Source organism: Sceloporus occidentalis, unplaced genomic scaffold (genome assembly GCF_023333645.1).
Source record: "Sceloporus occidentalis isolate IW3139 unplaced genomic scaffold, rSceOcc1.0.p SCAF_63, whole genome shotgun sequence".
NCBI lineage: Eukaryota > Metazoa > Chordata > Lepidosauria > Squamata > Phrynosomatidae > Sceloporus > Sceloporus occidentalis.
The window spans coordinates 2,164,770-2,308,948 of NW_028317043.1; the positions used below are offsets into that span (position 1 = coordinate 2,164,770).

The following is a 144,179-nucleotide window of genomic DNA, read 5'->3' on the forward strand; positions in this document are numbered from 1 at the left end:
TTCTGCAGACAAAGAAAGTTTATTGGAGAAAAATTAAATAAAACCAAGTTCTCTTCAATACTAAATTACTTTACTGTATACAGCTCTGTATCTTAAGTCACAAGAATATCTTTTATGGGACTTCCCCATTAGGTTGGGCATATTAGTAGGATACATGTATCAGATTTTGTATGGTTTAAGAAAATTAAAGAATGCAAGTAGAAGAAATCAGGGTGTCGGGTTAGCAAAACAGAAGATGCCCCCAAAATGTCCACGTTAACAGTACACCCATTTCTGACCATAGACTGGCCATCTAGAAAACTAGGCATATCTCCAGTGAGCCTGTAAGCGATGACTCCGCACACTTACCTTTGCTGGCGCTTATCCAGCGGGCAGCCACATGTACATTATTTAGCAACCACTGGCCTTAAAGTGCCAGTGATTCTTTTCTTCCCTAGTCCAGCCCTGTTTGTGAACATGTTTCATCCAGTAATACTCCATGCCCCATTAACGAATCTGTACAGTCAAGTGTGAGCGGCACCAATAGTCTTTGGGATTTGGTATGTAAATCTGATCCTGTAAACCCACCGGGCAGAATAATTCTTATTTGACATCATATTTCACTTGAATTATCTGACCCTTCCCCCCTCTTTCTGTCCAAAGTCACCAAATAAGCTCTATGAAAGCATGCCCCTAGGCTTTCACAAGGAAAAAAAATCTCTTTGGAAGCATAGATTAATTTCTATCATAATGAAAGCATTTTCCGTCGGTCTATTCATTTATTGAATTATTTTCAAGTTGATGTTTGCTGAAACCGAGACATTGTAAGAGTCTGTTTTTTCTTACTGTACAGGATCCTAAGTCATACACATTTTGACAAATCATTTTTCAATTAACCAAAATATAACAATACACATTTGGTGTCCGCCAATGAAGTAGCTTACATGGGAGGTTTGCAATCTCAAGGTGACATTTTGGTATTTTTAATGACTTTTGCTTCATAGACCGGGCCAAACTAAGGAAGAAAAATGGTCCTGGCACCTTAAGGCCAACGGCCACTAAATAATCATATGGGTCACTTGCTATGATCTTCCAGAGCGTATGGCTGTGCGTATCCTAACAGCAACCACAAAATAAAGCATCAGATCTGCTGGACTAATGGCAGCAAAGGTAGGAGACTGGTGCCGTCTAGCACTGGACCACCAGGTATTTGCCCAGTTTGCCATGTGGCCAGTCCAGGCCTGCTCTAGGAAGCTGAGGTCTATGACCCAGGATGGCAGAAACTCTATATCAATGACCTGTCTATGGCCCTCCCTTTCCTAAACATCCAGAACATACCAGCTGACACAGACAATTAAGACAAATTTACGGGGAGGAATAATTATCCAAATTGAGTGAACGTGATGTTAAGTTGGTATACAGGTGTTAGATTCATAATTAAGATATTGCTTTTTAAATCAGTAAACACTATTACATAGGTTTATTTCTCACTGCTACATGTAACATTTGGGAAATGTGACAGATCTGCTTTAAGGAGCAGAGGAGAGTTTGAAAAGGATATGACTCAGGAAACCCAAGCTTAATATAACAGCCAGCATGTCACATGGAAACGATCCTTTTAATAATTTCATTGGACCCTAGGTTTTTGTAAAGTTCTGCAAATAACATGGAATGTGGATTGAGTTACCTGTTTGCAGACATTTCCAATAGGCTGTGCTGATCACACATTATTTTTAGAACACATTACTACTATTGTTTTAACCCATGGAATAAAGAACATGGCAGAATTGGGGTTTTTTTTCTCTAGAGCTTTAGTTAAATGCTCCTCTTTATGAATGTACAGAAATAAAGGCTGTTAAAGGAACTCATCTACTAAATAGCACTGACATCTGTTATGAAATCTGTCTATATGCTCATTATATTAGATTCATTTATAGAGCTCCAGCAGACACTATTACAATAGTGGGGGGTAGTTAGATTAACAAGAGAAGTTAAGATTGAGTATACAAACAGGGATAAGAACAGAAATAGCTTAGTTTAAAAGTTAAAGGGCTTTTTTAAATGTAAAATTATTCCCTTACAAAGCCAGAAATAGCAATGGATAGACTGTAAAGATACACACTTGCTCATACATACAGCTGCCCATACACACACACATACTCATGCTTGCCCTTACCCACAAACATCCCAGCATACACTTGCCTTTATAGACAAACGCTTACTTGTCCTTAAACAGACAAATTTGCCCTAACATACAAACTTTCCTTCAAACACGTTCAAAAAACACACTCCTTCTACCCTTTCTACTCTATTCTGTTTCTCTCTATGTTCTTTTGCTCTCATGCTCTTCTCTTTTTCCCTCATTCTCTTCTTTGTCTCTCTCACTGTCTTCCTTTTCTCTCAACTTCGTCCCTTCTTCCTCTTTCTTTTTCTCCCAGCTTTTCTCTCTCTCTCTCTCTCTCTCTCTCTGTTCCTTTTCTCATACTTTCTTTGTCTTTTCTATTACTCTGTTCCTTCCCTCTCTCTGTCTTATCATTCTCTCTCATTCTCATCCTTTTCTTTCTCGCTCTCTTCCTTTTTGCTCTCATTCTGTTTCTTTCATCTCTCATTCTTTTTTCTTTTTCTTTGTTCTTATTCTCTGAATCTTCTATTTTCTCTGAATTTCCCTGTGGTGGGTTCATACAGTACATGACATCATATCCTTGCGCTCAGCACTGAAGCAGCACACTGCGAGGGAGCGCTGGAGTGAAGGTCTGTATGAACAGAACTCGTACTCACTTCATTTTGGACTGTTCAGAAGGAGATCAATGATCTTCCCAGCTAGCTCTGCTTCACCAGCGGCAGACTGTTTAAGGGTGAGGGTAAAAGACACCACAAATTGTGGTGACAGACATCGGTCTACAAATTAACAAAAACATTAAAATGTGTTGAGAAGTACTGATAGAGAAGGAGAAGATGGCCCTGCTCTTGCGAGCTTACAATCTGCTGGTAAAGCTTAAAAAATGACTCTGTGATCTAGAAGAAATCATTTTTTCTGTAGAAATATGGGTGCAGTTTAGCAAACTTGCATTAAGCGTGGGGTCAGACGTTACCCTTTTGGGACACTTCTATCAGGAGGACTCTGCCAGCAAATTCAGCAAGTATGCAAGTAATGCCATCACAAAGGAAGTAGAGTCAGCAAATTTAAAGCATTCACTCTTGATCTTTGCACTTTTTGTACCTAGGAATAGATTAACACAGTAAATAATACAAAGTCTCCTTTCTGTATATGTGTATGTTGCTTTTTTTCATGCTTTAACCCCTATCGGTAGCTGAGGTGCTTATCTGTCAGCAAAATAACTAATACAGCCATGAAACTACGCTCATCGCAGGATGTACAACACTGATTATTGGCGAGGCTTGTTTGGACCTCTGGACGAACTAACAATGGAATTCTGGCTTCATTCCAAAACAGAGACTATTTTACAAAAAAACGTTTAACGTTACAGGAAAAAAACATAATAATGTCACTTCCCCAAAATAGTAAACTTCTGGAAAATATCACGAGCATGCATGTGACAGTGACAGAGGGTGATTTAAACGTGATAAGGAGAAACTACTGCTTCAAAGTATAATGCCATGTACCCAGGCCACGTTCATTTTATTGTTTTTTTTCGGGTAAACCGTCTTTGGGTGCACTTGATGTGGTGCTCTGTGGACAATCAAACGTAACATACACAGATACCACATGAGGATTTTATTTCCCTGTGATTTTTATATTACATTCGGGGGTTAACTGACCAGAGTCAGAACTTTTACCATAACTAAATTCATGCATAAAAAATAACACTGGTTTCTGTATATTGTTTTTTGTGGTTTAATTTTTTTAGGAGACATTTGGTCTACAAATAAGGGGCTGTTTTATCTCAGGGAAGCAGAGTGGTGGCATAATATGTCACTGAAGTTCTCTCACTTCTTCTCCTGCCATCCTTACAAAGGCACCAATCAACAACAATCAGTAACTTAAAGGGTTAATTTAATGAAGGGAGATAATCCTACAGATCCTGGAAAATTAAGATGGTTGTTCAAAGGGTAAAAGCATAAATTGGGATTCTAATACATAACATTGGCACGGCCTGTCCCCAAGATAAGTAATTGCGGCAGGGAGAGGACCTGATCTCTAATCTGACCGACAGTCAGCCCTGGGCAAAACCCAGGTATATATATATTTGATTGATTTTCATCTGTAAATAGCATTGCATGGATTTAGTGTATAGAATTGTAAAATGTAGCATTTAGGAAAAGTGAAATATTTCTACAGCATACGTCCCGTGTGTCATGTAGAGGGACAGAGTTTCTTTAGAAATTAACAAATTAATCGAGCCAATGTGTATCGCAAGGCTCATACTAGGATGTATGGAGAAAGGTACAGGGGGCTTTATTTGATCCCCAAACAACACAAAATATTACAAATTTCTCCTGCGTTGCTGGCTCAATCTTTATGCACACAAACCCATACACACATACACTACTGCACACACATACACTACTGCACACACATACACACATAGAAACACATACACACATACACTACTGCACACACATACATACATAGAAACACATACACACATACACTACTGCACACACATACACACATAGAAACACATACACACATACACTACTGCACACACATACATACATAGAAACACATACACACATACACTACTGCACACACATACATACATAGAAACACATACACACATACACTACTGCACACACATACACACATAGAAACCCATACACACATACACTACTGCACACACATACATACATAGAAACACATACACACATACACTACTGCACACACATACATACATAGAAACACATACACACATACACTACTGCACACACATACACACATAGAAACCCATACACACATACACTACTGCACACACATACACACATAGAAACATAGAATATGTTGGCAGATAAGAACCATTTGGCCGATCTAGTCTGCCAACCTCTGAATACTTTCCTCAGTCCCTGGACTTATATTATATCTAGGATAGCCCTATGCCTATCCCATGCATGTTTAAACTCCTTCACTCTGTATTAACCTCTACCACTTCTGTTGGAAGGCTGTAATCCCTTTGTACAATTTGCCAAAAAATTAATATAATAAAGTATTTCTGATGGTATTATAACTTTTTCTACATTTTTTTTATTGGTTTTCTTATTCTGTAGAGTGGGGGCTGGGTAAGCCGGCTGGGATTCCTGTGTAAGATGTTGTGTTACTCGTTCCTGTTTCATTACATGGGCCGTGGATCTTCTTCGGGATTTATATGCTGGTTGGCTATTAAAACAATGATGTAATATAAACATCTCACGCAAATTGCAGAGGCGAGAATTTTTGGAACCACTTTACTTTAGCACTGAAGGGGTTACAAACCTTTCAAAGGCCACGTCCAGACACTATCAAGATAAGGGAAAAACTAAAAAGTACTGTTATTCCAAAAAACTAGTATCATTAACCATTTCACTAATGTATAATCAATAGAGCATTGCAAAACAGTGACGATTAGAGCAACCAATCAGCAAGAACTGGTGATTCACCGCGTCCGACCACTGGAAGCCCCCGTAAGGCAGTTGACTTGGATAGCCTTGAATAACTATATCTGGGTAAGCCTTCTATATTATATCAATATGAAGAAAGGGATTAACCCTTGCAGTAACCCTTGGCTTTCCTCTCTAACATAGAAGGTGTTAACTTCTGCCAAGACGAAATTCAACAGTAAGCCGCACAATATTAATCACAAGCAAATGAGAAATTATCACCAGATGTTGGAGCGATTTGTTTATCATATTTCATATCTATTTACTTTCAGGATTTGCCATAAAGGGGCCACAACAGACGTTTCTTTTGTGATGAAACGGTGAAAAAAAGAGCCACGTAATCCCATTCTGCACTCTGAGAGCCACTGAACCATAATTAAATACTCCACTTTACAGGGGCATTAGTTTGAGTTTAGCTAAAAAGTAGTTATATGCTCGATAATCATAATTATACATAAATAAAGGAACATAATAGGATATATTTTTTCCGATAATATGATATATGATCACAAGTTTGTTAAGGAACAACATACATTATAATAGATGTAAAAATATGTGCTTCTCCCCCCATATCCTATGGAGGGGCCCCTTAGACTAATGGGGACCCTAAAAATCTGCTTATATGTTACGTCACCCATTATAACACCATATCTCACCTTATTTCATTCTTCATTCAGTAATCTTTTCTATACGGCTTCATCACTTTGGCTTTGGAATTACTCCAAATATGTTTCTACCTTAAAAAGTGGATATACTTTTTATCCCCAAGACAAAAGCACCAGAGATCAAGCACAGCATATTATTGCTAAATCCAATATCTGATTGCCTGGGTCAGGATCTCTGTCAATATTTGAATTACGGCAATGCTGTCAAGGGTAACAGATAATACTTGGAGAGAGTTATGTATCACTGCTGTTTCAGTGCATTCGTATAGAAAGCCGGAGTACATTGTAACGTCTGGCTCCAGAAATGTTTGGTCCATTTCCTCAGTCCATTACAACCTCATTTCTGCTTGAGATGGTTCTTAAGTCAGGGCATCTATTTCACTTGACTTCCATTATAAATGGTAGGGCAGTAATTTTGGTTAATGGATTAAAGTGGTAGCGTATTTATCACAGAGTTGGCTAATGTAATATTATCAAATGCCGGACGACCGCAATACTCTCTTGTATTGATCCCGTTTTTATGTATAACATTGTTTAAAAACACTGAACTTAAAGACTGGTCTCTGGTGTAAACATATAATGAAAAATATGGAGAAAAAGCAGTGCAAAAGATCATCTGATGCCTTTTGTCCCAGAGATATGTTCCGCGAGACGAATTCTTGCGTTCTATTTTGGACGGCGAAATAGGTGGCATTACTTTTGAGAGTTAAGTGGGGACGACTGCTTAGGCCCAGATGCTCCAAAACGATCAATCCAACACCTTCACTCACCCAGCCCAAACAAAGGCATTAATCACTCGTGTGGGTAACGTCCTTGGCCACAGCTTTATTAACAAACTCCCATAATAACATAACAGTCACATAACCAATAACAACCCGCCAGCTGCTAGGCCTAAGCCTAAAACCACAAGATACCAAGAGTTCTGACTCAACAGGTGCCATTATCTGCCTGTTGAACCCAACTCCCCAAGCCCATTTGGGCGCAGCTTCCATGCTGGCCAAAGGAATTGTCCGCGCCGTGACTATAAAATAAGTACTACGGAACAAAAAACAACCAAACACATCCATAATGAAACATCACAATAAATCTAAAGGGGAGGGAGGGAAGTTCCTGTCCTTAGGCTCCAGGCGGGAAAAGAGGTAGGGGTGCATTTGTCATAACCTTTTAAACCTTAGCAACAACGTTGCACCCCACTGCCCAATGAGGGCCACAGTCATCTTGGCCTCCACATAACCTGGGCTGGCAGTCACATTCCCCCTTTCTTTATATTCCAGGGTGGCCTAGTCTGTCAGCTTCTTGGGAGTACTAGTTACATATACATTGATAAGGTCCTTGCTTCTTGGAAGTTGAGGATACACGGAATTAGCAATGTTGCTTTAGTAGCTGGGGGAAGTACATTTCCTCAGCCATCTTTACTTCCTGATGTGTCTTACAGCAACACCCTGCTCAGGAAATCTTCATCAGGAGACAGCAAACGCATTATCCCCTTGTGGCTTACAAATAACCTTTTGCTGTCCCATTTGCCTGCAACAAATCAAACAAATAAAAATGTTTTGTATAATGTGACCACAACTGACATATGTTATGTATACTAAAAAAACTACAATCGCTGCATCAGCAGCTGTATATCAGTAATTTAATATATCATTGTGGATGATGACAGACTAGAATACTTCGACGCAACTGGATATTTATCTCTTCATTCATATTTTTGTCCAATGAAGCATTAAGTGTATTTTATACATTTTTATTTTATAAGATTACAGCACGCATGCATAAGTTCTAAAATGATAAAAAGGTTTTGTACCGTGTTAGCCGTTGAGAAAACAGGAGAAAAGTATAGTTAAAATGATACCATTTATTGGCTAACTGAGAGTTTAATTGCGAGCTTTCGAGACCAAGTTGTTAGGTCCCTTCCTCAGGCATTAAGTCTGTGTTAGCTTCATTAATGCATGAGGAAGGGACCTAACAACTTGGTCTCGAAAGCTCGCAATTTTAACTATACTTTTCTCCTAAGTTCTAAAATAGAAGCGTCAGTCTCCAGGCATTGAGGGTCAGAACCCGGCCAGATTTTCTGGATATCCTAGCATGAGCACTGGCAGTTCAATCAAAATGGTTTGAACTGATCACTTGTGTTCAAAGCAATGATTTACCAAAATTCTGCTCTGTTTGTAGCCCTCAATGCCTGGAGTTTGGCACCCTTGTTCTAAGCTGTAACTAACTATAATGCCGTAGTGTCTCCTCAATATCTCCTGAGACCCCACCAGCCTGGTGCTACCAGAAGCAGTGGACGTTGATTGCTAACGGAGATGACCCTCCATGGATGCTGTTGGGCTCATTTGATTTAGTAGTTCACCAGTCCGTTTTCTTTACACTGCCTCAGAGTGTTAAAAGCCAGGGTTTAGTAATTAGGTAGCTTTGCTTTCACGTAACCATCATCAGATATTTCCTTGTTTCCTTCCTGTGGTTCTGAACCATAGTCCCATTTGTATACATCAGTTGGGTTTTTCTTTTATTACCAAAAAAAATAACATTTCTAAAATGCAGAGGAATAAGATACCTTATTATGCATGTCAGCATATTATTGTTTATTGATTGATGTAGCACCATCATATTCTGCAGCGCTGTACAATGGGTAAACAAGACATAAGTAGTGCATCATATAAAAATTTGGACAAAAGGAGGGCCCTAGAAATGTATAATAAAATATTTTAGTTAATATATTATCATGAAGCTTTGTCATATGCTGTGCATTCTGCGATGGGAGTGTACGAATTAAATTTTTTTTTTTCAAAAGAGTCAAAGTTTGCTGGTTCAGCACCAAAGATCAACATATGGAATGTATGGGGATAGTTCTGCTTTCAATACACAGGGACCCTTCTTTGTCATCTCTATGTAAATAGAAACACTTTTGCCTCCATTGGTAAAATAAAATTCTGCCTCTCCTCTTCCCTACAAAACCTAATGAAGAGATTCCCATTGTTTCCCGACATTAAATGTATCCTCAATGTATTCCTTATTGGGAGTGTGAAGATCTTTAATACATAAAGGAATTTAACAAAAATTAAAGAAGTTTATTTCAATAATCAGACAAGAAGTCATAGTCTAAAATAAAAGGATCAGAGGCTTAGACGCAATGTGAGGAAGTATTCACCAAGAGCGTGGTGGATAAGTGAAACAGTTTTCCAGTAGGGGTGGTAAAACTTAATACACTCAAGCAATTTAAGCATGCATGGGATACACTTGAAGAGCATGCAGAAATAAGTCAATTTTGTGGGGAAAAAAACAACTGGAAGACTAAGCTAAATAGGTGGCTGCTGCTGTTAATTCCTTTATTTGTTAAAGAGCCATCAGAGATACCGTATGGTATTTGCGCACCTATGTGATACTATGAACATGTATTGCGCAGTCATCTAGCGCATACTCAGTAAATGATCATTGAATGAAACAATGCAAACTCACATCTTTGTATGTTGGAATTTTCAGGGTTTGACCCAGAGCCTCAAGGGTTTATACCAGCCGTAGGGTCACATAGTCTGCAGCTATTTCCTTCATATTATATGCTGATTTCATGGTATTTAAACCACACAAGTGGTGGTTTTCCATCCGGTATGTCTCACGGCCTGCCTCAGTTGTTGTTGTTTTTTTTTTTAAATATTATTATTATCTTTTATTTAAAAAAAATATAAAAACTGGACATCAGTTACAACATATAGCAAACTGATTCGCAATATAATCTAAAAGTGTTAGATATTGTGAAGTTACTTGAGATCAGTTTATTCTTAAAGGTCCCTAAAGAATGATCTGGGAAGAAACCTGATCAAAGGGTGCTGAGTAGTCCACACCTCTGGAAGATCACGTTGTAGTTCAGCAACAGCAGCCGTAGACGTGTTGATTGATTCCTAGCATACCTGGCTGTTGGTTAGATAAATCCCAGTGCTGTTCTAGAACCGCATGTAAATGGGGCTCGGGGAACCTTCCACAGATTTGTTATTGTGCAAATAGAGTGGTATCTGGAAGAGCCAGTGATAAATATCAACAAGTGTTGGATTGTTCTAAAATCAGTTCATGGCCAAGGATTGGACTATCCATAAAGTGGACTAGCCTTGTCTATAAAGGCATTTAATGGAAGCCGCTTTGATTGCCGTATATATATATATGCTTGTCCCATGTCCATATATGTTAGCCCAGTTTATGCTCACGTTCCACTCACTTTCTATCTATACCTGGCCTACAAATCCTTTTAAACAATGTCCTCAATTTATTTTCAGTTGGTACTTCGTAGAGGACAGGACTACAATAACCTACTCCTTTGTGGCTGTAGACCGTTAGCCATCGCTATATGTGTTGCCTGGGCATGTTAGAGCATATATGCTTTTGAGCAACATTCTCAGCAACCACAGCTGATTTAAGTGCTTCCCCTATTGTAGATGCCGATGTTTATAGATATGCTACGTACCAAAATAGTCTAAACATCACATTTTCAAAGTGCCTGTATTGTAAACATCTTAGATGTTTTAGAGCAAATCCTTAACAGTGTTGCTTCCATGCTCTGTTATCTTAAAATACAGCATCTCCCAAAAGAGCAGCGTAAGGTTTAAATCAGGGATCACCACAAGCCTAAGACTCTGTTTATTATTTTTCTTCAAAGTTATATCAACAATTTTAAGTAGGACAAATGGTGGCACTTGTGGTTAGGAACAGTCTTCAGACAGTGGGAGAACTTGACTCAGTTCCCAATTACCAGAAAAAATGTGGACTTTGAAAGAAAAAAAAAAGGATAGTTAACCCTTTCAGAGTCAAAGGGTTGACCACTGCATTCCTTTCTTGCCTTGTGTTTCCAAGATGTGCTCTTGCTCATATCTGTGGCACTCAGGGGGTTACCAAAAACATATGCCTTCTTTTAACACTCCTGGGTTTTATTATCACAGTTCTGAGCAACAATAATATTGTGAATATTACTACTCTTTGTTTGTAAAATGAAAGCCTAGCGTAATGTCTATGTGATTTGATAGTTACAGAGTGGGTTAAAATAACACAACTGACATGAATATAAAATCTGATCTCATGAAAAGTCATGTGGCGAAATGTACAGAAACGCTAAACAATGATGTATTTCATTAACAGATATATAAAAGTATATTAATATTTCTGAACTGCTGAGTTAGCCACAAAACTCAGATCAAATCAAGGAAATCCTGTCATATGCCCCCTCCCTGTGATTAACAAGTAGCCAGATTGTTCTGAGTGTAACTTCATAATGGGGGTGAAAGAATGGCAGGAATGATGGAGGAGCATTTGAAAGGATGTCATGGGGAGGGGTGCCAGGGGGTCATAAATTAGAGAGCTTTCACTCTAGTGACAAACCCCTCCAGATCTTCAGGCAAAGAGTCTATTTACTAAAAAGAGGAGACTCAGACCTTCCAAACTCTGAATAATGCACATGTAATAACTATGACCTCAGTATACAACTTACTCCTATAGTTAAAGTACAAACTGTGACCTTTATCATTATGGGTTGTAAAAGGCTATATAACATGTTACATGGAAATAAAGGTAGATACATTGATAGATAATAGACAGATAGTGGACAAACAGCTGTGCATAAATAATATATGACCACAGAAACTTCCTGGCTTGTTGACAAACACAAAGTGAACTGAGTATCCTGTGTTTTGCTAATATTCTGTCATTTATGCAGATAAATTGTACCTACGAGACTTTGGGGTCTGTCCTAAATGTGAGCCTATGATTTGCAACAATATTTTTCCAGAGCACACGTCTGCCCCCTCTCGGTCGGTCTGGGTAGTGCACACGGTCAGTGTATAGTATTCAGCGCTTCAGTCTGTCACTTAGAGCTATGTCTATGTCCTGCTGTCTGCCCGTGTCCCCCGGAGTGAGGACTCTCAGCTCTTGCCAAATCCCTCTTTTGTTTTCTCAGATCAATCAGTGAGCTACTAGTATACAAAATAAACAACTCACCCCCTAGGCGGTGACATGCCAAGCCAAGGAGGGAAGGAGAGGACAAGAGATGCCCCTGCAGAGTTTGACCCACATCTGTCTCTGTCCTGATCTACCAAGCTTTATACCTCTGGCCCCAAGGTGAAACATCAACTCCCTTCTTAAGAATTGGGGGGATATACAGGGGGATAATTGAAAAGCAGCTGGTTCTTATAACAGCCCCTACACACAGTCATTCCTCACTGAGAAAGAAAACTGAAATAGTGAGTGATCTGCACAGTCATCAAGAAAGGAGCTCTACCTCCCCTCCCTCCCCTGTGATCACCCTCCTCCTCAACTCCTCCTTCTCCTCTCTGGCTTACTGCTTCGTAGACTATACCCTCTCTGCTGATATCACTAGCCTGTTCTTCCCATAGAGGCATTGACTTGTGTGAGCCTCACATCTCTCTCTCTCTCTCTGCTGCTGTGCTTAAGAAAACCTTGATCTTTTTTTTCTTGTGATTTCAATCCCCTTCAAGGATTTGCTACCAGTACAAGCAGAACACACACTGCAAGCAGCAGGTCATAGCTCTACAACTACAGCAACAGGCACACTTTGTGTTAATCACTGACTCACAACCCTATCTTCCATGGCATCTTCATCATAAAAAGGGGGATACAACAACTGCTGCAGGTAAAACAGACTTGTCTCTTTAATAATGCATTAACCCTTTATGTGCCAGGGAGGTGTGACATGTCATCTCCCCACCCCACCTGCACCTTTCATGACATTCCAAGGTGTATATATATATATATATATATATATATATATATATATATATACTCTGTGCAGTCCTCAGCACAGTCTTGTTCACAGTTCTTACGTGCAGAATATTTAAGTGATGATTGTAAATTCTGCATCCTCTTGGCTTCTGTCACCTTGGCACCAAGCTGATATAGTTGTGATAATTTGGTATGTGGTCAAACTAGGCACTTGCCCCTTATGTGTTTCCAGGATATTTTGGTTTGGTTTGTTTTTGTGGTGACACACTAATACACACACAGTTTCCTTATCTTAATCCTGGGGTGTGTGTAATCTTGCTGACAGATCTTTGCTTAGTGAAGTGTTAGGATTTAACAGGATTTCTAAGGTACATACATTAAGAGTGTCATTTGGTAAAACAATGCTGATGTCCTTCTTTTGGTTTTACTTGTATTTTTATAGATTTGTGTAATTTCAGATTCTTGGATTAGGGGGATTTTACAATTGGGGGCTAAACTCAGTATTTCATATAATGGAGCAAGGTGCTAGGAGGGAACTCTGAGTATCTTATTTCTATTAATGAGCTTGTTACCTGATGCGGATGGACTCCCCATGCCTGTCAATTTAATGTGCTTACCTCCTATAAGGGCAGCTCTCAATACTGGGTTGCTGGCCTTTTGGGGTGAGGGCTTGCTTGTTCCCTGTTCAGATGCTGTACCTTAATATTTCTATGATTTAGTAATATCACAAACCCTGGTCAGTGATTTTACACAGAGATACTTGGTGCTTGGATACAGCTGTAGCTGGGTAGATGGGTGGGTGTGAAATCTTTATAGGGGCTGGGTTACCTGTTCCTCCTTCACCATGTATGGGTAACAATTATGTCTGGCACCAAATGAGTTAATGGAAAGGCAGCAATTCTATTTGATTCGTTTTAGATCATAAATCCAGAGGCATTCATCTGCTGTGGAACACTCATGGTGGAACTACTGAGAGGTGCACTTCCACTATATATACATGTTTACATCAACATCTAGCACAGCCCAGCCAGACCCCCTATATAACAAAGAACCTTGAATAGGAAGTGTCCATGTAAAGCTTGTACACAAGTCCTTAGCAGCGGAGAACTGCTATTTCGAAGCCGATCATTAATCATACATAAATATATATATATATATATATATATATATATATATATATACATACATTGTTTTGTCTTTCCTTCCTTATTTCTGTAGGCAAAGAAGAAGGACTCATCTGGCTTCCTTATCAGTTCCTAAACTTGGACTAGGAGAAATATATGTATATGTTATTTATCTAGCTGTTTTTTGCGATGCTAACACAGAACACAGAGGAGATCTGCAAGTGTGGGAAAACATTAAAGGAAACGCAGAACTAAATGACAGGATACAAGACGGAGAAGCAGAACAGTTCCTTCGGTTGTAGGACACAGATTTGGTCGCTTTCCTGGAGCTAAGCTCGGAATACAGGATTTCTGCTGATTGTTTTTTTGGGGGGCTTTTTTGCGATTTTTCAAGATTTTGCTAAAGCTTCAGCCTAAGGATGCATCCCTGGCTGGTCTTCTGCTGGTGCTGGGTCCTGGTTGTCCATATGGCCAGAGCTACAAGGAATGGTGAGTCTTCTAGATCACTCAACAGTAACCCAACCTGTCTAGAGAGAGGGACATCTTGAGTAGCACCTTAGAAGCCCATCTACAAGCCCCGTACTACTCCATTGTACCATTATTACACATTTTTTATATTTAGATATCTAAGTCTTAAAATATGCAAAAAGCCATGAGTTAGAAAATTTGGTTAAGTTCTGGTGTACTCTTATTTAGTTTGGGCTGCGATAAGTGTACATTTTATTGATAGCTCAAGTGTAAATGTTCTTGGGAACTTCAGATTATCCCATATAGATGATAACATAAAATTCTGAGATCATTCAAAACAGTGATACAATGTTTGTATTTAGGAAAGCCCATGTTACATTTTACTAATGTTTACGATTACGATTCTTATCTTACATTTGTTATGAAAACATTCTGCGGAAATGGCCAAATAATTGTATTTTTTTTTAAGAAAAGCTTACATTCACATTAGTTAATGTGATGCTCCTAATATTTTGCGAATCCTAGCCTTAGGGTTTGGATGAACTTATATAGCTAAGATCCTACCCTAAACGCTAGTAGTAGCGCTGAATTAGAACACTATAAGTGCATGTGTACTTTGCGACCGTAGTTTTGTTTGAAAACCGATCAATTCACAAAAACTAAGCCAATTAAACTATATACCCATTACATTTTGAGCAGCTCACTTAAATACTAATATTTAATAACATATCAGCCATTCTGTCATTTTAGATAAAAATATTATTGTGCATTTTTTGGGTAAAAATAGTGAATTTCAGGGTACCTTTTTAAAAGTATTATGTGTAGGATAAGAGTTATTATAAGAGTTATTATAGACAATCAAATACTGCCAAAAGTTAGGACTATTTGTGTATTATAATTAGTATGTTAATGTCACTTTGTTGTTTAGCATGTGTTAAACAGAACTTTATGTTTAACCCTTTAATTCGGCAATATGGACCTTGTTAGGGATCCAAGGGATGAAACCAGCCTTTCCAAATACACTTCTTTATTAAAATGATTAGCCTTATTTAGACCTAATGGTCAGGAGTCGTTGAGAACTGTAGTTATTAGTCTGCTGTGTCTGGCCAAATGTAGCAGAGCCAGTGAGTCTGACATAAGACATTATCTTGTTATAATGACACTTTCTCCAAATGTGCAGATTAAAGAGCACTGGTTCTACAAGGATCCATGTAAACGTTTTCTAAAGTGGCTGGGAATCACCCTGCTTTATGTCAATCTGGTGTAACAGATGCCAGATCCTCTGCTATACTGTTTGGGGGAATAACACTAGCCTATAATGAGACAGTATCATTAACAGATACTGTTCTGTAGTCAGTATTTAGCTACAGACTCTGTTGCATCACTCACGATAAGTTATCGCTAGTATTTCAGCTGATGAGGACTACAATTCTCATTATGCTTTAAGTGATCTTTTAAATTAAGAAAATGTCCACAAGGTGGACAGGCATCCACCATGAGTAGTTTAGTCCACATCATATATGTGGTTACCCTTCTCAGAAGAGAAAGGTATCATTGGAAATCCCTTTTTATTTATCCAAATAAATGTAATTTTCATTATCCAGCCTACCTGTGTTTTTACGACTCTATCCAAAACCTAGTGTTTTTGGAAGCATTGGCTTAAATTAAGTCTTTTTTTTTTTAATTTATGGTAAAATGAATCTGGAGTGATGGAAACGCTATGCATTTTTGATGTGCAATTCTTTCATTTCCAATTGACCTGTTTTCCTGTAATAAAAAATCAGTACATTTAGAAATCCATGCTGAGATCCAGGAATGTTATTTCCCTTCCACGGGGAATCTATTAAGGAACAGGGTAACATTCTAGCCACTTCATTAATGAAACAAGCCATGTGCGGTTGTGGCTGCCTCATATGTTTACCTTATCCACCCCAGTGTATAAAGAGGCTCACAACACAAATAGGGGAGGCAAAGCAGGCAGATCTAGTGTGTACTGGACAGCATTAGTGATTACACTGTTTCTCAGTACATCCACTTCCCAACATGGCTGTTATCCTTTGTGGCATTCATTTTCAGCTACCTAGATATCTTCTTTATGTAGTTAAGTCACCAAAGGCAGATTTGCAACCCAAGTGAGCTTCTGCTTCAGGAACAGCTTGGCTGTCCCTGTATAATGTATAGTTACAATGAGATTTCTCTAAAGTCTCTTCAACCATTAAATTTATGGCCAGCTCAACCCTGCCTGCTAGAGAAACCTACCAGTGTTGGCACTTCATAATGAATAGCGAAGTGGAGGAGTAGAAAACACAACTCACCTGGAAACTCTCCCTTTAGTGAATAAACCCTATGCCTCCCTATCACCTTTCCCCCACTTAGTTTGCACACAAATAGCCCATTTTCTAAAACCTCACTACATTTTGCCAACCTCCCATTGTACCATTCTACCCCTCACCAACACTCACTGTATTACTGTCACATTGTACTACACCTTGACTCCCTCCCAGTTTGCTCCCACTTTCTCCCATTTGCTCTGCCTGGGTTACCCACCACTGTTTTCTACTTAATGCAAGGGCAGCAAACTCTCCCTTTTCACTTTGATCTGTTAAACTCAACTCTTTATCTTTTTCTGCACCACTAAATGTACTTAAATCTTGTCTAGTCTGTGCTCAAAGGGAACATATAGCTTCACATTTCTTAGATTTATGGGGCAATGAAACAAAAGCTCCCTTGGCTTTGAGCAAAAACAGGCACTGATAGCAAATGACCCAGGAATGGCTTATCATTTAAAGACATTGCAGGGGGGTAGACAACATCTTTTAGTCTCTAGCCACTTAAATGTGTTACTTAATAAGATTATACTACTCAACAATAATCAGGAGTCTCTGAAGAGCCCATGGGACACGTTCAATGCCCATTCTGCAGATTTAATGTTACTAAAGCTGCCATCTCTTTTTAGGAAATGAATCCTTATTAACATGTAGAGTATGTTAATTCAGATCACACATTCCAATTAAAGCCAAGAACCAGTTTCATCAAATGTGAGATTCAGTGCTACAGTCTTACAACTGACACTTGGATATATTAAAAGTTAGCTATTTCTTTGTGAAAAGGGCTTAGAAACAAGAGTGGAACATTCTTTAAATAGAAAAATAATGACCAAGTGATTGTACTTATAAATGTTTCTTTGTTTCAATACAGATAAATGTGGAGATACTATTAGGATCACAAATCCTAGCTACCTTACTTCTCCTGGATATCCAAATTCCTATCACCCATCTGAAAAATGTGAATGGCTAATACAGGCCCCAGAACAATACCAGAGAATATTGATCAACTTCAACCCCCACTTTGATTTGGAAGACAGAGAGTGCAAGTAAGTGTTATTTTATGTAAAGTCGGGAGCGCCACCTACTGGCCACAAAATACAAGGTGTGCTGGTATAGATCTTAAGCATCAGCCTTGCTGAATAGTATTGTGTGTGTGTCATTGTCAGACTTATGATCAATTGGGGATTGAAACCCATGTCAGATCATTTGTCCAAGGCTGTGATATTAAATCTAAATGTTCTGTTAGCTCAAACTGAAGTGTGTTAATGTTATCCATCTTAACAACGTCTTGCCTGGTTTCCATCTAATATATTGACTTGTTCCCATTCATTCCTCAAAAACATTTTTTAGCAGAGAGCTGTAGAGGAAGCTTAATGACATTGCTTTGACATATGCAGTCCCGCTGGCTCCTTAAATATGCTGCTCTGAATAGTGATTTAGACTTTCAAAATATTTCATTTGAGTTCAATCTGTTGCTATTTACTTTTAGGGAAACGGCTTAGCCATTTGGAGTGCTGAGGGGCTAAGCAAAACTATGAACATGTCATTGATTCCTTTTGTAGATTTTATTTGTAGAATCCATAACAAGCCTTTTTTTTCCATTTTAATGATTTTATTCATAAATAATAAAGATAACTTTGTCTTGCCCCCATGAACTTACCTTGTGCCAACTATAATTGGCAGTTGCCCCCTTTGGTTATTTAAAAAGGCAACCTTGCTGAATCATCAGCCTCCCCAAAGGCTAATTATTCCCCCCCCCCAATAGGTAGGTGGTATTTTTTGTTCTTCTGACAGATAAAAGGGGAAACTGCGAGACAATGTAACAAAAAATGATAATGTAATATATTTAAATGGGGGGCATGTGCTGCCTGTCTTATGAAACTCATCTAGTTTGGTATTCATAGTGGGAAAGGGATCAGGCAATTCATTGTGTATATTGATCTAGTCAGGTATCTTGTAGTGTCTGATTTCATTAGGAAGAACGCTATCCCCAGCTTGCAGGTATAATAAATCTAGTTCCATCACAGCAAAGGCATGGATTGAGTCTCTGGTGGCTGCATGTGCTAGATTGCTTTATGTTCTTTTACTTGTTAGTGATTTGCATAATTTAATGTTGGAAGAGGATCTGATAGTTCTATACATATTTAGATATTATGTTTTTTTGTATTATTCTACAAAGAGAGTAGGACCAAAACAAGAAATTAGATGGCTTTTTATATATTTTTTTATGCCTTGCCATATCACTTTGTTAGCCCCTCAGTAGGACTTGATGAAGCGTTATCTAGCTGTGTTTTTTGTGGGCAAATAAAGTTTGTGGTATTTGGGAATAAATGGTGGAAAGATCTACTTTGGTACTTGAACCTGGAACTGCTATATCTGAGTAAGAATCTAGCCCTGCTAATAGGATCTCACTTGTCCATACAAGAGAGAAGAACTGTTACAGATGTGGACAGATTGTCATTGTATTTCTTTTTGGTGGAGATTGTTTGGTGCCCCCTATCTCCTGTAGTTTTAATAAATGGCTATGCACAAAACCATGTTTCACATGAACATATGTAACTGATGTAGCATCAGTTCTGATTCTTATAAGTCACAATATAAAAGAAAATGTGACTTAAAATAGGAAAACACATGTATTTTAACCATTTGATTTCTACAACCAGTTGCAGGCTTCACTTATGTTGGTGTAAATGGTTTGAGAAGACTGATTTAGTGTAACTTATACTTCTTTAATGGATTGTTATAGCACAATCATTGATGACAATGAATCCTAATGAGTGCAACCATTGAGAAATAAAGCAACCCTCTTGTGTAGTCTTGATATGCGTCAGTGATCATAAACAGTTGGAAAATAGTCATGGACGTATTTACTCTAGTGTATAAGAGCCACAGTGACTCACTGTAAAGTAGCACGTTATAGTCCTGGCACACATGGAAATTCCACCGAATTCTGTACTAGGGCTGTAATTAGTTCCAGCAGATCATTATTCACCATATGAGTTAATTCAGCCATAAACCAAATCTGTGCCTAGTTAAATAAAAGAAAAACTAAAATGAATGAGTTGCATTTTTGTTGTTAGTAACAGTATGACTGTATGGTTAACTTCTTACTTTTTCCACCTCCTGGGTACTCGTGAAATTTTAAGGACACATATACGAGGTCTCGAACTCTTTAAAAATGTTGCAACTAGATTTATTTCAACACCAGTGTGTAGAATAATCTGGACCTGTTGCATCACTTACACAATGAGCAGTTCTTGGTGACCATTATGTCTAGTAAGAGGTATTGAAGATGCTGGTCCTTAAAATACTACAATAAGATGTCGGGTCACAAAGGTGTTTGAGTCGTATTCCACTTCCAGACTAAAACTTGTAAAAAAAATTTGAGCAGCTCTTGCATTTTATTGGATTGTCTCTAGTTGAATTCTCCTTGAGATACCTTTCTCACCTCCCTGATCTTGTTAGTGAGTGTATCCTGATCTGAAGTACTTGAGAAAGGCAAAACAGCACTGATCTGTTAGTTATTAATCCCCAAAAGTTTATGATTAACCTCGCTGGCTGCTTGCCCCATAGCAAAACATGACTACATTTATGAAGGCAGTAAAATTGGGGGGTCTGTGTGGACAGGCCATTCTTCGACTCAATTGCTTGGCACAACAATTCCTGTTGTGCTGAACTTGTATCCCACAGCATGTGGTTTGCCAAAGGACACCCATGGCTGCCTATGAACGATGGGTTACCAGCGGTGTTATGTTTTGCAGCTAATGGTTTGTCGGGCAGCCACATCTGGTGCTGAAAGAGTTAATCAGCCGGAATTCTTGAAATTCAGGTCCCTGTTCAAATTGCTACTTTTCCGTCATGCTCCTTTGTAGAATGTGAACAAGCAGCTGGTAGTAATGAACTGAAGGCCTAATCTAAAGCAAAGCAAAAGGTATCACTGACATTAAGTAAACATTGGACAAAGTGATGTCATGGTAAAGATAACAGCGGATTTCATTATCTAACACATTGGAAAGTGGCCTGAAGTTTCTTGCTCCTGTGGACAAACATTGCTTTTTTTTTTTTAATTCCTCCCGTGGAAGATAATGTCATCCTTTCCGCTCCTAGTCTCTAACCGTGGGATGTTAGTATATTACTTTAGGATGGCTTTGGGGCAGAACAATTCCTGGGTTAATCATTACAATTGCCCTCAGGGGGCTTGATCTAAATTCAAAGCTGGGGAAATGATTTTATAGTTTTCCCCCCTCCAGTAACAACAAATTGCTGTGTTTGAAACGTGATACATTTTGTTACATGGGGATCTGTGAGACAGCAGAGTAAATTGTAGTAAAAAGTAGGCTGTCACCATATGTGGTTTATTTATTAAAGGCTTAATGTTAGAGTCGCCAGTATGCGATGTTATTTAAGAACACGTGTCGCAGCCTGTAATTTATTTAACATTTGTATAGAACCAGCAATTATTAATTAAAAGCTTCAATCTTTGAATGATTTTAATGTCACTTTTAATCTTATTGTTTGGCAGCAAACAGTAACATTAGTCCTCTGGCTAAATTCTTTCTCTGCTGCCTATGTATGCCTACTGGTCATTAGCATTGGTCGTTGTAGGACAGAATTCCATAAAATCCATTAAATGAACATATATATATCTATATATATATATACTTGGCAGGCCATTGTTTCATGACCTATCGGACATCTGGCTTGACCACGACGTGGCTCATGCCCTGTTAGAGCCAACTTGTACTCCTCTAAAACACTTACAATATTCTCCACCTTCTACTATATAAAGATAATCGAAAGTTTATGATAGAACTTCTTCCAAGAATTTTCATGGAGGTAAAATGTCTGTTTATGGTCCTAGGTATGCAAGTCACTAATAACAGGGTTAAATTGTAGCAACGTCATGGAAAATTATTTGGCAGCTATTCCATATAAAACTATAGAAAGTAATATTATTTATAATAATAATAATAATAATAATATGTCCGGTCTGCCTTGGGATTGACATGTGCCATCTAAAAAAAAAAAAAAAATTTCTCTAAGTGTAAGAATGATCTGTTATTAAGTAATGAATTCCAGAAGGTGTCACATGGTATGCGTTTCATTTACTTGTGGCTGAGTAATGCTTCTTTTTTAAGACATCTCTGTGCCCGAATCATAAACCTACTAATTACATGCTCATAGTCTAGGATACACAAGGCGTCGTTCTAGGCAGCGCTCGTAGGGTTAAGGCCGATTGCTAAATTTAGCATGGTGAGATTCACACATTCTGCAGCAGCGAACACAGAATCTAATGGGGTTGAACATATAGCACGTTTCTGTTTGATCACGAAAGGGCGCTGTCTAGCACGTAGCCACGCCGTGGATATTCTGAAGAGAGCCATCGAAGAGACTCTGCTTTAAAACACCCCCGTTTATTATCACATATTTCTCATACTCTGTTGCTGACACAATGGGAGAACATTAGTTCTAGACAATTACCTCCCAGGCTCGCGAATTAACACATTTTAATATGCACAGTAAGAATAAGTGAGAAATTCTATATTTAGGTTACTTTGTTGAACCGTGTTTCCCAAATAATGATAAGGAAATGGTTAAATGATTTTGGAACAGCGGGAGGGGGGGAGGGTTATGTATAAAAAGTGATTCTGATGCGGTTTCAAAAGTGGTCTTATCACCATAGCAACCAATGGAATGGTCTAATCAGGGAGATTTCATTGGTTACTATAAGGATACAACTGCTTTTTTAATTGGCCATTTTCTATATAACCCCTTAATATATTTAATATATAACTTTTCTCTAGCACACTGGACACTTACTTTGATGTGTACAGATATCGATCAATGGGAATGTCATAACTAAAGCCATGTTATCATTTCACCAAAACGTTACCATCCAATTGACAGATTCAGCAGGTTACTAAACATTTGGGGTCCCCTCAGTAGCCCTGGAGGCTAGAAACATAGAATTTAAAAGCAGAGAGAATGACTCCGCTCATCTCGTCTGCACATTTTACTCAAATCTTAATCAGTCGTTGGTCTCGTCTTAGATTCAGGAGCCATACGACTATCCCATACATGTCTAATACCCTCACTGTGTTAACCTCTGCCAGTTCTGCTGGGAGGCTACTCCACTCATCTGCCACCTTCTAGTGAGTTGCTTCTTGGGCACAAACAATTATAACAATTACCTTCTCTATACAATATATTATTATTTCAGTAAAGTGTCAAAATGGTCCTCGGGTTCCATTGAAACCCAGCCCTAGTAGCCCTAATGGATCTACTAGCTGTAACTAAATCACCCCTTCCTCCACTCAAAATGCCATCATAAATAAAGTAGGAATAACGTAAATACAGCATCGAGTATTATTTACAACAAACATATATATCACTTCTCTTGTACATAATATGTGTAGAATAATGACAAATGACCCAATACATTCCAATCAATTTTAATTACGCCAACATGATTGGCTTTACATTAATAATCTCTAACTATATACTCTTCCAAACATCTGGTTAGTTCAAAGAACAATCCTTTTCACTGGCGTATGTTACATGGAACTGTAGATCCTTTTCAATAAGCACTGTCTAATTTATGAGATTATAGTCAGGAAGCCTAAATGCCATTTTGTAACTGATAGAACTGTCTGAGAGTTGGATTTAATGTTGAAGGTAATGACGATGTTACAATGCTCTGCGAATTGTTAAAAAGAATCAACATAAAATATACCGTCGTTAAGTATTAACCATAATTCACTTAATAGGAGGGTTGAGAACACTGAGAATGCACCAAAGGCTATAATTTCCTACAGCTATCTTAGAACAACAGGAAAATGTCTCGTAGTTGATGCTGGGATTGTGCAATAACGGAGAAATGTGTCTGGGTAACCCTGTTTCACAATCTTACTGTTTTCTAGAGAGAAATTACTCTTTTATTGTATAGCGTGGCGGTTTGCTATGTAGATTATTATTATTATTATTAGGATTTGAATTTGGGTTGACATAATGTAGCCTTATGGTTTATTTGCCATCACTATGTGGTTAAGAGTAATGATTTACAATCATATCCATTTAATTCAGGTTTAAAAAAAAATAAATATATATATATATATATATATATATATAAATATATGTGGAGTGAGAGTTTTGCATGGTACATTATATCTGTTCAGTGTTATTGATATATATGTTGTATCCTTGATCTAACCGTCGTAGAATAAATCAAAGAATAAGGAGAAGTAAAGCTGAAGTTTAAATCTTGCTTTTGGCTCCTAATACCCTTTCCGCCGACCCCGCAAGTTGCTTTGTATTTTGCAGGCTTAATATTTCCCGTAAACACATAGCGGAAATCCCATCCCTTAACTTTTGTTTATTTTTCCCATGTTTCACATTCTGGCCGGCCGACAAAAATAACAAAGATTGCGTCGTCGCTGGGTAGATATACTTTATAGAAAGATTGCTTCCATTTGTTATGCAAATTTTTTTCTTTTGAGAATACTGTTTAAAAAGTAAAAAAAAAAAAAAAAAAGAAAACTCTTTTAGGTTTGACAGTGATTAAACGTACAGTGTTGTGTTACAGAGGCAGAGACCTGTGGAACGTGCAAACGGCTGGAGCTAATGCACCGTTACGAGCGCGTTGGGTCACGCGATACAATGAGCCAGACACAGGTCTATATAAAGGTAGATCATTCCCGAGAGCTGCTGTAATGTCCAATCCGAATGACATTAAAAGGCAGTCAGACAAAGGACACAAACCGGGTTTATGGCCTGTACCGGCTCTAATGTTGGATTATTACCCATTTCTCAAGGCTCTTTTTCAATAAACACGTATATAGTAATTAGATGAAAAGCACAATAAACACACATTAGCATGCTTTTCCATAGCGTAGTACCTGGGGTTATTATAGTCGGTGAAGTGAAAAAAAAAGGACTTTACATCGATACGACTTCCACTATTGAGTTATTAGCTCTTAATGACCCCTCGTTTCTCCACCCTCTGCAAACACATTGTTTTGTGTGCGTGGAACCTATATGCGTTTGTTTGTTTCATCCTGAAAAGTCTTGTTAGTGTGGGAAGCGACATCGCTTGAGGCCAAGGCCAGAGTCCTCCGTAGGAGGGTATGACCTCAAATTGATGCGAGAAAATGGGTATTTAAGGTGAAAATGGATTTTAGGGAGCTGAGATTTTATGTATCTGCGCTCTAAGTGTTTATATGTCCCTTTCAGGGGCAAAAACGACATAAGATCTAATCACTAATAAAGGAGCTTGAAGGAGAGATGACCGTCTCAACTCACGGATATCACAATGCATTATCAAGGGCAAACCTAACCAAGAAAGGCTCAGTTGGCCCTGCATAATGCAAAGATAATGTGGGAGACCTCAAATTTCCTTCACTGATTTAACCATGCATTATACAGGGCCAGCTCAGCCCTTCATACAGGAGTGTCTCACTACGGTTTGTGAGACAAAAATATTTGGAAGTTGCATGACTTAATCTCACGGGGAGTTCTACTAAGAAAACATTGCACAGAGTAGTCCGATTCCTTCCATTCTGCTCTCGTGAAGGGTCCAAGAGACAAAAAAAATATAAAATTGCACAAATTACTTTGTTTAATAGGTCACAGAAATACATAGCGGACTGCCTTTACAAAAACAGCTGTTGGCTGCTTATAGAAGGCAGAATTCACAATATATACAGTACATTACCATTCAATTGGCCTTTTAAACTTAAACTTGGATTAGTGAAGACTGTGCCATTGGAACACAGGAGTGATGGGAGTGATAAAGGGCCATTGGAACACAGGAGTGATGGGAGTGATAAAGGGCAGTTGGAACACAGGAGTGATGGGAGTGATAAAGGGCCATTGGAACACAGGGGCGATGGGAGTGATAAAAGTTGCGTCCTTTTTAAAGGGTTTTTAGTGTAGATCAGGATAGATGTAACATAATGTTCTAGATACAGTAGCTCAATATAAGTTAGTTTATAAGTAACCAGATATCCAGTCTCAGGGAACTTTAGCCAAATGTAGCAGCAGGACAAGCTCTGTGTTTCTACTCAGTTCTGGGGATTACATTAAGGCACTCTATTTTTGGAAGTTTACAGCCAGTACGTGGAATCTTAAACTCCCCGCGTGGATGTTAAAGCCACACTTCAAAGAGGGGATCAGGAGGAAGACTTGTTAGAGTACACTGTCAGATAGCTGCCCTCGCTGGGGAGAGCATGTTGGCTCACCACTTTTAAACTACTTTGGTTGTGAATGTGATCGCTCAAGAGCTGTTTAGCAAGATTTAAGGCTGTGGTACAGTTTAAATAACTAGTAACGGAAACAGTACAATAAAATATAGTGTCTGGTGGATTTAGATTTTTGGAAATCTAATGTTTTAAATGGGGAACATGTGTTATATTTTACTCTTTGACCCTCATATGGGAAAAGGGAAATTGACCGACGTAAGCAGAGATAGGGAACCAGTGACATTCTAGCTCTCTTGGGCTACAACCACAACCATGGTTAGCTGAGCAAGATGAGACTTGTGGGCCCCTTTGTATGTGTATTGAGGATTTTGAAAATTATGGTCATGAAAAAGTAAAGCACTGACAATTTTAAGTTAAAATCAAGCACTAATGTGATCCATGACACAGTTTGGGATGTTATTTTGTTTCTTTGAAGTCTCTCGAGAGGACGTGTTTCTGGACGTTGATGGATAGATGTCAGTTTTTAAGGTCTTTGTGGGAAATAATTAAGGACCATTCAAAGGCTTGGGATATTAATGAAGGGAATGCAAGGTTGTCCCACGTGTATTGTTTCTTTTTAACTTAATTAGTTGCAGTCTGTCAAGGAACCTCTGATCTGATGTATAATGATACAATTCCCTTTGAACTTAGAAAACAGGTTATCGCTCCCTTAACACTCCTGATACTTTTTGGGGCTGTAAATAGAAAAAAAAACATTAATAGCTTTTGTGGTATTGATCCCTTTGGAATGTTACAAGAACCCAGCCCAAGCTCATTAGGTCTAATGCAGGTTAGAGGCAGCCTTTTCACTGGACCAAAGGGTCAACAGCCCAAGAACCCAAGCAATTTCTTGGACTGATTACAGAGCCTTCAGTATGTTATCCTAGTAAGAGTAAGTGAAGCTGATACAGTAAGTGTGTTAAGGGAGAAGAATGAAACTGACCTTGGTTCTACCACTAAATGATCACAAGCTCTTGGAAGAACCTCGAAGAACCAAAAGAACCAAAGGAACCTTGGTCCATTTATAGTCTGCTCATGGATGCATTAGGAAATAGCAATGCAATTATTTATACCCATCACACAAAATTAAACTCATCTACATACTGTTTTTGCCTAGGGTCCAATTGGCATTGATGAAAGCTTTGAGTATACCCCCCCCAGGCAATTAAACAGTTAACCAGGGCAACTGAAATATATTCAAACAATTTCCCCATTTTGCAATTGGCAGCAGTTGTCACTGTGATTGATCCTCATCCTCTTCAAAGTAAGAAAAGGTCTCATAAGGTTAATTGAGCAGACAATGGATAAAGCCATTTGAACTGTAAAAATTTCACTTTTCTTTCTTTGACATCAGTAGGGATTTTAAATGTCTTTTTTTCATCAGGTTTTCAATGCTTTGTCTCTCTGTAAAGTACAAAGTATACCTTATAACAGAATATTTCAATACTTTATTTCTGGTTCTTTACTATAAAAATGTATTTCAACCAATAGAATAGCAGAGAGCGTGATATACAAATATATATTTTACAGTTCTATGCATTAAATTAACTTTTTTTTTCTTGTGGATTAAAATAAGCATAAGAATAAAATATACATGCATTAACACCCACCTTATGTGTGTGCCATATGGAAAGGTATTAGGGATTTGCATCATTGTCTCTCCCCATTAATGTATCTAGTCCTTGTTTTTAAATTGCTACTTGGTTCGGGTTATAACATTTGTAAGGATTAGATTATGATTAGATGATGCTGGCTCTGCCACAGGCTGCGACCAACCTCAACTTCCATAAAGTATCTCTAAAACAATTACACTGATTGTCAAACAAAAAAACACAATCTATATGTAGTTTTAATGAATTAATTTAGTTTTGCTAAAGGCTGTCATGATGAATGTTCTCCTTTATGATTCCAAAGGGTCATCAGCAGGGTAACGAATAAGACCTCTCCTTTCCTTGCAATCTTCAACGTCATTTAGAGAGACGTATAATGTGTGCTGCGGCCTCTGACTTATCCCCTCTTGTCTATGGGGCACTTTATAATTCTCTTTCAAAACCTTGTTAATGGAACTATGTTTTTCCAACTTCAGTTTCTAGCTACAGATCTCAAGTCCCGATCCGTGTAACCTATTTTTAAGTTCATCTGAAATGGTAACCGATTGTTACGAAAGACGACAAAAATGCTAGGTGAGAGACACAAACAAACAGACAAAAACAGGATAAACCGCCAAGGCGCTTAAGCATATTTTTCTTATTGATCCCATACTTCTGGAAAATATTTCATACTGTTCTCTGTATGACTTCCTGGCCTATTTGAAGCAGAGAACTCAGCAGGGGCTTCCCATGAAAAGGGAAAGATCATATAATGTGAGTACGAGGTAGGAGTGAAAACACAGGAGGACTATCTAAAGGAGCCGCACATTGTCTTCTCTAGAAATTCAATATATTGTGGAGTTAGGGGGTACGTGTGAAAATCAGATGGCTGCAATGCGAGGCAGGAGCTGTTCTTGAATTATATGCGGCTCTGCTCGTAATTTGCTTGTTTTAAGACGTTTAAGACTCTCCCGAAGAGGATACAATGGTGGTTGTGGTAGATGTTAGCGCCAAGGATAGGTAGGACTTTTATACCATTTAAATACAAATTTATTGAAGATATAATTAATATAATATATATAAAATACAAATATAATTAAAGATTGATATCCACAGAAATTCTTCAACTCAGGTATATATTGATATAAAGATTGCAGATGACCAACGCGTTTCGCCGGGGGCTTCTTCAGAGGTATATGAAGGACATATAAGTGAATGCTCATTGTGGTTCTTAAAGTTGAGAAGAAGGGAATGATTGATCCCTCAATGAATGAGTTCAGATCCAAATGGCGGAATTTTCATAATCGTTGCTTGCATGGCTAATGCTCCTGGAGTGGTGTAGAGTAGGTGAGGTTCCGGACGCCAGTCTAGCTTTTGCTCGCTGATGTGTAGTCTCTTTCTGTGTTTGTGTGTGAGGAGCTGTCACGTTGCAGCAGGATGAGTCTTGTTCTGCTTTGAAATATGTTTCCAGAAGTGAAATGTTCCAGTTCAGTAACTCTCCCAGATAGCAGTGACACGTTCTAATTGTGCATGACATGCGATACTGTACCCGAGTCAGAAAGATAAAGCAGAGCCGACTTACTCCATAGTAATACCAATTATTTTCCCTTATGTTATAAAGCAGCCATATTAGCATCATTATCTGCTGATTTCGGTGCTTGCGTTGGTCATTCTAAAAATGTAACATATTAAATAATTAAAATGGATGAACCTGAATTCTCATTATGTCACTGCTGTCATCTGTCTAAAAATCTTCCAAATGCTGTTTTTGTGTGCTTTTTTGGAAAAAAAAAATATTCCCATCTGAGCTGGCAGCTGGTTTGTCACATTTAAACAAATTAAAGCTCTCAACAAAAAGGAGAGTTTGTAAGTGAACCACTTAATTGTGTTCTATTTAAAGGCATAGACCGTTTCAGGCAGGATGTTCTAGCTATACATCTAGCAAATGTATAGATCAAATTGACTTTTAACCTTTTGTTTTGTCCCTCCGAAGTGAGGACAGAATTATAATTCCCTTTATGGGATAATGAAATGACCACAGTTGAGTAATTATACTCTATTTCTTTATATATGCCCAATTTGGAAAATGCAACCTATAATCAAAGCTTCACCAAACTTACTGAAAATCTGATTTATATTTCCAAACTCAGACCCATATTATTATCACAATGGGTTATAATCATACAATTACACTGTGAACGTCTATAAACCAGAAAGTGTTGTATTTGAATTTTAACATCACTTTTCTTTTTTTTTGCAATATCATGGAAGAGATTTCTAAACCCAAAAGCAAGAGGGTGGTAGATTAATGGAACAGCTTCCCAGCAGAAGTGGTAGAGGTTAACATAGTAAGGGGACTTAAACCAAGGACTGATTGCGGTTTGAGTCTTTACATCAGGATAAGTGGGCGACTAGATGGACTGAATGCTTCTTATCTGCCATCAAATTCTATGTCTCTATGTAGAAGTCCTTCTGAATCTAGTTAACGCCTCATTCACATTGGACAAATGAAGTGTTTAATATTTTCCCTCCTGAGGATGGCTAGACACTCATAGTATTAGTATTTAATATTTTTTCTTCCTCCTTATGAAGATGAAGTGCTGCGGGCCACCGATAGATAATTAAATGCATTGACTGGCCAATGAATCCCCAGAATTGTTAGACAATAACTTGAGGTTTATTCAAGGTTTATTGGCCACCTCTGAGAAGCTCTATACGCTATTAAAGAGATATTAAACTGGATTGCTTTTATGTACTATTGTAATAAGTACAATTTCCATTAATAAAAGTGTTTTAACCCTTTAAAACATGCTATGAGATCCAAGGTAACAAAGTATTTTTTAGGAATCAACCCAGGAAATTAGATTTATTACTTTTTTATTTTGTTTATTATTTTTTATTATTTTTTTTTTTACTCTTCTCAAGTTAAAATTATTCCCTACAGTAATTTATTTCACATTCTTATTGTATGAATGATGTTGGGTGTTTTTTAATCTCCGTCTGGGCCCGTTAAATTTTGGCAGATGGCAAACATTCAATCTTCTGAAGATAATTAACATGTTTCCTTTTATTTCTAAAAATCTATGTGTACTTGAGCAAATGTATTTAATGTCTGACAGCTGTTTCAGATATTTCATGGCTACAGGTAAAGCGAGTGAAGGAAAATCACTACCGAAGAAGGCTCAGTGTGAAATAAACCGAATTAAAGGGACACTCGAGTGTCCCAGGCAGCCTTTTAGACATGGAGTGCATATTAAAGTACTTTGTAAGGACTTTAATATTCATTCTTTACACCAGTCAAAAATATAAGATAAATGACTTACCTTTAATAGAAGCTGCAGCTTCAGAGCTGCAGCAGAGTACCTCCTGCTTTGTATGGCGTGTGGTGCCACTGATTGACTGCTTGAAGCAGCATCTGAAGACAGAATGGCATAGGATAAAATGTATACTATCCTTGCGTGGATTTTTCCTCATCGAGGGGGTCTCGAGGGGGTCTCTGATAGCAACAGCTGAAAGGCAGGGAACAGACAACACAAAAAATGTTCAAATCATTATGGTCATATGTTTGAAGGGCAAACGAATTATACAGTTTTTTTTTAGTCAAACAGCTAATTATATTTGTGTAATTTAGAAATGGCGTGCTGGAATGCTGCGCATGGAACAGGATTTTGGTACAAATCACCCATCATTAGCAAGTTAGGATAATGTGAAACATATGCTGTGCGGGCAGCGGTTCAGATGACTGTGTGCATCACCGCGACCTCGACAAGATTTTAACTATACACAGGTGGGAGTGTGACATCGGGTGCCCGTATACCGTAGACCGGTGTCAATGAGGTGCAAACTAGATTCAGGAGGGCTTTGCGAGGCTTTGTCTCTGTTATTACTGGAAAAGCCCGCCAGGATGAGAGAGGTATGCATGTCAGATGTGGTTTGCGGTGAAGAGTCTGCTTCTAATTTATAAACCAACCTTGACTTGTACAAATGGGTTTTTAATGTCGAAATGTTTTGAGCGTTTGGAAAACTTCGTCTTAGGAAAGTAACTACGATAAGCAAACCAGGTCAGGTCCTCCACCAAGGTTTGGCTAGTTTGGCGAGAGTGGTAGGGCCTGGCCAACCCAACAATTAAATTCATGAGTTGATGTTTTCCGTTACATTGTGCCTATGCGCCGACCACCTATCGATGGTAGAATGTCTCCCAAAAAATTCACAGCCTACCATAAATTGTAGGATCATTATCTATGTATATGTATAGCGGTTATAAAGCACTAGCAGATGTTCTTAGTGCTTTACAGTATAATAAAAAGAGAAGTACAATAATTTCACTCATATAATAAGCAGAGCGGTCCTTAGACAATCAGTATAAATACATTAAGAAGGGGAGGTCCCTGCCCCCTAGAGCTTACAGTCTAAGGGCAAGAATAGCGCCATATTGAGCAAATTGAAAATAGACAACTCACAATTTGATATTTCCCTGATTTAAAATACTAAAACTAATTTTTAAGATTCGTACTTGGTGTTGTCATACCAATGACCAAGTTATACAGTATATGACATCATCAAGGGGTATTCTAGATCACACAATCAGCAGCAGGTTCCTTGGTTGACTATATCCATAAACTGAGTCAATTTTTTACAGCTAAAGAGTTGATTTTTACAGAGTAGATTATTTTGTAGTGAAAATAAGAGTTTTTTGAGGGAAATAGATCCGACTTGTCAAGCAGTTCTTGAGTTATGATTCTCAAAGGGCTTGATTGTTCTTATGTTATGCCGAAGCGAGACATTGCAGTGAGTGTAAAAATAGCTTTGCATGCAGTGTCATGGGAGCTATCAACGTTCATCCTAAATATTGGACTTGTCTATCAAGAGGTCAGATTCTTTTTCTCTTGTAAACATCCCAACTCAGTCTCCCATATCTTCCAGATGTTACTAATCAACACAAAACACCATGTTAGGGCATGTTTGTGTAGACTGACAATGTGCAAGAATGATGCATTCCACACATAATAAAGACAATGACTTTTCAGGCGTTATTTGCATTTATTGGGACACAGCATGTAAGTAAAGGTCTGCGGTTACATTGTAATTAATGCCATTAGTTTAACTCTTACTAGAAGGGTTAGAAATGGATCGCGGTTAGAAAAGCATTGCTCAACTGCCTCAAGGTCTTAAAGAGATCCTACGCTTTTATCAAATGTTTCCATATTAAAATAAGTAATGGACAAAAAAAAAAAAGCATCTTATATGTATATAATGGGGACCGTCCTAGGGCTGGCTATCTGGAGCTTGCCCTCTCCAGGGGATATCAGCAATTAGCTGATTAGCATACCTAGCCCCAGTGACACTTTAAAGGGATAGGAACTTGGTGGATATTAGGCTGGGAGTGGGCAAAGACACCGCTCTGTTCTCCAGAGATTGAACGCATTAACCCAGAGCCTCCTGGTCTAACCCGGAAAGTTTCCATGTATGTAAATAATGGGGAAAGGACTCTCGGAGAAGGGAGAAGATCTCAGGGCAGTTTATGCCACACATACCCACAGATCCATAGTTAAGTAGGGGTCCCTTTAACAAGGTTTTAATGGATTTATTTATTATAATAATAATAATAAAATTAATAATAAAATTAATAATAATAATAATAATAATAATAATAAAAATGTATATAGCACCATCATATACCAGAGTGTTGTACAATTTATATATAATATATAAGGAGGCTAGTTGTCCACGGTAAAAATGCTATGATAATTGAAACTGTACAGTATGTACAAGACATGGATTATTGGATTTGCATTGCATTTTTATATAAAAAAAATACATTTTAACCACGTTATATGCTAAAAATGTTCTGTGGACCCAGATTTGAATGGTAATTATGCGGCTGATGTTATAGTTTCTATTATTCTGACAATTACTATTAGCAAGACTGTGCACAGCGTAGACAATGTCCATAGAAGAGAGACCTGTTTAAGATTATTTTTCTTTATTGAGTTACAATAGCTTAGTCTCGAATCCTAATTAGCGCAAGGGTAAGATGTCAAATCCACCCTAACGAAATACAGAAGAATTATGGCCCCAGTAATAGCTGAAAATTTGAACTTGGCAGGTTTATGGATTGCTCAGAGACTAAAAAGCTGTTGGCGTTAAAAGCTTTGTGAAAAGGTTGCTTTCGGCAGACACCCGCGGAGTGCCTATTTATAAAAACACCCAATAATTTTTGTTACTTAAAGAAATATTGGCAGAAGAAAAAAAAGTCTTGATATTAAATCAATATCCTTCCGTGTTCTGCCTCCTGGATTAAAAAAAAAACATCCCAGGGAACCGGAGGGGAAAAAAAAAACATTTAAATTGTCAAGCCACAGGGTCACGGTAAAATTATAACTTTTGAAATGATTTTAAAGAAAATCTGTAGACAAAATATAATAATTTTTCAAATTCCACATGAAAGAGTATTTTTTATTAAGTTATATGTCTAAGGTCTTCAGACAGAATTTAAAGGGACTGTGAAGTGCAGAACATCCAGGCCTTGCCTGTTCTTTTGTAAATCTATAGTGAAAATACAATATTTTTGTATTCATTCCAGCTTTCAAACTTTGCATTTTCATGTTGGTATGATATTTGGGATCACATGTTAACTATTATTTGAGAACTTTTCTGATCACGGGCTTGTACCGGACATTGATATGGTGTGGTCTATGTGCCTCATTGATGGAGCTTGCCCTCAAACCAAGCAATTTAACTATATATGGCCCTTTTATTGGGTGGTGCGGTCAAAAATCCATAACCAAATCTGGGAACTCATCGGGTTTGACCCGGAGTCTCCATGTGAAACGTTACTTCCCAGGGTCTCCGGGTTGCCTTCTTCTTTCTCTAGGCGCTGGACTGGCGTTTGGCCATGCCCACTCCCTGCCCACTTCCCCTCCTACTTCCAGCCCATCTGGGGCTAGTCCTCCCCCATTGTGCACCCAGCCCCGCCTCTAAGGGCAGCTAGGCCCATCCCCTTCAAAGTCACTCCCCATTAAAAATGCTTCACAAATATTACAAAAGACACAACGTGAATAAGACAATAGGAAAAGCTGTATATATTGTTTCGGTTTCTAAAATACACAGTTTTCTATAAGGCAGGGCTTCTTCCCTTTTTTTATTAGAAATGACATTTAGATTCATGGGCTATAAATCAGAATTTTACCCGGACAAACACAATGCTTATATTCAATTTCAATAAAACATTATCTTTGCTTAAATTAAGGAAAGTACAAAAAAGCAGATTGAATTTCAATGAAACAAGCATACATCAAACCGCAAACAGCCGAGACCTTTTCTATGAGTATTAAAGCAAGTGGGGGTTGGGGGGGGGAGGCGGGGAACATTTGACCTTAAAATTCCCATATGGCACAAACTAATAAAGAGAACATACATTTCAATCATGTAAAGAGGCCATTTAGTATTTGTCGTATGGCATGGAAGGGGAGGGTAAGTTATTTGTTACGAACGGGGTTGTACATTGGGCGTCTTTAGTGAAAGTGTTTACAACATGTAAAGAAGACAGTCGGGCTTTTAGCGTGTAGAATAGCAGATGAGAATTCTCGTGTTCGCCGCAAGTAACCATACTACACAGGCAGCAACGCGCTCTGGGATACATCTCTTACCCATCAGGGGTAAATTGAAAGCAAATAATGTATTTAATATTAATTTTGCCTGGTATCCACGGGTAACAATGCACTATCCTTGCTTTAGGTCCGTTTCATGCCTATAGATTTCGAACAACAGCTTTCGGAAAGCTAAGTGCCCAGGGAGTTTAAAATGTGATCAAGCCATGACAAACTCATACATCATCCGGACACACAGAATGGAACAGTTCATTAGACAACGTCGGCTGTCTTCTTCAAAACCTCATTGCATTACAAAGCTTATTGGAGTAGCGCGTATGGCTGGAAGCCAAAACGCAGGGCAACTGCATTCTGATTGTGAATTGTGTCCTTTCCACATAGCGAGACTGCATGTTAGTCAGTGTGACAATTATAACCGTCGCGGACTTGTATTTCTTTATAATAGTTGTCCAGGGCAAAAAGAAAAAAGGACTTATACATCAAGCCATGACGCAAAGAATTTAACTCTTACAATATCAGAGAGTGAGTGGTATTGCTTTGCAATATTATTATTTATAATATTATTATCTTTTATTTATATAGTGCCAACAGTTTACGCAGCGCTTAATACAATACATAAATTCAAGGGGTCTGACAAGACGAGAATTGACAGATACATTAGGTAGAGAGGCCCGGCTCGCAAACTTACAATCTTAAGGATTTTAGTAATTCCCTTTTACATTCACAAAAGTTAGAAATGTGAAACAGATAACGGACACATTGGTATCAAATCTAGGCGAAATCACATCTCTAGTATCAATTTTTTTAAAAAAATGTCTCTCCTGTTTGATGCGTGATCTTCTGTTTTACTTGCAGGCATCAAAAATGTTCATAAGAAACGTAAAGCTAGTTTTAAATGTATCCCTCGAGTGGCGAAATATCTTGATCTGCTGCATGTGGATAATAAACGGTTTAACCCGTTGTTTTTTTTTTTAGTTATGTATCTTTATAGTATTGGATTGAATTAGATTCCCTGGAAAGGTGCAAATTCATGCCTTCTCAAATGGGTCCTATAGCTGTGTTCCTGTTGAGCACCAAAACCAATCCCTCCATCTCTCACCGCCTGGATCACGATCCCGTCTATTTTCCGTTATCCCAAAGTATCGTGTTTTACGGGTTTGGGCCAGCAAAGGTTAATTACTAGGCCAAGTGTGTACAAAAATAATAATTGCTTTAATAATTTGAACACCTTGTAATAGGCTAAACCGAAATGTCCTCATACGGTAGCATTATAAATCCTATGGAAAATTAGAACATTATCATTTTACTGGCACGGCCCTTAATATTGGACAATGATTAATAAGTCTCATTTCACCGATAATTATTACTAATTAATCAGTAGATAAAAACCAAGCAAATTGAATACCTCCAGGTAACAATGTTTAATGGCTGTGCCATATCACGGAAATAAAAAAGAATGAGAGGATTGTGATATCATTTTAATACAAGCCGTCCTCGTAAGTGTAGTTTCATGCGGCTCATCGTACACGTGGTTCTAATGGTAATTAGGCTTTTTCTTTAGATTCAGCATAACGTGCTAAAAGCACCAATTCTAAGCATTAAATCAGTTGGGTACATCAAATGAGACACTTAATGGGTTTACATTTTTTTTATATTCGCAATTAAACGGTTATTCCTGTCTAATTGCACTAATTAAGTTATTTTAACTGAGCTGGCACAGAAGATCTTGAGGGTGAAGTGTAAGTGCAGGATACTCAGCAGTGGGCAATATTTTTGTTGTCATTTGAAAAACTTAGTTTTGAAAGTTCTGTCCACAAAGCATGGAACTCTGATATTGCCCATAATTCCATTCTCCCCGTAGACTAGCAGCCATAATGTAAAGCTGAGTCTTTAACGGCATACTTGGGTACAGACGTATTGCATGCGCAAGTCACGTTCTTTTCTTTGTTCGGAGTGGATAGATCTTATACTGTTATAATTTCTCTTTAGTTTTCTCTAGCATAGTACAGACTGCTTGTAAATTCAAAAGTTATTGGGTAAGTCTCATAGCTGCCAACAGTCCTAACAATAGGGTTTATGTGCTAGCTGTTGGCTGTCCAACAGCAGGGACATAATGTTGCCTCTGGTTCTAGACGTGGCAGGTTGTTCAGGGGAATAGCGGACAAGAGGCTCAAGTGTGCCCCACCCCTTGTGGCACCTCAGGTAGCTGCCCCTTTTGCCCCATGTTCAGGCCCTGACTCCAGGCAAGGCTCATGTTCATGCTCTCTTCAGAGAACCAAGATATCTGATGACAGAGATCAGGGTCTAGAATGGGACGTTTGTTTGGACCAACAGAGTTGAATGGAAAACCATACTTACCAACTGTCAGGTGTCCCAGGCCAAAGACAACAGTGTTGAACAGAAGACAGCAAACAACAGACTACAGGACCCTCAATAACACCAACTCATGTCAATACATTTCAAAAGAAGGAACATCCATCTGTGCAAATATTACGCATTCAGTAGCCCAGCTACCCCAGGGGTTGTTTACATTTCTCCTTCCTCGCTTTTTTTGTCCCTATCAATTAATTCGGAGTAATCCGTGCTTAGACAACGAATATAAATCAAAATACCTTTCATTTTGTACAAAGTTGGCAGGAAGGAAGACTTTGCTACAAACAAGAGAGACGCTACAAATGACTTTATAATACATACCAGATGGCGTGTTTTCTTTCTAACGTCGTTTTTAGAGGATTTTCTGTAAATACCGAAGATCTGGTCTCATAATGGTCTGGTGTTTAAAAATGTTGCTAAGAAAAATGTTCATTTGAAGGTTTCTCCAAAGGATTCCATATATTTAACGAGGGCCTGCAAGCGAAGCTATGAAAGAGACTGTTACCGATGCAATGTGTAACCTTTAGGCTTTTTAGGGGTTCAGTAGATGTTCCCCTAGACAAAAAACATCCGGAGAAAAGTCTCAATTGGGGGAATGTCCTCAGAACTTGAGGACATCTGGATCCCCTGGTGCAGGCTGATTTCCGCAGATCCGTGCGACGTCTGATTTTGCATACATTGCCTTCATTAGTGGCATTATATCGGTGTTTTTGGTAAGCAGGCTGCTACAGATGGCCCTGCGAGAAACCACGTGTTGAACTCTGTTATTTATCGGAGCAGACTGCCGAGACATACTGTATGTATTTCATTCTGCCAGGGAAGGAAAACACACTTGATGTTCTAGGCATTTGTTTTCCAAATGGAACTTTCTCTGCATTTGAATGAGTTTATTACAGAAACATCATTTCATATGGAAATCGGATCATCTCTGCGTCTCCACATTTGTTTGTCTCTCATGTGTTGATTTAGGTGCTTCCTTTCCTCTTTCTAATGTGTGTGTTGCTTACATTTAATACTTTTGCAAGAACCTGAATTGTTTTGAATTTTAACAACTAAAACAGTTGGTGTGACTTGAGTCACCCTTGTATTGATTATATTGCCACCCAGCTTTGAGTTGACGGCCGATAAGAACCATTCGGTCCATCTAGTGTGCCCATTTTGCTACCTTTATGAGTTTTTGGTCTTAGCAATATGCTTATCACATGCATGTTTAGATCCCCCCCAGTGTATTAACCTCTACTGCTTCTGCTGGGTGGCTGTCCCATTTATCTACCACCTCTCACTAAGCTAAAATGTCCTTGCATTACAATATGTTCACCATACACCTGGCCTCCGCCATTCATCCCGGCTGTGTCATTCAGTTCATGGGCTACCCAGAAGAGCATTCTCCCTCTAAGCTCTATGGGCTTAATAGAGTATTTGGCAACCTCTTTAGTTGATCTATTTTAGTAAATCATAATTATACATTAATTACCACATTAGTCAGGAACATAGCAATGGTTCGGTCAAGCAGAACCCTCCAGTAGCTAATGTATAATTAATTTATTTATTTAACGACAAGTTCATTGGTGCAGACATAGGTTGAGATTGTTGGGAGCTGTTGCGTAACCGCATCTGGAATGACGTAGATGTTCAACCCTTCCTCTGAGTCTACACAGCAATTGTGCAGGAAGGACACAGTATGCCGAATAAATGGGGTATATCCACTTCCCTAGCAAGAACCTTAAAGCCACGCCACTTGATAAAATCAATGTAAAAAAAGAATTGGGTGGAATATGGCCATGAGTAGAGGCATGGCTTGGGGAAGGGGCAGTATAAGTACTTTTTATGTATATAGTTAAGGTACATTCTTTTTTATGACACCATTGTGGCTACATTGTGGTTTCCGTCGCCACATATAGATTCCTACAATCTGTATAGTGCGTTCATATAACCTTTCCTCCCAGTTTTAATTAAATTCATTAGTCTTCTGCAGTCTTTCATCTTCTGTGATCCATGGAGACAGTCTGACCCTTCTCCGCTCCAACACACTCGGACACTCTAATCACACGCCGCAATACCGTGCACCTGAAAGCCACACAGATCCAGGCCAAGGAACATTTATTTCCAACAATTTCTTGAATAATGGGCAAAATGCCCATCTGTATGTGAGCTTTACTGTACAAAAACAATCAAGAAGATGCCTCTTCATCCCAAGACACTACACGACATTTTAATTATATTTATTTTCTTAAATTATAGTCATTGTGAACTCTTCACTTAATCTATCCGGCATTCATGGTGTTTAAGACAGCACTTACACCCTAATGCCAAGTCCTACCCGTAATATGAATCTCTTTTGATCTATTTTATTTTTGTATTATTACTGATTGATTTATATAGAACCTTCATATTCTATGTAGCAATAAGTTTAATGTTTTCACATTAAATCTGACACCTTTATACAAAAATGTATAAAATTTTATTTTTCCCCCTTTCCTCTAGCAAACATATACCAAACTCAGATGTTTTAGGTAAATAATTGATTTTGGTCTGATTGACAATCCCACAGCTCATCCGTCTATACGTTACATAGTATCTGTATGGTATGGGTTGGTGGAAAGAGTTGACTTACGAATACATCTTGTTATTGTGCATGATTTGGGTGAAAAAGAAGCAGACGGCTATTAGGCCGCTTGGATGGATAAGTATGCACACCCAGAAATTCTGTACAAAGCATTGTTTTTAGGTCATGTGTCAAACATTTCATATTCATGTGAGTAATAGGCCCTCGGCAATCGCTTTTTCACTGAAGAGCAAGCGACTCTTATTTGTCTAGATATGAAACAGGGACTCACTGGTAGATTTTTATATATATTTAATATGGGGCAAATTATTCATACTAGAAATCAAGGCAAACTGGTTTTATGTGAGCATAAGAAATGCTGAATAATGTAGAAAAAATTATTTTTTTATATTGCTAACTAACAAATAATTTCACAAATGTGTGATGACACTGCGTCCTTGAAAATAGAAATGTTTTCAAGTATGTTTTTACTTTACATATGAAATATATTATCATTAAATGTTTTATTGACGGTAAGACGTAGGGTTGTCTCTTCATGTCTGTGTGTACAGAAACCCTCTATCGTAAGACATTCCGCTCAGATAAATAGCAGCATATGAAACATAGGATGGCATTAATGAGCGTGACCCAAACACATTGAATTAACACAATTTACCCCGACATTTCACGTTACAGGACTAAGCGTGCAGTCATTTCTATTTTATAGCGAGCGTTTGTTTATTGGTGAATAATAGAAGCACTGTTTTCGTGAAACCCGTGTCCGCGTAGAGGGGCTGAAATGTAGAATGCTCATTAAATGCAGAATTTTTTTCAGCTTCCAACTAATTCTATACGATTTCGCAATAACGGGTCGGATCTGGCTAGCACAACGGCCAACTGTGACTACAACCGTCAAATGTGTCGGACGGAGCGCGGTTAATTCAATAATGCCCATATGCTAATGTTTATGACCCGATCAGTGTCATTTTCTGTGCACTGGCCAGTAATACTGGAATACAAATTAACTTGATGAGGTAATGGGGTTTTTTTTCTATGGGAGCACCATTACCTGTCCACTCTAACTAGTGATATCATCGCTGAATTACTCCCAGGGGGGCCGCGCTAAACATACGTCTTGTGCACTCAAAGGCTGCATACAAGATTGTTGAAGGCGGCATCAACCATCATAAAAACATTTATTGTCTCAGAAGGCACAATACTTTTCCTGTCACGGCGGCGGTACTGCCATTTATTTAACGTAACATTACTGAGCATGACTTTACAACCATAGTATTAGAATAAATAATAATAAAAAAAAATAATCCAATCCTCCAATGAGCAATTACATTATTGTGTCAGTTTAAAAAAAAAATTGATTTATTAAATTAATTTTCATGTGCCTTTAATTGAAATTGCTTTGAAAGCAAATGTTTCGTCGAAAAAAAAAATATATAATTCAATGTTACTTATCCAAGAGGTTTTTAACCTTTTGTGTGTGTAATGGTGTATATGTGATGGTACCTATACCCATTACAATGCTGGTTTAATGGTAATTGTACTTATTGCCATGGAAGGTTATAGGTGAAATGTAACATATATATATATATATATATATATATATATATATATATATATATATGTGTATATATATATATACTGATTGAGTGTTTTTTGTTTGTCTCTGATATACTGTTTTATTTTACAGTGTGGGTATATATATATACAAATATATATAAATATTTAAATATATATATATATATATGTAGGTTGATAGATATATATGTATATATTTTACTAAAATAACAATAGAATAATGATAATTCTAGTCCTATATTCTTATCTTTATCATATACTGTATACTGTGAGCTCCTATTGCTTTAGGGATATTTAGGGATATGCACGGGAAAATTTCTTTTTTATACCTTTATTATATCTTTTGCTGTGCTTTAACTATGTTTATTTGGCAATAATTGCACACCGTTATGATTAAAAGAGGCAGTATTCACCATTCTGGAGGTGGGGTAATTTGAAAAAAGCAAGCGACCATTTAATCTGCCTGTCTACAGAATCTGCATTAAGTGGGACAGAAATCTTCACTTCTGTTAGGTAGCCCCTGTCGGTTTACAGTTAATAGCTCTCAAGTAATTACAATGATAAATAAAATAAAAATGTATAAGTTATAGGTAGGTTTAAGTATGTTAATTAACAAATTTGTTAAGTCAACTTTTAAAGCGTATACAAACCTGGGGCTAACCCAGTCCAATGGAAAAAGAAGCCCAATATTTTATATGTTGTTTGGTAACTATGGAAAAATAATAATAATTATCACATTAAATTTTAAAAAAATTCTTACGTAGACAGCCAGGGCTTTTGTTGGGTATAACACATATAGCGTATCTGTTAATAATAACTAAAACATGACGGACGCAATATAGTATCCACCTTCTTGTGTGATCCCAGCTTTAAATGGTTCGCGACTTAAGTGCTTCATTGTATTTCTATGGATCATTTTATGAGAATGACCTTGACCCTCAGGAAATGTTCAGAATATTAGGGATTAGTGTTATAACAGCCGGCAATAAAACCCGGACCCTGCAAACTGTCTGAAATAATCCCAAACTTATTAACTGAGCGGCACACAAAGCTTCATATATATATATATATATAGTATCATTATTTTAATGCAATAAGCAGAAACACGTGTCAGCCATTATAACAAAGCCCTAATATATATTTTTTGGGTTTTTTTCCCCACCAGATATGACTACGTGGAGGTGTTTGATGGAGAAAATACCAATGGACGTCTGTTGGGAAAGTTTTGTGGAAAAATCGCTCCTTCTGCTTTGGTTTCCACAGGCCCGTCCTTGTTTATCCGATTCGTCTCCGACTATGAAACTCCTGGGGCGGGTTTCTCAATCCGCTATGAAATTTTTAAAGCAGGTGAGTAAAGCAGAAAAGAATAATGGATTCGTTCATAGAAACATTTAAATATATAAAGGGGTTTAAGTACAGGAGAGAAGATATAGATCTACAGAAGAAAAAGAGGGGCTCCGCTCTTACAAGCTTACAATCTGTTGGGTAAAATTGATTAGATAGCATTAAATACAAAAAAAAATCCATAACCAAGAATATCTGTATTTACATTATGAAATATAAAAGAATACAGTAATCACAAGACCAGATTAAATTTAGTATCTTCGTAACCACAAAGCTGCGTCCAAAGCATGTTTTCTGGATTTCGACGATGCATTAAGCCGTTTTCTGGCAAGGTGTTTGGGTAATCAAACGCACGCTGTGTCTTGATACACTTTTCATTTAACTCAATAGTAAACTGGAAGCAGCATATTGCTAAGAAAACTCCTAGGTAAGAATAAACGAGCAATGCAATGGGCTGCTAAGTCAAGGTGCTTGTAACAATTGTAATGATAGATAAACAGAAAGATAGACAGACAGACAGACAATGGAAAACATACCACTTTTTCCTTCCATAACCCCATTCTACCTTATCAAATGAATGGAAAGGCAGACGGATAAACAGAAAACATTGTACATCATTTAAATAAATGAATATATTGGACACCTAATTAACACCTAATTACCCCTTTAATGACTCCTGCTCTCTCATATTTATAGGAACATAGATTAATTTTTTTTGAAGCTCAGGATAATGGCCTTGTGCACATGGACCAAAAACAGGTTTTTTTATCTGGAAACAAAATTTGTCGTCACTCAACCTCATTCGTTCTGTGACACATTCATTCTCTCACACACGCTCATTCTCTCTCGCACTCTCACTCTGTCTCTGACATTCCCTCATGCTCTCGCTTAATGTCTCCTAGGCTAGGCTTCTTGTCTTACATCTTCTTGTTCTTCTTTCTACTTATTTTTTGCACAATTCTACTGGATAATGTTGATGTAATCAAATTGTCATAAATGGATATTCAGATATTATCCTTGCGTAAAAAGGAGGTTGGGGGGGATAAGGGGAGAGAAGAAATGTCATCTGCATGGATTCATTTCACATTCAACTCTGCTTTTGAATTCTCTGCTATAAACTGAAACTGCTAAATCCACAAGAAGTGGATTTTCTGCTATAAAATCAAACTGCTAAATCCATTAGATGGTTATTATTTTCCTTGCAACACCCCATCTCGGTATTATTAAATACCATTTTGCTTAACGCGGTTCAACAGCAGTTAATATAGGATCTGTGAAAACAGGATGGCATGCCGGTTTTGAGTTTATTTCTCGATGTTTATGAGATGAGCAAAATACATTTCCAGAAATTTCATCTAGTATGATATATGGATCGATACGTGGAGTTCTGGAATCAACCCACAGTTTACAAGTTAGGACACATTATTAAATTGCTATAATATATTTTAAAATGTCTAAAATTAAATTCAGGATTATATAACCTTAAAACAATTGGGGCATGGAAGCATTAAGCCTCATTAAGTAAATCCCACTGTATTATTTAGAGAAGATGACTTCCAATGTTTTGTGAAAATGGCTCAGAATCTGTTTTACAACTTAATGATTTTATGCTGTGATTAGAATTAGAATCTTCTGTATTTCTAAGTACACAATGTAAAATGAAATAGGATTCCGTGTTTCTTTTGTGCTATTTATTCAGAGAGCAGTGTTTCTTATATCATCTGATAAACCTAATCTTGATCCAAATCTCTGTACGCAATATTGGTAATATTTGGATATTTGGCTTTCTCTCACTCTCTTTGTGGTAAAGCACGATACGAGCAGTGGTAAAGCAGAGATACGAGGACCTTCCATCCACAACCAAGCGACTTCCAAATGCCCCCTCTCACCATAGGCTGAGCTCTTCCATTTGAAACCAATGCGATGACATAATGCCTCATTCGCTTAGTTACCCAAGTCTATCTTATTATAGAGATGATATGGCTAAGGTGTAAAGACTCAAACCTTTATCAGTCCTTGCTCTCATCTTAGATTTAGGATAGCCATATGCCTAATGACATATAAGTCAGATCCTGCCCGTAAAGGCAGTTCAAAACCAAAATGTGAAGCAAATTTCAAGGGAACCAACAAGTCAAGAGGTACATTTCAGCCTTCATGGGCCTCATTCCCAATTTAAAGACTCATGAGCAGGGTGAGGTTGGTATCTCTGTAGACACAGTGAGCAAGGAGGTCCATGCCTGGACTCCTCTTTACTCTTGAGGATATCCTCAAAAGATCCCCAAAGGGAAAAAATATCATACGAAGAGGTGTTAGATAAAAAGTGCCAATATCTCTAATTTGACATTTTACCTAATATTCTCGACTGATAAAGCTTTAGAACATAAATTTTATTTAAAAAAAAACTGCGATTTCCAGTAAAACAAGTGAACAAACAAAGCAAAATTACGTGCTGCTTGTTTGCTAATGATTTCTGTTAGACACAAGGTATCGAACGACTTGCGTCCGAATGTGATGTTTGTAAAGAGTTAGTATCTGAACAGTGACATTAAGAGGCTTCTTGTCACCATGTGTATAGTCCCTTAGTTCATCATAAGTATTAGCAGCACACATACAGTGCAGCACCTGTGTCAACACCATTCCCAAATAGTCATTCACCCCTATATACACCTATAAATTACCTTTCGCATTTACTCAGTCAGAAGGCAGAGGTCACATCTGGTGAAGTTTGGAAATCACTCCTAGAGGAGCGTAAAAACAAAAAAAAAATAACGTTCCGTACTCTGTAGAGTTTAATTTTCGCCCACTTCTGTAAAGATTTTTTCTGTAATTCAAAAATAAAACGCTGTCAAGTAGGTGATTTAAAGATTTAAGATTCAAGGGTCTATAATTATTTCTCTTGGGATATGTCAAGCTTTTTACAACTTGCCTTTCTGCCATTCCACTAAGATTTAATATTTGTCACAGAGCTTCAATCGAAATCACTGGGTACAAATGGAAATGTATAATATATGTGGCTTTAAATGACATAGCTGTAAGCCTGTGTTGATAAAAAGTTCTAGGCGGTATAATTAATTGTGAGATGTAATACGGATATTGAAGTCTCTGTGCTGCTTTCTTGTTTAGGTCCAGAATGCTCTCGGAACTTTACATCACTAAACGGAATAATAAAATCACCAGGATTCCCAGAAAAATACCCCAATGCTTTGGAATGCACCTATATTTTATTTGCACCGAAGATGTCGGAGATCATAATGGAATTTGAAAGCTTTGAGTTAGAACCTGACTCCAACGCACCGGGCGGAAGGTCCTGCCGATATGACTATTTGGAAATTTGGGATGGCTTTCCTGGAAGTAAGTGAACTGGGAATTCATGTGTAAAACTTCAATTATTTAACGCCGAACCCATTTAGATGTTATTTTCATAAACAAAGAGCCCTAAAAGAATGCATATAAGAAATATAATAAGCCAGCGGAGCTGTGGGAACTGGTATATATTATTAACCCCTTAAGGACAATGGGCGGTCCCTTAACCCGTTGAAAACAATGCATTTTGAGTCCGTACATGTACGGGCTTTGTCATTAAGGGGTTAATCCTGTGAATAACGATTCACTCTTCTATTGGCTATCATACTTTCCCTTTAAGCTGCGAATCAGCCCTTACCAGCACCTCCGAGGTGTTACTAACATATTTAACTCACTCTATTGTTTAAACACTGAAATTCGCACATATCTTCTGAGTTAAATTTGGATCTGTCACTTACTTAAAATACGACATTTTACAGCTCATTACCGTTAATAAACTCATGTATTTATAGGTTAAAATAACCAATCGATACGCATTAGGAGTCCATCTCATAGGTGTTTACTAATAGGAAGAGTTATCGGTTTTCAGTATGTATATCATTATTCTTCCCCAATAAGTTTTTAACTCCAGTTTGGTTGAAACTGATTGGTGTTGGCAGAGGTAAAAGGTGAGCAAGAAGTAGGGAGTTCAGGTTCAGGGCAGGCTTTGCCACCTACTGCCACAAAACACAATGGTTAGTTTTTACCTAATTAATAAAATGCATAGAAAAGGCAGGGCCGGCCGAAGACTTAACGCCGCCTGGGGCGAAGTTTAAAATGCCGCCCCCCGCCGACGCCGGGGGGGGGCGGCATTATCTACCCCCCCCCGGTACTTACCCTTAAACAGTCCTGCGGCGAGTCTCCCTGTGCTGCCACGGTGCCGGCTTGTAATGCTGAGCGCCGGAAATTCGCGTCACTTCCGGCGCTCTGCATTACAAGCCGGCACCGAGACCGAACAGGTAAACTCGCCGCAGAGGAGAGAGAGAGAGGGGCGCCGAGCGGGTAAGCGAAAATCACTCGGTGCCTCTCTCTCTCCTCCGCTTCAAAAAAAACAAAAAAAAACCGCTTGGGGCGGCAAAGTGCCGCCCCTTCTGAAGTGCCGCCTGGGGCCATTGTAGGGCCGGCCCTGAGAAAAGGCAACATGTTGTAAGTAGCTATAGTTGATTATTTTACGGACTCTTAAGGCTTTGTAGGTGGCTTGTCTACACTAAACGTGAAGCCGGCTGCACCTGGGACAGGTGTGAAGTCATTTTTACAGCTACAAAAAAAAAAAAATGCTTTATGCTAAAAAATGGACCAGCAGTGAAAGGGTTCAGCATGGTAGTTTCTTATAGATAAGAATATTGTAGATGCTGATGAGAGTTTTGCCAACTTTTGTGAATTGTAATCTGCAACCAACTGTTTTACATTTACGTTCAGCACAAAATGTAAGAGAAAGCATCTTCCATGCTTCCAGTTTCTTACACTTTGTTAGCAGTAACCGCACTCGAGAACAATACGTTAGTTTTTCTGGACCTTCTTGTAGGCGTCTCAGTGGCGCCTTTGTTCAGAAACACATGCGCGAGTATAAACATACCCAATGTATGAATCCCGTTCCAGTGTCTGCCAGATGCTACATAGGCTGCGCACATACTCGTCTTCATGATGGCTACCCATGTACATCTTGGGAGAATGTACTAGTTGGTGTGCTTGGTAAAGAGGCTCCTTGGACCAATAGTCTCCATTGACCAAAAGATTTTGGGTGGCATGTTTGAAAGAAGAACACACTGTGGGTTGTGTATAAAACATTATTCTGGGGTACAGTTTGGCCGGTCACCAATTAATGGGCTATACATGGGAGCGTTCAATGTGTTGCTATGGTGATAACACTTTAGAACAACAGAACTTTTGCACCCCCATAGAATTTATTTTCTTGGGGCCAGTGCTATATACAAAAAAACCTCTTTTGGGGTCCCCAGCGGCGAGGTCCTCCGCATCCCAATTATTCTTCCTGCCGTAGGGATAAGCACCCTGAAACTATGGGATTTGTAGTCATTCTGTGACATGGAAGACATTTCTGTGATCATTACTAACAGCTGTGCCTGTAGTGCTGGCCACACGGAACTATTTCCATTTAGAATTAGTTTGGTATGTCAGTTTTTAAATGACTTTGGAATTTAGTGCACTTGTAAAAAAAAAAAAAAAATCAAAGGGAAATGGAAATGCTTATTAAATAAAAGTGACATACGAAACTTACAGACACATGTCTCTGGGGCGGAATTAAAGGTTACTTTGAGAGCACTTGTATAGGTTCCTAGCAGACATAAGCATTTATGCTAATGGACTTATGTCGCTTTAATTAGATTTTAAGAAAGCACAATTCTTCTTTTCAGTGGCTAAATAGGAGCTCTGGCATTTCAGCAGGTTCCCGAGCATCCTCAGATACATTGTCTTCAGCGCTAAAAAGCCTGTCCACTTTTCCAGAGCATGCGCAGCCGTCCTCCTAGGGGAAATACAATTTGGATTTATTTTCCTTCATTTCCCTTATCTTCTATTTCCTGGGTGGGTTTTTTTTTGTTAATATTCTTTGATTTTTGAGTATTGAAGAACCGGTCTCAGATTGGATTTTACATCTGGATTTGGATTTTATTTTTTTTGTTTCTAATTAACCTTTTTTTTTTTTTTTTTTCGAATTCAACAATCCAGTGTTTGTGACAATCCTGCCACTTGTTTGTGGCAGCTGTCGGCAGCGTGTAAGCGAGACTTCTCACCTCCGCTGAGCAGGTTATTAGCTCCGAGAACCTTTCCCTCTCTGCACAGAGCGTAAGCTAATTAGTTCTCAGTAAAAAAAGGAGAGAGAGGTGTTATAGAAGTGGAGTCTGCATGGTAACAGGGGTGTGAGAAACAGTCTCAACTTTAAATCTTATTAATGAAATCTACAGTAAAGCCATACTATATAGCCATGCAATTCGCAATTCCCTTATAATATATGTTTTCGTATATGCGTACATACATATATGTCTAGAAATACTAATGGCGACAGAAAGAAAATATGAAAACATTATATACAGGGATTACAATATTCTACATCTAGTGGTGCAATCAGCATGGCGATCCCAGTTTCTTGATGGCTCCATAGACATCACGCACAATACTTTGCACGTGGTTCAGCGATAGAGGAGGCCTTTGATTAAATGAAGAAAGCTATCCCAGAAGACGCAAGATAGAGGACCAAGTTCAGAGGTTCTCGGTGCTCCTTTATACTCCCTCCGTTCTCGCTGTATCGTGTGATGGTACTAAAAATGCCATTGGATTGCGATGAGACCTTGTGGTCTTCATAAAGCCCCAGTATAGTCCGCAGTGAACGAAACAAGTTTGAATGCACTTGGGGAGTAGAAGACAAGCCGGAAAAGCTAAGGATTTCAGGTTGAAAAGCAGAGCCCTTAATTCTAGAACCAAGCATATTGAAAAAAACAGTGTAGCTGTTGATCCCATATACTTAGCTCCTAAATGTTCGGCAAAGATGTCATTAATGTGCCTTGTTGAAGCAGACAAGAATCTCAGGGTTGGAGATGACCTCAGAAATGCCGCCCCTGAGGATCATGCTTTCAGCTTTGATATTTGTGGCAGTGACATCATTCCTGTACCTTACATAGTAACACAATAACACACAGCTACTTTCACCTTAAAGGAGCATGATGGGGTTATCTGATAAAATACAAAGTAAACTTGGATATGGATTTCTTTTCTCCTACGGTCTTGTCTTTGGGTAGAAAACTATATAGTAACTTTCGGGAAAACAAAAACTATACACAGGAAGGTACCCTTTAAATACAGACCTCCGCCCAAAAGGAAGAAGGTACAAAGATTACAGGTCACCAAGTCTATCTAATGGGACAACACCCAGCAAAAATATCAGTGAATTATTAGTGGTTCATCCTTTATGAAGGTTAGCTCATCAAATATGCATTCTCTATTTTTGTCAGGACACCCTTCCCTAATCCTTTTGACTGCCAGCTCGTGCCATTTGCCCTGTTGACATACAATGGGTTAAAGCTGTGCAGGTTGTTAGTTAATGGTGTCATTATTTTACGGCACAAACCATGTTCTCACAAAGAAACACAGAGGGCTATATTGTCACAATTAAAGGTGGCTTCATTTGGGAATAATTTCTATAAATGAAGAAAGTTAACAAGCTTGTGGAAACACCCAGCCGTCTCGTCAGGTGCGACGTACTGCGGAGGTCAGAGACAAACCCGCACAGGTGTCTGGCTACCTCATTTAGATAAAATTCCCTTCTCGGAGGCTCACAACATACACGATTATATTACCCTCGCAGCTGTAGGTCTGTGCTAAGGCAATCTTCAACAGGCACGTTGATTAAAGTTTCACACCTCACTCCGGAGCTTGGAATACATCATTGTTTTGTCACCTACTCACAAGTAACAAGACGTCATGTGCAGAAACATACCATTATCTTTATTTAGTGGATATGGCTTTATCCACAAAAATACACGTGAAACCTTGTATAACATGAAAATACAATAATTACCTAAAAATGGTTATGTGGTTAAACTGCTTGTATGAATCCATAACAGAGACCAAGCTTTTTCACGCTCAATGATCTTTTTTTGTCTTGCTATCTTTTTGGGTCGATTAAAACATTTTTAAGGCACATACAGTTGGACAAAATGATGACGTTGGGTCCCAAGCAGATCTCCTTGTACTCTATGAAACCAAATGTGGTTTTAAAGGGGGGAAAAAAACCAATCATATATCCCAGAAAAAGTTGGGAAATAGTTTAACGCTAATAAAAGTATCTGATTGCCGCAGTGCCACGTCAATAGCTCTTTTTAAGGATTGTGTGCCTTATAAAACCAAAGTAATTAAAGCTGCGTTTGTGTATTTGAATCAAATCGCCTTGGCAAGACATCAGAGTCTTAAGTCAATAAAATAAACACACTTCTGAATGAAGGAACAAAAAGCAGTGTCTTTTAATTGATGTTAATGTCATAGCGAATTAAACACCTCATTAATCTCATTTATCTCAACTTCCTCTGCTTCTTGCCTAAACTTTGCTGTCCTTTGAAACTTTCCTGTAATGCGTGTATATATATATCTATATCATGATGGGAAGCGGAGATTACTATGATGTCACCGGTCTCAGCCAATATATATATATAATATATATATATATATATCTATATCATGATGGGAAGCGGAGATTACTATGATGTCACCGGTCTCAGCCAATGGCCATATCTCACGTAGAAGGCCGTATTGCAAATACATCAGATATGGCCATTTGTAACACATATTATCAAGTGTTTTGCCTTTACACGTGTAGTCACGCTCCCTATTTTTCTTTTTTACCCATGTCGGAGTTATATTAAAATCAATTTTTAGAATTATTTCTAAAATTATACGGATATAGAGATATAAAAACACTGAATGTATTTACGGGCAAAGTATTATTGTCTTCCGATCTTCCATGACTCTTATCTTCATATACCACATCCCAAAATGGGGGGGGGGGGGTGCAACAGTTACAGTAATACTTTTGCCCTCTTTACCCCCTCCACATTAAGTGGCAATACCAACATTATCCTTTCCACTTTGAGTAGTAGAGATAACGTCCTGGTCGTCTAAGAGTTAATCTACTGACAATCTACATGGAATCCTTGTCCGCCTGATTATTATACTGATCCGTTAACGAAATCTATACCTTGTGACTTGATGTCCTATGGACTTTCTCAATTGGGGCCCTTAGAAAAAAACGGAAAGAGAAAGGTCACATAAATATATGCATATAATTAGCTGCCGAGAGATAAGCTGAGTTTAATTACTTCCTCTCATCTACTGTCGACTAGACATTTGGGCAGCAGTTGTTAATTATAAGCGTTAATAATAGATACACGAGGAATTTAAATGGGTGATTCGCTGTGGTTCATAGCGTAAATGTGTACTGCAAAATTAGGAAATATTTTATTTCTACCATGCGTGTAATAAAAGAGCTATTATTGAGAGACAATTGCTGAAAGACATTAGCAGGCATCCTCTTCTAAATATCTTCGTTACAACAAGTTTGGTATCGTAAAATAAGATGGGAAATATATATAAATATATAACTATATATATATCTATATATATATATAGATAGATAGATAGATAGATAGATATATAGATAGATACTGTATATATATAATTATATACTTTTATGGTATGAAATATTCAGCAAATCATGTTCTTCTGTATTCATATATTTTCAGATCAATATTGCATTAGCAAGCAGGGGTACGCCCATGCAAAGCAACTCAATACGTCTTTGTATGACATAAGCCAATCGTCCAACTCCATGTAGCAGACTCAGAGAGATGTCCAGGGGCAAAATTCAGACAAATTAAGAGCAGACATCTCAAATAAGTCCGTAAAAAATTATAAGCCACTGAGTCATAAACAGGCTCCGATTGGAACAAAGTTCCTCTTGTTTGCGAGTTCAATGCCCAAGTTGTTTGAACGTCTCAAAAGCCACCTGAGTTCAATGGCAACTATTTATTGTCAAGCTGGGCTTCACTTATAGCGAGGGGGGCAAGGAACTCCACCATGAAGAACCATCAACTTCAAGTCATACAGTTATCTAGGACGACATGCTGGAGGTTCTCAGGGACATTATCTATCCAAATTATGAAGAAGGTGACTTTTGAAATGGCCGTAACTGTTGCACGGCTATTAATTTTACTTTGTTGTGTAATATTTAGATGTCCTCCTTATTATACTTAATCATCCACGTTGGTTTTCCATTTGTCCGAACCTCCGGTTCAACTTACTTTAATGTGAGCTACGTGACATGGAAAATATTATTTTATTTATTTACTTATTATTTTAGATTATTACCTTCTGATGAATAATTTTGCAACCCACTTTATCCAAGTTGATCTTTTCATAACTAGTTTTCATTTATTTTACATAAAACTTCCATTAGTTGCTTATGTGTTTTAAAGTTAAAGAAGATGCAGAAACAGAACATATAAATAGTCTGAATTATTCAGAAAATTGTTTGGTTTCCATAGCAACGAAGCGCACTGAAGTGCTTAGGAGTACACATAATGTTTCATGGGTAAATTAAATATTCACATATGAGTGTGGGAGTGTGTATGTACTGAATATACATCCAGTTTCACAAGTTAATACATACTGTACTTTAAACGTTCCTTATGTAAAGTTATACTTTCATTCTAGACACAGGTTAGCAAAGTGGTTACATTTTAGGGATGACTTGGCAAGGACTGCAGTTGATGGAGATTAGATAGAGATTCGAGGCTAACTGAGACTGAGATGCCCAACATCTGGGGAATTGGCATCACCCTGATGCCAGGCTTTTAGGAGTTAGCACTTATGGTTGAAATTAACCCTTTAAGGACAATGGGTGGACAATGCACTTTTAGCCCGTACATGTACGGGCTTTGTCATTAAGGGGTTAAGGTGGTAGGGTGGCCCCAACCAGCCATCAGGCAAATGCCCAGTGGGGCATTTTGCCTCTCACATACCCTGATATAACAGATCTGGCCCGTCCACAGGCTGGATACATGCTGTTCCGTGTACATTTAAAGTGTCAGGGTCAATATATCGCCAGTCTGGCCGTGGTGGAAACATGTATCTACATGACTGTGGGCATATAGCAGGGCTAATGACCATAGTGGCCATTCAGCCATTTTGTTGGCAATATAGCCTGTAAGCAAACTTCAATGCGTTACATGTTCCCATACTCTACGTATCGCCTTGTAAAACCGTAATTCTTTGTAGTATTTCTATATTAGGAAAAACTTAGATAAGAACACACCGTTTTCTCTTCATTGTCCCACCTCTGGAAATGTGGCCATCTTCTTCTAATATAAACCCAACACATTGTTAAGCTCCTTTGTAATGATAGGACACCTTAAACCAGCTGTTCCAAGCCGCTTTCTGTTTTGCATCACCATAGAACCTTTTGTAGAGACGCGGACAGGTTCTGTCTTTCTTTCAGATCAGCAAGATATGGCGAGTGATTCAATATCCACATCTGGGACGCACCAGAATTCTGGTCCAGAGCCCATTTTACAAAACTGAAGCACTAATGAAAAATTGCAATTTGGAGGAGGGAGAATTAATTCAGCATTCTCCATAGTAACATGTTGTTGTGTTGTAATGTCATACATATGCATCACTGCGATGATGCAATTAGACAAAGAAGGCTGCTTTATGTTCGAGGACTCTATTGTTCACTCGATGAATATATGTTGGCTATTGTGATCAGAGACGGTCCTGAGCCTCTTCACTGATTAATGAGTGAGAGCATAATAGATTCCTGTTTAATGTACACATCAATACGTTTACCCACATTTTCCAGGTTGTGGCTAGGCCATTGTGCCCAAGTCTTTTAGACTACTGTATAGATACATATATTGATTTGAGTAGAATAACATCATTTACATTAATAAATAATGCTTGGGAATATGAGAGCTGTATAAATCAATAAATTATAATAATAATAGCAATAATGTAAATGCTACATGTTGTTCACTGCAATATCTTAAAGTCTTCCATAGATCATTGGGCCAACATAGAAAAAGATATAATGTTACGTAAGCTTTAGGAACCACAGAGGTCTTCTCTCCATCTGAAGAAGGGACCTATATGGTCCCTAAAGCATATGTACAGTATATATATATATATATATATATATATATTATTTATTTATTTATTTATTTTTCTGTGTTGGCCCAATCAAAGGTAACTATTTAAGATTCCATTTAGCCTCTAAATTATAATAATTTCTGCTGTAGATTTATCCCAGAACAATGGGCAGCCCTGGTGCTTTTCTGTACAAATTTCAATACATACCACCGCTGGACGGCATAAAATAAAATACATTTTTTTTCTCTAATTAAAAATATTCAAGAAAAGAATATATAAAAGAATTTACTCTAGACACCGTAGGTTAACATTTATGGCTGAACTAACAAAGTCATTTATTTTCTCTTTAGTTGGACCTCACATCGGACGCTACTGTGGACAGAACACCCCAGGGCGTATTCGCTCAGCTACTGGCATCCTCTCTATGATATTTCACACCGACAATGCAATAGCCAAGGAGGGATTCTCCGCAAACTACACCGTACTACAAAGCAATGCTGAAGAAGGTCAGTTCTGCTTCATGAATCTTTGAGTACACCACCGGTCACATAAAACATTAAAAGCACTTTTAAATAAATCACGTCTCCTCCAGAACATGTCTCCAGTATAAAACAGCAACATAAGGATTTTTTTTTATCCTAATTGAGGCTGCTGATTTGTCTTACATAAACCCCAAAGAACGAGCGGTCCTATTGTAAACCATTAGCATAGTTTTCTATGTCATAGAGTCATAGCAGAAACCCATGTTGGTGCACCTCATGTAAGGAATGGGTTAATTGAAGTCCCGCAGCCATAGAAAAGGCAGGTTTAAAACTTTTTCCATATCCCGCATCTTACATTTTTAATCTTCCGCTCGGTGAATGCCTTGCTCTGCCTTTTCTTCCACCTCCCCGCACATGGATGTCCTGTGGGCTTGCTGTGGACTTCTCACCAACTCTTGGTCCAGGTTTCCCACACCTGTTCTAGATAGTAAAGCGCTGCTGTTGACTTTATTGGGCTGTGTGATAGAAGGCACGCTATATATTTCCGATAATGGAAAGAAAATGTTTTGTTATCAAAGGAAGACTGGAGTAATGGGACGATATCCCTCAGGGCTTTGGGTAACTTTCAGGTGGTCTCGCCTTTTGTAGGCAAACCAGATCATTTGATACAGTGAACCCACGCATGGATTAAAATCTAGATGAAATATCATTCATTCTTTCCAGATAAGGTTCACAGCCACACTAACCGATTGAACACATTATCTTTCAGATTTTGAGTGCAAGGAACCTCTTGGGATGGAATCGGGGGAAATTCATTCTGACAGAATAACGGTTTCATCCCAGTATAGCACCAACTGGTCTGCGGAAAGATCGCGTCTGAATTATGTTGAAAATGGATGGACTCCAGGAGAGGATTCTGTTAAAGAATGGATTCAGGTAATTCGGTAGCATGTGGTTCTTTCTGTATCACGACCTTTCTATAAAGTTGCTGGGCCGGTTCTAACAATCTAAAAAATATATATTCAAGACCGCTAAAAGAAAAATGAATCGGACACATAATTAAATCACAGCAGTGATACATTTGTTTTTTTTTTTAGTTTTTGTTAGAAAAATGCTGCCGCTTTCAAGGCGTAAAAACGTGCCAAGACTGCTGCCTATTGCGGCTTTTTATAATTTATCGTAAGCATTTAAAAATGAAATACCCCCAAAATGTATATTTGCGGAGGAGAGAATATCCTGTTGGCTCTATATAGATTTTCACATATTGCACGCAGTGATTTTATTCCAGGTAAAAGGCAGTCCATGCTGTGAGATAATGTGCCAGGGAATTGCAACCAGGAGTACTTGTATATTGCGTAATATATCCACAATAGCATTGCAGTGAATATTTTAAATTAACAGTTTTAATTTAGATGTTCCCCGCTGTGACATTATTATTGCAATATGTAATAGAACCTTCACCATGCAGCCCCGATATGCGCCTGGCACTCTATATAACTGATGTATTTCCATAAAATAGACATTTTTGCAGCAGACAGGTTTAGTTAGTAGCCATGGGGATTATAAACACCCTAATTGTTTCAAAAAAATAAATCCATTCCCTTCTATAACACTCAGAATGGATTGGTTCATAGGCCCCGAGAAATACTGGAAACGGTTAGTATTATCTCATATAATAATAATTCTTCATCGGAAGTAGTTGAAATAAATTCACCCAAAGTGGAAAAATGACAAAATGTGTTCTATTTAAACTCTTATTCAAGACGACGTAATAGATCATCGACCCTAACTATGTTAATATTATGAAGTTTCTTGCAAACTCATGCCATGCATTAAAACACACAAGCAGGTAATTGAGAGTTAAAAATGAAATATTGGTGCTGAAAAGGATCACAAGTTACTGATAGCCTCGTGATTAGATCAATGTTCTTCTGCAAAGCCATGTTCAAAAATATATCTTTATTTATTCTCTATATATTCTCATAACTATTGTACAGCGCTGCAAAATATGATGTCTCTATATAAAATGAATAAATAATAATAGTATTAATAACCATAATAATACTAATAATTATAATGATAATTAATAATAATAAAAATATATCTTTAAACAAAAGCAAAGGGCGTGGGAGCTACCCTACTTTATTATTGAAAAGCATTAGAATCCATATTGTTTTAACATCATTATTGGCACAAATATGTATGGGCTTGAAATTGTCCTAAAAGGGAAGTTTTGAGTGGTATTTGAAATGTTTGAAACACACCGAATTCTTCCACTTGATCTTACTATTGTTCTGTCTGCCCTATTCGCTTACCGAATAACATCGTCTATATTATTTACATTACTGTGTGTGGCGAGAGGTCTCTGAAGACCTGTTGGGCTGTAATAGTTCCACTGTATGTGCCGCCTGTCTGCTCACTTGTTTTTTTACGCTTAGTGGAAAAAAAAAAACGAGAAGTTACCGTTTCCTGTCTAAATATTCAGAGACTCTCCCTTTGACAGGACTAATGGGTAAACAACTTGACCTCTGATCTGCTACAGTTTCCACCGAGAGGAAATGTCACTTGACAGAGAAATGTTACAGTTTCCTGATATAGATATTTTCGGAACAGAAAGCAAGATAGCTATGGTCTAAATAAACTGACTTGGACGTCATCATCTGTACCTATATATATACCGTATTGGCTCGAATATAGGCCGCACTTTTTTCCCCCACTTTAAGTCTTTAAAGTGGGGGTGCGGCCTATATTCGGGGTCTAGCTCTGGGCAGGGTTAGGGTACAGATCCCCCGCAGCGGTGCAGGGGACCTGCATCCTACGCCCCGATACGCTTAGACAGCCTCCCCTGCCAGCACTTTCCACGGGGGGGGGTGCCGGCACGGGAGGTTGTCTAAGCGCATCGTGCGGACGGTCACCGGCTGCGGAGGTTGTTTACCCGCATCGCCGCAGCCGGTGACCGTCCGCACGATGCGTTCTACCTCTGCCCCCAAGACTTACCAGAGCAGACTCCCGGGTGTCTTGCGGGGCCGGCGGGGGACATCTACGCAATTCCGGAAGTTGTATACGCGTATTGCGTAGATGTCCCCCGCCGGCCCCGCAAGACACCTGGGAGTCTCCTCTGGTAAGTCGGGGGGGGCAGAGTGGCAGCATATCTCGGGGGGGGAGGAGGAGGACAGTGGCAGCATATCTCGAGGGGGGAGGAGGACAGTGGCAGCATATCTCGGGGGGGAGGACAGTGGCAGCATATCTCGGGGGGGAGAGACAGAGTGGCAGCATATCTCGGGGGGGGGAGACAGAGTGGCAGCATGTTTTTTTGGTGCTTTTTTAAAGAAAAAAACTTTTTCTTTAAAAAAGCACCAAACTTTTAGGGTGCGGCCTATATACGGGGGCGGCCTATATCCGAGCCAATACGGGGTATATATATATATATATATATATATATATAGTAAATAAATTACTAAAAAAAGAATCAAATAGAATCTATAATAGGTCTGGGCTGTTGCATTACAACCTCAGACATTCTCTTGTCTTCTTCAAACTGTGTAGTAAAGGGGGGAGAAGCTACGTGTGTCTAGGTCCAATAAAGAATTTTAGGTATAACAGGTATAAAACCCTTAAAAAAAAAAATTGCACACAGAAAACACTTGAAAGGAGCCGGCCTGAGGCAGATCTTGAAGCAGGTTCTCCTGCATGCCCAGGAAGATTACCTCTGGGACCCACTGCCCAAGGCTCAGGGCCAGCTCCTTTTCTTCCAGTTTCTCAGCTGAGCCAAGCTTAAGTAAGGCTTGCTTCGCTATAATACATCATTTATATCTAATAGAACCACATTCATCTAAGCCTTGCTCTCTACAACAATTTTTTAAAAAAATCATCCGGTGAGTTGCATGCCGGGATTGGGTACAACCCGATTAGATGGAAGGGGTAAGGAATACTCACATCCATCACTTCTGTCATTTTTTTTTTTCTCATTTCTGAGACTTTTTAGGTATAATAAGGTGCATAGCAAGTACAAAGCCTCAGCGTGTTTCATAAAACTGCACCAAGCGACCATTAATAACACGAATGCATAAAATTTTAACATGTGTGTCCAGGTTGGTGTACATCGACCATGACAGATGAGTACGTAATTTGGACTCGGAAGGATTCAGACTGACATTCTCTTATATATCTTCTCAGAAAGCTTTGGTACACAACAATTACCCAAGGGCCAGGCACCGTAGGGTGTCGGTAAGCTCCTGCCTGCTAAAATGAACGTTATAAATATTGGATGGATGATCAGCAGGTCTTCGAGCCTTTTATACATATTCCCCAGGAACTTAAAACTGTAATCTGTTTTTGCCAAGTAACACAGCACTCAGCTACAATTATTCACTCATGTGAAGTCCAAGAGATGTATATGGGAAAATGTGGGATGCCTTGGAATGGAACTCAGCGTGTTTCTTATTTATGAAATGATTTCTCACTGTCAACATCTGCTGGTTTATCTCTATCTATAGCCAACGTACTGCTACACAACAAAAGCACAGAGTGTAGCTAGACAAACACGAAACAAATTCCCAGGCTGCAAATTCCGAGAAATACAATCTGTTTCAGAAAGAACGAACAGATTCCAAAAAGCAGCAAACAAGAATGTTGGAGCACAATAATAGCCCATAAAATGATTTCAGTTTTGTCTGAGATGCATAGGGGTGCTGTGGAGAGCTATGGCGGACAGGGTATACACAAATTGCTAAAATAAAACTTAAATCAGACAACACAAAAAAATACATAGATATGTGGACATTATTTTGCAGTCCCTTCTATGACGCTACAATTATCCAATAATCGCTTGTCATCCGTTTCTATATTTATCTGCTATCTGCCCTTCTTATAGTTCATTGAGAAGATGGTGCACAATCCGAGAACTTTTTGGGTTGGCTACAGACTTGGGATAGTTCTTGTAGATCAGTCCATAGAGATTTTCCCCAAGCCTTCCGTTGGAGGGTCCTGCTCATATATGACCCTAGTAGTAAAATTGCCCCATCTGCCCCAAGCACAAGTCTACTCATCGTGAATTTCGCAATAAAAATGGCAGCCATTGTGCTTTTACCCATGAAACTCATCTTTGTTTATAACACCGAATGATCCAGGTGGTAATTGTTGCATTTTATTCATCGTCTTTTCAAGAAAACATAGCTCTCTCAGGATTTTAATGAATGAACCTCATAGTGATACCCCTGAGATGCAACAACAAAGCGGCAAAGCAATCCTGGATACAATTTACAGCATTAACAGGTATACCCTTTTGGCATAATAATATTCCAACTTTTAATAAACTATACCGCATAATGAAAAAAGAACAAAATGTAATTACTGCTGCCTTTTAAATAACCCCATATCATGGGTGTACGGATATGTTCAAATAAGGAAAGAAGACTAATTACAGTAATTAAATGGTCTGCTGGGGGATTTGCATATAAACCAGTCTTTACCAATATCTCCAGTGTGTCTTGTGATACTTGCTGTTGTTATATACACAGTGCTTCTGTGTAAGCTTTAATTGCTGCCGGTATTATTGCAGTCTTGCGCTCGCTCGTTTCTTAGTAATGTGGCTCCCACCTGCTTTAGAACGTTATCACAGACAAATTACAGACCAGAAAAAACGGAATTATCAGAATGGCCGAAAAAATGTATAGAGAAAACTCTAATAAATGAAAAATAAATGTTGCTTTTAAAGCTAAAAGAAATTTGAGGAGATTTATACCACTTGTGTTCCTGAAGGGCTCCTGCAAATCTCCCCAGCCCCCCCATTAAAATACCGAGAGGTGTAGTAGTCAAGAAGTAAAAGTCAACAGTAGCCTTCAAGATGACATTGATGAGATGTCCAGCACCAGCACCTAGACACCAGGGGATAGGGGTCACAGAAGGCGAATAGCCCCCAGATTCCATAGGACGAGGGTCAGTAACAACGGCACCCCTTGTGACCCCTGTAGGTACCCTACTATACATACCCCAAAAAGTCGAGAATCTAACTTTCTTCTCTAATCAGGATTAGCATAAAATTCCAAAACAATAAAGTGATTTAAAACTGTTTAACTTGGCCGGTTATGTTAAAGCCAGCTTTCACATTTCAATCAGAACAAGAATTCAGCATATATTATTTTTGTCTTAAAAAGGGGAGTTTAAACAACCACAACATTCTTCTTTAATGATTTAGTTATATTTTGCATATCTGAGCAAAAAAAAAAAAACGAAAAGAAAACACACTGCCGCCAACATATGTACTTGGAAATAATTTAACAATCTTACACATTCATTAGTAATAAACAGTGGAATGTTACGGTTCTATTAAGTTAAAAATATATTTATAGTGCGAAAGAAAAGCTACATTATAATTATACAACTTTTTGTGGTTGTTATGTTGGTACAATTCATTGGAAAAACCAATACCTTAATTTAAAATATTTCTTTGTTTCCATACTGGTCATATAGGAGTTTCTCCAAAAAATATATACAGTTGTCTAAACCAGATCTAGAAGACCAATAACATTTTTCTTATGGGGATAACAGAAGATAACTTTTAAAAATAAAATTTATAATGCTTTTAAGCTGTATGTAAAATAGAAATAAATCAGTTTGAATTCAATTAAAATATTTAAATAGGTATAGTGTTAAAAATTTAATAAAGTTTTTTAACAAATTAAGAATGGTTATTAGAAATGTTTAATTTTCTTAAGTTCATATAATGGCGCCCATGGCAATAAGGTTTGTCTTAACCCAAATGAAAAATTGGAGAATACCACATTTACTCAGTAATCAGCTGAGAATCAGCCAGAACATCCCGACGTCTGATAATCGGTGGCTTTCTTCTCTTATACATAAACCAGGCAACCATAAAGCAACCACCGCCATGCTAATAGCCCCCCAAACAGGTCTCACCACCCGCCATAAAAAAAAACTGCCCTTTTATATAGAAACGGTATATGGCAACGCGAAAAGTAACGGTTTGTTATCAATGAGCTTTGACATTTCATAATCTAATAAACGCCATCATCATTAGTTTTAAAATGTGCCGTTCAAAATGCAGCCTAATCAATCACCAGCAGAGCACAATTACGTTCATTTTGTGGTCAATAATATTGCCTGAACACACAATAATTTACTTACAATACAGATTTCACTAACATGGACCTTTTTAATACTTAAGAACCTTTTGCACTATTGAATGTTGTTCAGCTATTAAAGAGAACACAGTAAAACGTTGTGCGGTTCTCCTACCCAAAGCATAAATCTGATTGAGGCGGCCATTACCGAATGCCAATATTATGTCTACTCTAAAACTAGGACCAGGCGAGCATTGATTGTTGTTTGCAATGATCTATAGTCGTGAACTTTTAGTTTCTTATAGGACGGAAAAGTGCATTATTGCGATGTCAAAGCAGATAAAATAGATTCCTCTGGTAATTCATCTCTTCATAGAGGTTTAAGGTAAAAAGTGCATAACGTTGCCTTATGGATCTCTCCGTCTCGTAATGTTTCAGCAAGATTTGCTTTCAGCTGAGATAAATTGTCATTTTAATGAAAAAAGCTAGAAACCGGCGTTTCGATGAGCCAGGGCTTGTAATGTGGAAATAGCCCAGTTCCACACACCCATAGGAACTGGGCTAGGAGACATAAAAATGATGCCCTATAAAAGCGAACTTAGAACACCGCTGAAAATCTTTATATGCTTCATAATACATCACATACTCTCAAAAAATCTTCAGAAAAGTATATAGCGAGCCTTTTGCTAGCCAGCAATTTATCGACGGCGCTGTAGGCCTGGTTATTGTTATTTGGGCCTTGACAAAGACCATTAGGTCGAAACGTTGGCATGGACCTCAAATGGACTTTTTCTGGATATTTAGCGGTGTGCATGGTCCTTTCATATTGATATGTGACTATGCTGGAATTTAATATGGGACATCCTGATGTATCCCCAAGTTTAATTTTAATTGTATTTTGTTTATTTTTGGTATTTTAGGTGATTTTTTTGTTTAGTGTGCACACCACTGCCATAAGAATATTTTCTAAGATTATTTTTACTCAGGCTGCAGTTTTGGCTAGAAGGGCCCGTCGTGGGCTGCCTAAAAAACTTTTGTGGATATGTGCAGAGGGTTATCAGATCTCTTAAGTTGACTCTACTTTAATTCCATTAAAAGACTGTATTTTAAAAAATATATATTTTAGTAATTTTAGTTTTAAGTTTTTCTTTACGGCGTCTACAAATTAAGAGGACCCTTTCTTTCTTTTAAAATTAGAAGCCATAGGACAAACATCTGTTTTCAAATTCGAAACCCATTTTCAACAGATCTTCTAATTGCTTTTAAGTTGCTTTCGCTGTTTCTTGCTCTTTCTTCTTTGATCAAAAACAAAGAGAAACACCTGAAAAACAAAAGCCTGACTTATTCTTTCTAACATAAATTTTCACCAAACCCCCCCAAAAAACAGCCAATCTCAACAACAAACATGTTAATAGCCATCAATTACAGAGCCGTTCAAGGCCTGCAAGCCAGTCGAGATACATGGTCTCACATCTGCTTTCTTTGGAGAAAACATTTGTGCCTGCAGTATTTAAATGCTACGCAACTTCTGTTATTGTCCAATAGAGGATCCTAAGGGAGTAAAATGTTAATGAAATCCATAACATTCTCAGATTTTATGATTGCAATTTTGAGACGTTCACTAAAAAAGAAAAAAACGAGTGCTGATTTCTTCACTGGAAGCCATAATTGTACTTTTTCCGAGGAAATTGTAAGCACTCATATTTAGTATCTGCCATAATATTAATACAGAGCTGAAGCAGACATCATTAGAATGTTATAATGTTCCTATTTTCTTTTGGAACCTGTGGGTAAAATATATTTTTTATTTCGGAGACTTTATTTTTCTGGATGTGATAGCTATCAGCCCGAGGGCCGTAGTTTGAAAACAGACTTTGTCGTGATCAGAACGTGTGGGAATGGACGCTATCTTTTTACAATTTGAACTACACGGACACAAATCCACAATTCATACATTTGTGTTTCTACTTGGTTCAGACATTCAGGCTTGATGGACGATGGGCCCCAACAATCGTATTATCCTATTCTACCACAGCTTTACTAATATATTAACTTGACCAGAACTAAACTGGTCTTTGGGACAAGAATCTTGAATGTGAGCTGAAAAGCCTAAGCCCACTACTTTCTTACCCCTTTAAACCCCCAGCGACGTTGTGGCCCCTTGCCATCATTGCCCAATATTCCGAGGCCAGAATGGTATTGGTCAGCCGTCATCCATGTGGACTTTCTGTAGCTAGTGGGCAAATCCTAATCTCTCGAATATGTTATTTTATACACTCATTGTTTCACTTGGCACTAACATCAAAGTTGGTCAAACATTAAAGACTCGGGGGAAATAAAAGCACAGTGTTTGGTGATATTTTTTTTTCCTCCTGAATTGGAAGTTACCAAGCCATCTTTCCATCATATGTAGGGAGCTGATTAGGTTTGTGCCAGAAATGCAAAAGCATAGATCTAGAATGTTACTGTACCTTAAAAACAAAAGGGCAGAAGAGACAGAGAGACAGACAGACAGACACAGACAGATATAAAGTGTCTGTAGGCTACAGCAGGAATGTCAATTTAGAAACTGGCCTTCTCAGTACAAATTAAATGACATAAAAAAATAATCTAGTTACGGATAAATTTTGCTAGGCATTTTTAATAAAGTGGTAGAGATAACATGTTTTTCCCATCCGGCAATTAAATTGTAATTAAATTTAATACCAGAGTTATGTGGCTCATATTATGCCGGCTTTAAAAGCTATTGGAATGTAAATTGGTTGTCAGTGAGTTTACGTCTATTAGAAACAGGTGAATGAAAATGGAAAGAGGATATATGGGGAGAAAAGGACTGGGGCTGTGAATGCGTTCCCTGTAAGGTGGGCTGCCCGGCAGCCGGCATTTAAAAGCAATCTTGAAGAAAATATTTAGGGTTATACCTATTTTCTGTAACCGCAGGGTGTTTGCTTCAATGTGTCCTTTCTTGTTAGTTGCCAGACCGCTCACCTTTGATGGGACATGAACATGGGGCTTCTCGTATAAAATGCCCATGTCCTTCTTAGGGGCTAGGGAGACGGTTATATGCACCGTCGTTTGTCTTTTGTGACATTGAATTTGCTTTTCCAAACAAACACAGATCACCAGCCTATCTGACGATGATGATGAATGAGGTGAATAATTACAAGAATGAAAACATATATATAGTATTACACACAGTTTTATGGTAATTTTATGAAAATGTGAAGAGAGTGTCTTGTTGCTTTATAGTGACCATTGCAATTAAAGGGGTAATTGTGACATTTTCCAAGAAGTCAAAACGATCACAATATTTTCGGAATTATCCTAAAAGTCATTCAGTGGCGTCAGTAATAATCCTCCAGTTAAAGAGCACAGAAGTTGAAGTGATATCCCTATTGTTATATTTTACTGCCTAGAGGACGCACCCGTAAATAAGGTCCTTATTTTTTCCCCCCATGAATCCTTGGCACAAGCTCAGACGTTAGTTTGCCATTCTTTTCTAAAATTACGCCTCCATTCAAAGGCAAACACTGTTACTGTATATCCCAAAGCTAAAATTCTCCAACAAGAATCCTATTGTGATTGTAGTTGGACAATGCATGATTGTGTGGCCATTGATCACTTCCTCCACCATGACGTCCATGTACCGATAGAGCTGTTGGTGAAATTCAACTTACAAATATCTGAAGCCCTGACCATTTAGCGTTGGCCACCGCATGGTAGTTTAAGGGGCCAGACGGAAAACACAGTCATATATAAATTACATCGACTTACCTTTCACAATGTGTGCTTTAACCACTGGAAATTTTATAAAAACTCCTTAAGGCAAAATGCATTAAGTAAATATTTTTGTTGGTTTACATTTTTTTTATATCTTACATTTTTTTTTCCAGTGAATCCTAACCTGAAACACTGAGCTTCTTTTGTTTTCATGGCGCTGCACTTCATTCTTGCCAATATTTTACGACTCAAACAGATTTCATTATTCAAAGAGAACCAGATGGAATGGAAGTTCAAAGGATCCATCTGAATTAAATATTTTTTCTTTCCTTAAGATGCTTCTGATTTATGCATAGAGAAGAAAACACAAAAGCATAAAAGAGTAGAAAGAATCCATATGTAAGAAATTCTCCCCGCAAGCACTGTCTCTTTTAATCTGCCAGGAAAGCATTCAATTTTTAATGTCCCAGACTTATTATTTCTGATACATTGTATGAATTGTGTCTACAATTGGAATCTTACAGACAACACCAAAGCTGTTTGGTGTCTGTACCATCTCCTTTTACCTTCTTTTACCTTCAATTTCCTTAGAGTTTTGTATGGGTTGTCCTGTGGTCATTTGCTGCTAATATGTATACGTTATACGGAATTTATTCTAGTAGATTAATATACGATGCTGGGTTTAATGAAATGCTCAGCACCCAGCCATTTCGAAGGAAATCAATGGAAAAATGTTTAATTATGACATACTTCAATAGCTAGAAGGAGTCATTCATGAGATGGGAGATTTTATGGCACAATTAAAACTGAAAGCAGCATGCTACCTAGATCTGAAACAATCTGTTATACTTTATCATTGAAATTACTTTTTTCTTTTTTTTTTTTTTTCTAATTCCTGAAGTTCTTTTGTGCAACTTTTCTCTTCACCTAGCTCTACTTTGAAGAACATACTTTATGTATTTTAGATCTTGAAGAACTTATCTCCTGCAAGTTTAAGTCTAACCAGCCAACTGTGAAACTCCATTGTGGCCTATGATCTCAGGTTGACAAAAAAAAACAATAATAAAGTCGTACAATAGAATTGGAAGGATGTTTGCTTGTAGCATTGTTGGAATCATGGCAGTCGTTTTCATAAACCAACCTCTACTTCAAAATCTTGAATCCCTTCAAAAACAAGATATAATAATAGAGTATTTGAGATATATGCAAAATATTTCTCTTGTTCAGTTTTGTATAGATCCACAGAATAGATATAAAGTTCTATAATCAACAAACCACTAATTATATAGACATAACTATAGATCCACCAAAGGTTCGTGTCTAGGGTGCGTTTTCACCCTCTCCACCTTAATTTAATTTATCTAAAGTTAGATGTTTTAGAAGACAATAATTTCTCTGGCTGTTTTTTCACATTAGTATTATTTTTTTCCCCTTCTCTTTGCCAAGGTTTCTGTTCAACAAAGTACCATGGCTTTTACTTTGTTGGAAAGGGAAAAGTAACACGAAGATGGGTTCCTTGTGACATTCCAGTGATAACACTCAACAAAGGTTTCCAAACCTCAACCAAAATTTGATTTGATTTGAAATAAATAAGAATCACACATTCATTTATTTAGCCCAACAAAGCAAGTATAGAACGATTCCTGAAATGTTTTAATTTATCAAATACCCAAAGTCTTTGGGCTTTGATAATTATCCTCTGGTCAATATCCTCAGGTTTCAATCTGCAGGAGAGGTTTTAAATTAAATCAGACAGACACATCTGTTATGACATATATAAATTACTACCGCACCCTTGTCTTGCTCTACAAATCAGAAATGCTCTTCTTCCATTTATTCTGTCTAAAAAATGTCTACAAGCATTAATTTATTTATTACTGTAAATCATCGCTATTCCGCCCATGCATGGAACCTAAAAAATCTACAAAATCTGCCGTACAAATTGTGCCCGTTTGCGTAAATCATATGAACAATTTAACACAATACATTTCTTAATGAACGCAGTGAATTTGGTTAACCCATTCACGTCTCTAAAACATTTTACATAAAAATGCATTGTGGCATTAATACAATTGGAATCCGATGTAATCTGCAAGGAATATTCTCTATTTTGAACAAATAACACATCACTTGAGTGATGCCTCGAGGATTTTTCTATAGCTTTTAATACTATACAGATTATGCAGGCAATCCAGGCTTGTGCCACTCTAAGTGAATATATATATATATATATATATATATATACACACATTCTATATACATATATTCTTTATATATTTTTTAAGTAGTTCAATGGCGGTTATGCATAACTAATTGCGTTAGTAGTGTAAACATTTATATTTTCAAGACTATATTTCCTCATGTCCTTTTGTAATATATTTCTTTATTCTCTGGGGTTAAAATATATATTTTTTGTAGATGGTATTAATTACTTGTTGCTTATTTTTTATTATTTATCTTGTAAGTCAGACCCCACTAATTTCGTACATGCCGGTCGCTTGCAGCATAGTTGTTTTTTTGCCATTTCTATTTTTTTTTTCTGCCTTATAATAAGTGTATTCTATGACTCCATGGGCTGGGCCAGTGCACATGTAATCTAGACTGGTAATTAAAAATAAAGCAGTAAATAATAGGGAACCTAATGAGCTTGTTAAGCTCTACACAGTTATTCAGTATGAGACCTTGTTATGGTTTTGTAGAATTGGGTTCAGCAGCATTCAAATGAATGGGACACGAAGGAAATTAGCTGTACAGCAGTAGCCAGGAGCGTCTGTATAACAAGCAAAGAAGTCACTTGTCATTATAAAAGAGGCTTTTGGACCCTATTAATGTAAATTAATCTTCACACTCCCTAGAAATGTCTGCATTATACACAGCCGAGATATTGTAGTCCTCAATTAAAACCCTTGTCCCTTTTTTAGGACCGTTATCACAAAATGTGGTTTTAAACAAGATTTTGAGAACTTTTCAGTTATTTAAACTTTTTGAAGTCAAAAGAATAGACATTTTATATAAACCACCATTATTTGACTCTTTTTTTCAATTAATACCAACATAATATAATGGTTTTCATTACTATATGTGAAATATATTTGTATTATATGATATTTATATAGCACCAACAATTTATAGAGTGCTCCTTACAGTACATTGCAGATGTATGACCAAACTTAGTCTTAAACTAAGATTGACACACTAAGAAATACCGATACATATACCTTCATAGGTTAATGTAAATGCTAACCTTTTACATAAAATGCTTAATGGATGTAGAGTTTCCAGGGAAAAGAAAAAATGTCGGTGCGCTAAGCTAGTCTCAGGCTCAAATAATACAAATGTATAATATGAGGCCTACCAAACAGTGTGAGCATGCTGCAAATACAGTGTGTTGGCTGTACAATGTATACAAAAAACAAAATACTGTCTGCGCTTCTCACCCTAATAAAGTTGGCAACAAATATATAAACATAATATAAATGAGAGGGGTCCAGGGGTTAAATGGGAGGAGGTTTAATTGTACCTCCCCCAACACATTAATAAGGTTTTGGTAGCAGTATAAACTGCTTTGTGTGCCCACTATGTAGGAGGTGAGAGTAGGTTCTCACCCTATTGAGAGTGTGCCTTGACGTGGCGGGTGAGCTTAATTATGCTTTGGCCAATTCATATAACCAAAACCTCTCATTTATATTATGTTTATATATTTGTTGCCAACTTTATTAGGGTGAGAAGCGCAGACAGTATTTTGTTTTTTGTATACATTGTACAGCCAACACACTGTATTTGCAGCGCGCTCACACTGTTTGGTAGGCCTCATATTATACATTTGTATTATTTGAGCCTGAGACTAGCTTAGCGCACCGACATTTTTTCTTTTCCCTGTTTGCACATATTTGAGGTTGTTGGCTCCTCATCAGTCTGGTTGCAGCTTGCTGTCCAGGGGTTAAATGGGAGGAGGTTTAATTGCACCTCCCCCAACACATTAATTTGGTTTTGGTAGCAGTATAAACTGTTTTGTGTGCCCACTATGTAGGAGGTGAGAGTAGGTTCTCACCCTATTGAGAGTGTGCCTTGACGTGGCGGGTGAGCTTAATTATGCTTTGGCCAATTCATATAACCAAAACCTCTCATTTATATTATGTTTATATATTTGTTGCCAACTTTATTAGGGTGAGAAGCGCAGACAGTATTTTGTTTGATGTAGAGTTTCCAACCTAGCTAATATTTCTTTTTTCTGTGACATCATCTGTCATGGCTGAAGAAGACCTTTTCTGAATATGCTGTTACTTATATATATATCATGTATTAGCTCATTTGGACAAAGTGTTGTTGTCAGCGGCAACACCATACGTATCATTGGAAAGAAGGACATGTTTTGCCTGCTTTATCAAAATTAGAATTTGTACATGACTATGGAGGCCTTCTTATATTTCATGACTGGGGTCAGGGACCACTGGAAGTTTGCACAAAGAATATCTATTAACTTTGTTACACGCTAACATTTCTTTTTAAGAGACAAAAATGTAACAGAGCGTTTTAGGGGAATATTTTATAATTTTACATATAGATGTATTTATTATTATTTTTTTCAGGCATGTCGCTATGTTGATAAAAACACCCATGTCTATATGTATATACATGTTACACACATATATATATATATATATATATATATATATATATATATGTATTATACTTGTATATTTGTGTATAATACATATATATTTATCTATTATAACACCCTTCATTTACAGAAAGAGTTAAATTATATATACATGCTTTAATATGTAAAAAAAAATACCTCCTTGGCTTTTTTCTGAGCTAGAAGTCAGAAAATCGATGATTCGATTGATGATATGCATGCAAACAAAATAACACTATCATTAAAAAAAGCATTAGAAAAGAGCTTAATTTGCACCGTTTCCTTCTCATAACCACAAACCATGGGATAATAAAATTACTTCACACGCTGGCATTTAAATGTTTGCACAATATGTTGCCAATTTAATCCAATGAGAATTAAAAAGTGTGATGTAATTTATGGTACTTAACGTGGTAGATCACAAGGGAGCTGTACAGGCCGTTATCACTGATGGAATTTTAAGAAATATGAACTCGAAAAAAAAAAATCCAGTAATTTCTGCATAATTAGTTTTTCTGGTTACCATGTGAACCTTGAGAGTCTGCCAAATTCCTGAAAAAGCCTAGATATTTTTTTGTCCAGATTTCCTCATTGATTTATGCAGCTCATCATAGCTATTACTTTTAATGATAGTTTGAATTAGGTGACCTTCTTTTTGATCTCGGGTTTCCAATCAATACCAAAATGTACACTGTTAACTCTGGCTATGTATATACTAGCACTTTAAAACATTAACCCTTTGCGTTGCATAGAAGTGACATTCATGTTGTTCCTGATTTACCCTGAAACCTTACAATTTTATTTTGTTGCCCCTCTCAGTCAACCCACTTCTGCATTTTATCAGCTTTAAACATTTTTGTAGACCCTGTTTTATCTCAGCCTTTAATCTCATAGTATTATTTTACTCCATGTTCTATACACACATTTTATTTCTTCTCTTTTAATTCTGAAAAATGTTCAGACTTTATATTATGGTATCTTTAATAGAAAAATGGTCTGTCTTCATGATGCACCTTCGGGGTAGAGCTGGCAACGTTCAGCCCAGAGTCCAGGTCCAGCCATGCGGTCTAGTAATAAAGCAGCCCAAATTATATAGGACACAGAAGAAGACTTGTTTGCCATGTAGTCCTGTCCAAGGCACATTGAGGCACAGATAATGTATAGAAAAGAGTATAGAAAATAATACCTAGATGGTTATAAATGTTAATGTGGAAATGCATCGCACCACAACACTTCTGCCTTTGACCCAATATCTTAGAAACAGTGCCGCCCATAAGGCAATAACCCCCATCCACCACCACCACCACCTACCAGCCCTACTGTGGTCACCTCTGCAACAAAGCTTTTAAGAAGCTTTGTCATAATCTAAAAAATACCCTACTGATCTGAAGTGGAAAGGAAGAATAGAAGGTTCTCCCTATTAGCTACCAAGAAAAAAAAACTCTAAAATATATAAAAATGAAACAAATAAACACACTTCTCTAGTTCATATTGCATTAAACCGGGCTGCACAAAGGGAATATAGATTTTTGTGGAATCCTTTTACCTGCTTGTACCATCCATAGGTTCTTATAATACCTTAACTTACGCACAGCTCAAGAAGTAAAAAGCAAAGAGCATGAGATTCTGAAGAGCTCTTGAACTCTTTAAGTGCAAGGGATTGGACACAAGCTTCGCAGAACACTTTGAAATCACTTGAGTGATGAGGGTTTGCAGTGCATTTAGTTTCATCTTTATCCTGCATTTATTTCAACAAGATTATAACGCTCTTTACCAATTCACAGCAACGTACCTCTTAAACCTGTTTTGGGGTTTTTTTGCATCAACCGAGATGGTGTTTTATTTCTTAGAAGAAAAGAAAAATGAAACTGTAAAACTAATTAGTATAATATCAACCATATAAAGTGATAAGCAATAAAAAAAGTAACAGTTTCAGTACAATATGCATAAACTGAAACAGATCTATCATTTCCAAATGTTTAATATATATATATATATATACCTAACAATTCTTCATTCATTTATTTAGTGACAGGCAGTAAAATGACTAATATAAATATAAAAGCTATTTCAAGACATAGAAAGATATACTAAATAGTTATAAGCTTAAGTTACAACCCTTCAGACTTTGGTACTGGAAAGGCATGCAAATCCTGTTTATTGTCTATGGACACGATGTGGAAAGAGATGATTTTATATTTAGTGACACAAGAAAAGTTTTTATTTTATTTGCCCCTGGTTGTGACTATCTGTGCTTTATTATATATATATATATATATATATATATATATATACATTTTACATACACATCCATTCAGAACAGTATCGTAATGTAGCATCAGGTGTGGAGTCATTGTGTAGTTCCCGACTATAACTGTTAATGGATGACAGTTCACACCACGAGAAGGCATTGTGTATTTGTCTATGTACTTACTAATTGTGGGCTATTGTAATAAGCCCAGTTCTCTCCAATCTCATTGAATTCATTCTGTGCTATGATGTTCTGTACATCTCGGTTCGATGATGTCACCTCAAACCTTTGCCTGATTTACTTCTTGGTTATCTGGAAGAATTGCAATTCAACAAATGAAAAAGAAAACCTTCTGTATAGGAAACATGTATAGACTACACAATGTAAACGGTGCATTGAAGTGATCAGGCAGGAGGCCATTATATCACATCATTATATTCTATCAAGCAGTGATGGATTTTTAAGAAGCAACCTATGCAACCGTGTGATTTTTTGCATTTCTTCCTCTTTTCAAACTGTTTCATACAATTTACTTCTGGATTGGTCACATTATAGCATAAGACAATGTCCATCCACGCTGGTCCTAAAGTGCCATGTCCTATCTGTTTGCATTATACAGGTCGACCTTGGACTTCTCCGCTTTGTTTCTGGAATCGGAACCCAAGGAGCCGTCTCTAAAGAAACCGGCAAGAAATATTATGTAAAATCCTACAAGGTCGATATTAGCTCTAACGGGGAAGACTGGATTACTCTAAAAGACGGAGCTAAGCATTTGGTACGAAAAAATTATAATTCCATATTTTTTTTTTCTTTATTTGTCATTATCTGAAAATAATAACGCCAAAGTTTTTTAATTGTAAAAAAATATTAAATATCATGAAAGGGTTTTTTTTTTTTTAATTAAGGTTTAGTTTTTTCAGCTGAGTAATTTAGCTCTGAAAACATGCTGAATGCCAGTTCTATGGTTTCCCAAATGCCCCTGGCCAACTTTAAAGGACTTATGAGACTCGTGTGCAGAATGAGGGCAAAAAGGAAATATAAAACCCCCAAAATCCACTAAACAGCAGAAAAAAAAGCTGATCTATTCATAAAAAAAACCCTTGCATATTTGCATCTTTGCCAGTATTTATGTATGTTTGTAAAGGCAGTTATAAAAGTGATTTGTGTAAAATTCCTGTTTCAGGCTGTTATTTCTTTCTCTTAATAGCTTGAGTATAAATTACGTCCCTGGGCTGGCCATCTAGTGGTGTCAAGGGTGAAAATTGAATGGAAACGAGAGGAAATTGGTTTATTTGTGTTATATTAAAGATGTATATTAATACAAGTACTATGGGGTTTGCTAAGTATATTTAATAATACCTGTAAATTAAACCACCCTGACCCCAATGAAATGTCTGATTTTTTGCAGTCCCTGTCAGTACCTTATTAAAAAATATACTTTATTATTGTTAATGTTATTAATTCAGGAATGAATTCCATTATTTCTTATTTTTGCAAGTATTTAAACATTTTAATACAGAGACCCAGCAATGCAATTAAATTACACAATAAACTAAGTATGTTCAGACTCACTTTTTTCTGCCTAGTGTAAAAAATTCTGTTTTGGGAGGGGATTGGACAAGTTATCGCTCATCATTTCTAAGCAAATAATGGATATAATGTACAAATTAAATTAAAGGCAATAAAATGGGAATGTAAAGATAGCTTTAAAACATCTAAATCTGAGCATACAGTTTTTGGGGACCCTAATAGCGCTTAATATACGTTTTGTATCTTTTAGGTCTTTTCAGGAAACACCAACCCAGTTTTTGGGGACCCTAATAGCGCTTAATATACGTTTTGTATCTTTTAGGTCTTTTCAGGAAACACCAACCCATTTGATGTTGTCTATAGAGCATTCCCTAAACCGGTCCTAACCCGCTTTATAAGGATTCGGCCTGTAACGTGGGAGACCGGAATATCGCTAAGATTTGAAGTTTATGGTTGTAAGATAACAGGTAAGAAAAACGTATTATATTATTATTATTATTATTTAGAACCACCCTATCATGCTGTTCTTTGCGATACGCTATAAACATAACACTTTCCTATTTAAACAGAGACCGGATCGCTAGAGCTTACAATCTATTGTGCATACGAGATATAACCTTAAACATGATGTAGCAGAATAAACACCCAATAAATGGTTTTTATTCTGTTTATGTGAAGTTATATCGCACGGTAGAATTCTATGTAAATATTGCACATAATTAGCTGTTAAAAAAATGACAGTAAGTATCCTCGGCCCTAATCCTTTGCTTTTGTTTTTCTAAAAGCGCACAAATCATTAAACGTAACATTTTGGTTCACACGTTATACATTGTTTATCCTACATATTGTCGAGTTTGCATCTTTATTATTAATTGATACGGTTGCCTATTCACACAAGGACACGCAATATTATTGTTTTGGTGTAGCTGAGCCAATTTAGCACCGAGCGAATCGCTTAGCTGCTATTCCTATGGCCCCAGTGCGTGCAATTAAGAGATGATTGCACCTGACTCCTACCGTCTTCAATCCCCAGGTATCCATTTACCATGATATCAACACCTGAGCACGACTTCATTTAGCGCCCTGTGTATCTTCAAAATAAGGAAATGTTTAGTGTTCTTGAACATTGTTAATGCAAAACACATTTGTAAGAACAATAACACTGTTGTATCACTTCGTACAGCACAGCGGTTTTTTTAGCTGATCGGAGAAGAGTCTCAGCTCATCTCCAGAGTACATGGAAAAAAAAATACCCAGAATATGTGATTTCAAAAGAATTTTTTATTTTATTTTTCTGAAGAAAGCAAATATTTTTTTTCTGCCACTGCAGTGTACTAAAAAAAAACCTAACATCCCTACATTTTTTGCACTTTATCTGGTACAGTTGTGAACAATGGAAAGTTATTTAGTGTGATTTTTGTTGCCATAGAGCTGCCGTGTTAAATTAAACCAGCGTGAATGGCTTCGACACCTTATAATGTGTATAATATATCTTTTCTATGGTATACATAGTAACAGTTAAGATGAGTGATTTCCCACCGCTTTAGAATTATATCACAGCGGTATTATTCAATCACGCAAATTGTCATTTCAGATTATCCGTGTTCTGGAATGTTGGGCATGGTATCAGGACTCATCTCTGACTCCCAAATTACGGCTTCTAGTCAAGTGGATCGCAATTGGGTTCCTGAGTTTGCACGCCTTGTAACGAGTCGCTCTGGGTGGGCACTTCCGCCATCCAATGCCCACCCTTACACCAAGGAGTGGCTCCAGGTTGACCTTGGCGAAGAGAAGGTGATACGTGGAATTATCATTCAAGGTGGAAAGCATAGGGAGAACAAGGTCTTCATGAGAAAGTTCAAAATCGGATACAGTGATAATGGAACAGAGTGGGAAATGATTATGGACTCCAGCAGAAATAAAGCAAAGGTAAGGCATGGCTCCAGTATTGGAACCAGTACATGGACATGTCCCGAAAGTACCTGGCCATCGGGGTGGTTTATCACGCAGCTGTGATAACTATTCTCCATATCTTGCATGAATGTCCATCCACAGACGTGGGGAAGAAATCAAGAGACAATCGGCTTTGCCGTCTCCCCCCTTTCAGAAATTTCTACACACTCGTGGGCTTTTAGAACTAAGTTCTGAATCTTTTATTTATTGAAATAGGTTATTTTTGTAACTCCTCTGTATCAAAGAACACAATTAACATCCAAGCTGAACATGAAACAAGCTTTTATCTATATGAAACATGAATTTAATATTTAATTGTTCCACTCCAAATAATTTAATTTTACATACTTTAAACGATAACTAGATAAGGAGACTGTCTAAAATCTAATAAGACAAGGCAGATACTTAACAATAAACAGTTTTGGTATAACGGAATGTCAGCCTATCGTCTCTAGACATGAGCCTGACAGTGGTGGGACATTGACAATTCCCCCTGGGTAAATTCCCATTTTGTCTACTTGATAAATTATATATGTGTGCTCGTGTATAGCCTTTCTGTGCAATCCCTGTTGGGTAGTATCAATCATATGTCAATATTGAGTTACGTTTAGTGACATGGCTGCACCTAGCTGATCTGCTTCTGGTGACCTTTGGTGTTAATTCTTCCCAAACCCACGTCGTAAGAGACATCGCTCCCATTACAAGCGGAACATTGTGCACTGGAATGATGGGGGCTGGTGGAGGAGTCTGCACTTGGTCCTTCGGATGAGTCTTTGCTCTTTTTGGGGGAGTGTGAACAAGAACAAAAGTGCCTTATATTGCTAAATACGCAGCACAGTATTATCATTAAAGATGGCCCTATACATGTCACAGTTTTAAAGGTTAAATATCTCTAATGTAGCTAATATTACTGGATAGTTATTGAAACATTCTAAGTATGTGAAGCATTGTATTTCTCACTTGCTTTGCATCAGGAGAGAATTAAAATGGCAGAACCCCTCAAAATTCATCTAGTCTTTTCAACTTCTTAATTTCAGACATTTGAAGGAAACACAAACTACGATACCCCAGAGTTAAGGACTTTCGCCCCCATATCAGCTCGCTTCATCCGCGTGATTCCTGAAAGAGCCTCGACCTCAGGGCTAGGATTACGTCTGGAGCTTTTGGGCTGTGAACTAGAAGGTAAGCGTCGGCTCATTGTTTACTTCTTCGATAAAGTTCTGCTAAGGAGCCGGTTATTGATCTGGATTGTACCTTTTGATGCTTTCTTGTTAAATAAAAAAATACAGATTTTTTTTTATCCATTTTCACCAGACCAACAGTATACTGGTATACTGATACCAAAAAAAAATGTCTATCTATTTGATTTAATATAAACAATAATATAGCCAGTGAAGCTGTAAGTGTGATATCCAACAAGCATCTGATGACGCAATAATTCCTTTAATCTATCTATTTATCTTGTTTCTAACTAATCTGCCACGGTCTGTATGGAGGGGAATTACATGACCACTAATGCTTTTGTGTTTTTACATTGATAATCTATTCTAAAACCAATCTTCCTGAATTTACAGTTCTTAATAGAGAGATTATTAATGCTCACCACAATGTCCTTACTTCCATATCCTGTAGATGGCCCATTATGGCCATTTGCATCTGTCATTGTGGCTAATATATATATTTGGGGCCTTGCATCTACTTGAGTAAATGACCATTTCGTGTCCCGCTCTTAATTGCTCAATGAATCACTGTCGTCTCCAACGTATTCCAGTTTTCTGAGATTGGGGAGCCGGAGACTCCCCTAAGCATACATTGCACAGCACAAAAAAATAAGACATGGCGAAGAACTAAGACTTGAAGAAAGTCTTTGGGAAAAAATGCATGACTATGATATTAAAAGAACAACATTTTCCCATGACCGCTGCTTGTCAGTACGTGTGTGTGCAATGGGGTCAATAGCATTAGGACTGTATTAGATCTGAGGTCTATTATTTATTCAGACCTAGAGGGCAGCTCGTAGTGTCATCACTACGAAGAAAGTCAGGAAAGTCTGGCATTGCATTAAATACTGTGTATCGTACAGCGGCTACTCTGCTGGGATCCCATCAGCTTAAAGGAGATATATGAAAGCTTGACTGAATTCCAGAAGAGTAGTAGGTCATTCTGGAGAAAAACACGCAGAAAGGTTTTAGAAATATTTGAACTGAAATAAAACAGAAATTAAAAAAATATAATTTTAAGAAATTGTTCAATTTATGTAAAAATTACGATTTGGTACACGACTGGAATTTGACATTATTTACTCATCAACTTGATTAGATTTCAGCGTAAAAAAACCCCCATAAGAATCAGCATAAAGATACAATTAAAAAGGGAATGTCGGATGATTTGAAGCTTTGGTGTTCCACTGTCCAGTCTGCATGGTCCTTACTTAGTAAATTGTATCAGAATATTACTATTATAATCTGTTTCATCATAACAGAATTTGTTATTTTTTGTAAAAATCACATAGCCAAAATATGTGCTTTTTGAAAAAAATATTGTCTGTAAATATACTACAGCCGTCCAAAGTTCTTAAGCTTTGATGTTGTATCTAATGTGTTATTCATTTCATTCTAACTCTAAACACAACTGGTCAGATGTTGTTGCTTTTTAATACACTCTCCAAATCATGTCTTATTGTCTACAATAATGCGTACACTTAGTACTTTAGTAAAATAATGACGTTTGTGTACGCCAGTTATATTTACCTTTTAGCAGCTGGCAATCCCTTTTAAATAGACACACTCATTCCATACAAAAGTTATTGGATCCATTCTGGTTTATGTTTCCATCTGATGATGATACAGAATTTCCAAAAATGAAATTTGTTGGTTTGCGACTTATTCCTTAACCCTTTAAATTTTGCCTTTCAGTGCCTACATCCATACCTACCACGCCTGAGGTCAATGTGCTGGACGAATGTGAAGAAGATCCAGCAAACTGCCATAGTGGAACAGGTGATGACTACAGACTTACAGGTGCAGATATAATCCCTTTTTTCTGTTCATTAATTGAATTTTGTCTGTGTACGTTCCAAATGCACAATCACATACTGCCGACAGACATCTGCTGGCAGTTTTCAGTCTGGTGAAAGCAAAAGACCGATTTGGGTCTGATCTACTTGCATCAGTTGCTAGGATTATTAACTGGAATAGTTTTTCTGTTCATTCTTTTACAGCCTGCAAATATTATTACCCATGTTCTAGTGTACTGATTTTTATTAAATAACATTTCAGCTCGCTTAACACTTTCCCAACATGTTGCCCAAAAAATTACCATTCTAACCATATGCATTATGGGGAATCGTGTTCTGGCTATTTGTATTGTGTATCAGGAAAAAAACACATTACAAAAATTAGAAAGGCACAATTATAGCTTGTTTGAGCATCTAAAAAAAGTCAGCTTTCTTTATATTACCCAAAAAAAGGCGGCTTATTCTTGGCATAAGTGGCCTTATTATTTATAGACATTATCCAGCGAATATTCTCTTCAGTCTGTTTCATTTAGCGTGGGCTTTTCGAACTTAATTTGCAATGTATGGAGAGAAGCAACGGGAGAAAACATACATATGCAAATGTCTGACGTTCTGCACATTCAGGTTTTTTAATGTATAGTATGCCATGTCAAGAGCTGCCTGTAAAACTTGGCCCATCAGTGGTCACTAATGGTGTTCTACCCACCATGAGAACAAAATATTGTTTGATTTTTCTCCATTGAAATTTCAAAAAAGATGACAATTGCTTAAATTTAGATTCATTGTATGTTGAAAGTTTATATCACATACCCAGTATTACATTTATTTTGCATTTGTATGGATTTTTTCATAAAATATTTAAAATATTGTCTCACAGCCTACACACATTTTTACGACGCTGGCTGTTGTAAAGAATATTTAAGCACTAGTTCCTTAATCCTACTGAGCTGCCAACCACTTGACACTTCATTCCTACAAAACCATCTCCAATCCTCCTTGATTTAGCAGCTTTAATTTAATTTTGGGTTATTTAAATTAATATATTGGTCAAATCACTGCTTTTTTTCTAATACTATAATATAACTTTGCGTCATGTTTCCTGTTATAAGAACATCTGCTTTTTTTTAATAATTATAATACCTCCATGTATTATTGTACATGTTAATACCATGCATGGACCCACAATGCCCCTGTCCTGTCCCACAAGGCACGTTGTTGGTTCAAAGACAACTTGCTTAGCTTTTATCACAAATTATCTTTATTCAATATGTTATTTTTAGTTAAAAATGTGTTTTGTATAAAAGAACCTGGTCAACTTTGGGTGACGATTTTACATTAAAAAGAGCCGTTCCATTCCCATTCATTTTTATTGGCCTGATAGTTATATGGATTTGGACATTCCGAGCTGTCATTCCCAGAATTCTCTTTTAACTTTCTAGTTTATTCAATAATCCAATAATTGCTATGAATGTTCGAGGATCTCCTACACCTGTTATTGTTTTTAGCCACTCAAATAAAGTGTCACTCATTGGAAATTCGATATGCAAACTCATATCATCTCAGTTCATTTAGTCCACTTACATTATGAAATTAATAGAAAACACACCTGCCATCTGCCCTTGTCATTCTCCCCAACACAGTAAGGATTACGCACAAATCCAAGTTTAATCTACACCAGCACGGCTACGGTGTCAAAATATATTAGTGTTTTATATAAAAAGGGGTTAGATTATGGACTCTAAATGTACCAAGAATTCACAATTTTTTTACACCCAATGAAATGAACAAATCTTGGTGGAAGAGGGAATTGTTTTAAAAATGTTGGGAGTATCTCCATTGATCTGGGCATATATGATTCTGATTATGGAACCAACAATAAAAAACATTTCATAGATTTCTCTATACATTTTTATTTTCTGGAAAACTAGCAACTCACAAATAATTTCTTGTTTGGTTTTCCAGCAGGAACGACGGTGCAAAGTACCGAGGCCCCAACTACAGAGGACAATATAGACCCAACAGGTACATTAACGGCGTTATGTTTGTTTGAAAGGAACATACCATTCCAAGTTAGTCGCCAAACTGCAGCCCCAAGAACCAATACAGAAAAGCATTTTACTCGTCTGTTAAAGAAGCTCCTTTTCTGGAGCATCTGTTCTTGTTGGCTCCATAAATATGGTTTGTCTTTTTATTCTCGTGTAAATTCACCATGGTGAGCCCAGGAATGCTCCTTGTTTGTGTGAATACTAAACAGGACTGAGTTTACCAGGAACTCTCTTAACAAGCCCTATTCACCACCCTGCATTTACCTCTATAGTTTTCTTATTTGCAAACTTAATTAAGTGAAACCTCGGAGATGTGGGTGCAGGATCAATAGTTCACTCGGTCGGAGAGATAATAGGTCCTTTACCAAGGCAGTGGTAGCCATGCATATGTTAAAGTCACGGTATTTGCACCACCTGCAGCTGTCCAATTACCCATATCCAGCCAAATAGTTTTATTTTTCTTAACAATATGCATTTTTTTTTTACTGAAAAGAGCTGAAGAAACATGTCACATTAACAACTAGTTAAACCAATCAAATGCAGCATTAAAATTGGGTATTCGGCCATTTATACTTCTGCCTTCATTGCACTATCCCAAAATATTGGTCATATGTTTTCGGATAAGAACCCTTATTTTGTATGGAATACAATATTTTAACCTACTAAACATTTCCGTATGAAGTGTATAGTGTGACATAAAGTCCAAGGGAAAACCGTTCTTGTATTTATATTTTATTATTATTATTATTTATAGCGATGGAAAATGCACTAATTAAAAATAGGATCGGTATTTATTATTTAACCTTGATTTCATTAGTCGAGATAAGATATCTATAGAAAATGGCTAGTGATTTTTTTTTAATTACATTTTGCAAACGTTGTGTCTAAGTACTTTTAAGAGTATATTAAACGTGTTTTCTGGTATTTTTGAGCAGGGATGATTTTTTTTATGTACTGTTCCTTTAAGGGAACAGCATGTTGCAGGGATAATGTTTTCCTAGATAATTCCAAGACCTCATTAGTGAGGCCTTGAAAGTCATATATTAACAGATCGTGTATCAATATTTATTTAACAAGCCAACCAGTTGCATATTTGGAGACAGCAGCTGGGTATAGAGGTCAAACATATAAACTCGTGGGAGGCCGGTTATAATTACACATGAAATTCTCTCGTTGTTAAACATTTATACCTTTCACCGTAAAGGTCTTGAGTACGGAATGAAGTCCCAGATAAATAATGAGTAAAAAGATCAGTCAAGAAACTTCCTATGAAAGCTTGGGGGGGTTCCTTACTAATAAAGCAAATGTGCTTTACCCAGGTTTGTGCTAATGGCTGCTTTGGGAATATAACTAAACCAAACAAAAATCACTGTTCAGCTGTACCTAAACAAGCCACTGCTTTAACTCGTTTAGAGTGAAGTTATGTTCATTTGGTTGGTGAGTAGAACCAACGCACCTCAAGTTCAAGATTTGGAATATACACCTCTTAGTTGTCAAAGTAGTAGTTGGGGGATCATCACAACCTTCACCACCACCCCAACTGGACTATTCCCATCCGGTTGTTCAGATTCTAAACCATTACGATAGGGGGAGTACTGAAAATGAATACAATTGTTACAAATCACAGCTTGTCATGACTAACCCAAAATCATCAGTGTACTTGGCACCGTGCCTTACTTATGATGTCATTAGGGTAGCTTAGATGTTACGATATTTTGTGAAAAATGCTCCTTTCAGGAAGCAGCGCAATTTAAAAAGAAAAATCCAACATTCAATCATAAATAATTCACAGTTACTTAATGGAGGTGGCTGAGTCTTGAAACGATTTCAAGACTCAATTCCCCTGGTTTTCCCCATAACGTAATCCTGGCAGTGGCACGGGATGCCATTAGACAAGCTGGCTTTATTTTCCGGCAAGTGGTATTATGTAAGGAGTGTAGTGGAAATGCACCATGTTCCATGAATGAGAACAGAACGCAAAATCAGACAGGACGGTTATTGGATAGAAGCATGGGTTCTGACACGATGTTACATGAATCTGTGACTCCACGATCATCTACCAGAAAGCTGCGGTGTTATTTGCAGTGGCACCCTAGGCCCTTTGGACTGGTTGATTTTTTTCTCATTAAACTCCACATTCTGCCCCAAAAAGGGAATAAACAGTTTGGGATCCTTTTAAGTTTTACATATCTATCCCCTATGGCTTCCTTCTGGGAACTTTCTATGCAGTTGTATTGGGGGGAATGTGGTTTTGGTTGGCTGTATTACCTTGCCTTTTGGCTAGCAATGCCACCTAAGCAAAAAATCACCAGCCTGTCCATGTTGACAGAGTAGAAACATGGAAAATCCAGGCAGTGATTCCTTTTTTCACTTCTTTGTTTCATTTCTCCTCTCCGTCTTTACCCAGTTCCTCATCGCTGCATTCCCTTATTTTGTAAGAGCCAGTAAATCACCAAGCTACCCTCGTAATTTTCTCACCACTTATGTTTGTCAAGCAGCGGCATTATTATAGGACCTGTCAACAGATAAGAACCATTCGGCCCCTCTAGTCTGCCCGTTTTTCTAGCTGTAGCAAAACCTCAAACCTTATTTTGTCCTTCACCTTGTTTTATGTCTTCAATAGCCTATACCATGCATGCCTTAACTCCTAAAATGCCAGGGAAGCAAGTCCTCGCTATTCTCATGCCCATGGACACCGAAAAACTCGTTCCCTCAATCTAAATGTCTAGAGAGGTTTAAAAAATAATATATATAATAATAATAATAATTAAAAAAGGGTCAGAAATCTTTTTTTTCTGTTTACAATAAACCTTGCAAACAAAGGCTTCTACAAATGTCATTTAAACGCTGGGAGTTCCCTCCCTGCAGCCCTTACAATGCGGTTGTTTGTAAGGAGAATTTACACAGCCGGAAGGAGGCCTTAGATTTCGATTTAGATACAGACATTGTTTTTCCAAGGATGTAGCTTTTACAATAAGGAAAACCAAGAAGAATGCCTCATTTAAAAAGTATGTGTAAAGCACGGGAAGGATGTCTGCTTTCTTAAGTCCTTATATGACTCTGTTGTGAACGCCGGCATTCCTGGAAGAAATTTATTTTATGCTTTTTTAGGTGTTTCCTTCCTTGGGCAAAAAAAAAAATAGCAGCCAGGGAGTTGGGAGGATGTTGGGGATGCGAGTACAGAACGACTGAAGAAGTCAAAATATAAACAAGATTAGCTTTATCTGTCTCGCACATCCTTCTATTCATCTTCCTAAACCTTTAGGAAAAAAGCAATTACATGGTATAAGGCTGTTGGGAAGCAGAAAATAAAGGCACACAATTTTATATCATCTCATAATGTCATCTAATACCAGCTCCCTTGTTATACGTGATGCTGGCTCTGAAGCCTGGCTCCAGCTCGCTTTCAGGTTCCATTCCGAAGCTTTGTCACAGTGCCATCTAGTGGGCACTTTGAGATGACACCCTAATGCCTAATGCCCAGCCAAGGGCTCTAAAAGCCGAAAGTGTGCCAATGCTTAACTCTGGCTCGGAATCCTCCGCTGTTGACCAGCTGGGCCGAGCCAACGACAATTCCCCAGGTATAACCTCAGTCTTCAGGATTTCTGTTATTAAGATAAACCAAGCCTCAGCAGCCATGTCCGGGGTCTCTTTTGGCCCCCCAGTTCAGCTCACACAGCTTCATGCTACCTATCCACATATAATGATGTTTTCTTGCAACTGTCACATATGGTGTTATTTCTATTTACAATGTTTCCCGACTTACACCGTCTAGTTCAAAATTGCGACTCATTCTGGAAAGCTGTTTTGATTCCCATTATTTGGGTAAAATAAAAAGCTCCTTCAGTCAGTTAGAGGGTATACTTTATTGGAGTTTCTTTGTTTTTTCTTCTAGGCATGGCACATGATGACCTCGATTGTACGTTCGGATGGGGATTAGAGAAAACCACCTGTCTGTGGGAACATGACAATAGCTTAGGTCTGAAATGGACTGTTCTGAACAGCAAAACTGGACCAGTGCGGGATCACACCGGTAAACATACTATCCACCCCATGTCATGTACCATGTAAACAAAATAAAACATTTAATTTAATGATAAGGACCTTGATAATTAATTGTATTATAAAGATATTAATATTATAAACTATTCTTCACAAATGCTTAATTTACCCATTTTTGTTAAAGAAAATACATAATTATTTTAAGAGCATATCTTTATATTCAGCTACCACCTGGTCCATTGCAAAAAAAATAGTAATACATCTCCTTTTCCATGTTTAAATGTAAATGATTAAGGGTCAAGTAATATATTTCTCTATGTTCATAAAGAATTTTGGCAGCCAGCAAGTGTTTTGCGTAGTTTGCATTTCTGCTAATCATCTATATGTTTTTACTTCTTCGCTAAGATTTTACAGTTAAGTCTTCTGTTTACGTTCATACTTTTATAAAGGACTCTGATTAAACCCAGAAGGACTAAATTCAAGTGCTTATGGTTTGATTGTACAGCTGGTTTGCAATCAGCGAGTTCTAAGATCAATCTTGTGTATAGCAAATCTGCTTAAATTGCAAAAAAGTGTGGCAGCCACAGACCGTTATGGAATTATCTGATCCTCATCGGACATCATTAAATTACTCATGCATCTATTACTGGCAGAGTGTTATTATCGGATTTTGTATGCCGAGTCCAGGTCGGAAAAGAAATGGTGATTATCCTCCCAAGTTGGGAGCTTCAAGACGCAGTCAATGGATCCAGACACTAATATCGGATTAAAGCGTCTACATTAGGGCACAATCGTATTTTAGGACTAGAATTCCAAACGGCTTTGTCTTGAGTCCCCAGACAAAGATGAATAGTTATACAGTACATTTACGATGACTAGAATTGGTCATTTTTGTACTTCCTCTGTCCGTTACCAGAACAAATCTGTGATACCTTTACCCCAATATTCTAACGTCGTTATGATATTTTCTCACCAGGTGATGGCAATTTCCTTTACTCCGAGGCTGATGAAAGGCACAGAGGTAAAGCCGCGCGATTGCGGAGTCCCATCATTTCCTCCTCCAAATCGGCTCACTGCATGACCTTCTGGTACCATTTCTCTGGCACCCACGTTGGCTCATTGAGTATTAAACTGAAGTATGAGAATCAAGATGACTACGGACAAAACTTGTTGACCATCAACGGCAATCAAGGCAACCACTGGAGAGAAGCCAGAGTGTTTCTTCAGAAATCCATGAAGCAATATCGGGTAGGGATTAAGTTTATCTACTCTGGCTTTGCCAAAATTCCAAAAATGTTACTCATGATTATTTATCCTGTATTCCAGGGATTGCGACCCAATATGAACACTGTATTGTAACATTCTAGAACTAAATGTATATATTTGATTTGTTCTACAGGTAATTGTGGAAGGTACAATCGGCAAAGGGAGTAGCGGTGGAATTGCGGTAGACGATATTATTATCACCAATCAGATTTCTGAAGAAAACTGTAAAGGTACATGATGGGAGAACTAATGCCAGGCTCTTAATTCTATATCTAGAGGTTACACTTCAGCAGAAGAAGCGATAGAAAATATATTTCCATATCCCCAAAAAACAACAGTCATAAAGCTCATATAATATAAATAGTTAGTAAATGTGGCAGTGCTATCTTGGCCAACATTAGGGCTGATATGTTTAGTTTTTTGGGGGGGGGGTTTACATTCACTAGTAAACCAGAATATCAAACTTGCTAATTTATTAGTAACGTGCATGACATATAAAGACAATTCAAATATATTACAAGGAGAAGAGTTATTTTGACCGGCTCCTTAGTGATTTCTTTTTTTTCCTTCAAATAACAATTGTTAATGAAAAATAGTCATTTGTGTTTACTAAAATTCACTGTATTCAAAATATATTATATGTATATTATATATAAATATATATATGTAAATATATTATGTATATTCAAAATATTTTTGTCTGTGTTTTTTTGTCCAGAATCCCACGAGTCCGGCAATGAACTGGAGGAAATATTACATGAAAACGATAAAACAGGTAAATGACAATGAGCCATAATTTTGGATGGAGCATAGAGGTCCTCTTGGCCCTTTGTAACACCGTGAAGTTGAGAGATTGGGGAGGGGGGCCACTTTTACATTTTAATGTTTACTGGAGAAGTACCTGGGACACTTAAGGTTCTTGGTCAATCAGGTACTGGGTGCCACATGTTTACAGCCTACCTTTAATTATCTGTCTTGCAGAATTGATCGTTCTCCCATACGCGTCCGTCCCCATGGCTGTTTGTACAGCGCGATGGAATATGAAATAACGTGGATGCTTTTTTTTTTTTTTTTTTTTTTTTTTTTAGGGTTCACCCCCAACTACTCTGGCGAGCATTTCAATGAAAGCATCTCCAAAAAGCCAGGAAATGTGCTGAAAACCTTGGACCCCATTCTCATCACAATCATAGCAATGAGCGCCTTGGGGGTACTGCTAGGGGCCATCTGTGGAGTTGTCCTTTATTGCGCATGTTGGCACAACGGCATGTCGGAGAGGAACTTATCAGCCCTGGAGAATTACAATTTCGAACTGGTGGACGGTGTTAAGTTGAAAAAGGACAAACTAAACACACAGAATTCATATTCAGAGGCATGAAGCTACGAAAGAGGAGGAAAATGTAACAGTTACATTAAAAAGGAAATGACTTAAAATAACAGGTGGTTCAGAACCGACAAAGTTTTACTGTTCAGGCTTTTTGGTGCGTTGGATGATGCGGAGCCAAGCTTTTCTCAGGAGCTTCAGTGAATATACCTGATACCTACGAAAGTATATACAATCTAAATCTTGTACAGTCGGCTTTCTGTTTTGAATAATCAAATGCTGGTTTTGAGACCAATTCTGATCGATTTTATGGTTTGTAATCTCTGTTCCCGTTACGTTCTCCTGCTATGGATATTCCTTTGTTGTGCGCAAAATCCAAGATGCTGTCGCAGATGACACAAAGTGGGGTTCCCCGGATGGACGCGCATCCCCCCGGGTGCCTGCACCCGCAAAACCGTAGGACGTTCAACACAAGCCCTTCCTCCCATGTCTGTGCATATCTGTTTGTGCTGTGTATAAAGCAACAAAGACTTCAGAAGTCCTACACTACGTACCACTATTAATGTTTCTGCATTTTTAAAGCAAAGCTATAAATTATTGTTGCTTTTCGGTGTAGTAATCGAGCAAAGTGCTTAAAACGTCTATACAGTACATACACCATCATTAAATCCAACAGGCAATAGAGGGTAATGACTACCCTTATGAAAATGTTGTTGGCACTGGCTAGTGGATGTCCTCTCAAGTGCCTTTTTTTGTGTTTGTATTGATTTTTGACCGTGTTATCACTGACTACAACGATGTTCTTATTGTAGGCCCTTGTCTCTAACTGTCTCTAGCTTAAAAAAAAAAAGTTTTTTCGCATAGTCTTTAGAAGACAAGGGCTAAAAAAAAAAAATGTCCATTTGGTTGATGGGTTTCTATCGCAAAACATATCTTTTGGTTGGTCCATAAGTTTATTGTAAAAAGCTGCAATATCTCATTTTTTTGTGTTTTTTTCTCTCTGTAGAATGTATTTAACAATCTATACTATATGTCGGCCATAGTCAGATAACCATAATGCAGCTTTGGGGCAGAGGAAATACAAAAAGAACCAATAGGCCCTTTCTGCGTAGACCTTTTTTTTGCTGAAGGCCTAGGGTGAGGAACATGTTGCAGAGCAATGAGTTGATCACCGCTCTAATGCCAAAAGGGTGACAAAGGAGAGAAGGGAAGTTTCTAAAATTACCCTTTTTTACGGGGACATTAAGTCTGCAGCTCTCGGTTCTCAAGATTCCAAGGATTGTGGGATTTAGAGTTCATTAACTGCTGGAAAGTTGCAGAATGCCAAACCCTGCAGCTATAAAGTCGAACATTGACTCTCCGTCAGGAGGTTGAAAATATCAGTATCGTTTTTCCACTTTCCAAAATGTCAAAAAAAACAAAACAACCTTTTAATGAATGCCATGATTAACGGCATTAAGCCGATTTAAAGCCCGAAATGCAGTTATTAATCGTTGTAACTCTCCCTTTCTGTAAATGGTGCAAGTTCCCATCTCGCTAGCTTTGATATTTATTTAGGGTCACCCTGTTAGGTCCCCTGCATGACGTTGTCGGAGGTGACTAATAGAGAAAAAACAGGGACGAGACGAAAGTTTTATGTGTGCGTCTATGTTTCTCGTTATATTTATGACCGCCAATGCTTTGTTTCTGGTTGTTCTCAATTTATGATCCCTTAATTAATTTCTTATTTATTATTTCTTGGCATCATACGTTTAGTTGACAGACGTGATTGGTAGGTTTATTCCCAAACACTCAGAATACACTCTGCTCCTGGAGAGTAGAAAAGCAAAGCCATTCGAAAGCAATACATTTTCCACCAAATCTGACCACCGAGTAGACGTGCGAGATGTTGTCACGTTGGGCCATGCCGGTGACCAAGGACCAAACAGATGGAATTGGCGGTAATGATGAGTCCTGCTCCATTCTAGTGATTAGATAAAGGTGACGCAAGCGCTTTATAGGCGCACGGCCTATGTTTGGGACATAATACCCACTTTATAGGTGACTTCGCATGCGATACCTCCAATTAGAACGTGGTGGCTCATTTAGTCTTTTTTTCTGCAAAAAAAGGGCGAAAGCTATTTTTTGGGTTGATTTTGCTCTTTTTTATTCACAGATTCACAATGATCAGAACACCGTCACTTGATCCTTTTGTGATTCTGACACTTTTATCCGTAGCCATGAAAACGTTTTTACCGAGGACTGTACTGATGGATGGACGATAATCATTTTAGATAAACTTGTTCTGTAAAGGACAATATCACAAACAGAAGCCCCATCTAACGGCAGATGTTTTAAGGCATCGGCAGATTTTTATAGATGCAGCTCCTTGATCCAAGGATAGCGGCGGACACTCGCCCTTTAAAGCCCGCTTTCTTATGGCCACGCACGCTTTGGAACAAAAGCATAGACTAAATAATTTTCTCATGTTTCTGGGCATTCTGGGGTTAGAAGTTCATATCAACCATATTAGTTTTTGTTCATTTGCTGTAAATTATGGCAAAAAGCATTAGAGAAAGTCTCGCCCTGTAGTATTTCAGCTGCCACAATATCTGTCTAAATTATGGTGGGGAGGAAAAAAAAAAAAAAGGAAAAATTATACTGAATCTTTAGAACTGAGACAAAAGGAATCTTGCACTGAAATCTATATTTAAAATTATATGTTGATAAAGTTATTAACTCTTTGCTTGCCAGCGAATACAGCAATACAGCGCATAATAATGCTGATGCCTCCTGGCAATAATATCACACAAGGGATCCACCTGCTGCGAAAAATATTAAATTAAACCATAACATTGAAGATATTGTTGGCGGGATATGGGCGGCACATAACTAAATGGCTATCGAGCCAGGTCCATATAAAAAGTGGGCGCAGGGCAGCTGCCTTGTGTGAATTGTAGTCTGCCCACCTCTGGCAAAGTATTGCTGTCGTCACTGGCAGAGAACGAGTTTGTTTGTAAAGGCAGTGTTAAAATGGGTTCATTTATATTGTTTTAGATTGTTTCATAATTTCTAAGAAAATGTAAGATAACATATTTTTTTTCTTTATCAAAAACTATAAAACTTTTTTCTGTAGGTAAAATGATTTCATTTTACTGGCATATTCTTGCTTCATGTTTTGTACCATCATGAACTTTTGTGCAAATTTTTTTACAGAAATTTTTATTTTCTATGACAATATGACACTTGTAAATTGTTGTTTTGGAATGAACAGCAAAGCCTTAACTTTGAATGACATTTGTATACTTGGATAATAAATTGCATAAGATCACATAAAACCGAACTGTAATTGAAATCCCAAACAATGACTACTACATTCCAAAGATACAGTTGAAATAAACATTTTCATAAAATATGTCCCGTTTTTCCTTATTTTAAAATGTTTGACGCACCGGCGTTAATAAGCAGTGGTGCGGTATACGCAATGAACATCCGGAGCATATTACTCAGGTATAATGTGTCTGAACCGCAATTAACCGGCCCATAGTCATTAACCCTTTGTGTTATATGAATAGGGCCAGGCAGGTGTCTTGGGGTACCTGAAACAGGTGTATTCTTCCTAGCAAGGCACGTCTGAAGTGGTGGCAGCATCTCAGCCGCTTTACTAGGGTCAGATTGTCCTATTGGGACCCCTATCCCAGCTCCCCTCTTTCTTCCCTAGATGTCCGTTGTTTCTAAAAGCTCAGAATGTTTTGTGCGTATGAGTGTATCACCGAGCTCTATAGCCCTTAATATTGCAATAATGTTGCCATAACTTAGCAAGGCAATACATGTGTTCATAAATAATATCGTATAAACCCACAATATTTGTCTAAAATTGGGAAAAACTGGGTGCCAAAGAGTATTCTTGACTAGGGTGCAATTTGTCATAGGAGTGACCGTACCTACAGGACCCTGCATAAGAGGAGAGTCTGCTACAGCTTTCCGATGGATTTATTAACTGAAGTTATGTTTTGAGAAAATTCTATTTAAACAAAACTTCTCACCAGTAGCAGCTCCGCCATTCTCTGCAAATCCCCAGATTCAATGGCGCTGGCCTTTCAACTGTTGGATTTTCACCGCTAATGAATAATAAAATAAAGAGTAAACCAAACTCTTATGTGTATTGGGTATATATCATATAAACAATAAATCCTTAAAGCAGGGTAAATAAAATAAGTATAATGCTTGTCAATAAAGATAATAGTTTGCAACATACCACCCCCACAACCCCTATAACAACATGGTTCGATTCAGAATTTTAGACGATAATCACAGAAAATTGGAATACTGGCGGATTACTCATCCTAAACTGTAATCACCAATTACCCACTTTACATGGAAATAGAAACACACAAGAAACCCAAGTCACACAACAGATTTGTTGATATTAATAAAAAATGTGTTAATAAACCCTTTTCTGTTCTTGCAAGTTAATTCTAATGCATGTGGACCAAGATGATAATTACAGTTTTCTAAAGGCATAAATAATAATAATAATTTGGTGCTATTCTTATAACCCCCAGCGGCAAGAACATCATCAGTACTCTTGCCAAGCAAAGTCAAAATGTTTCCGATTATAGCACTAATAGAGTTGACCCTACATGGTCCTATAACTCGTTACAAAACAAACAAGAGGTGTAAAACGGGCAGGATGGTTAACGCAACGCCTTGTCAGACTGAATATTTTTAGCAGTAAGACAATAAGGTATAATTACTGTGTTCAATGAATGGAGCGCTGAATCATTAATCTAAATTATCATAATGCTACAATTATCTGTATTTGTCTCTAGGTATTGGATTGTTAGGTTTGAAGGACTGCACAGAAAAGAAAATGAAGTTGGCTTGCTGATGTTTGATGGTGTAAAGGGAAAACCAGAATTGAATACTATAAAGTGCATGGAAAGGAATGGGTTAAAGTGTGAAACCTCTTTTGTGTTAAGTTGTGCAGCTAAAAGGTGGCATCCTAGACAAGTGACAAATCTAGAAAATCAACCTAGTATCTGTCTTTTATACTTTAGATTATGAATTCATACCTAGTGGCATGATGAGTCTATCTAAGCCATTTCCAAACTCTGAGAGTAATTTAATTCATTAAATCGCCTGTTGCGTATATTAACTCCATATAAAAAACCACCATAGCATTGTTCAAAATGTTTTGGTATGCTGAAGGGGACATATCGAGCCATTTTGGTTCTATTCCAGCAGGACTGCGCCCCAGCGCACAACGCAAGGTCCATAAAGACATGGTTGGATGAATTTGGTTTGGAAGAACTTGACCGGCAGCCGTGACCTCAACCCCATCAAACACCTTTGGGATGAACCGGAACGGAGATTGCGAGCCGGCCCTTCTCGACCAACATCAGAGCCTGACCTCACAAATGCTCTGCTGGATGAATGGGCAAAAACTGCGACATAAACACCCCAAAAGAGTAGAAGCCGTTATAGCTTCAAAGCGGGGGACCAACTTCATATTAATGTCTATGTATTTAGAATGTAATGTCCTAAAAGTACCTGCTGGTGAAATGGTCAGGTGTCATACTTTTGTCCATTTAGTGTATGTTCTTCATTCGAATGTAAGCAATTATCAAAATGGTCACCTCCGTGTTTGTGGTGATCCAGTCAAGACTCCTTTTCCAGCTTGCTGTCTTCTTCAATAAGACATATGGGATATTGTCGATGTGCCATATGAGGTCTGATACATATTGACCCACCCAAGCAAATTTCATCAGGCTAGCATCAGGCATGAGATGTCCGTCCTTCAGCCACAGTTTATGCCAGCCTGTCCCTAAAAAGAACCAGTTCTGATGGTACCATGTGACCCCCTTTCTGAAATTCACCAATGCTTATAGGAAATATAGCTCAGATAACGGTTACATGTGGCGTCCCCAAGAACAAATATTCTCTATTGTGTCCTTTAGTTGTCTACTGGGGCTCTCTCGCTATTAGCAGAACAGCAGCCTGCTGCTTAACTGCAACGGGTACCGTATGCTAAGGCTGTACCTGGCTGTGGATGATAACGTGGTACGGATCATAGGACTTGGGATCTAGTACGTGGTTCCTTCGTAAAACATACATATTTTTTGATTATTCCAGAAAGGGTTCATTTATTATATTAATCTTCGTGGACCCCAGAGATATTATCAGTAAATATCTGAAATATATTGTGTAATTGTAACAGCTTTTTAAAAAAGGTGTGTCGCAGCTAAATTAGGAACCGCAACTATGTTTTGTATGCAAAGAACATATAGTCCCACGAAAGGCATCTCTACCACCTCCATTCCAATTAATAAGACAGAATTCTCTTTGGAACACTGGCTTAAGGTCTCAAAAAGGTCAAACTCTTCTAAATTTGCTGGTCATAACCTTTTCAGGAGTTATTAAGATGATTATGAGGAAGATCAATGAGATGAACTACTTAACACATCATGACTATTAGGCCAATTATGGCATTTCTACTATCCAGATTATTTGCATTTACGGTGAGGATTTCTTGTTGTGTAAAGGATAATTGCATAGCAACGGTGCTCAATAAAGTGTTAATTAGTCAAACAACCTGAAGGGGTTTTTGAAATAAAAGATTCTGTAATATGTAGAAATTATGTTTGCGTGTATAGTTACAAAGAGACTGAAAAAACAGCATTGAGACTATTGATACCGCCGGTGGTAGGGGTTAATACAGTGAGAGAATTGAAACATCTATGGGATACAAAATCTTTAAGTCTCCGCTGAAGTTCTATTCATTTAGAATGTGATGTCATAAAAGTCCCGGTTGGTGTAATGCTCGGGTGTCCCAATACTTTTGTCCATATAGAGTAATACAGGCAGAACGGATCTGATGGAGGAACCTGGACAACAAAAGGGATCATTTGAGGAGTCAGAGCTGCCAGCAGTCAGGTTGGGCTGTGAATAGATTGGTGGCCCAAGGAGAAGCCAAAGGGCCTGGCTTTTAGTATAAAAAGGGTAGATGGCCTATGTTGGCCCTCTTTTCATCTTTAAACACAGGAGTGAAGAATTTCGCTCCTGACCTGCCCCGTTTAGTTGTTACGTTTTATGTTTTTTTATGGTCCTAGAGGTGAGGTCCGCCTGTGGGAAGGACTCCTTAGAAGTACCAGATGTATTAACTGGTGAACAATGGAGGGTTCCTCAACTGTAGGATTTGTGGATTGTTTTACAAGGTTCTTTGTTGGGTTCTCTTATGGACTGGGTCCCAGGGGAAGTGTATGTTTTGCAAGACACTCAGTCTGCTTGCTATTGTAGGCAATATCACCTACTTGAGTTTAAGTTTTGGAGGTGGACAATGAGGACACTCCATTAGTTTCAAATGTATACCTCTTTACAAATATAGGAATTGATTCATTGTAAAGTATGTTCGGATATGTTGTAAATGCATGACACTCTGTGACTATTTTCTCAGATTAAATATACATTAATCAGTTCTGCTTTTGTGTTCTAACTTTGAATGCAAAGCTTTCCTGGATAGCAGATGTTATGTTACCATTCCTGCATTCCTGAAACCATCTACCATTTTTGGATCACTGACATCCACCAAAGCTAGAACATTTCATATAAACTTCCTTTACTTCCCATGATCCCTCAGTAAACACATAAATAAAGTGTGTGGGTCCCTTATAAAGCTTTTATCACCAAGATGTCATGGAGCGACAGTCGCTAACAATGTGTTCTGCTTCAGCAAGATCAGCACCATATGCTTTTTACGAGTGCATGAATTAGAATCATGAAAATGTAAAATACCTGAGTGGTCCCTTTAAATAATATATTTTTCCCCTTTAGTAGAATCTCACTTATGCATTCGCCTCTTTCCCCGTCCATCGGCTACTTAGTTTGTAGGAGATGTGTTCACCAAACATATCATATCCAGAGAGTCGACTGGCGTTTACAGCAAACTCTCCCATTGATTTCAGAGACAGCTTTCCTGCCAGTGCACAAAAACAGGACACTGGGTGTGCTGCTGTTTCTCCTAAAGGTAAGTAATTATTATTCAACAGGTTGAAGAATGCATATTAACGTAATTTCACTTTACATAAAGCTTAATTCTAATGGGGAAAAAAATAGAAAATAAGCAAATCATATTGTTTATAAAACAGTATAAATACTAGTTCATTTTTATCTTTTAGCTCTAGTCTTCCACTCTGTGTGTGAAATTATTTTCCAACACTAGAGGGCGCTCAGGTATCACATTTATGTAGCTGTTGCAGTCATCATATGGTGCACAGATGTGGAGCTGTCAGCTGAGAACATTATTTTCCACCACTCCACTCCTGGAAAATATTACAGAAAATTGTCAGAGGAATATTATACATCTTTAATTAAAACGTCAGCGTATGAACTCTCATATCTTAAGGAATTACTGTGCTTACGCTATTATTAAAATGAGAAAATAATAGTGCTTTTGTTTTTTCATATATACCCCATATGTTTATAATTTTATTTGTAATTATATATACTGAGGTCATTTGTGCTAATCTAGTATATGGCAACCAACTATTGGAAGGCCTAGTATATAAACTAAGCCCTTATGCTTTATTTTTGGCTCTGCATAGAAGAGTTATAAATAAATTACAGTTTGGGTTTCAATATTAAAATTGTTTAATAAAATAGGCATTGGCTGAGTGTCAGGAGACAGGAGGATGTAGCTAATGGTCTATATTCAGATGAACATCTTGTGCAGTGCCTCATGGACCTGTCCTGACCCTCATTATATAGTTTTGTTTTATTATGACAAAAGGTCTCATAAGGAATATCTGCAACATGGAATATATTCGAGGCAAAAAAACAAACAAACAATAATGTTAAATGTGACATTGAAGAACAGTCGAGGAAAACAGGGTTGGGGGTCTAATGGATGATAAATGGTGATTAAATGTGTAATAAAGGAGAAATTAGCAGAAACCAAACATTACATGAATGGTAAAAGACAAAAGAGTCTACAGAAAACCTCTTGAATTTGGCAAAGCTTTTGGCAGATCAGGACTTGGCATGCTGAATTCAGCTCTCACAGAGTCTCCTCCGAGTTCTCCCGGGTTTTATCTCCACTCGTGTCTGGATTCATCTTACAATGTTATTCGGAAACACACATGCAGCACCCCACGTTCTCTGTGATTCCCCCAAATTGGCCAATAAGCAAAACTTTTATATGAAAATCTCAGCACAGCTTCACTGTATTGACTATGTCAGGTCACACAAATGCTGCAAGTGTTGCATAACAATGTAAGGTGATCACAAAAGTACGAAATGTAAAATAAGGGTCTCTCACAAAATCAAACCCTAGTTTATTTCAATGAATGTATAACGACATTATTTACATACACCTGTATTAGATTTCTATTACTGTTGTTAAGCATTATTTTATTTTTATTATTTTGGAAAAAGAAAAAAAAAATACTTTTCATGTTGTTTATTTAGGAATATTATATATTACATTGTGGGCAGAATTGTATTTAGTTCTGAAACACAGCATTAATTGCTGGTTATCTAATCCCATATTACCGTCATTCTGTTTCTCATATGAAAGAAGAAATTAAACATTGTAGAGAAATATTGAGAAACATAGTTTTTAGAGCAATGATTGTTTTACCATACTTCCAAAAAAAATGGTGCACATTGTTTGTACTTAATATAATATATAAAAGTAGGTTGGGAAAGAAGCCATGAAATCAGGGCAAAGGCAGCAGATGGGAAATGAACGTTTTGTGTCTTGGGAACAACGCAACTGCTTTCAAGACCATTTCCTGCTTAAAATACTGAAATTTTGGTCTCTTCTTAAAGTCATTGTATGGTCTGCGATTAACTGATTATCTAAATAACCTCAGGCTCATATTAGAAAGGCAGTAATGCTATTTTTTCTTTCTTAAAGGGAAAGTCATGCCTATTTTAGGGACTGTGTTTACTGGGTCTATTTTCAGCATAGAGGGCACCTTGTGGCAATAACCATGACATTTGTGATGGAGGCTCCGCTCATAACCAGTAGACTTTCTGAGCTGAGTACATTGATGGACAGAGGGCCCGTCCATCCTAAACAAGGAAGTACGGTGACCACGTCAGCTATGTTTTCAGTTAAAACATATTATTTTCAGATATTGTTGACCAGCAGTTGGCTTCCATGTGTTTATGCCTCCCACATACTCCAGGGGGCAGCACTTTACCTGTGCTGTCAGCAAGATGTCAAAATTACATGCGTTCTCTAAAGCATGGCCGACGTGGTCAACATTCTTTTGGAGGTTTTTGTGGGTTTCCTTTGAAAATAACAGATACTTTTGATGGTCACTGTGGTGTATCTATGGCTGCAATTCTGTGTCTATACAATGAGAAGAAGTAGCCAGCTCAGGGTTTTCAATGCATTCACGAATTTTCAGTTTGATAAACTATACGGACGAGTTTCATAGCAATGTCTATCTAACTACCATCCCGTCACACTTCTCCTCCTGGTGCATAAGTTATTGGAATGTTTACCCTACAATTAAATAACCCATTTTCCGTCTTCTAACTTTCTACCAGGTCCAGATGGCATTCACCCCCGCGTTCTAAGGGAGTTAAGTAATGTAATAGACAGACCCCTATTTCTAATATTCAAGGACTCTATAGTGACAGGGTCTGTTCCCCAGGACTGGCGCATAGCAAATGTTGTGCCAATATTCAAAAAGGGGACAAAAAGTGACCCGGGGAATTATAGGCCTGTTAGTTTAACCTCTGTTGTGTGTAAACTGTTTGAGGGTTTCCTAAGAGATGCTATTTTGGAGTATCTCAATGAAAATAAGTGTATGACTCCATATCAGCATGGGTTTACAAGGGATCGGTCCTGTCAAACTAACCTGATCAGCTTTTATGAGGAGGTGAGCTCAAGACTGGATCGGGGTGAATCGCTGGATGTCGTATATCTTGATTTTTCCAAAGCATTTGATACGGTGCCACATAAAAGGCTGGTACATAAAATGAGAATGCTTGGGCTGGGGGAGAATGTGTGTATGTGGGTAAGTAACTGGCTCAGTGATAGGAAACAGAGGGTGGTTATTAATGGTACATACTCTGAGTGGGTTACTGTTGCTAGTGGGGTACCACAGGGGTCAGTTTTGGGTCCTATTCTTTTTAATATATTTATTAATGACCTTGTAGAGGGATTGTATAGTAAAGTATCAATCTTTGCAGACGATACTAAGCTCTGTAACGTGGTTAACACAATAGAGGACAGTGCACGATTACAAATGGATCTGCATAGGTTGGAGGCTTGGGCTGGGATGTGGCAGATGAGGTTCAACACAGATAAATGTAAGGTTATGCACATGGGGAAGAAAAATCCAGGCTGGGAATATGTATTAAATGGGAAAACACTGGGGATGACTGACATGGAAAAGGACTTAGGAGTTTTAGTTAACAGTAAATTTACCTGTAGCGACCAGTGTCAGGCAGCTGCTGCTAAGGCAAATAAAATCATGGGGTGCATCAAAAGGGGCATAGATGCCCACGACAAGGAAAGTGATCAGACACTGTTATCTCTGCCACTATAAGACACATAAACACACAATAACATAATTTCGTTATACTAAAAGGGTTCCCTTTTTAACCCTTTCCTGGACAAGGGGTCTCGTAATTTTCCCATTTGCTAGATTTGCTGTACAAATTAGATTCTGATTAGTTTGCGTTGATTTGGAATTGTACCATCGCTTAGTCACTTGTGTCTAAAGTCAGGCACATTCTTATCAGTTTGAATCACTTTAGGTCTGCCTTTGCAGATATTGACCTGTTAATGGATCGGTCTGTTTGCACTGATGTATGGGAGTCATACTCGGGACGATGACACATTCACTGAGTCAGCTTCCTGGAAGACTACTCCTCCTTGTACCATATGATTAGTAGAACGGTATAGATGCTCAACTTACATCTACATTATTAACTCCTTAAGTGACAGAGGGCTGTGCAACAAATAGAAATGTATCAAAGGGATAACGTGCTGAAAAATAAATGTTGCTGAATTACCATGAAAAGCATTCAAAAGCAGTGTTATACTGATGACAGTAACGGGTAATAATTAATCACAGCCCCTGGTAACCCCATTGTGTTGTTTGCGCTTATATACAGCAGAATGTCACCCAAGTCACCTGAAGGTTTCAAACTTTTAACTAGTTTCCCTCTTGAGATCATAGAGGGTTGCCTTTTTTTTGGATGGCAAAGAAATTCATCTTGTCTAAAATTGCATTTTTATAATAACATCACACTCATTTTTAGAGAGTAGAAGTGTCACTGCAAATGCCTGTGGTTCCTATAAGCTGTTTGTTATAGCGTTTAGTCGTGTTTGTCAGAGAGTGGCTCTCTACGTTGTGTGCCTCTCTTTCTTTAAATTGGAACTGTCAACCTCACGGCTTTTTGCACAAATCCATATATTGAATGGTTGGATGAGTTTGGTGGAAGAACTTGACCGCACAGAGCCCTGAACTCAACCCCATCCAACATCTTTGGGATAAACTGGAACGGAGGTGGCGAGCCGGGCGTCTCGTCCAACATCAGCGCCTGACCTAACAAATGCTCTACTGGATGAATGGATAAAAAATCCCACAGAAACACCCCAAAATCTTGTGGAAACCCTTCCCAGAGGATTGGAAGCTGTCATAGGGGGTCCAACTACATATTAATGTTTATGTATTTAGGATGCAGTGTCTTCAAAGTGCTTTTTGGTGTAATGGTCAGGTGTCCCAATACTTTTGTCCATATAGTGTATATTTGATGACATTATGCATTATAAAGGGAAATCTGTAGTGATCTTCTCCTGGATAAATAGTTGGCCCTGCATCATACATTTTAATTAAATTTGATGGGACAGTACAAACAACCAGGCTTAAACTCTGGCAGGTGTATTAATTATCAGGACTAATGGCTCCTCTGCATGGGCAATGTCAGAATTGGCCACTGCATATGCGACGGAAGAAACACCGGATTCCATGGAGGGAACAACCTCTGATAAGGTAACCCACCACCATCATGTAACACGGGTGGGGTAAGACATGATTATTGTGGGCAGGCTTATACATAAAGCAGCCAATCACTGCAGGCTTGTTTGGGGGGTCTCACTCGCCCCCTGGAAATCTTGCACAAGTCAGCTCTGGTAGCCCCAGATAACATGAAACGTGTTGGAAGTGGGAGAGGAATTGGGCAGGGAGTGGGCACGTCTAAACACGGCTCTCCTCCGGGGAACGAGTGACTGGGAGACCTGGGGAAGCAGTGCTTCGGAATTCCCAGATATTCGCATACATTAATTCCCAGATATTGGCATACATTAAAGTGCCGCTTTAATACTTATCTCTCCCCGAATGGGGCTGGGAATAAATTCAGTTAATGTACAGATGTGCGGACAAGCATTTCAAATGGCCGCTCCCTGCAGTAACCGTGATATCATCATACTGAAAGTACTGGAACTTCCCGTTATGGTTCACTTCTCAACAGAAAGGGCAAAAAATAGTTCATTTCAAAATACACATTAAACTATGTGCATATACTGTATATATATATATATATTGCATTTTTACCATTTAAAACCCAAAGAGGTTTGCACAGGATCTCAAACCCTTGTGGTATTTATATGGTTAAATGAAAGACCATAAACATGCATGCAGGTACTTTTTTCTTTGCTAATTATACCAGCTTTAGGTGCGGTCGAGCTGTAGCTGTGGTTTGCAAGCTCAGAATAACTTGCAGAGCTCAAAACTCGAATATTTGGTGCCCCGGGGCAGCGTTTCTCTATCTTTCTCTAACCAGTTCCTCCCGCTATCGGCTTTCTTTATCTACCAAACTAGTTCAAAACAAATAAGCCTAAATGACAGACGTTACCTTTGTTCAAGCAGGGCGCCAGTCACCGTTTGGAGTCAGAGTTTCTCGTTAAACTTACTAATTATAACACTGCTGTATATGTATGTATGTGAAATACATACATTTTATGTTTCTATAACGCATATTATAATGCATTTTTGGCTAGCCTAAGATAGATTCGCCAGGAATATGTATAAAAAAAGAAAGCCTGTAGTCAGTGGTGTTTACCCTCTGCACTGCCCGAGGACTCACCCAGGGCCGCCGGCACCACACCACTGTCTTTACTACAGGGTGTCAGGATGACATCATATCCTGACGCTTCTCTTTTAAAGGACGGAGACTATAGAAGACATTGCCGACTCATTACAGCGCTCTATACTGTTCATGAGCATGTCTGGAGACTCTCCTGGTTTCCCCCAGACATCCCGAGTGAAGTGCTGCTCCTCTGGGTCTCCAGCTTCCCCTCCAAAAATGGCGTGTGTCCTGCGATGTTGGCGGGACCACTACTCGCATCCCGCAAATGGGGGCCTGGGAAGCTAGAGCCTGAGAGTTCCCAGGTATCTCAATGAGACAGTCGGTGAGATCAGTCATCTCCCTTTTAGGCGGCCCATTGAGTAATAGTGGTACAGTGAGTGGCGTTTCTCCCTGTTATGCGGCAGAGGGGCTTCCCCCCTATCCCTCAGGCCCCCCCCCAGGATACCCTGTAAAGGAGAGATGCAGAGTAGGTGTTCTGGGCCCTACGGGTGACCCTGGTTTTCTGTTATTATTTGAGAAAAAGGTATCTATACACAGTAGGTCACCCTGCTTGAGATGGATGAAAACATTGTAAAAAAGGAAACCCTCCCCATTTTTAATTACTAGTATCACATTGTCTGTATCTCTAAAAATATATATTTTTTGTTTTAAAGCAATTCTTTTTAGCCAGACAGACGTATATTTGTCATATGCATTTGTTCTAAGATGTGTTATGTAAGGCAATCTACTAAACAATTCAATGTCTCACCAGACTCTCACTCTGACCAACGAACGTCTACGGAGGAAAAGGTTTCATTGGACGAGCAGGACTTCATTAGCATTGCCATAAAGAATCAGCTCAGTGTGGTGTTTGAGCAGGGAAGGTCATGCTATGCCTTGGGTCCCCTAAACAGCAGTTAGATGCTCTAAGGCTGCATATATATGCCTACAAAGACCCTCTCTCACGTCTGAGCACCAGCTGATGTTGCAGTGACAGTATAATACGACGTAAGATATGACATATAACCAGCGTCCAGCACACATAGAACATAATAAATAACTAGTGGAGAAGTCTGCACCCGCCGCTGCCGAGACCTCCACCTCTACACTATTAACAGCAGCATGCGTGTTATTATTAAAGACAGCCATGCTTCTATTTTGGGTCACTTTTTGGCTTTAAACAACCTGGAAAACTTGCTTTCACATCCTGACCCACTCGACTTCCAGGAAATATCTTCAACCGATAGGTTACATTTTATTAGCAACATGTCAAGTGGATATATGTGAAGTGTTTTTTCTGCAGTGGGCCACTTCATCAGAATTGTATACGTACGTGGGCCGCACTCATTTTTCACTGTGAGAAAATATGGCCTTTAATAAAATATGAAGATTAAAATAAAGTAAATGACACAAAACCTTTACTTTTCCTCTCACTGATTTCTGGGCCTAGAAAGTTTTGTGACTACAAATTCAGGATTCTGGATAAGTAAAAATTAAATAGTTCTATTTATTCTAGGGATACACCAAAATGAAAATTCTGGACCAAAACATTCATGGTTCACTTAGCCAAAACCGAAAATGACCCCCCACCTTTAAAAATAATAATAAAAACTCACATTTTTAATAAAAGTAGGTAACACACCACAATTGGACAAAAAAATTAGCAATATGACATAGCATGATAGGAGTGTGATTGCTAACAGCAATCACACTCCTATCTTACCCAGGCAACCAGTAAATGGTGGTACCTAGGCATGATGGGAATGTGCTTGCTGTTGGCAATCACACTCCTATCATGCCAAGTCAGCCAGTACATGCTGGTACAGGGTGGCTGTAAGTGATGTGCAGACCCCATACTGCTGGCAGCATCAATACACAAGGGGGGCAGCTAGCTAGGTTTCAGCATGTACTGGCTGACTTGGCATGATAGGAGTGTGATTGCTAACAGCAATCACAGCAAGCACATTCCCATCATGCCTAGGTACCAGCACTTACACATCCAACCAGTAAATGCTGGAACCTAGGCATGATGGGACTGTGATTGCTGTTAGCAATCACACTCCTATCATGCCAAGTCAGCCAGTACATGCTGGTACAGGGTGGCTGTACGTGATGTGCAGACCCCATACTGCTGGCAGCATCAATACACAAGGGGGGCAGCTAGCTAGGTTTCAGCATGTACTGGCTGACTTGGCATGATAGGAGTGTGATTGCTAACAGCAATCACAGCAAGCACATTCCCATCATGCCTAGGTACCAGCACTTACACATCCAACCAGTAAATGCTGGAACCTAGGCATGATGGGACTGTGATTGCTGTTAGCAATCACACTCCTATCATGCCAAGTCAGCCAGTACATGCTGGTACAGGGTGGCTGTACGTGATGTGCAGACCCCATACTGCTGGCAGCATCAATACACAAGGGGGACAGCTAGCTAGGTTTCAGCATGTACTGGCTGACTTGGCATGATAGGAGTGTGATTGCTAACAGCAATCACAGTCCCATCATGCCTAGGTTCCAGCACTTACACATCCATGCTATCACACACACACTCATTCATTCATATACTCATTAATTCACAGATTAATTCCCTCAATCACGCATACTCATTCAAACACCCTCCCCACCCACTTACCTGCACTGCAGCTCTCGATGCTGCTCACAGACTTCAGCAGAGGGCGTGGCCTCCCTCTGCGTTCTCTTGTACTCCACAGAGGAAGCAGGACTGGAGCAGAGTCATGTGATGTCACGTACATTCACGTGACTCTGCTGGGTTCCGGTTCCTCTGTGCAATACAAAATACCCTCCCACAGGTAAGTAGCAGGGCTCTTGTTGTAGCAGGGCTCGAGGTGCGGCCCGCGTAAGATCCGTTGCCCTTGCTGCCGATCTTACGCGGGCCGCATGTTGGACGCCCCTGACTTAATGGAATCTATGAACTTTCATCTAAACTTTTTGGGGTAAGATTCACATTTAAGTAGAAAGGTTAAGGCAAACCCATTCCAAGCGAAAACAGCGGAATCCAGTGATATCCGGCAATGGAATTGCTCATTTTTAGATATCGATGTAGTGGATATATAGAAAAAGAAAGGATGTGGTCCTGAAACAATCCCAAAAAGTGCATAGTAATCAAATAGCTCACAAAATAGGTTTTATATTCACCTTTGAGTATTGTGAGGAAACCTCAGCGCTCCTCACAGAATGGACCAGCTGCTTCCTGTTGTTCTTGGCAAAAAAATACCAGTCCGAAATCACAGGGAGGTTTCTATATGTGCATTAATGATAAACGTAAACGGATTCTTAAATGCAAATTTATATTTTAACCACATCATTGTGGTGGTATCTTGCTTTTTGCTTGTCTACCTCCACCGCAGCCTAGTATCAGTGGTACCCCAACTATCTGTTGGATTTTCTATAAAACAGACCGGGGATTATTAGTATTATTAATTGTTTTATATAACACCATCATATTCCGTAGCGATGTACAATGAGTAAACAGGACATAACAAGTAGTATATACATAACAATTTGGCTTATAGAAACAGTAGGTAAGGAGTGCCCTGCTCAGGGAGCTTACACTCTAAAACCTTAGAGGGCATGGTTTATAGAAAATCAGATTATTTTATTAGTAGCTCTGCCTTCTTTGCGCATGCACATTTTCACATTCTTATGTACCTTGTAAACAAAGAACAGCAACGGGGGTGAGAATATCCATTTTTTTATTTTTTAGAATTTTTATTACATTAGTTATTTTCTTCAGTTCACTTCACCTTTTTTTTGTATGTCCATTACATGAAATTCGAATAAAAATCCATGTCAATTCCAGGTTGCAATGCAACAAAATAGGAAAGAATGCCTATAGCCTACACAGCTGGAATTCAAGGGGTTAAACAATGGTTGGCCTTTTAAAAGCTTTGGCTGTTGTGGAGTTAAGACGCTTGTGGAAGTCACTTTGTAGCACTGACTCACGTTGACCTGACTCACTACCTGTATGAGCACGATCAGCACCTGGTGAATATACAGCCCCAAGGAGCGCCTTTTTACACCGGGATCTTCAGCACATAAGCGGCTAGCACCGGGGGGGGGGGGCACGCGGCACTTTAATACGAAGGAGGCTATTCCGAGACATAAAGCAAGTCACGCTGTCTCCAAACGTCTGCTTCCAATAAATAACTGCTGGATCAGTGGCTGCTGTATTTTTAGACAGGCTAATTCCAGGCGGACAGGCACCGTTCAGTCCAGCCTAGCGGCCAATTAATAAGAGAGCCAAAAATCAACTGTCAGACATTACCGATTAGCTCTATTCATTTGCTGAATCATTTACCGATGAAAAAGGGTACGTCCGGCCGCTATATATCCAAAAAACGAAAGAAAACTTTGAGTGGTAATTTGGACAAGATGTAATCCTTAATGTAGGATAGGAAATTGGGATAGTAGACATAAAGAAGAGGTAAAAAGGATAAAAGCAGATTAAAGGCATTTTAAAGAACCATTCTCCCCATCTAGTCGCATCATATTCAGAATCAGACCGTAATCTCCAACCCTTCTGCTTGGAGGCTCTTCCACTTAGCTACCAGTCTCTTTGCATTACTTAAAAAACATATTTTTTTAGCATTTCGCCTCTGAAAACAGCAAACCTAGAGATCAAACATCTTGTATTTCCAACTTGATGAGCATACCTGGGAACTCCTGGGCTCCGGCTACCTGGAGCCTTCCCCTGCGGGACGCGGCCAGGACTGCCCACTGACGTCCCACTTAAGTCGGTGGGCGATCTCGCTGGTGTCGGTGGCAGATCCACCTAACGTATGAGGCGTTCCCACTGACATTGCGGGACACACCCCCATTTAAAAGGGAAATTGGTGGGGAGTGGGGACTGTCAAGACCCTGCTCCCACGACCTGGAGCTTCTCCCGGAGTTTTCTGGGTGAAACCCGGAGAGTTCCGAGGTATGATAACGAGCCCCATGATTTACAGCTTAATAACAAACATAGATTTTTTCCCATGAAGCCTGAGATCTCGGTCCTCGTCGTATGGAGTTGAGGGTCCGCAAAATTGTTAGGGCCACAGTGGAAGCCAGCCCTCCAATCGTATACATTATATAACTACACAACTCTTAGCATTTCAACACGCCAAGGAGGAGCTGCTGGATCCTGGCTTCACCAAAAGATGTCACCTACCCATACAATGAAGACCTTTTGAAAAATAATGTATTTTATGCTCCTTCCAGCAGCATATACACATCGGTGTGGCACATCAGTATAGTGAATGTAGAACACTGTGATACTCAAGCATATTAAGCGCTAAAAGAGGTGGAAGTGTGGATGCAACCAGCACCCGTAGTTTTGCCTCCATTCTCTATAATAGGCCCTGAATATACGGTACAGTGTACATGCTGTTATCCCACCCCATCATTAGGTCCCGCTTCCTGTTTGTCGTACGCGGCCGGACTCCATTTCCCTGCCCCCCAGCTCTTACTGCCACCCCCTCCATCCCCACGTCCCACGCGGCCTCCCGCTCCCGCCTGACGTCACGCGTCTGGAATTCGCTTCCTGCGCTGCAGTGCCCGGAGCGCGCTCCCGCGAAGGGGGGGAGGTGTAATACGTCACCGCGCAGAGTGCCCCAGACCGTTAGCAGCTGCGGCCGTGCACTCACTCTCAGTACGACTGTGTGGGGCGCGGGGGGACGTTTCCTGGGGTTACACACACCGACATTTGCCGCCTGCTGGGCAAGCCGACCCCCCCCCCCCCAATTTAACGCACACCACTCGTGCCCGGTGGGAGCGGGACAGCTGGTTCCGCCGCTGCTGTGAGGTCGCCATGCTGGAGGTGAGTTGCTGCCCATCGTACGGGCTGGTTTGTTACGAGTTAACTAACTTCGTTCCACCGACTGCCCGCAAAGCGGCCCGTCCAGGCGTGTGTGGGGGTCGTGAGAGCGGTCCTGTGACGGGGAGATACTACAGGTCAGCCCAGGGAGCTGGGCGGGGAGGGCCGTCCGTGGGGGTAGTCGTGAGCCGGACCCTTATTATATGTATATGCACCGGTATGTATACATAGCGTTGGTTTATACGCCATTGATAACAATATAACATAACAGAAGCCTTGGGCCAGCTGGTTTCTGGACTTTACCCAGGCCTGAGAGGGGCTTTTATAGGTCCATATGTGTTCTTGTTGCCCCCTGGATTATGCTCTATTGGATGGGTTTAAACTGATGCTATTATGAGAGGAAAGTCTCTCGCTAGGTGAGTTTATTCATTTTTAGGTTTTGCCATATACATTCATTACTTTTTTTTTTTTTTATAGCCTGAGGCTACTGTAATTTTAGGGAAGGTCATCTGGTTATTTTCCAGCTTTCCTGACGCAGCGAGCTACACCCTCCTACTGTCACATCTCGGCACTTCAACCGTTTATCCATTTTTCGTGTTTCCCTAGAGTCTCCGCGCCTGTGAAACGCTTGGGGCATTTTGTTATTCTTGAGCCTTTTGTTCTTTGTGCCAGAGAGGTCACTTAATGATAATGTATCCGATAACTAGACAAAAAGTAACTTATGAAATCCATCCTGGAATTTGACACGGCGGACGGTAGTCCAATGCGGCTTCTTCCCCACCTCCCATTGCACCCTGGTACAGTAGGGAGTATCCCTGCAGGAATTTGCGAAGGGAGGGGAGCTGCACACTTCCTGGGAGTGGTGGTGTGTGGGGGGGGGGCTGTTTATTTTTACCAGCAGATCACCGGAAAGCACATACATTGTGTACTGAAATACCGCTGGCCAGGCCTTAGACTCTTTGATCCGGGACTTGCCCCTTTCCTTTAAGTGTGGCACTTTTTTTCTTTTTGTTGCTTAGGTATGTATGTTTGCGCAACACACAGATGTGGAGACTTCAAAGTATTTTCCAAGAAATAGCAGTTCCTGTATAGACCAGATTTATTCAAAGGAGGGACGGCTTTGTAGGGTAAAACGCAGGGAGAAAACACCGTTTTTTTAAGCTTTTACTAAATCGCATCTTTTACAGTTCTACGCATGAAATCTTAATTCTGGTAAACACGTACTGCCTTTTTATGTTTGCAAAGCACCTTTAAAGCAAAAATGTTACTTTTGAGCTAGTTTATCTTGTTATATGGTTCCTTATGACTTTGCGTGTGCTGCTGTTTCGTATGGATTCTTAGTGGTTAGCTCCAGGCATTGACTTCAGAAGCTGATGTGTCAGCGCTTGCCTGCCTTTTTTTCTTTTCTTCCCTCAAGGTGTGTTTTTGGGTGCTTTTGTTTTCAAAGAAAGTGCAGCGATCCATGAGAGAGAGAGAGTGCCTGACAAAAAAGCAACATGGTTTCTACTTTACAGCTTGTTACTTAAAAAGTTATGTTAGGGTAAAATATTGTTTTTGTTCCATAACAATAGAACAATGTACTGTACATGCTGTTCCTCTGTAGCTTTTATGTTGTCGGAGAACTTTCGTGGACTTCTATGTCTTGAGGTTCCAAATTGAAAAGTACTTTGTATGTATTGAACTTTCGAGAGTAATCCAACGCAGACACCAGCCATTTTTTTTTTATTTAGACCACCAGCTACCAGGGAAATAAACTGGTGGCATTTCATAGACAAGGGCAGTTTTTTTTTTTTCCTTAAGTAACAGGCCTTACTGCTTGGGCTTTTTTTTTTATATATTTTTTTATGTCAAACTAGAGATATGTAAATTATCAGTGCTATTGTGGGTAAGTCCTGTAAATTGCCTGTTCCTGGAGCATTTCTCCTTTTGTGAGCGGTGTTATATTGTGAATGGGAAAGGTAGGGACTCGTTCATTAAAAAAATGCGAGAAGTTTTGGAGCTTAAATATGTTCCTTTAACACATTATTTTAGCTGTGACAGAATTATAACCTAGTGGTAGATTTTTTAATAGTTTTTGGTCACATCTGGAGAAATAACTGGATGTAATTATAAAGCGGCCACGCCATCACTATTTTCTTCTTAAATGCTTATTGGAGCCAATTTTGCATGGCCTTCAGTGCCTTTTACTGCAGGCAAATAAGCGCTGTATGTTCCTCAGTTACTTGTTTTCTTCTTTTAACCGCCGCTCATACCTCCGTATGCTTCTTGGTTGTCAACAAGAGCTCATCTCTAAGGGAAATAGCAGCTGCCAATCACATGTACGCTACATAGACATTGATGTTTTGCTAACATACATGCAGTTGGTTTCTGTGTATGTATTAATGTTACCCGGGTACACCATTGGCACTCGGTGAGGGTAACTAAACAATACAATAAAATGCACTCCAGCAGGCATTAACATGCTATATGAGGCATTACGTTACTGGATAGACTATGTCCTTGAGGTCTGAAATGAAGAAAGGTTGATATATTTTTTTACTTATACCCATTTCTTGATATCTTGGTTGGAAAATGTGAGGGTACCTTGATTGTATAATTATCAAAGGAAGGAAAACTGGATCGTTCCTATCCAAAGATAGCATGCTTTATCCCAAACTAGATACATTTTATATTTTCAGCTGGCAAAATAATTTTCCATTCTCTCTGGCTGTAATAACTGAGCAGTTGCTGTAATTCTATAATTAAGATTCTATATTTTCTAGCCGCTGTTGCATTGTAAACATGTGGAAAGAGTATTTAACAGCAGGTGTGTTAAATGTTACCTTTGGCATTAGACTAAGCTTTCTAGATTGCTTGGGTCTCTTAAAATCTTATCGTTGGATAACGTGCTATCATTTGTCCTTTGACATCTTTGAGGCAAGCTAGACTTTTAAATTACAGCTTAACACAATGTAAGCACTCAAATCAGAGAGCGTCTCTCACCCTTTCATGTGTACTTTGAACAACTGAAGGTAAAATGCCAGCTAGAAATGTGAACACTTGGAGGCTAACATTATGCCGGCCTGGGCTACATGCAACCATCCAGCTGCTTCTCTCCCAGTGCATTCTCGCCTTGCACCAGTACTCCGGATTGGACACTGCCGGGACCCAATGCCGGTGACACGCCGGGCTGCTACATCAGCCTAAAAGGGCAGCTGCAAAGTGGATAAACTCTGTAGAGGTAGTCTTGAGGATGTCAAAAAGGGCTTTTAGTTTCACACATGCTGACTAAGGTCCTCCCTTTGGTTGAACGTGACTACAATCGAAAGCTTCCATATACATTTCATGTATTCTTTTTTTTTTTTTTTTTTTTTATCCATTCCCTTCCCATAGTTTTACCAAGTTAGTTTGCCATAGTTTAAAGTATTGCTTCATAATTTGACCAAGGTTGGGTAAATTCTAGGTGGCAAATCTGCTTGCTTGCATATGAACAGCAAACATGTTTTTTGTTTTGTTGTTTTTTAATGTTTTTTCAGGCTTTTAGTGTGTTTTCTGATTACCTTTACATTCACTCTGCAATTCCTGTCTAGACAAGGGTGCAAGCCAAATTTTGTGCTTCTCAGAAGCAAAGTAGAATGTGTCCGTGAGTTGGCAGCTGACAATTCTGCTAGCATACTGTATTTTATTGCCATGTGAGCTGTTCCATAGTCTTACTTTAATCCTCAAGGACTAAAAACATTGTTTGGTGCATTGCAGAAGAAATGTCCTGCACTACTACAACCTTTATGCACTGGAGGCATATGGGGCCGTGCTCTACCGCTTTAATACCTTGATGTCCGAGGAGCCAAAGAGCTGTCTGTGTTCCATAGAAAAAAAATTACTTCTGCTCCCATTTTGGGTAACTTTATATAGAACCATGAAGCAATATATTGATGCCTCTTATATAAGAAGGGGTGCTTTTTTGTTATAGGGACACCCCAGCCATCATATGTACTTTAATACATATGATGCCTGAGTACAATACTTGTATACTGCCCCCCATCCAAGAGAGTTTCAGCAGAGTCTTATCTATACAATTAAGCTTTTCTCTGCCCCAAGCTCATTGACTTGAAAGGGGATGCATTTGGCTGATCGCATCCCTGCTTAACACTGCACATGTGTACTATACTCCCGCTAACCAAAGCTGGCGTCAGACAGCATAGCATTCATATGAAAGTGCTTAATTAGTACTTGATAATGCATCCCTCGTTGGCACGGTCTGCAGCATTTAAGCTGTTTCTTTAAGCTTTATAGGAAATGTTGCCTGTTTTAGGTTTTCCACTGTAGCTGCGGTCATTGTTGCTACAGTTACTTGAGTAATCCTCTTCAGGCAATGTCAGTAGAATATGGTTATTTTCTGTGTAAAACAGTGGTGTGGAGTTTCTTTGGGGACTGCTTTTAATGTTTTTTGTTTTCACCACATATGACTTCTATGGATGCTTTGCAATCTTCCTGTCTAGCAGTCCGGTTGCCACACTAGAAAAAGGTATTGGTGTGGCGTTGCCACAAGGGGCGTCTGAGTTCTAGCACCAGAAGAATTAATGCTGACTGCTAAAGGATGCCTAGAAACCTTTCCATCACCCATTGAAGTGCATTACCATGAAGCTAAGCACATAAATCCTTCTGCTAGGACAGGGGCGTCCAACATCCGGCCCACCAGCTGCTGCAGGACTACATCTCCCATAATGCTCTTTCAGCTAAGGGGCTGGCTGAGGAGGATGGGGCGATGTAGTCCTGCCGCAGTTGGACACCCCTGTACTAGGATGTTGTCTGAATACATGAGCTGAATTCTAAGGAAGTGCCATAACAGACCTTTTACACATCAACCATCTTTAAAGGTACAACTTAATGCCCCACGCAGCCCTACCAAAAGCACAGCGAAAGATTTCTGCAGGGACAAGACGAAACCAAAAAACAAATGAATCTGCTTTCAGATTTACAGAATCTATAACCACTTCCCTGGGTACGGCTAGTGTGAGAATACAGGCAGCAAACAGGTTAAGTGTCTGTTGTCCTCAGAGGAAACTGACTAATGCGAATTGAGGCGGCCCAGACAAGTCTGCTGGACGGCAACGGGACGCCCTTATATGGAAACGTTGGCGTTTCGGAATCCGCTCTCGGCCTAAGAATGCTGCTGTTCCAAGCCGTTAGTCAGTGTGCATTGGTTATTTCAGGACATTTATTTATATGGTCTCCATGGGTCTGTTACACATCTGCCTTCAGCATTACCTAACATGGGGGCTTAGTAATGGAACATTACGCTTATTCATTTTAAAGTACGCTTAAAGCGTATTGACAATTGAGCAATGCTGTTGGAGCATGTAAGACGGACTTGGTGTTGGTAACGTGTTTGGAATGATATTTTTTTTCACACAAAATACAGGCTATGGTATTTACAGCTTTAAGTAAGCCACGTATGTATTAGAACCCCACTTTATGCGCAGACTACGTGTTCTCTGGGTCTGTAATGTTCTTCCCGTTACATTGTTGCCCCATTAAGTTGCTTATAGCTTTATGAAAGTGTTGTAAGGGTGGGGTGAAGAGAAGGATGATGGAACTCGGGCATAGTAGAAGCTGTTATAATATAACATTTCCGGTATTCTAAAAGCTGCACTGGTTTACATGTTTAATGTTTACATTAAAACATTGTATAAATCTCCATGCCATCCCCTTCATTCATAGTGGGGTCTTTAGTACCACAGACCTTATTTACTGTATATAGTGTAGCATGTGGTGAGTGTCTAGTTGTGTTGATGTGAGTGTCTGGATGTTTGTCGACTTGTTTTTGCCAACTTAACCCTGTATTAACATTACACAGCTGAAAGGCCATATTTTTTCAATGACAAATGAGTGCCACTCGTCTACACTTCTGATGAAGTGGCCCACTGCCCAAAACGCCTGCACAACCCTCCGTGAGCTGGTGCTTCCTTACTCTTTTGAAGCACATTTATTTTGTTTATAAATCTAACAGCAATTATATGTACATGATATATATTGGCTTTAGTATCTGAGAAGCCAGTTCTCCCTGTGTGCATCCAGATTCAATGACGTTTGCATGTGACTCGTTGGTAAAGGAAGGTTAAGGTTATATTTTCTATTTCAACAAATTAGGGTTGATCTAAAATATTTTTATTCTGTACATTGCCATGTGATCTGACTTTGTATATTTTAAGCATAATAAAGCATTCTTCTGTATTTGCATTTTGTACACCATGACAGGATTGGTTACATATAGCAGATAAAAACATCTCTTTATAGTGTCCTGATCATATCTACTTTATTGTAGCCATTGACATTTTAAGTACTGCTTCTATACCGATTAAAAGAGGCAGTGTTACTGCTTTGGAGTGTCGCATATGGTGTGTTGGGTGAATTTGATTTATTTCCAGGCTTCTCAGAATCAGTTGTTTAAATATTTTACCATTGTACCTGGCTATATCCTTAGGTGTTTGATCTCCAAATAGTGACATCTTTGTGAAATACATAAACTGTATCTCCTGTTTCTTTCAGATGGCGCGTAACCTGTGTTTCCTTGTGGGGATTATTTCTTTACTTTCATGCGTCGGCGCTCAACAAGGTAAGCAATCTACTGCGTGCCTGGCACGGTGAAAATAGTCATATAGGACAGTTGACTACCTGTGATTTTGCTGACATCAGATGAACATTTTTTTAAGTTAGAGTAAAATTGACAGAACATTTTAACACATCAGAAGGCCTCTGAAATTATATATTTTTTTCTTCTGACAAAATATACTCTGGAATTCTCCAGGGCTTCCTAGGAAAGCACATTCAGACCATATTCACAGCTCCCTGTGCTTCCGGGTAGTTCGGCTCATTGGCATTTATTCCGTTGTGCTGCCAAACAGTAAAGTAAGACTAATCAAAATCAAAAGAGCTCCTAAAATGATGCAGTAGGGATTTGCATCTGGACAATGCTAGAAACACCTAAGTAATGCTTCTAATAATTAACGTTTAGTTACAGTAATTAACTTATGTGCCATTTTCCTCTAATGCAGGTGGAATTGAATGTTTGAAAATTAATGCTAAATCATGTGGGGAATGCATACAAGCAGGACCCAACTGCGGATGGTGCTCAGACGTGGTACGTATGTGGTGAATAAAATGTCCTCAATATCCCATTAACACGAATTGCCTTCAAAATGCCCATTTATACAGTAAGTAGATTCAGAACATTAACAATACCCCCCCCCCAGTAGCTGAATTAGGGTTATTTTGCCTTCCTTTGGATCAAGAGTAGAAAGGTTAGGTAGAAGGGTTTAACTTGATGCACTTGGGACTTTTTGAACCTTATATGTTATGTAATTGAATTCTGTCTGTTTAAACAATGTGTATCTAGATGTCAATAGCGTTCTCTTTTTTTTTTTTTGTGCAGTGAGCTTATAAAACTACACAAAATACACATTTCCCGGCTGTATATCTCTTTAAAGACACATTTTTCTTAACAAACTGTTTGAAATTTATATACATGTGATTTATACTCTTTGGTATATACTCATTATTCATTGGTTTTCATAGTATTTGAGTTACAGTATCAACAAAGTATAGAATGGGCTCCATCATTGTTTTACGTGATGTAAGTGTAATATTTTAATGTTAATATAGAGCTTTCTGCAAGAAGGCGAGCCCACTTCAGCACGCTGCGATGACTTGGCTGCGTTGAAACAGAAAGGTTGCCCTGAAGACCAAGTTCAGAATCCCAGAGGTAGTAACAATAAACTCCGAGACAATCCAATAACTAATAAGGCCAAAGGAGTGCGGATAGACCCTGCGAATATCACTCAGATACGACCCCAGCAATTAGAATTCCATCTGCGAATGGGTATGTAACGCTCCGCCGGACCTCATTCCTGTCTGCAGTTGTATGTTTTCTTATTTTAACTTTTTTTTCTTCTCTCTCAGGGGAGCCACAGACATTCAATTTAATGTTCAGAAGAGCAGAAGATTACCCTATTGATTTATACTATCTTATGGACCTCTCTTATTCTATGAAGGATGATTTGGAGAATGTGAAAAGCCTTGGTACAGCACTCATGCGGGAAATGGAGAAAATTACTTCAGACTTTAGGATAGGTAAGAGCTGCACAACTTTTGTTTTTTACATTTCCTACATGATATACATTAGCAGTTTAATTATTTGGTAGCACATTGAAACTTTTGGCTGCTTTTGGCACATTATATGATAAGCTATACATGACTGGATCACAGATCCTGACGTTGGTGCCCCTTATCTACTCTTGTGCATGGAGGAGACCGGATGTACAATTACAATCTTATTACATAAGCCATTAATGTGAGCTAGAGAGCTGGACCCTCTTTACCTAAAGTATTGCTTTGTCTTACTCTGTCAATCACTCGTCAGGCCCTTTGGCTGAATGTGCTGTTATTCAGGCTAATAGTAAACTAATTTTGTGTTGTTGCAGGTTTTGGCTCTTTTGTGGAGAAAACGGTTATGCCTTACATCAGTACAACACCTGCAAAACTTATCAACCCGTGCACCAGCGACCAAAACTGCACAAGCCCATTTAGCTATAAAAATGTGCTGAATCTTACAGCCGATGGAGGCCACTTTAACGAACTTGTAGGCAAACAGCACATCTCCGGTAACTTGGATTCCCCCGAGGGTGGATTTGATGCAATAATGCAAGTTGCAGTGTGTGGAGTAAGTTACGTTGTTCTTCTATATAATCGTGAACATTGTATGCGTGGTCTGTTTTGCAAATGCATGGCAGGGGGTTCTACAGAATTTCCCCACCTTGTCATGCTGTAAAGGAGCAAAAGCATTCAAGAGGCTCCTTTTGTAGACTTTGTAAAACCCACTGGCTTCATTTGTAGCTAGAAGGAACCTCTTTATGATAGAATGTTTAAAAGGAGAAATTATTTCTTTACATGAGATCTGACACCGCTAATGCCTTTGAGAGTTTTTTTTGTCAGCCGGCCGTTAGCAAACGTGTAATGGCGAGCGGTTGTTGCTGGTCAGCCTGGGTGTCCGTGCAGCCAGCAACTGCCTTCTATGTCGAGTGCTGCTTGAGGCTCATGGGAGTTGTACTTGAACACCATGAAACACTTCTTACATTTTGTGATTGTCTGTGTACATCAAAAGGAGTGCTTTGGGCAGCTGCTTTAAAATACAACGTGGTTCTAAGCTTCATTTGGTATGTTTGTAATGCTGAGAAAACGCCATAGAGCTTCCATCTTGACATAATTTTCTGGAAGTGGTCTGTTTGCAGATTCCCCATTTTTATTGATCTTAACTAATTCTGTATGTCCTGCTATGTTCAGACACTAACTTTTTTGTTTTGTTTTGTTTTTAGGAGCACATTGGCTGGAGAAATGTAACACGCTTATTAGTCTTTTCCACGGATGCTGGCTTCCATTTTGCAGGTGATGGTAAATTGGGTGGAATAGTCCTACCGAACGATGGCAAATGTCACATGCATGACAATATGTACACCATGAGCCATTATTATGTAAGTAAACACTGTTTGGTTGGTTGGTCCAGCTCAGGTCATGTGATTCCATATAAACCCATACATAATAAAACCGCAAATCTTTTAAAGGGTCACTAGAGACAAAACAGGGCATTTAGGCTTATTTAGAATTTTATGGATACCGTGACTGCATTGACTCTTAAAATCCGGCTATCTATGAGAATAACACAATATACTGTGTGTGTGTGTGTCTCCAGAGCAATGTTAAAATTAATACAAAAGGATTTTCCCCTGTATGTGTAGCAATTACTGACACACACACAGTGTGTGTGTGTCAGTAATTGCTACACATACAGGGGAAAATCCTTTTTTGTATTCATTTTAACATTGCTCTGGAGAAGTCTTTCTCTACTACATGCCGCATTGTAAGTTGCCATGTCTTTCCAGCATATGAGCATTAAGAAAATAGATGCTATGCATAAAATAGTATCGTTTTTAACCAGCTAGCAGTATGAATTTCTCAGCTGCTTTTATTAGAAGAAGCTGACAAAACTGTAAACCTGCAACAGCAAAATAAGAACATTTCAGACAAGGCTGTGATTTTGCATCGGTTATGCTTTGCATCATTTAATTATGTTGTGATACAGCGCCTGGCAATGTGCCGACCAAACAGCTTATTTTAGCTAATGAATTGGAGCCAGGCCTATTGTATAACATTGTTCTGTAGATTTGGTGTTAAAATGAAGCTCAAACCTCAACTCAAAGGCCAGCAAAGCCCTCAGGGGTTGTTTGGTAGCTTGGGGTTAACAGTTGCTATAAAGCTGAGATGTTTAAAGTTTGTGCCCACTTGTATGTTTTTGTTTTTAAATGTTTTGTAGTTCATGGTTTTATTTGGCTCATTGTTTCTTTAGTTTGGCTGAAATATTTTTTATATAATTTCATTTCTCTACAGGACTATCCCTCCATTGCTCACTTAGTGCAAAAACTTAGCGAAAACAACATACAAACTATATTTGCTGTTACTGAGGAATTTCAGCCAGTTTATAAGGTAATTATTGCAGATCAAGCCTTCACTTTGAAGTTTGCATTGGTTTATAGAGAGACTTTAAAAAAAATTTTATTTAGTTCTATAAATCTCAGGGCTGCGATACTAAAGTCCATTTTAAGCAACTGTTATAAGAGAGCGATGTGGGTGTTTTTTGTTTTTTTTCTCTCCTCTGCAATAATGTTTCATCTACATTATTTTACAGGAGCTTAAGAATCTAATCCCAAAATCTGCTGTGGGAACACTGTCTGCAAACTCCAGCAACGTCATACAACTGATTATTGATTCCTACAATGTAAGCCTTTACGTATTGTGATTTGTAGCGGCAATTTAGTATCTTCCACTGCTGGTGCCGAAAAGTTTTTTTGTTCTTTCTTCATAATACATAAATCTTCCTGTATTGACAAGAGATATAAGATCACAGATTTATATTTTTCCCTCCTCAGTCTCTATCTTCGGAACTTATTTTGGAAAACAGCAAATTGCCAGAGGGCGTAACTATAAATTATAAATCATTCTGTAAGAATGGTGTCAAAGGTACAGGAGAGAATGGAAGGAAATGTTCCAACATCTCTATTGGGGATCAGGTAAGCTGTTTCTATATGCCGGCCTAACTTGTCATTAAATACATTTTTTGCTCTAAGTACGAAATTTATTACCTTAAGCCAACAGACCTACCTAAGAAGGGAGAGTGCATAGCTGTATTATACACTATGTATAGCAACAGCAGTTTTAATATCATTATGCATAAACCCTTAATCACTGTTGCTACTCTATTGGGTTATGGAAAAACCACTCTTTCCCCAATGTTTCTATGAGTAGTGGTGCCCACAATCTGTGTAAAACATGCTAAATTTGGCAACAAACTAAGAGGCTTTGTCAATTCTGACATCGCAGTACCTTTTAATTTTGGCTATGTGCATAAGTCGCTTATAAATTATAAACCAGTTTCACTAACACTGTACAATGACTTTATAATAAATGCACTTGGTCGATTTCTTGGACCGATACCTGAAATATCCCTTAATGCACTCTACATTGTTAAATACATGACTAGATGACTAGAGAGGAGACAAAGTACAAATCCTGAATTTAGTGTCTTGGTTTATTGCAGGTAGAATTTGAGATAAGCGTGACTGCTAAGAAGTGTCATAAAGGGCCGCCGGAATCCATTAAAATCAAACCTCTGGGATTTACTGAAGAAGTAGAAATTCTTCTGCATTTTATCTGTGACTGTGAATGTCAGCAAGATGGCATTCCGGACAGCCCAAAATGTCACAATGGAAACGGCACCTTTGAATGTGGAGCATGCAGGTACCAGACTTAAATTTTACTTTTTTATTTTTTTTTTGAATTGTTCTGATTAATCTTTAACATTAACTGCAGGAAACCAGCTACAATACTCTGGGGTTGTTGGTGCTTAACTGGTTTGCAGCAGATTTTAGATACGTTGTATAAAATGTGGGGTTTCTAGGATTTAATCACGCATGGTATCTCTAAACAATGTTTTCCCCTCTCCAGATGCAATGATGGTCGTATTGGAAAAGAGTGCGAGTGCAGCACCGACGAGGTTAACAGTGAAGACATGGATGCCTTCTGTAGAAAAGACAATAGCTCTGAAATCTGCAGCAACAATGGGGACTGTATCTGTGGCCAATGTGTGTGTAAAAAGAGAGACAATCCTAATGAAGTCTACTCTGGCAAATATTGTGAATGTGACAACTTCAACTGTGACAGATCAAATGGCCAAATCTGTGGAGGTAAGCAATTTTATATATCATGGCTAGTCTCTGTCCACTTAGTTCTCCCTTGTCAATTTATGCAGAAACAGAATGCATGTCTTAAGTGGTTTCAGGCATTTAAGTGTTGCGTTTACTAACACAAGAACTTTTGAAACTGGTCTGTAAAAGGGGAGCAACCCCTGTGAGCTTTTCTACCCCCTCCTTACGTTATGCAGCCGGTCCCCACTGTATGATGAGGTCAGGGGTTTAAATGTTAATCTCCCAGCTCACGAATATTGTCTCTTCTGTTCAGTTCTTGCCTGCGCCTGCCAACCGTTCATCCCACTTTATATGCTTGAAATAGATACTATGTTTTTATTTGAAGTTATAATACTGTATAAATATGGATGTGTGTATTTATGAAACAAAACACTTCTGGCCATATGGCATAACTCGTCACTGGAAAGTAATTAGTGTCTTCAAGCAATATATATATATATGTATTTTCAGGCAGAGGTATTTGCAAGTGTAGAGTGTGCGAATGCTTTCCCAATTACTCTGGTAATGCATGCGACTGCTCGGAGGATACATCAACCTGTCTTGCCTCAAACGGGCAAATCTGTAACGGCCGAGGAATCTGCGACTGTGGAAGATGTAAATGTACGGACCCCAAATTCCAAGGAGCTACCTGCGAAATGTGTCAGACGTGCACCGGTGTTTGTAACGAGCACAAGTAGGTAACAGTCTTAAGAGCACAATGTTAAATTGTCTGAAATTTGATTCCTGGTGGGAATGGCAAACCCTGCAAATTTCACACAAATGCATTGTGTAGTTTCTGAGAATCCAACACATCGGACCTACAGCCAAACCCTTTGAACAGATTACCACTAAAATCACCATAAAAGGGCTAGCTTGAGCTTTAATCGCTTTGTTTTAAATCTAATGAATCCAACTTGCAGATCCGGAGATATTCATCTTTAAAGTTGCCAAAAAAGCATTTTTAGCCAAGTAAAAAAAAAAAAAACATTTATCCTACATCAGCCCCCGTTAAACTCAACTTACCCTGTCTTTCGGTGGGTGCCGTGATCTAGAACAAACCAAGAAACGTAGTCATGTGATATGGTGCTAAATGAAACTCGGCAGATGCTGAAATATCAGTGAGTGTATGACTCTTTATTTTGTCAAAGTGGAGATTTTAGAAGCTCTCATGTGTCCAGCCTGACTTCACTTGCACCTCTGTTATGGGAAACCTCCTATTACATGCAGTTAGATTGACTCATGCCATGATGTCATACTTATAATTATGTCTATTGATATTTTAAAAAAAAAAAAGTAACTTCAATAGCAAAAAAATTGTGGATGACGCATTTAATGTCATTACTATTAGTCGGCCATTGATGCCATTTGCAAAAGCAAATGAGGGAGTAAACTTAAGAATTTGATCTTGTAGATTCCTGCCCTTTTCTGTTTTAAGTGGGAAATGTTATGTTTTGACGAAGTTTGTTTTTTTGCCATCTATCAATAATTTTAAAAAAAAGATTCCCTTGCACATTTTGTTCACTTTTTGCACGTGTAATAATCTGCATGGATCCTTTCCTTTTTAAGGGAATGTGTCCAGTGTAGAGCGTTCCAGAAGGGCCAGAAGCAAGAAACCTGCCAGGAAGAGTGCATGTATTTCAATATCACCAAGGTGGACAGTCGAGATGACTTGCCTCAGCCAGGCCAGGTAGATGCTTTGAGTCACTGCAAGGAGAAAGATGCGCAAGACTGCTGGTTTTACTTCACATACTCGGTGAACGCCAACTCGGAAATCCATGCGCATGTTGTGAAGGACCCAGGTAAAATCCTCGTAACTGAGATACCTACACAAGTCTAACATTTTTGTTCCTAATGCTAAAGTTTGATTATATTTTGGACTTTTTCAGCCCAGCCCTATAAGATACTTTGTAAGGTTACAGTATGTTTTGAATGAAATTTTAACAATGTGGTTTTTTTTTTCCCCTTGCCAGAGTGTCCCAGTGGCCCTGACATTATTCCCATTGTAGCTGGTGTGGTTGCTGGAATTGTTCTCATTGGTCTGGCTTTACTGCTTATATGGAAGCTTCTTATGATCATCCATGACAGAAGAGAGTTTGCCAAATTTGAGAAGGAGAAGATGAATGCCAAGTGGGATACTGTAAGTGCAATTTTGTTTTTTACATATTTTAAAAGAAACTTTACACACAAACAAAACAAATTGGAAGTTACTTTCCTGTGTGTTCTTCATTGGTGGTGCTGTGAGGCATTAAACTGTTTAATAGAAACTTTGCCTCCGTCCAGCAAAATATCCGACCAAAAAATCGAGGGGCTATTATGAAAGGTACCTTTTTACAAAGCATTATGTAGGCCACAGTTTAATATAGACTTGCATTTGACTTTAGTTACAATATATACTTTTCACTTCAGTGCCTAGTCTGTTAACCAGACGTGTTTAGCATATAGCTGCTTGTATTCATGGATTTGAAGTTCATGTTTTCTTTTCTGTGGATCCATTTCTCCAGCAAGAGAACCCAATTTACAAGAGTCCTATAGATATTTTCAAGAATCCAAACTATGGACGCAAAGCTGCTCTATAAATCTCAGTTTGTATTCTCCTTTTCTGCCTCCTCTTTACGCATGCCTTTTTTCCTCCCGCTGTTTCTTTTCTCAACTTAACAATGCTGTCCTCCTGCACAATGTTCCTGTCTTCCTGTTTTGCTTCCTTTCTCAAGTCCTCTCTAACTTTGCTGTCCGGGGTTCCATAGTCCGCGTTACCGTCTGCTCTCATACCCTATAGACAGAAATTAGATCATTGGACAAAATGTAACTGGAACGGCTTTGTAGTGCGGATGTATATGTCTGCATTATAATTCCAAAAGCGTTACACTGCACCGACATACCTGTGAAATCAGGCAATTCTGTTTGTTTTTGCATTGTTATAATCAGAGTTAAATGTTATTGATGTGACTACATTTAAAAAGGAGGGAGGGGGCCTCTCAGGTTCACATCCCAACAACCTGACTCGTGTGTGTGTCGTATTCTCTTTGGTCATGAGTGGCAGGGGAATAACTAACGCCTCTGCCGGGATTTTAACTAAATGTATGTTTCAGAGCCCTGTCCTCCCCAAGCAGTAAATTCTAGTAACCAGGCGTAGTACAGTGACCCCCATTTTGAATGCTTGTGGTGTAGTTTGGGTTATCAGAATTGGGGTATTCTGTCTGTTGCATCATAAAACCTGCAGTTAAAATCAGGAACTGCCCTTTAACACTCCCCTGTGGGTTTTTAGGGTCACGGCTTTTTGATCTCTTGCATTGTTGTTGGAGTGGAACAGACCCCCCCCCTCTGTGAAAGCTCGCTGGCACCTAGCTAGCAAAGCTGGCACGTTCCAGGGCACTTATATACAGAGACCAATATTTGGAGAATTGACACCAATAGTACAGAATAAAATGAGCCGGTTTGGGGGGGGGGTAGTGTTCTGTTACACCGTGTTGAAAGCAGTGATGAGAGACTATGGCAACAGAAGTTCCATCAAGTCGACCACATTTTAGGAGCCGAGGCTACCTGGTACTTGCATATTTCACCGTCTCAGCGCTCGGTTATAGAAGGTGTTATTTCCTGTTGAAATGAATAGCGAATTGACACTGTTGTGTAACAAAAGCGACGCTAACGACATTGCCAAGTGTGTGGTGCGTGCACTTAACTATAAATGTGCTAAAAGCTTAAGTAGCGTCATCAGTCTGTCCCTTTAACCAAATAAGTGCTCTTCCCGTGCTCCATGGCTGTGGTGGTTTGGCACGCTGTGCATGCTGGCACAGTTGGTTTTTTGGGTTTCTTTGAGAATTGTAACATTTCAATTTGGTTTTATTGTGTCTGAATTTTGCAATACTAACTTCAAACCTTTCTTTTGCTTTTAGGGTGAAAATCCAATTTACAAGAGTGCAGTGACAACTGTGGTGAATCCAAAGTATGAGGGAAAATGAACGACGTTTAGATTTTTGTAAATTTCACAACACTGTATGCAAAGTGCTTTTTTTATTTTTAGGGGCGGGGTTGCCACAGGGAGACAGTAATTTACTAACGGATTGGATATGTGTTTTATCATGCAAGTTTTGGGGGTTTTTGTTTTTTTCTTTTGTACAGTTTCTGTAAAGGAAATAGAGAAAAAATTGCAACAAATATCTATCTTTTTTTTTTTTTTTTCTGCCATTGGACTGTCAGGATATAGTAGACTGCTACAATGTATACTCCTGTTGAGGTCACACAGTGCCTTTCACTTTCTTTTGTAAGCTTTTTTTCCTTTCTTTGGGAGAGAGATCAAGGTCAGGCTTTATCAGAGGGCTATGCCGATCAGAGTATTATATTTCTGCCTTACAAGGAGTATCTGGTTGGAATTTACCCGCAAGCCAAAGCCGTCGTGATGCACACCGCAGGCGTTTAGGATGATGGGCTGGTGGTGTATGTGAAGTACTGTATATGAGGTTTTCTGTGATATAAATGGAGAGGGTAGTGTATGTGATTAAGCGGGGAATGGCAGATATTCCATAATGTGGGTGCAAACCTGTTCCAGCGGTAAATTCCAGCTCTGTATGACTTGCTGCCTGACTTAAACCAGGCGAATATCAGTGCGTTCAATTGTTTAAAGGCCTTAAATCATGTCTTGTCCTAGTCTTTTTGTCTCTTATGTCTGGTGCTGCTTTGTGCTTTCTTAACCCCTTAATGGGTCTGTACATCATCATGACTTTAATTTCTGTTTGTAACTATGGCTGCAAAATCTAAAGCTGTCCGTTCCATACTGTGATATACTGACTTTTTTTTTATCGTGGTCTTAGACTGTTTGATTAGATATCGTGCCATACAAACTCATTGTATTTTTGCCTTGGACCATTTGTATTGCCTCTGTTTAATATTTGTCACAATCTTGTTTTTAAGTGCCTTTTTATTTTAGCAGGTGTTCACTTTTTACAATGCTGTTAACAGACATTATTTATTAAATAAAATTCCTTAATAAAAAGTGTGCCACGTTTCTGGAGAAAATGTTCCTTTACTGCAAGAAATGTTAGTATGGGGGGGTGTAAGAAGGAATGGCCCATCCCTTATGAGCTTGGCTGATCCTGTATGATGTATGGAAGTCGGTAAGATGTCTTCAGTCCGTGTTCTGCAGGACCAGTTTGGCCAATCTAGTTTGAGAAAGCTGCTGGTGTTACCCTTTCATATTGAATGGTGAAGTGGGGGACTGGAAATCTTTGGTGTACATGAACTAGTACAGATAATACTAGTGTATGAAATGAGAACATGCATGGAGTCAGTAAGAATTTGAATATATCAAAGGAAAAAAAAGTGTGGGGGGGGACACTATTCTGAATTGTATAGCCACTCGGAAGGAAGAGCAATGATTTCTTTCAAAATCTCTAACGTTTTCCATATGTTGGTATAATGTTAATTTGTATAGAAAACAACCTAGTAAAATAAATTGCCTGGGATGCTGCAAATCAAGTTAGTGTTCCAAGAGGTATTTTTTATTATTTACCCGTCCGTCCCTGCATAGATCCTCATTAGTCTGTTGAATGAGACTGTGGTATTCTTTACCATAGGTAGTATGATAAGGAGTCTGAGCTCGTCTAGAACACATGGCGGATGCAAAAAAAGTGCAAAATGTTTCAATAATTTTTAATCTGATTAAACTTTAAAAAGGCTGTGATGGTGGATGTGTTTTTGAGTGTCGGTAGTTGATCACTTTGGCCTACAATGAATCCATCACTGTCCATCACCAGCTTACTCAATTTTCAATCCAAAGCAAGATCAAACTTAAATTATTTTGTCTTTCCTCAGCTATACTTGCACTTAATGACATTTTATGGTAGGGCCGTGGAGGAAGCTCTCTAAACAATTGAGCATTGTCCGGACAGAGCATAATGTACAGTCTAGAGCTTTGCCCTACTTCCGCCTCTGCTCCATCTGAGACACAAGCAGGAAATTGTGGTTTCAATTAAAAAACAAAGATAATACTGTGTATTTTTATCAATAGTACTTATTTACAACTGGAGAGGAACATGTTTAATAAACTAAACCAAATAAAAGTAGATTCCTTTTTTATTATATATCTGCACCAGTTGAGCAGATGTCTACTACAGAAGTAAAATTGTAACCCCCGTGGAGACTTTGCACAATATTCAAACAGCTAACAAGACTACAAAGAATTATGGAGGGTTACAGTGTATTTGCCCGATTTCTTCTGTTTTTGTATATTTGTCAAACTTGTGAAGTGAATGTATCAGAACATCAAACTAATTTTAATATTAGAGGTAACTTGATTAAATACAAAGTGCAGCTATTGAATTATTTCATATATAAAAAAAAACCAAAAACCTATTCAACCCCTACCTGGCTCTATGTGAAATTAATTGCCCCCTTAATTACCTAACTAACCAGATTCATTTGATAATTGGGTTAAATTTCACTTGCCACACCCAGGCATGGTTACTGCAAGCATTTGTTGAACCCAAACATCAGTTGAATAGAACCCGTCTTGCAAAACGATACAGGCTAAAAGGTCTCAGAATGTAACACGGGATGCTGTGACCCAAAGGAATTCAAGAACAAAGTTATTGACGTCTATCAGTCTGGAAAGGGTTACAGAGCCATTTCTAAGGCTCTAGGACTCCAGCGGACCACCACGGTGATAGCCATTATCTACAAACGGAGAAAACTGGGGACACCAGCGGACAGCCTACCAAAATTCCTCCAAGAGTGCATCTGCGACTCGTGCAGGGGGTCACAAAAAACAGATTAACATGTAAAGAACTGCATGCAGTGCAAAAATCGAAACAAAATATTGGTTATAAGAAAACAAAACCTTTCATACCATTGCCCTAGGACTACATGTAAAAAGGTTAACCCCCTTAAACTGCAAGTATTAAAAGTACTTCCCTGCAGGGTACTATGGAAGGAGGTTTCAAACAAAAGCCCTATTTTATTCTGAAAACCCCAATAGGTCTGGGGGCTCAAGGGGTTAATCATGGATGTGATATTACTTTAAAATAACCAGTAATTTCCTCTAGAGAAAAAAAGAACAATCCTGCGTGTTACCCGCATAGCATGGTCATTAACTTAATTCCGTAATGTTAAGCTGACAGCTCCTGGCCGTACCTAAGGCAGGGTCATCACCTTTACTAGTAATGAGAGCTACGCCAAATATTTCAAAGTAGTGAATAAGCAGTTCATTTTCTTATGCTCGCATATGTAACTGAATATATAAACCTAAAATAGGGTTTTATTATATACTTTCATAAAAGTGACAGTCTTTAGCCCCATAAATCCCCACCAACCAAGAATGTATATTAAAGTTCATTGCGAGTTCTGTAATACGCATTCTTTACACCCTTCCTGTCTGGGTGCAGATGGATGATATTTTTTTATATTTAAGAAAATATAAAAAGGCCCTTATGGAAGGAATAGAGCCCAAGCAATGCCTTCCCCTCACCCCCACCCTTTCCCCAACAGCAGGGCATGGGGGAGAGAAGGGTTACAGAGGTTCATATACCCCCCAGGGTTATTTAAATATACCTCACTGCTCACAGGGTGGGGGGCAATTACTGCCCTCCATTTGGTTATTTGGAGGTCCTGAGAACTCCTGTTTAATTTTTTTTTAAATATACATTTTCCTTTTAAAAAATATCTTAATATTTAAAGTCGCAGGCACTCACACAGCCCACAGATTAGTGGGGGATTATGCAAGGGAATGTGACAAATTGCTCAATTGAGTTAACCGTTAACTGATCACTCGAAACATTTAAGACCTTGTTTGCAAATACAGTTACAATGTTTGTAATGTTTACTATTTAGTAAATTATATGGATGTAGTTCATCAAAGCAACTATGAAGTATAGTGCTTTCATTAATGGCATAAGAAGACCAAAATGTATGTTTTAGCTGAATTGTCCATATCCTAACTTTCTAACCAACAGCTTTTTATATATAGAAAATTATAGAGTAGCCAGTTTTCGATGTGTTTTGGAATGTGTAATCCAGACTCGTGTTTAAAGCAGAGGATATAAGAAAACCTTCAAAGCTGCCCAATTCTGCCCAAAAAAGCTGCCCAACATGTATTTTAAAATCATTTGATTTTGCATTTCCTTTGATAACTTCTAGAATTAGCATTTAATCCATAATAATGTATCCAAAGTTCAAATAACTAATATTTTCCAACCAAAAATATACAGTACGTACTTACTAATATGATCATAGGAAATGGAACTAAAGATTAAAGGGTTGTAAAAAAACACAATTTAGGTTCAAGCGTCTTTAGTGGGAATGTTATTGGGTTATCAATGGTCTGCTGGTAGTTCATTGAACCCTTAACCCGGACCTTATGGTGATTTTTCTGTTCGGTTTGGGTAGGATGTTACGCTACCTCTTATACCAACTAAAGGGGCAGGGAAAACCTTTCTGTAGCATAGATCTGCCCCAGAGCTTTCACTAATACCCCGAAACTGAAGATACAGCCTGGGCAAGTTTAACCCAGCGCAATGTGCTGCCCAGTTATTCGGATAACGTTGTGGTGAGTTTTGTGATAAGTAATGCCAATTCATTTTTAATTCTAGGAATGAGTTATTCTCTGTACTGGAAATTATTGCCTCCTGGCAGGCGGTGCTGCTGGTGCGCATGCAGAAGCTTTCTGTGTATTCTGTCCCATTTTCAGGCTGGATCCTATTGTTATGCCTATTGTTAAGTCTTAAAGGTGGACACTCTAGTCTACCAAATAAACCTTACTAGATCTGTGATTACATTCTTTCACATAAAAACAAGGAAACATGTAAGAAGCTTTTCCGTTTCCGTGGGAACAAGCGACCAGGATGCCTGGGAACTCTCGTGGTTTGACCCGGTGTCTCCGGGTGAAGCGCTGTGTCTCTGGGTCACTTTCGTTGTTTTCTGGGACAGGGAAGCAGTGCTTAGTCATTCTCACTCCTATCCCGTTTAACCCCTTCGTGACACAGGGTTTAAGCATATCTTTTGTTCACATGAAATTCCTCTTTTTCATGTTTAGTTTACCCACACAAATTACAGTATATGATGATTTTTCAAGGACAGATGGGGTTTTCTTTTTGTAGCGCCTTTTATGTATAGTCATTTGGTATGAATTAAACGTTTTTAAAAATACATTTTTTAAAAAACAAACCATTTTTTGCAAAGATTTATTTGGCAAGTTAGGTCCCACTGATAAAGAAAATCCTGAATTATGGTGAACATAATAACTCATGTGGATAGGTTTTTTAGTTTAAATGCTCCCTTAAATTATTAGTATTATTTGGGGCAAAAAAGGTTTGTTTTTAAGGTATATTTCTAATAGGGGGAGGGGCAAGAGGTGTTTGTGCACTTATTTTTAATTTTAATTTTTTTAAATTTTACTGGGAACTGGACGTTATCTCTTTTGTAATGGTGACAACACTAGAGTCTGTTTATGCATTTTAATTTGAATTTAATTTTTTTATATTTATTTTTATGTATTTTTTTTGAAGAGGTACAAACAATGTTTCTTCCTCTGTTTACTTTGATGGACACATGAACAAAAGAACAAAACAAAAAATGAGTCTGAATGAAGTTTATGAATCTGTCCCGTTATATTGGTTTTATGCTGTAGATGGCAGTATTTCTCTTTAGTTATTTCAATATTATTGCCATCTACTTATAATACCACATAATATTTATTCATTTATATACATATTTGGGCACATATTAAATAACCATTAAAGTTTTTAATAATGCTTTGGCTTCTATGAAAGAACTCAAACTCATTTTAATATGACATATGAATTTTTAGAAACTCTTTTTCTCTCGGGTGTATGTTTTGTGATACCTTACTATTTTCGGATTGCTTCCTCGAAGTAGGATACAGACTTCTCACGCGACACGACATGTGTTTCCTCCATGTGCAGGAGCGGCAGAACTTGCTGCTGTCAGCCCAGGGCCCGATTAACCAAAGGGCACATGGGGCAATTATTCCCAGGCACCAGAGTGGTTGAGGCCCAACCCTGAATAGGCCTACTTAATTTGCAGTAGACAGAACTGCTCCTCTGCTGTGATAACCTGTGTTGCCCATGAGCTCTGGATTAACCCCTTAAAACCTTAATGCTGTTGTGAAAAAATGTGCACAAAACCCTATCATGACGTCAAGTCATGCATACCGCTCCCCAACGGTTCAAACATGAAAAATTAGCCTCATTCATAATTTTTCAGGGAATGCTTAATTTTATGTGACACAAAAATGGACACTGATTGGTTGTTGTCCTAGGCACAGAAAAACACTTCCTCGATGTTTATGTGTTGCTTTGTGAATTCATATTCAGAGGAATGAAAATGAGATGGTATGTCTTCTTTTATATGCCTAACATACCCAAGACCATCAATTAATATTTTGTCCAAGTGGAGCAGCACCTGTAGTTCAATATAGTGAGAAGGGATGGATTTCTTTCATTGCACTCCATTTTAGTAGTAATAAAAACTAGACTCGTGCATTCGTAGTCATACAAATTTTCATTTTAACAAAATTTGCCGATTACATTCATTCATACCAATATCTGAAAATAAAGAAACAAATGAAAACAAAGCAGAGAGTTCAGAATTTTCAATGTCTTCCTCCATCGACTGCTTCTGTGAACCTGACTGCTTTTCTACAGCTCTGTTTCTTCTTCTTGGTTCTTTGTCTTTGTCCGTTTCTCTCCGGTATCAGTTCCGGTATCCAGGTACTTCCGCAAACTCCCATCCTGCCGCACAGGTGCCTCAATAATAGTGTCCACAGAAGGCTTTAAGTTGCTCGAGAGTCTCATTTGGTAGGCAGTATAGCCGTGAAAAAAGGACTCACCAAACTTTGACGTAGTGGCTGCTAAGCAATATATAGCCAAATATGGCAAAAGGGCGGAGCCATTGCGAGCACCGTAGGGACGGCTTCTCCCCTGTTGCTCCAATCAGCTCCACCCTTTTGCAAAGTACCTGGAAAATGATGCTGATACCAGAAAACAGAAGAACGAGAAGAGACAAGAGAAGAAGAGGACGGGAGGAAAAGGAGACAGGGCACGGAAGCGGTCAGTGGAGAAGGTAGAGAGACCTTGAGAGGGTGTAAGCATGAAAGAGTGAATGAAAGTGTGTGAGAGCGTGAGTGGCAACAAATTTCGTCTGAACGTTAAACTGAGTGTATTGAAAATAAAGGCTGACTGCCCTATAACTCCTTGAAGTGCACTGGATTTGCACATTATTACTGAAAACATCAATGAATTAACAATGCTTTTACTGTCTTCTCAGGGATTTAACACCAGACCAGTCACTAACCATTTTATGGGCTGGAAAAGACCAAGTGATTTGGTTCATTGATTAACCTTTTGTCACATCTTTTAGGTTAAAGTAAAATAGATGTTCCTGTTTTCAGGTGACAGTCCCGTAATAGAGGCTTCTATCTCCTGTTAATATTTATCCACAAAAATATCTCCTAAACACTTTTTAAGCCTAAAAGTACATTTTCAGGTACTTTACTCTATATGGTTTAAGTGCCATAAATTACGCTACTGTCAATATAAAAAAAAAATTGTGTTATGTGATTGATTTATCTCCATATCTTGGAACCTCAGAGCAGGCTACCTGGAGCTCTCCCTTTTCAGAAGAGTGGCTTTGCGAGGAGGTGGGGCAAACCATGCAGAAGGCGGGGTTAGCAGCTTGAGGGGCGTGGCTATTTGTGGGGATGGGCAAGACTTTCCCAGACAAGGGCAGGACTAGCCCCAAATTGTATTAAAAAGTATGGAGTGTGCACAGCTAAACAACGCTCCCCCTCCTCGAAGAAGGAGGTGAGCGACCCAGAGATGCGTAGAGTTCACAGGTATGGTAAACTGTCACCAATAGCAGGGAGAACTAGTAAGTAAATATCTCAAAAACAATTGCACTGACAAAAAAACCCAAAAAGTTTTAGTAAATTTACTGACAGGCTGAAAGGTATGACATCATCAGTTTGCCTTTAAAAGCAGTCAAATGAGTTGTCATTGTAACAATATGCATTTTGACCAGTAGATGGCGTCTCCACACGTTTATAGCACAACAGTCATAGTTGGGAACCCTCCAAGTCTGACAAACACATCCCAGTTTCACACAACTATCAGTGATAGAGTGGGATTACACAATTACAATGCTTGTGGTCAGTGCAGCCCTCGGACCAAGCAATTCTACAGCGCTGTGGAATATGATGCTGCTATATAACTTATAAATAACAGTTTGGACTCTGTAGCGTGTACAACGGGCGAGCCAGGCGTCTTGGTGTAGAAACCCAGTAAAGTAACAGGCGAACTATATTGGTAGCCCCCAGCTCACTAGCTGTTTTTTGTCAAAATTTCCATTTCTTTAGGATTTTTTCAGTTGCAGAGTGCCTAGTTCTCCTGTAAAATCCAATATATGGTTTGTGTTGGTAAAATAAATAGGGTGGAGAAATTACAGTTGAATAAAAACATAGCAAAAATGCTGAAACCCCTTGCGTTGTAAACTAGTGAAAAATACCTGCGTCCTTAAGGGGTTGAAAGAACTCCCCTTCTTAGTGACTTACAAAAATGAAAAGCTGTGTTGGCATTAACCCTTGGTCGTATCACTACCTTACCTGGGATCTTCTCAGGTTAGGGTAGAGCTTTCCCTCTTTTTGGGAGTGACTTCGTGAAGGGGTGGGGTTTGTCCCTTTAGTGGGTGTGGACTGGGAGGGAAATGATTGGGGAGTGGGTGTGCCCAGACATCTCTCCCCTGACTGGAGAAAAAAAGAAACTGACCCAGAGAAGCAGGGATTTCCCAAGAGACTCCACGTCAAACCTGCCGGGTCCGCAAGTATGGCCACCATTGAGAGGCAACCAAATAAACACCAAAACTCACACAATGATTAACAAGTGTGGTAAAGTGTATGGGAGAGTGGTTGATGGGATATATGTCTCACCTGGTTACCTCAGCCAGGCCTGGTAGCAAACCCAGGTGCTCTCAGGTGAGGCTTCCTAAGCTCGTTACTGGGGAGAAGGCCTTAAAAGAAAGGGCTGTTAGGTTTTCAGAGGGAGGGAGACACTGAATGAAGGAGCAGCTACAGCCAGCGCTGCAGCCCACCAGGTATGAAGCTTTACCCCATACAAAACTGGTTACTTTGCTTTGCGTCAGGCCTTAGGCTGCTAGAGAGGTATCCTGCTGTTTAGTTAGAGCCGGACAGGCTTATAGTTTGTTTTGTTTACAAGGTGCTCTGTGATTACAACATCTAAATAAACACGCTTTTACGTTGGAAACCTGTGTGAAACTGTCATTGCCGCCCCATGCGTGAGCTGTCCCCTACACAAGCTTATATTACAGGATGCAAAATGTGTTCAGAATTATGATATTTTGATGTAGCGTGAGAGCAAGAGCGAGTGTCAGTCGATGATATGAATGATATCTCTACTAGACATGTGGAAATGAGCCAAAAACAATTCCGACAAATTTTTCAGTTTGTTTTTGGACAATTCGTTTTCAGGAAACAAATGTATTCCCTGCCCATTCAGTTTGGCCAAAAGTTCAGGGGAATTTTTAATTCGGGAATGAAATTCATTGCCTGGTGCCCACATTCACTCTCTTACACTCACTCTCATCCTTGTTCACTCTCTCTCACGCTCTCTAAATTTTTCCCTACCTTCTCTACCAACCACTTCCGCTTCTGCCAATCACTTCTTCATCTGCTATCTTTTATCTTCTCTCTTCTATTTAATCTTCTATCTTGTCCGCATTTCTGGACATAACCGTCGAGAACTTCCGCCAAAATGGCGGCGCTTGAGGTGACGACCTCTCCCTTATCCTTCGATCGGGGGAGAGGATGTCACCATAAAGGCCTCCATATTGCCCTGAGTTCAAGTTACTGCCTAATGATGGCGCTTCTCCCCGATTGACTGGGGAAAGGACGTCACCAGAAGCACCGCCACACCCCCCTGAGTTCAAGTTATGGCAAAATTATGGCACTTTCATTGACAACCTGTCCCTTGATTGGAGTATTGCAGAGAATACGTCACAGGAAGCACCGCCATATTGTCCTCAGTTCAAGTTAGGGCAAAATAACGGTGCTTTCGTTGATGTCCTTTCCCTCTGAAGTGCCACCATTTTGGCGGAAGTTTCTGCCAGGTTATGTCCGCGGAGATGAAGATAGAAGATAAAAGATAGAAGATGATGCAGAAGTGGTCAGCAGAAGAGTAAATGGTCAGCAGAGAAGGCAGGCAGTGGCGTCTCCAGCTTTCACATTCAGGGGGGACAAAGGGACCAAAGTAGGGGGGGGCAATTATAAAACACTACTTATACACTCTATCTGTGTATATATATATATATATATATATATATATATATATATATACACACACAATATGCATAAGACATGCATTTTGAACTACATAATATGTATTATCTCTTTGAAGTAAAGGCCGTGATTGAAATATAATTTCAGAATAACAGCTGAACTGGCACTTATTTTTCATTCTTTAATATTAAACCCTGCTGCCGATATATATTAATACTAGCCCCTGCTGCCAGTATATACTAATATTAGCCCATGCTGCAGATATATATATTAATATTAGCCACTGCTGCCAATATATATTAATATTAGCTCCTGCTACCAATTTATACTAATATTAGCCCCTGCTGCCAATAAATACTTATATTAGCCCCTGCTGCCAATATATACTAATATTAGCCCCTGCTGCCGATATATACTAATATTTACCCCTGCTGCCAATATATATTAATATTAGCCCCTGACTGACTGCAGATTAGGGGAAGACTGTGAGAGTCAGTGCAGTCTTCCCTCTTTCTGACCCTACTGTGACATTGACGTGATGTGAGGTCCTCTCCCCCGTAATCATCCCCAGAGTCCCTTTGTCCCCTCTTTCACTAAGCCACACCTCTCTTTTACTTACTCCCTGTAGTTCAGGTATAGATCAAATAAACAACACATGTAAACAGCATGTGCATGTATAGATCAACTGAATAAGACATAAAAACCCTGTATTTGCAGGCACACAATAATAATGTATGGAAACATAGCATAGCAAGTATAGATCAACAGAACACAGAGCAGTTATAGATCAATTGGAATTCACAAAAAAACCAGCATTAAAGGTACAGATAAAATGCCCTAAATTAGAGGCATAGATCACAGGTTTCACACCCAAAAGGCCAGCCCTGGCACCACACTTCCCACATAGAACCTGACCAGCACCCAGATAACACACATAGGAAGTGCCATCTTTGTCTCCAAAATTCATCCACATGTTAATTCATACCCTCTCCCCCTTTTGTAGTTCACTAACCTTACAGAAGTCCTGTGGTGGGAGCACGAGGCCTCTGCTGGCACCACGAACAAAGCAGAGGACTCACGGAGGAGAGGCGCCGAGCCGTTGCTAAAAAATAATTCCTGAGCAATCGTTTGGCGCCCCTCTCTCTCCCCCCTCGCGACTGAAAAAAAAAAATTCAATTGGGGGGCACACGGTGGGGCACAGTATGATGTAAGGGGGTCATGGCCCCCTCTGGCCCCCCTGCCGATGCCACTGAAAGCAGGGAAACAATTAGAGAGTGTGATAGAGAGCGAGTGAATGTATGTGAATGTCTAATCTCTTCATAACTTTGCACCTACATTAAGGAAGCATACAGTATAATTTCCAGGCTTCCTGACCATTTCTGTTTGTTCTATGAATACACAATTGATTATTCGCCTTGTCTGAATACAACAATTGGAGAAGTAAAGTCACTATATACCACAGTAAGATAGAAATGTTAAAACCTAATTTTTATTAGAAGTAATGTTAAAAATACCAAAGGAAAACATGTGATATAAGTGTTTATAAGTGATTATAACATTCATGAAATTAACTCCTTAAAAACAATTGCCGACTCAAAAAATAAACTTTGGTCGGAGACACATCAGGTAGTTTAAAATGGGAGTGCTTTCCTGCCAATGATTGGCTTCTTAAACAGGTTTTAGAATGAGATGCTCAGCAAACGCATGTAAGAATAATGGTCAGGTATCCACAAACTTTTGGCCATTGGAATCAATAGGAGAAGTTTTTTGTTGCTGATTGACAGCTTAAGCAGCCAATCAGTGGCAGGAAAGTGCTGCAATTGAAATCAATGGAAAGAATTTAGTTGAGCTGAGTGGAGGTGAGTACATTAAATGCAGGGAAATGCATTCAGCTGAATGCATCTCCTGCAGGGCATTTGGCTGGGGGATAGGGGCAAATGCATTTCGGAGGGTTCTGTAAAATACCCCCATACATATGCATATGCATATGATGGCTGGAGTGTCCCTTAATGGTAAAGAACAGAATCTAAGCGCTTAGAAGAAAAGATGCAGAGAAGAAGTAAATAAGTGGCATTTTCCTTGAAATAAGTCAGGGCAGCCAGCAGTTGGATCACTGAGTGAAATAGCAGCCAACATTCTAATAAGGACAGTCCCAACAATGGCTTTTATGTTCCAACTGTTAGCTGTTCCAATTCTCTGGACCTTTTCCAAAACTGCAAAAGCAGTATCCTAACTCGGCATTGCACATGTGTAAAGGTGGCGGAATGTTCTGTTGGAGATGACTTCATTGGGTGTCCCAACAAAAGAAATCCAGACATCAACATGTAAAAAGTAACTATTGCCAAGCTATGTTTAAGTTTTAGGCCATTAAAGCCAGCGCACATCAAACATCCCTCTGGCACTTACAGAGTTAAAAGTGGAATGTGATATTGATAACCTTAGGAAATGGAAAAGACATTATTTTGCAGGACTAGCTATTGTGCGTCCCATCTGTGGGCATGGTGGCTTTCTGTCTGTGTGATTCTATTCCTTCCTTTTTGCAGGAGTGTCCCCGGTTAACCTAAAGCTTATGCTTTTAGCGAGAGATCTGGATTGCTCGGCTGCAATGTGAGCTGCACTTGCAGAGGCACGGCCAGGAATAGCCAAACTCCAGCGCCCTCCTCTCCGTATATCATACGTAGCTTCCTGTATGTGGATCTTACAGCTGATCTCATCCTTCTCTTCATTCCAGACCAAGGTAAGGTCAGGGCAGGGCTAAACAAGTGGAGATTAAAATAGGGATTGCGGAGCAAAACCGAGACAACAATGCAGATGTCTGCGACACAAATAAAGAGGTGGTTGGGGACAGCATGTAAACTTATCACCTAGAACGCCTGGCAGAGAGGGTAGAATACTGACAATACCGCCAGCAACTGGTCTAAATCGTGCCATACTACTGGCAGTATACTTGCTTTTGCCCAGAGGCTCCAGGAGCCACACACCCCACAAGGGCCCCACCGGGACCTCCTACACGCATCCCACAAGCGAGGGAACCCGAAAGTTTCCTGGTATGCATAGCAGCATGGGGAGAAGGGAAGTCCCACAATGCCATACCTCCTAATATCTTTAATGTCCAAAGAGAGATACTTTTGTTTTAGAGGTTAGAGGCCTGGCTTTGGGCTTTACCTGCTTTATGTGATTGTGTGACCCATTGATAATTGGAGCTTCTGCTGCCTGTATGTTATGGCTGATATCCCTACTTGAATTTGGGTGACTGAATGAAGGGCCTCTTTAAATAATGATTATACCTGGGAACTCTTCAGGTAAGGCCAGGAGAACTCTGGGGGAAGCAACGCTCCGGGTCGCGGAGGTCTTGTCATGCCACACTGCCCACCAATTTCCCCTTTAAATGGGGGTGTTTCCCATTATGTCACTGGGACCACCCACTGACATCAGAGGGACCGCCCACCAGTGGGCAGTCCTGGCAATGTCCCGCAAAGGTAGGCTCCGAGTAGCCGGAGCCGACAAGTTCCCAGGTATGATAATGACAGGTCAAGGATTTCAAGAGGACCTCTATGAGATCCATTTGGGTAACACATTTGGCAAGGAAGGTCTACTAAGGGCTTAATATTTCAAGAATCACAGAGACTGCTTATTTAGAAGTTCACAGGTATATTGATAACAATAAATGATAATGATTAGGGCATCTGATGGAAGAATAATATGCTTTATTTACATAATTTAATTTTTCAGTTGTTTTTTTATACAAAATGTGGGTTTAAGGCAGTGGAACCCTGTGACACGCACATTCTCAGCAAACATTTTGGACATCAGGGGAGGAAAGACACAGAAACAGAAGTATCCAATGGGGCAAATTTCCCTGGCTTTGCACATTGACAAAGGGGGTTACCCCGAAATGTTTGTGTGCCGGTCATTTGAGCTTCTGCTCTATATATTTCTAATAAATGTAGTACTTTTTGCATTTTCACCAAATGCTTGGGCAAAATTCTAAGTTTTTTTTTTCCATTTAATTCTACATTTGGCCACGGACAGGTATTGATGTTTTTGTTCCTGTGCCCTACGCCCCGAACCCTGTTTGAATACATTGGGTTAGTGCTTTTCAAGAAGATCGCTGAACTTTTTAGGGGGGTTCTGTGGATCTGAAATGTTCCTTTTTTTGAAACAAACTATGTTTTTTGTTAACAATGCTAGCTTTTAGATGGTTTAATGCCGGTCTGCAGGAGTTGAAAGATATAACTGGTTTTCCATGAGCACAGAGTCAGTCCTCCCATGAATGAAGCGTCACAACACAATGAACGCCCAACATCACACCCAAGAGCTTGGGGCTCTTTTGCCTCACACCTATTTATTCCTGTGGTAACACAAATAATACAAAATAAATTCAATCAATGCATTCATTGCAACACAAAATGCCACAAAACACTAGGAAATCTATAATATACTGATTGCACATGTAAGTAAACCAGTCAGGGTTTTATAGACATACCTGCTAATCTCCGGGTACCTGGGGACATGGCCAAGGAGTGGAACGTTCCGGAATGCTGCTTCTGCGACCAGGAGTTTCCCTAAATTACCCAGAGAATTGATAGTTTTATGCTAATCCCAAGCATGTCAAAATGCTCTCACTGTATTAGCTTTTACCACTGTTGCTGGAAGGCAGTTAACGGATCTTCCACACTCTCAGATAAGTACAGCTTCCTCACCTAGATTTAAACCTGTGTCAATTAGACTATGGTCTCTTGTACTAACATGTCTGTTTCTTTGAAATATACTCCCCTCTTACTTTAGTTTACCTCATTATGTATTAAAATGTTTCTATCACATCGAGAGATAGAATGGGAATGAAAGTTGGCCTTATCGCTCTAAGGCCTGCAACCAATAAATTGCACATACATGCGGCTGTCGGCTGGACACATTCGGCATTTGGCTGCTGTATCCAGCTGGTGGCCGTATGATACAGTCAATACAGGTATGATGGAGATGCCATCCAGCACAAGCCCATTGGACATTTGCCCAGTTGTCCTGTTGGCTAGTCTGGGTCTCATCACATCATCTGTCTGTTGGAGATGGGGGTCTCCAGAACTGTACCAAGTGCCCTAGGTGAGGTCTGACCAGGGATCTGTAAAGTGGCAGAACCACCTACCTCTTCTTACTACTAATGCCTCCTTCTATACAACCCAACAACCTGCTTGCATTTTCACTGCTTTGCTACATTGTCTGCCAAGCTTTAAGTCCTCAATTATAATTAACCCCAAAACCCACTCCTCTGTTATCACTGACATAACAGTAGCCCCTAAAACTATTTTTGCTTTTTGACCCCCTATGGTAAACCAATGCCATAATCTTACAACCATTTACATATTTAAAAATCTTTTCCTTGAACATGGTTTCCATCAATTTCCCCAATACAAGACTGACTGGTCTGATTGTCTAAGCGTTCTCTGTTACTTGTATTTGTTTTGTAAAGTAGTGTTACAGTTGCCAACTTCCAATCTTCTGGAACTATGTATGAGTCAATAGTGACTGGTTAAATGATTCGGCTTTACTCCCGCACACTCCCAAGATCCTTTAATCATTTTGGGAGTATTATTTATATGTTTTATATGATTTATATGTTTTTAATAGGGAGTTGAAGAAGAACATATTCTTTTGTAAATTTACATGTTTCAGATACACCAAAATTAATCTCCCATCAGGGTTTAACCCCTTAAGGACAATGGGCGGTCCCTAAACCCATTGAAAAAAATGCATTCTTTGTCATTCACTCTGGTCCTCGATGTATATCCTCCGGTCTTCGGTGTATACAGCTTGGGTACATCTCAATTAAAAATATGTTTAACTTTTCAGGGAAGGATACAAACAACTCTGTTTGTAGGCCGGAGGACTCTAGTTGTGCAGCCCTGATTACATTATTAAAATAAACATTAAGTATACTGGATGAAAACCTTCAACAGCCTGAAGACCATTTAACATCCACTTGTGGATTCCTGGTGACTCACCTAACAGGGCGGTCGTTGAAGAAAGGTTAGTTTGGCATCTCATTTGTCACAGTGACCAGCATTTTTTTCATGAGTGAGAGTGGCGCCTCTATTGAAGGATACTCTACACATACTTCATGTGCTGAAGAGCTTCTCTATGCTCCCTCGTGGGTGGTCTGCTACTCTTCTCAAGGCCTATACCTAAATGGTCCTGGGAGCCTACATATTGAGCTAATTTACATTGATGTGGGTAGAGAGTGTTGCATAGTTTGGTCAATAGGGCTGTATAGAGGAGACACCAATGTCATAATTCGTGTAGGACATCAAATTACCCTTTCTTCATATAAACATCTACATCAGATATCTGGTTGTAATTGTAAAGTGGAAGGAAGTAAACCCCCAACCATATTTTATTGAAACTGTTTCATTCACATATTAGACTTTACTAAATTACAGCATAATAGAAGTGAAAGCACAGCATGGAGTCTGGTCCTGTCTCTTGCTATTTTTACAAGTGTTATGTGAGGGTAGGGGTGACACTGGAGCCTGTTTAGGGTATGGTGCCCTCGCCCTAGGGGGTGAGAACACTTTCTACCTAGTTATTAAAAAAATATACTTAGCAAGCACAAAAACAATGTATTTCATCCCAAATGAACTTCAATAACAATAATCTACAAAATTGGACCCACTAGTGTCACATAGGGCCACTAAAACCCACAGGCTTCCACTATTTTCTAAAAGGTATTGAGATCCCACTTAGGAGTGTGCTAAGGCCAGGCTTGCTGTCAGTATGGCAAAAGTCATCGTGTGGCTAGTTTGTGAAATCAAAGATCTCTCTCTAACTGGCCGGTAACAGAGGACCACGGGGGAGCTGAGGCCTGTCCATCTACAGTGCGGTCAAACTGACACGGACAGTGAATGGGCTTGAGGTGATTTCTCAGAATGCGAAGGGTTACGTCAGGGGTAGAGAGGACTACGACTTCTTTGCATTGGACTGTGCCCTTAAAGAGACACTCCAGCCATCATATGCACTTTAAAACATATAGCAGCTGGCTGGTCCATTTAAATCTCTGTGCGGTCTCCTTTGAAAATGCATGGAGGGATTTGACCTTTCCTTTTCTTGACAGATCACATCTCCAGCTCTAGCGCTGGTCCGGCAAGCTGTAGCCAGGGCCTTTGAGGTCTGTGCAGGATTGGAGGTCCTGCCTCGTGCTGGCATCACATGCACTCCTGGAAGCAGAAGAGGGTCCAGGGGAATAAACGCTGGGCAGATCCTGTGTCCCCTCACCTAGCGGCATCTTGCTCCATGGAAGTTACAGCTCTGACAAGTTGAGCTGAAGTCACCCACTCATGCTCACTAGATCCCCACAAGAACCAAAACACTGCATAGATGAAGGCATTTGAAGGCTACTGGCTGTCAATTCCAACCAATATCCCAGTCTTTAGCTTGGCTGCACATGCGCAGTGTTCACTTTGCGATGAAACAGGCCTTGTCGATGTGGACGGGGTATAACCATACCTGGGAACTCTCCGGGTTTCACCTGAAAACTCCGGGACAAGTGTCAATGGGGTCCTGACACACCCGGATAGTCAGAGCCCACAAAAGGGCTTCAGACAGAAAAGTGAAAAAAAAAAACCCCATAAATAAGGTATTCCTTAGATCTCATAGAAATTCCCATAAGTGCCAATAGTTTCAGTACAGATAGATCGTCATATTTCACTATAAAAGCTTTGATTGTGACCTTTATTATAATCTAAAAAAAAATAATAATAATGTGCTTTTTCGGGTGATCTCGGGAAAAATAACGTACGCACATCCTAAAAGAGATAAACCCCATACAGATAATACCCTCAGCAAGTCTCTCTAAGCCTGATGAGGAGGACCAGCAAGCCACTCACTCCCATTTCCCACCAGCACCCAGCCTCTGACTCAGCGCTGCGAGGCGTCACATTTCACCGGCCCACTGCCAAGGTAGGTGAAAGACCTTATAAATATGCTTTATAAATAATTCTTTATTACACTTATTTATATATATATCGCCAGCAGATTCCGTAGCGCTGTTTCAACAAGGCGGTGAAAATCTATTTAAATTGACATTTAAATATATTTTAACACGTGTTAAAACATACCGGCCCTGGGAGCTTACAATCTATTGTGTATTTTTGTAGATGACACATTCATGTAAATCTCCAGTGACTGGCAGCAAAAAAAAACCCAACAATTATCTGCTTCTGGAAACTTTAACCCCTTGCTCTCTCGTGGCTCTTTGTCACACTTCAACAACAAAGGCTGCAGATTTAGTTTCTTAGATATTTTTAACTTTTTTTTTTTTTTTAAAGGGGAGGTGAGAGTGGGGGTGGGGCAGGAGGTTGATTATATTGTTGATCTTTACCACTTCCCAGGGATATAGGGGAGGGGTAGTGGTGGGCGGTGCTTAGGAACTCCCTGGCATGGCCATTTTGTTTGTGGGCAGCATGGTAAAATTCTGCCAGTTAATAGCAGATGAGACCCTTCTCTTTAAAAAAATAAATAGATAAAATTGCACACACATTTACAGGATCTTTAGTAAGGACCAGCATCACAGATCATTCACAAGGTAAGTAACAAGCCCTTTAATTCTTGTAATAATGCTTTTCTTGTCCTTTTAAATGTGGGATATTTAAGCATCTCCCTTAATGTAGTATTGCATCTTAAGAACTTGCATGTCTCAGGATCTGATGAGGGGTTAAATATATATATTTTTTAATCTCTGCTTTATTTAAACCATTAAATGGGGTGATCAGCCTTGTTGATGGGGATGGGTTAGGTTTTGCAGGGGACAGGGTTTGAGAATAAGGCTGAAATGTTGTGCACAGGAGGTGCCATAGTTTGAATTTCACATAAAAGCAGGGTTGTGTTTCTATGATAGGAGTATAAAATGGCACACTGCCTTTTTTCCAGGCTGCAAAAGGGGAGGGGGGGGGCTGAGGGGGAAGAGGGGGGGGTAGGATAGTGCAGACACTGCCCTCCCATCCAATCACAACCCGTCTATTTGCCATTGCAAAGTTGTTAACCCTGGAGTCTTCAGGCTTTCTCTCCTTCTAATCTTCTTTTGGGATTTTTTTTTAATTTAAATTATTTTTTTTTAATATTTTTTCCCCCTTTTCTTCCAAAGCTTGAAGATTGAGGAAGAAACCCCCCATCTTTTTTTTTCTTCTTCATTTTATTTTAATCAGACACCAGGAAACAAAGTATCATTGCTTGTTTATCTTACTGTCTCAAGATGTTTGGAAA

General features: G+C 38.8%; 2 protein-coding genes across 3 annotated transcripts; both read left to right on the plus strand.

Annotated features, from left to right (window-relative positions):
- The first annotated feature begins 14,550 nt into the window (after positions 1 to 14,550).
- On the plus strand, positions 14,551 to 88,523 carry LOC149287178 (neuropilin-1-like). The gene is made up of 17 exons (XM_089493149.1): positions 14,551 to 14,572; positions 17,750 to 17,924; positions 42,990 to 43,171; positions 46,292 to 46,519; positions 55,513 to 55,668; positions 56,414 to 56,580; positions 73,956 to 74,111; positions 75,189 to 75,333; positions 76,461 to 76,795; positions 77,857 to 78,001; positions 79,735 to 79,818; positions 81,798 to 81,857; positions 85,776 to 85,913; positions 86,859 to 87,130; positions 87,282 to 87,378; positions 87,867 to 87,923; positions 88,237 to 88,523. Exons 1-17 carry the CDS (start codon positions 14,551 to 14,553, stop codon positions 88,521 to 88,523), a joined length of 2,706 nt encoding a protein of 901 aa, XP_089349275.1.
- Positions 88,524 to 114,887: 26,364 nt separating this feature from the next.
- Positions 114,888 to 124,590, plus strand: ITGB1 (integrin subunit beta 1). 2 transcript variants are annotated; one of them, XM_089493224.1, is made up of 15 exons: positions 114,888 to 114,954; positions 115,394 to 115,479; positions 116,001 to 116,217; positions 116,298 to 116,468; positions 116,819 to 117,057; positions 117,710 to 117,865; positions 118,779 to 118,874; positions 119,077 to 119,166; positions 119,318 to 119,458; positions 119,986 to 120,185; positions 120,393 to 120,631; positions 121,103 to 121,325; positions 122,198 to 122,430; positions 122,602 to 122,768; positions 123,133 to 123,207. In XM_089493224.1, exons 1-15 carry the CDS (start codon positions 114,888 to 114,890, stop codon positions 123,205 to 123,207), a joined length of 2,400 nt encoding a protein of 799 aa, XP_089349350.1. The 2 variants fall into 2 exon arrangements, with proteins under 2 accessions (XP_089349350.1, XP_089349351.1); XM_089493225.1 differs by lacking the exon at positions 123,133 to 123,207 and adding an exon at positions 124,525 to 124,590 and having other exon boundaries at positions 114,918 to 114,954.
- Positions 124,591 to 144,179: the final 19,589 nt, after the last annotated feature.

Coding starts and splice junctions, on each gene's coding strand:
- LOC149287178 (XM_089493149.1), top strand. CDS start 14,551: ATGGCCAGAGCTACAAGGAATG. Junction 55,669..56,413: donor ACAAAGCAATGCTGAAGAAG/GTCAGTTCTGCT, acceptor ATTATCTTTCAG/ATTTTGAGTGCAAGGAACCT. Junction 87,379..87,866: donor TTCTGAAGAAAACTGTAAAG/GTACATGATGGG, acceptor TTTTTTGTCCAG/AATCCCACGAGTCCGGCAAT.
- ITGB1 (XM_089493224.1), top strand. CDS start 114,888: ATGGCGCGTAACCTGTGTTTCCTTGTGGGGATTATTTCTTTACTTTCA. Junction 121,326..122,197: donor GGTGTTTGTAACGAGCACAA/GTAGGTAACAGT, acceptor TTCCTTTTTAAG/GGAATGTGTCCAGTGTAGAG. Junction 122,769..123,132: donor TGAATGCCAAGTGGGATACT/GTAAGTGCAATT, acceptor CCATTTCTCCAG/CAAGAGAACCCAATTTACAA.